The sequence below is a fragment of the Thalassophryne amazonica genome, chromosome 5 (assembly GCF_902500255.1).
Source record: "Thalassophryne amazonica chromosome 5, fThaAma1.1, whole genome shotgun sequence".
Taxonomy (NCBI): domain Eukaryota; kingdom Metazoa; phylum Chordata; class Actinopteri; order Batrachoidiformes; family Batrachoididae; genus Thalassophryne; species Thalassophryne amazonica.
In genome coordinates, this window is record NC_047107.1 from 63,813,178 (window position 1) to 63,957,356 (window position 144,179).

A 144,179-nucleotide genomic window follows, 5' to 3' on the forward strand; every position below is an offset into this window, starting at 1 on the left:
CCCCTGGCGCAGGTGGTACAGGCCTGGATATAATCCCGGACGTCGGCCTCCAGGGACGCCCACCAGAAGCGCTGCCGGACAACTGCCACGGTTCGTCGCACCCCTGGATGACAGGAGAGCTTAGAGCCGTGACAGAAGTCCAGGACTGCAGCCCTAGCTTCTGGTGGGACGTAAAGTCTATTCTTCGGCCTGGTTCCGGGGTCCGGGCTTCATGCCAGGGCCTCCCGGACGGTTCTCTCTACGTCCCAGGTGAGGGTGGCCACGATAGTGGACTCCGGGATGATGGGTTCCGGTGGATCCGACAACTCCGTTTTGACTTCGTCTTCATGTACCCAGGACAAGGCATCTGATCTCTGGTTTTTGGTCCCGGGACGGTAGGTGATCCGGAAGTCAAAACGGCCGAAGAACAGTGACCAGTGGGCTTTCCTGGGGTTCAGCCGCTTGGCGGCCCTGATATACTCCAGGTTCCGGTGGTCAGTGAAAACTGTGAATGGCACGGACGTTCCCTCCAACAGATGTCTCCACTCTTCAAGGGCCTCTTTCACCGCAAGGAGCTCTCGATTGCCGACGTCATAGTTCCGTTCGGCCGGGGTCAAGCTGCGGGAAAAATAGGCACACGGGTGAAGGACCTTATCGGTCTTCCCGCTCTGGGAGAGCACAGCTCCTATCCCTGAGTCCGAGGCGTCCACTTCGACCACCAACTGGCGACTAGGATCGGGCTGCACCAGAACAGGTGCAGACGAGAAGCGCCGTTTCAACTCCTTGAATGCGGCATCGCAACGATCCGGCCAGGTGAAGGGGACTTTTGGTGAGGTCAGGGCTGTCAGGGGGCTAGCTACCTGACTATAGCCCTTGATAAACCTCCTGTAGAAATTAGCAAAGCCGAGGAACTGTTGCAGCTTCCTACGGCTAGTGGGTTGGGGCCAGTCTCTCACCACCGCAACCTTGGCCGGATCAGGAGCGACGGAGTTAGGGGAAATGATAAACCCCAGGAAGGACAAAGAAGTGCGGTGAAACTCGCACTTCTCGCCCTTCACAAACAGCCGGTTCTCCAACAACCGCTGCAGGACCTGACGTACATGCCGGACATGAGTCTCAGGATCCGGAGAAAAGATGAGTATATTGTCCAGATATATGAAGACGAATCGGTGCAGGAAGTCCCGCAAGACGTCATTAACTAATGCTTGGAACGTCGAGGGAGCGTTTGTAAGACCGAACGGCATAACCAGGTACTCAAAGTGACCTAACGGGGTGTTAAATGCCGTCTTCCACTCGTCTCCCTTCCGGATCCGAACCAGGTGATACGCATTCCTAAGATCAAGCTTGGTGAATATCTTGGCTCCATGCAGGGGCGTGAACACAGAATCCAACAAGGGTAAGGGGTATCGGTTACGAACCGTGATTTCGTTCAGCCCCCTGTAATCGATGCATGGACGTAGTCCGCCATCCTTTTTCCCCACAAAAAAGAAACCCGTACCCATCGGGGAGGTGGAATTCCGGATCAACCCGGCAGCCAAAGAGTCCCGGATGTAGGTCTCCATTGATTCGCGCTCAGGTCGTGAGAGGTTGTACAGCGTACTGGACGGGAACTCAACGCCTGGAACCAAATCAATGCCACAATCATACGGGCGGTGCGGGGGAAGGATGAGCGCCAGATCCTTGCTAAACACCTCCGCAAGGTCATGGTACTGCACCGGCACCGTCCCTAGATTGGGCGGGGCTCTGACCTCCTCCCTGGCCTGGGAACCGGGAGGAACCGAGGAACCTAAACATACCCGATGGCAGGTTTCGCTCCACTGAACCACTACCCCGGACGGCCAATCGATCCGGGGATTGTGTTTCAACATCCAGGGGAACCCTAAAATCACACGGGAGGTGGCCGGAGTCACAAAAAACTCGATCTCCTCCCGGTGATTTCCCGACACCACCAGGGTTACTGGTGGTGTCTTGTGAGTGATTGGAGGGAGTAGGGAGCCATCTAGTGCCCACACCTGCACAGGCGAGGTAAGCGCCACCAGAGGGAGCCCTATCTCCCTGGCCCATTTGCTGTATAGCAAATTCCCTTCAGAGCCCGGGTCCACCAGTGCTGGGGCCTTCAGGGTTAAATCCTCATAAAGGATTGTAACTGGGAGTCGAGTGGCAATGTGGGTGTGTCCCACGTGAATGTCTCGGCCCACCCCTAGCCCAGTCTCTAGGGGCGGGCGTTGGTGTTTAACCGCTCGGGGCAGTCTCTCAATTGATGCTCTATCGAGCCACAAACAAAACACGCCCCGCGGTCCAGCCTCCTCTGTCTACTTGGTGCTCTAAATGTGGCCCTGCTCGTGTCCATAGCTTCGTCAGCAGGGGGAGCTGTAACCACACGAGGCGCAAGGGCCGTGGAGCGTGGGGAGGGCGGAACGCGATCGGAACCGGAAGGGAGAGGGACGGCGCGTGCCCGGCCACGCCCTTCGTCTCGTTCCCGACGGCGTTCTTCCAACCGATTGTCTAATTGTATGACGAGATCGATAAGCCCATCTAAATCCCGCGGTTCATCCTTAGCCACCAGGTGCTCCTTTAGAACCAATGACAGTCCGTTTACAAAGGCGGCGCGGAGGGCAGTGCTATTCCAGCTGGACCTCGCAGCCGCGATGCGGAAGTCGACTGCATAGGCAGCTGCGCTCCGGCGCCCCTGTCTCATTGACAGTAGCACTGCTGAAGAGGTCTCTCCTCTATTTGGGTGATCGAACACTTTTCTGAACTCCCTCACAAACCCATCATATGTCTGAAGGAGCCGTGAATTTTGCTCCCAGAGTGCTGTAGCCCAAGCGCGTGCCTCACCACGAAGCAGATTTATCACATAAGCTACTTTGCTAGCATCAGTCGCGTACATGACGGGACGCTGTGCGAAGACGAGCGAACACTGCATAAGGAAATCCGCGCACGTCTCCACACAGCCTCCGTACGGCTCTGGGGGGCTTATGTATGCTTCCGGGGAAGGTGGGAGGGGTCGTTGAACGACCAGTGGAACGTCACAGTTACGCACAGGGTCGACGGGAGGGAGAGCCGCAGCGGCGCCCGGAGGGCGCGCTTCCACCTGCGCGGCGAGAGCCTCCACCCTGCGGTTCAGGAGGACGTTCTGCTCGGTCATCAAATCCAACCGAGTCGTGAAAGCGGTGAGGATCCACTGCAACTCACCGATCACCCCTCCTGCGGACGCCTGTGCACCCTGTTCTTCCATTGGCCGTTCAACAGCCGGTTGACGCCCCTCGGGATCCATGACGCTGGCTGAGATATCCTGTTGTGAAAGTGTAGGTACACGGACCCACAACAGGGGGCGCAAATGAACGGACAATGGAGTAGGTCAAATAACAACAATTTACTGTTGCGAATGTGCACAACCAATACAACAGATTACAACACTAGACAGGAGTCAAATCACAAAGGTGTCGTGTGGGCACAACAGTAATTTTGGAATCCATTGAAGTGTGTGCCACATTTGGTTCAAAACAGGTTGAAAATCAAATTCCTTGACATTTGCCCAAATTCATTTTTGAACTGTAACTACAGGACCACCCTCTACTGGCATAACAAGTTTGGTATAAATAGCAAAAAGGACCTGAGAGGAGAGAGGCCCACTGGACCTTGGCCCCAGTAATTGACCTTTAGCAAATTTGACCTTGCTGGGAAATTGCGGAACTCACCTCCATATGGATGCCAAATTTGGGAGACATCCAAGGGAAAAATAATAATTTTGACCTTTTACCCAAATGACCTTGATGAATGTACTGTGATGGCCAAGTGGTTGGTGTGCTAATTTCAAAGTAGAGGGTTCCTGGTTCAGAAACAGCCCTGCCTGCCCAGTTTCTATGTTGTGACAGGAAGGGCATCCAGTGTAGAAGTGAAGTGTAGAAAATCTGCCAAAGGACCTGGGAGGAGTCATGGAACTTAAAAGACAAATAAAACAAAAAATTGACCCCAATGACCTTGACCTTTGCCAGAACAAACTCCATAAGGGCAATTCTGAGGTCAACCTACATGCACACAGGAAGACTGATGGAAATTAGCTCAAGTACCTTGGAGGAGTACTGGATCACACACTTCTCTAATTATATGATTTTATATGTGATTGTATTGCTAAAAATCAATCACCTCTAAAGATTTAATGCTTCAAGGTTTATTTGGGCGGGGGGTGGTGGAGGTGGTATTTAACTAATTCAACACAACATTACCAACTTCTTCGTCAACCATTAAGCCAGCAAATAGTAAATTCCATAAGTGGGAAGGAGCCATAAGTTCACAGTAACACCAAACCAAGCAGGTCACATTCCTGGTGTTCAGGTCATCTGGAAGACCTTAAATCAAGACCCCCGCTATTCTTAAACCAACTGCAGCAACCCATGGCATCTGTCGCACAACTGAACCAACGAGCAGCAATAGACAAAGTACTTTTTTGTCTTCAGTGGGCAGGGCAAGTCTGGCCGATAGTAGGAAGATGCAGAAAAGAAGATTTAAAGATTTAATTGTGCATAAAACACACAAAAGCAACAAAATAAATCTCCCCTACATTCAGGCAATTGCTTTGTCCACAGATGCCAGATATTCATTCTGACGCCTTGTTTTTTTTGTTTTTTTTTTCTATTTTGAAGTTCCTTGTGAGTTTAATCACATCAGTCACATTGCATGGATAACAAGCAAAAAACACCATGGCCACCATAATGGAAAGGACACAGTGTGATCACTTCAGCTCCAGCATTGTGTTCTGTTAAATAGATTACAGTCAGAATGCAGAACATAGTGGTTCCTGTGATGTTGTGTTCCCTCACTGCTGACTGTTTTGTTCTGTTGCTGTCATGTTGTTTTTGGAAGTGCAGGAAACTGAGATCAACGTAGACACTTGAATCTACGAGCGTGTTGCCCATGGGGATCATGGGCTATAGATTGGGTAGTGTTTATAAAATAGGTAGCTGACATTTTTCAAGGGTGATAATAAATTCTGTAAAGTTTCTATAAAGAACTGGAATGGTGTGTGAGTCCAGAATGTTTTTAGAACCTTAGACCTTAGAACTCAGTTTTTAGAAGAAGAACTCAACTCTTTTATGTCTTGTTAATTTCCTATTTCTTAATGTTAATTTACTGTCTTAATGTATATTATAATAGCCAAGTGGCCTTTTTGTGCATGTGTGCGTGCATATGTATGGTTTTGATCATGCAAGAACCGGGGAGAGCTGACATTTGCCATTTGGTATGCTTATGTATTTTTGGGTCAATGATGAATGCTGCAAAAACAGAAAAATGACAGGACAAATATTTTTGGAGAAATTAGCAATTTTAGCTAACCAATAAATAATGGATGTTGCTGCAATGCAACATGTTGTCATGAGCTGGGTAGGTGTGGCACAAAAGGAGGTTGAACACAAATACAGACTCAAAACACTGAGGTATAAGTTAAAGACTTTATCTCAGAAATCAGGCAGGGGTTCGGTACACAGGAAGGCAGTCTGAGAAGCGGCGGAACAGGCAGGGATCAGGCAGAGGCATAGTCAACAACAAGCACAGTTCCAAAATACCAGGAGACACAAGCAGAAGCAGAAGCAAGGTCAAAAAACAAAGCATGGTCAAAAATGGCAAGGCAAATATTTAGCAAAAAACAAAGGCTGGAACATGGACAAGAAATCACAACAAACTGGCAGGGAGTGGAGAAAGTGAGGGGCTTAAATAACAGGTGCAGTAATTAGGGAAACAAGGCACAGGTGTCAGGGAAGGTTCTGGAAGGGGCGTAGTCAGATGAGACAGAGGTGAGACAGGAGTCAAGAGAGTGCAGGAAGACAGAGCAGACAGAATTACAATGAAGGTGAGAGAAGCTGGTGCAAGATAGTGCATTAAGACAAATGCAAAGTGAATAGGACCTGACAAGATGTTGAACCTAGCCACAGCGATCAAAATAAAACACCAACACAAAAGATGAACAAAACCCAAGTCCCAATAAACAATAAAATAAAGAAAACCCAACATAAAGGAACAAAGAATTAAACCATGAAACAAATGTAAGAACTGAAAAGAGCTAAACAAGAAAATAAAGACTAAACCAGAATGGAATCATGTGTAACAAAAAAAAAACAACAACAACAGATAATTCAACATAAGACAAAAGAAAAGCAAACAGGAAATAAAACTAATGAATACGAGGGCTGTCCGTAAAGTATAGGTCCTTTTTATTTTTTTCAAAAACTATATGGATTTCATTCATATGTTTTTACGTCAGACATGCTTGAACCCTCGTGCGCATGCGTGAGTTTTTCCATGCCTGTCGGTGACGTCATTCGCCTGTGAGCACTCCTTGTGGGAGGAGTCGTCCAGCCCCTCGTCGGAATTCCTTTGTCTGAGAAGTTGCTGAGAGACTGGCGCTTTGTTTGATCAAAATTTTTTCTAAACCTGTGAGACACATCGAAGTGGACATGGTTCGAAAAATTAAGCTGGTTTTCAGTGAAAATTTTAACAGCTGATGAGAGATTTTGAGGTGATTCTGTCGCTTTAAGGACTTCCCACGGTGCGAGACGTCGCGCAGCGCTCTCAGGCGGCGTCATCAGCCTGTTTCAAGTTTAAAACCTCCACATTTCAGGCTCTATTGATCCAGGACGTCGTGAGAGAACAGAGACGTTTCAGAAGAAGTCGGTTTCAGCATTTTATCCGGATATTCCACTGTTAAAGGAGATTTTTTTAATGAAAGACATGCGGACGGGTCCGCGCGTCGGGACGCAGCCGACGCGGCGCGGCGGCACAGGAAAAACACCTCTGTGTTGATAACCATTTGTTAAAATCCAGTTGGCTTTTGATGGCTTTCAGTGGAGTGAGTATATGAGAAATTGTTTATCAGCTGGAGATGTTCCAACTTGTCCTTAAGGCTTCCAGCAGAGGTGTTTTTCCTGTGACGGAGCGTCGCGGCGGCTGCGAGCCGACGCTGCAATCCGCCCGCACGTCTTTCATTAAAAAAAATCTCCTTTAACAGTGGAATATCCGGATAAAATGCTGAAACCGACTTCTTCTGAAACTTCTCTGTTCTCTCACGACGTCCTGGATCAATAGAGCCTGAAATGTGGAGGTTTTAAGCTTGAAACAGGCTGATGACGCCGCCTGAGAGCGCTGCGCGATGTCTCGCACCGTGAAAAGTCCTTAAAGCGACAGAATCACCTCAAAATCTCTCATCAGCTGTTAAAATTTTCACTGAAAACCAGCTTAATTTTTCGAACCGTGTCCACTTCGATGTGTCTCACAGGTTTAGAAAAAATTTTGATCAAACAAAGCACCAGTCTCTCAGCAACTTCTCAGACAAAGGAATTCCGACGAGGGGCTGGACGACTCCTCCCACAAGGAGTGCTCACAAGCGAATGACGTCACCGACAGGCGTGGAAAAACTCACGCATGCGCACGAGGGTTCAAGCATGTCTGACGTAAAAACATATGAATGAAATCCATATAGTTTTTGAAAAAAATAAAAAGGACCTATACTTTACGGACAGACCTCGTATACAAAGGGAGGACTGAAACTAGACACATGACTAAAGTAAGATAAACAGGAAATAACTGAAACAGAAAATAAAACAACTGACAAAAGTATTACACACAGGAGCAAGATAATCAATCAATTCAATCAATTTTTTTTTATATAGCGCCAAATCACAACAAACAGTTGCCCCAAGGCGCCTTATATTGTAAGGCAAGGCCATACAATAATTATGTAAAACCCCAACGGTCAAAACGACCCCCTGTGAGCAAGCACTTGGCTACAGTGGGAAGGAAAAACTCCCTTTTAACAGGAAGAAACCTCCAGCAGAACCAGGCTCAGGGAGGGGCAGTCTTCTGCTGGGACTGGTTGGGGCTGAGGAAGAGAACCAGGAAAAAGACATGCTGTGGAGGGGAGCAGAGATCGATCACTAATGATTAAATGCAGAGTGGTGCATACAGAGCCAAAAAGAGAAAGAAACAGTGCATCATGGGAACCCCCCAGCAGTCTACGTCTATAGCAGCATAACTAAGGGATGGTTCAGGGTCACCTGATCCAGCCCTAACTATAAGCTTTAGCAAAAAGGAAAGTTTTAAGCCTAATCTTAAAAGTAGAGAGGGTGTCTGTCTCCCTGATCTGAATTGGGAGCTGGTTCCACAGGAGAGGAGCCTGAAAGCTGAAGGCTCTGCCTCCCATTCTACTCTTACAAACCCTAGGAACTGCAAGTAAGCCTGCAGTCTGAGAGCGAAGCACTCTATTGGGGTGATATGGTACTACGAGGTCCCTAAGATAAGATGGGACCTGATTATTCAAAACCTTATAAGTAAGAAGAAGAATTTTAAATTCTATTCTAGAGTTAACAGGAAACCAATGAAGAGAGGCCAATATGGGTGAGATATGCTCTCTCCTTCTAGTCCCCGCTAGTACTCTAGCTGCAGCATTTTGAATTAACTGAAGGCTTTTTAGGGAACTTTTAGGACAACCTGATAATAATGAATTACAATAGTCCAGCCTAGAGGAAATAAATGCATGAATTAGTTTTTCAGCATCACTCTGAGACAAGACCTTTCTAATTTTAGAGATATTGCGTAAATGCAAAAAAGCAGTCCTACATATTTGATTAATATGCGCTTTGAATGACATATCCTGATCAAAAATGACTCCAAGATTTCTCACAGTATTACTAGAGGTCAGGGTAATGCCATCCAGAGTAAGGATCTGGTTAGACACCATGTTTCTAAGATTTGTGGGGCCAAGTACAATAACTTCAGTTTTATCTGAGTTTAAAAGCAGGAAATTAGAGGTCATCCATGTCTTTATGTCTGTAAGACAATCCTGCAGTTTAGCTAATTGGTGTGTGTCCTCTGGCTTCATGGATAGATAAAGCTGGGTATCATCTGCGTAACAATGAAAATTTAAACAATACCGTCTAATAATACTGCCTAAGGGAAGCATGTATAAAGTGAATAAAATTGGTCCTAGCACAGAACCTTGTGGAACTCCATAATTAACTTTAGTCTGTGAAGAAGATTCCCCATTTACATGAACAAATTGTAATCTATTAGACAAATATGATTCAAACCACCGCAGCGCAGTGCCTTTAATACCTATGGCATGCTCTAATCTCTGTAATAAAATTTTATGGTCAACAGTATCAAAAGCAGCACTGAGGTCTAACAGAACAAGCACAGAGATGAGTCCACTGTCCGAGGCCATAAGAAGATCATTTGTAACCTTCACTAATGCTGTTTCTGTACTATGATGAATTCTAAAACCTGACTGAAACTCTTCAAATAGACCATTCCTCTGCAGATGATCAGTTAGCTGTTTTACAACTACCCTTTCAAGAATTTTTGAGAGAAAAGGAAGGTTGGAGATTGGCCTATAATTAGCTAAGATAGCTGGGTCAAGTGATGGCTTTTTAAGTAATGGTTTAATTACTGCCACCTTAAAAGCCTGTGGTACATAGCCAACTAACAAAGATAGATTGATCATATTTAAGATCGAAGCATTAAATAATGGTAGGGCTTCCTTGAGCAGCCTGGTAGGAATGGGGTCTAATAAACATGTTGATGGTTTGGATGAAGTAACTAATGAAAATAACTCAGACAGAACAATCGGAGAGAAAGAGTCTACCCAAATACCGGCATCACTGAAAGCAGCCAAAGATAACGATACATCTTTGGGATGGTTATGAGTAATTTTTTCTCTAATAGTTAAAATTTTGTTAGCAAAGAAAGTCATGAAGTCATTACTAGTTAAAGTTAATGGAATACTCAGCTCAATAGAGCTCTGACTCTTTGTCAGCCTGGCTACAGTGCTGAAAAGAAACCTGGGGTTGTTCTTATTTTCTTCAATTAGTGATGAGTAGAAAGATGTCCTAGCTTTACGGAGGGCTTTTTTATAGAGCAACAGACTCTTTTTCCAGGCTAAGTGAAGATCTTCTAAATTAGTGAGACGCCATTTCCTCTCCAACTTACGGGTTATCTGCTTTAAGCTACGAGTTTGTGAGTTATACCACGGAGTCAGGCACTTCTGATTTAAAGCTCTCTTTTTCAGAGGAGCTACAGCATCCAAAGTTGTCTTCAATGAGGATGTAAAACTATTGACGAGATACTCTATCTCACTTACAGAGTTTAGGTAGCTACTCTGCACTGTGTTGGTATATGGCATTAGAGAACCTAAAGAAGGAATCATATCCTTAAACCTAGTTACAGCGTTTTCTGAAAGACTTCTAGTGTAATGAAACTTATTCCCCACTGCAGGGTTGTCCATCAGAGTAAATGTAAATGTTATTAAGAAATGATCAGACAGAAGGGAGTTTTCAGGGAATACTGTTAAGTCTTCTATTTCCATACCATAAGTCAGAACAAGATCTAAGATATGATTAAAGTGGTGGGTGGACTCATTTACATTTTGAGCAAAGCCAATAGAGTCTAATAATAGATTAAATGCAGTGTTGAGGCTGTCATTCTCAGCATCTGTGTGGATGTTAAAATCGCCCACTATAATTATCTTATCTGAGCTAAGCACTAAGTCAGACAAAAGGTCTGAAAATTCACAGAGAAACTCACAGTAACGACCAGGTGGACGATAGATAATAACAAATAAAACTGGTTTTGGGGACTTCCAATTTGGATGGACAAGACTAAGAGTCAAGCTTTCAAATGAATTAAAGCTCTGTCTGGGTTTTTGATTAATTAATAAGCTGGAATGGAAGATTGCTGCTAATCCTCCGCCCCAAATCAGAACCAAAGTATGATGAGACTAGATTAATAACTAAAATATAACAACCAGATAAAAACAATATGGGGCAAAACATGACTGGGCCAGACTGGGGCCCTAAACTTGACACATGGGAGTTTGGGGTTTCTCAGTTTTAAATGTTATTATTATGGTTCATGTTAGTTTAACAGTGCTGTTAGTGTTATTGATTTATTACCTCCACCAAGGAGGTTATGTTTTGGGTCGAGTTTGTTTGTTTGTTTGTCTGTCTGTCAGCAGGATAACTCAAAAGGTTTTGAATGGATTTTGATGAAATTTTGTGGAGTGGTTGGAAATGACAAGAGGAACAAGTCATTAAATTTTAGTAGTGATCCGGATCACGATCCGGATCCCGATGCTAATGTGTTAGCATGTCTATGGCATTTTCAATGTTAAAAGTTAGCATTAAGCAGTTGCAGCTGTCATCACGTTCGGGTGCATTTGTTTTCAAATTGTAATATTTCTTAAATTTATTTTTGTTGAAATTTTGTGGAGTGGTTGGAAATGACAAGAGGAACAAGTGATTAAATTTTAGTGGTGATCCGGATCACGATCCGGATCCCGATGCTAACACGTTAGCATGTCTATGGCATTTTCAGTGTTAAAAGTTAGCATTAAGCAGTTGCAGCTGTCATCACATTCGGGTGCATTTGTTTTCAAATTGTAATATTTCTTAAATTTATTTTTGTTTATATATTAATAATCTAATGATTACCTCCGCCAAGGAGGTTATGTTTTCGGTCGTGTTTGTTTGTTTGTCTGTCTGTCAGCAGGATAACTCAAAAAGTTTTGAACGGATTTTGATTAAATTTTGTGGAGTGGTTGGAAATGACAAGAGGAACAAGTGATTAAATTTTATTATTATGTACAATTTTAGAGAAAGAGACAAAAAGAAATAGATCACTGTGCCAAGGAGGGAATCTCTTTAGGGTCAGTGACCCTATGGCCTTGTTTACAGAAGTGTTTCATAAATGTTAAAAAATTCATATATTTGCAGTTTAGTTGAATAATAAATAGAATTTTGTCTCTTATTTGTTTTTGTCTATAAGCACATGCAATATCAATATCAGTGCTCAGATGACAGTAGCTTCTGGGAAAGGTGCAAGTTGCAATAAACTGTGATGCCAAGCGCTAAGGATACATGCTATCCAGTCACAGCAGATTAAACTTTTTTTTACTACTGAGCAAACATCATTGTTAGACTTTTTTAGGCTCAATGATTCCACGGCGTGTAGATGTTATGGCGTCAGTGACCCCATGGCCTTGGAGGAGGTTTGCACTCTATGAGTGCTTCTAGTTGTGTTTTGTAGTTCAATTGGTTTCATAAGTTTAGATAAATGTTATGTTGCTGTCACCATGAGTGAAATGTGTAGTGTTTTTAATGTCTTCCACCACCATCTCTTTATCAAATTAAAAGCACCCGTATACAGCAGAATGCAGAAAACACAAACAGCTGTACGTGCATGCAATTTTAACCATGCACAAACTGAGGAGAGTTGAAGTTTGTTGTTTGGGTCGAGGATGAACGACGCCAAAAACCGAATGTTGATAAGACTAATACGAGGTCTGTTAGAAAAGTATTTGAAAAGTATTTTGATTTGAATCACATGTGATTGCATCAGCCAAGCTTGAACCTTTGTGCGCATGCGTGAGTTTTTTCACGCCTGTCGGTTGCGTCATTCGCCTGTGAACAGGCTTTGAGTGAGCGCTGGTCCACTCCCTCATCGGATTTTCATTGTGAGGAAAATGCCTGAACGGCTGGAGCAGCCCTGCATCAAATTTTTCCAGAAACTGTGAGAGACAGCCAGGTGGACACCATTCGGAAAATTCAGATGGCTTTCAGGGATGATTTTATGGGCATCACACAGATTAAGGAGTGTTACAACCGGTTTAAAGACAGTGCACAATGGCGGATGGCGTGCCGCGCTCTGAGCGGCGATCAACAGGCTGAAACGACCAGATCATTTCCAAACTGAATGCTGTGTTGATCCGGGACGTCGTCTGACTACCAGAGAAATGGCAGAAAAGGTGGACATAGCACTTTTCCTGCACATTCCACTGTTAAAGGAGATTTTGTCATGAAAACAGGAGTGGAGGAATTTGCCACGGAGCCGCTAATGGTGCGGAACGAAAGCACCTCCGTGTTGGTCTCACAGGACATGTTGTGACATGCCCAACTCTTCGACAATTTCTTGGATACTCACTCGACTGAAAAGCCACCCAAAGCGGTCTGAATCTTCCGAATGGTGGAAGAGCTGGGCATGTCACAACATGTCCCGTGAGACTTCCAACACGGAGGTGCTTTTTGTTCTGCGCCATTAGCGGCTCCGTCCTGACGCACGAATTCCGCCGCACGTCTTTCATTATAAAATCTCCTGTAACAGTGTAATGTGCCGAAAAAGTGCTATGTCCACCTCTCTTGCCATTTCTCTGGTAGTCAGACGACGTCCCGGATCAACACAGCCTTCACTTTGGAAATGATCTGGTCGTCTCAGCCTGTCAATGGCCCCTCGAAGCACGGCGTGCCCTCAGCCGCTGTGGGCCATCTTTAATCCGGTTGTAATGCTCCTTAATCTGTGTGATGCCCATAAGATCTTCACCGAAAGCCATCTGAATTTTCTGAATGGTTTCCACCTGGCTGTCTCTCACAGTTTCTGAAAAAATTTTGATGCAGCAAAGCGGCAGTCGCTCTGCCATTTTCCTGACAATGAAAATCTGCCAAGGGGGCTGGACCACTCCTCCTACAAAGTGTGCTCACAGGCAAATGACACAACCGACAGGCGTGAAAAAATACGCATGTGCACGAAGGTTCAAGCTTGGCTGATGCAATCACACATGATTCAAATCCATATGGTTTTTGCAAAAAATAAAAAGGTCTGTTACTTTTCTAACAGACCTCGTATTATTAGAGAAGCTACATATATTAGCTAACAACACTGAACAAAGGACACTGACATATACATTCTGGATTCACATGCCAATCTAGCAGGGGGCAACGTGAGTGTGTGATTTTATTTAGTAAGTTCAGTGTAAGTACATAATATAATTGTAAATACATAAAAAATACATGGATGACACAAGAAAATTAAAACACTAATTTCCATTTTGGTCCTTTAAAAATCAAATAACACAATAGAAGTAAAAATATAATAATAATAGTAATAACACTGATAATAATAATAATAATAATAATAATAATAATAATAATAATAATAATAATAATAATAATGTGTATATGATAACAAGAACCTAAACAATTTATAAATACATTAAAACAGGAAACTAACATTAAAACATTACGCAATTAACAGGAAGGCCCGAAGTGGCAGGCCAATAAATATCTCAGACAAGCTGAAGTGAAGGATGGTGAGAACAGTCACAGTCAACCCACAGACCTGCTCCAAAGGCCTACAACATGATCTTGCTGCAGATAGTGTCTATGTGCATCATTCAGCTATACAGCGCACTTTGCACAAAGAGATGCTGTATGATGATGTAATGCAGAGGAAGCCACTTGGAAGCCACGTCATAAACAGAGTCACTTGAGGTATGCTAAAGCACATTTGGACAAGCCAGCTTCATTTTGGAATAAGGCTGTGGACTGATGAAACTAAAATTGAGTTATTTGGACATAACAAGGGGCGGCATGCATGGCTGAAAGAGTACCCATTCAAGAAAAACACTTGCTACCTACAGTAAAATTTGGAGGTGGTTCCTTCATGCTGTGTGGCTGTGTGGCCAGTGCAGGTACTGGGAATCTTTTTAAAGTTGAGGGTCACATGGATTCCAGTCAATATCAGCAGATTCTTGAGAGCAATGTTCATAAATCAGTGACAAAGTTGAAATTGCACCGGGGCTGGATCTTTCAACAAGACAATGACCCTAAACACCGCTCAAAATGTACTAAGGCATTCATGCAGAGGAATAAATGCAATGTTCTGGAATGGCCATCTCAGTCCCCAGACCTGAATATTATTGAAAATCTCTGGTGTGATTTTAAGCGAGCTGTCCATGCTCGGAAACCAACAAACCTGAGATGTTTTGTAAAGATGAATGGCCCAAAATACCTTCAACCAGAATCCAGACTCTCATTGGAAGGTATAGGAAGTGTTTAGAGGCTGTTATTTCTGCAAAAGGAGGATCTACTAAATATTTAATTTTTTTTCTGTTGGGGTGCCCAAATATATGCACCTGCCTAATTTTGTTTAAAGAATGATTGCACACTTTCTGTAAATCCTATAAATATTATTTCACTTCTCAAATATCACTGTTTGTCTGCTATATGATATATTTCACTGAAATCTCTGATCCAGCCAACCAATAAAGGAAAAAGGAAAAAAAAAGGAAAATCATGAAAATTATCAGCGGTGTCCAAACTTTTGCATGCAACTGTATTTGCACACACCAGTGGCTGACAGACAGGGAGTGCGCTGTGTGAGCCCATAGAACCCTCTTGCGGCAGGTGTCAGTCAAATTCCAGGTGACACGCACAAACATCTAACACTGCTTGCATGGCGTTCACACTCTTGGCACGACAACAGTCTGCAGACTATCACTGTCATACTGGCAGAGTGTGGCTTTGGCGTGTGCGCTAAAAACTGACATAAGTTGTGGCTGCCAGCGCCCACTGAAGCAGCTGTGGAGACCTGTCATTCTGGACATCCCAGATGGACAGTACTATGTTTGGACGAACATGGACTAACAACTGACCACTGTGACGTGTGTGTCTGCTTGCTATCATCAAGTGGACATAAATAAAAACATATATCACTGTGGTGACAGGCTGCAGCGAGCAAGCACGTATGCGGACAGGGTGCCCCCAGGTTGAAACGGACCGTCAGATCATAACATGCAGCAGGCAATCTGACTGTCACGTCACCCATGTGAGCTCTGTTCCACATGATGAGGTGTCCTGCGTCGTGGCGTCCACAACACACGCAGGCCGGCAGGACACGCACCAGCAGATGTGAACATGAATGAGACGAGCGAACTGCTTCTCATTCATGTCATTTCATGACTGTGCGTCAGTGACCATGGGTCATCTACAGAGGAACAGACGGATCATAGTTGTATTGCCTGCTTGATGAGAGGGATTTCATACAATGTGTTGTTTTTATATGGTGTGTCATTTTTATTTATTTTTTAAATACGTCCATGTGCTTCCTGATATGAGGCATTTTCCAACACTTGTCACAGGACAGCAATGGTAGCTGACTGGCGATCAGAGCTTTTGGAAGGTGCGGGTTCGAATCCCATGGGTGACGTATTTTTTATTTTCAGCCGCGTGCGGCTGCTGGCAAAATCTGCTATGTTCCCGCGTGCACTGAATCGTCGCAGCATGTATTTTTTATTTATTGTTTTCTTCACAGCATCTGCACAATGTGGTTACACATCGTGCAGCTGGTGGTACTGTGTTCCCGCGTGCACAAACTGTTGCACCAGCATCGTGCACGCCTGCCCATTGGTGCGATGTTTCATGGTGTGCATAATTCGAACTGTTTCGCCGTATTCGACCAAACTTCGCACTATGTGTGAAGGGGCCCTAAAGGGGAACTCCAATATTTTTGAATGGAGAGGATCCCTGTGGTGGTAAACATGCATGTTTACCTCACTAAATTTAAGGAAACTTTATCAAATGACAGATTATACAGTTAGCCCCTTAGCTGAGTCTCCGGTCCGATCAGTGTCACTGCTCTCCACCGAGTCATTACAAGTCAATTGGCAATGAGGGGCTTGATCTTTAGGAAGGATCTACCCTACTACTGACAACTAGTGGTTTACTGTGAGTGTTTCTAGTTTGCTCCAAGCCATTACATTACAAAGCCTGTGACCAATAGTGTCATAAATAAATGCTGCTCAGATTAAAATAGTTTTGAAAAGGTGAATTAAAAACAAAAATCTAAAAAGAGAGTCCAGGTTGGAAAATTACCAGTTTCTCTTTAATGTCATTGTTCCATGAGCAGAATTAAGGCCATAATGATTCATTCATTCATTCATTTTCTATACTTGCTTACTCCAATCAAGGGTCACGTGGGGCTAAAGCCTATTCTAGCAGTTACAGGACATGAGGCAGGGTCCACCCTGGACATGACGGCAGTCTGTCACAGGCCTTTTTTAAATACAAAATCTGACAATTGTTTGGCCTTGGCAGAGACATGCACTCTCTCAAGGACCATCTCGCTTCAGTTTCCATTAAACTGTAAATAAAGAGTTTTTGTAAGGAGATGTGGCAATGTGCACAGTAACTGACAATTTCCTTACCGTCTTGCATTTGCGCACTATATATGATGTCACCCATGGTATATAGTCTGACTATAAAGGGCCCAAAACTATTTGCCTCTTAAGCATGGAGTCATACATTTAACTGAAGAACACACACAGGCCATGCCCTCTGTCTCTGGGAGTGGTCCACTCTCAGGGGGGTGATGTATCCAGGACAGGTTATAGGATCCGTGGTCTACAGTGGCCCTCTGGGGACACACATAACTGAGGCCACATTGTTCGACAGCGTCATTGTGCACGAGGCTTTCCCATGGCTCAAATGTTACAGACATCAAACCCAGGGGTCTCAGCACACTCACAGCTGTTCAGTGGGCACGATGGGAGAGGAAGCCGTTCACACGCGGTTTCTCACTGATCTGAATAAGGTCACGCTGGATATGGCCCAAGTGGCTCCTCACCTGGTGGTAGTTATCAAGACTAGTGATGGCACGACTGGACGGTGGAAAAATCACAGACACCCCCCCCCCCCCCCCCCACACACACACCAGATGGGCCTTCATCCCCTAAACAGAGCAGTCCAAGATCAGACAGACACTGGAAACAGTGATAAGAAAACCATCGTTGAGTACTTTTACAGAAAAAGACACTCATACTGGACTTAGAGTCAGTTTAATACACAAGAAAACAAACTTCTTCTGTCACCCAGCAAATAGTCCTGAATCACTGTGTGTCAGTTCAGATTGGCGTTGCCATGCTATTTCTGCTTTGGCTGTAAATATACTGATTATATGTGACAACAAACAAATTTATTAAAATTTTTTGTTTAAATTTTAAAAACTGTTGGGAAAGTGTAGTGACACGGACCCACAACAGGGGGCGTAAATGAACGGACAATGAAAGAGTCGAATATGAACACTTTACTGTTGTGAATGAGCACAACCACAATACAGAGGAATACAGAATTTTGCAAACAGTCAATCCACAAAGGTGACGTGTGGGCAGGCTCGAGGATAGAAGACGTCTGTCCTGAGAAGAACCGGAACCACATGATTTCCTCCGCCACCGAACCTGGAGAATACTGGAGCCGCCAAGTCCTGAGTCCCCAGGTGGCCACCGTCTCCGAATGTCGGATCTGGTACTGCTGGCAAGGAGCAGAAACAATAAGAAGTGGGTGTGTGTACACCCAGTAACAACAATGGTGGAGATTCCACCTCCACCTCTTACACACACTCGTGCAGCTCCTGTCTCAACACTTATCTGGCTGGGGTTTGAAGCGAAGCCGTCGCTGATTACACCAACCTCACTGATAAGGCACTCCACAGGAAAGCAGCTGCAAAATTAATTCAGACTAAGACACAATTAGATTCTGGCTGAGGATATTACCTTCACAGGTCGATGATATCTCGGCAACGAGGTGGAGATGACGTCCGGGTTTTATGGAGTAGTATGATGAAGTGTAGATGGGTGACAGCTGTCATGAGATAATGAGTGACAGCTGTCACCCCCGGCTGTGTCCGTGGCGGCAGCGCCCTCTCGTGCCTGAAGCCCGCACTTCAGGCAGGGCGCCCTCTGGTGGTGGGCCAGCAGTACCTCCTCTTCTGGTGGCCCACACAACAGGGGCGCCTCCTGGCGCCCGACCAGGTTTATCTGGGTGTCGGCGGTAGAAATCGGCCAGGAGGGCCGGGGTCCAGGATGAAGCTCCTCTTCACCCAGGAGCGTTCTTCGGGTCCATACCCCTCCCAGTCCACCAAATACTGGAACCCCCGGCCCATTCGACGGACGTCCAGGAGCCAGCGCACTGTCCAAGCCGGCTCCCCGTCAATGATCCGGGCAGGAGGCGGCGCCGGACCGGGAGCACAGAGGGGTGAGGTGTGGTGTGGTTTCAGTCTGGACACATGGAAAACAGGATGGATCCGCAGTGAAGCTGGGAGTTGGAGCTTCACTGCGGCAGGGCTGAGGATCTTGAGGTTTTTGAATGGTCCGATGTACCTGTCCTTCAACTTAGGGGAGTCCACTTGGAGGGGGATGTCCTTCGTCGATAAACACACCTCCTGCCCGGGCTGGTATGCAGGGGCCGGGGACCGCCGGCGGTCTGCATGGGCCTTAGCCCTTGTCCGGGCCTTTAACAAGGCAGAACGGGCGGTATGCCACACCCAACGGCACCTCCGCAGGTGGACCTGGACCGAGGGCACACCGACCTGTCCCTCCACCATGGGAAACAATGGGGGCTGGTACCCTAGACACACCTCAAATGGGGAGAGGCCGGTGGCAGAAGACACCTGGCTGTTATGTGCATACTCGATCCAGGCCAGATGGTTACTCCAGGCTGTCGGGTGCGTGGATGTCACACAGCGGAGTGCTGTTCCAACTCTTGGTTGGCCCGTTCTGCCTGTCCGTTCGTCTGTGGGTGGTACCCGGACGAGAGTCTCACAGTGGCCCCCAGTTCTCTGCTGAAACTCCTCCAGACTTGAGAGGAAAACTGGGGACCACGATCCGAGATTACGTCAGTTGGTATCCCATGCAGACGGACGACGTGGTGGACCAGGAGGTCTGCTGTCTCCTGGGCAGTTGGGAGCTTCGGGAGGGCCACGAAGTGGGCCGCCTTGGAGAATCGGTCCACTATCGTGAGGATGGTGGTGTTTCCCTGGGACGGCCTCCCGCCATCCTCGGGAGGCCGTCCCAGGGCGAAATCCAGGCAGATATAGGACCAGGGGCGATGAGGCACAGGAAGCGGCTAGAGAAGTCCTTGGGACCTTTTGTGGTCTGCCTTGCACCTGGCACAGGTGGTGCAGGCCTGGATATACTCCCGGACGTCGGCCTCCATAGACGCCCACCAGAAGCGCTGCCGGGTAACTGCCACGGTTCTTTCCCCCTCCTTATGACAGGAGAGCTTGGAACCGTGACAGAAATCCAATACTGCAGCTCTGGCCTCTGGTGGGACGTAAAGTCGGTTCTTCGGCCCAGTTCCGGGATCCGTGCACATAGGTGCTGTGGGCTGTGTGATCATGTTCTCCAGGTGATTCCTCTGGATTCACACACTCAGTTTTTGGTTGTGTACAGGAGCGCCGTGTTGCACAGACTTGCATGCAGTAACGCTGTGCTGCGCAGACCTGCTTCAAAATGTGTCCAGCGCTCTACCCCGAAAAAAATTAAACATGTTTAATTTCTTTTGTCCTAACCACGTAGCCCTCAACATACTGCTGTGTGGGGAGAAAAAGCTTGACGTAGAGCTGCTAAAAGTGAGCGGAGAACTGCTCATTGCAGCATAGACGATACGCTGCAATGAGCAGTTCTACGAATACGCCAGTGTGAAAGGAGCTTTAGACTCTGACGATGTGCTGCATGCCCCCATCTTGCTCCAATTAAAAAAAAAAAAAAAAAATATATATATATATATATATATATATATATATATATATATATATATATATATATATATATATATATACTCAACAAAAATATAAATGCAACACTTTTGGTTTCGCTCCCATTTTGTATGAGATGAACTCAAAGATCTAAAACTTTTTCCACATACACAATATCACCATTTCCCTCAAATATTGTTCACAAACCAGTCTAAATCTGTGATAGTGAGCACTTCTCCTTTGCTGAGATAATCCATCCCACCTCACAGGTGTGCCATACCAAGATGCTGATTAGACACCATGATTAGTGCACAGGTGTGCCTTAGACTGCCCACAATAAAAGGCCACTCTGAAAGGTGCAGATTATCACACAGCACAATGCCACAGATGTCGCAAGATTTGAGGGAGCGTGCAATTGGCATGCTGACAGCAGGAATGTCAACCAGAGCTGTTGCTCGTGTATTGAATGTTCATTTCTCTACCATAAGCCGTCTCCAAAGGCGTTTCAGAGAATTTGGCAGTACATCCAACCAGCCTCACAACCGCAGACCACGTGTAACCACATCAGCCCAGGACCTCCACATCCAGCATGTTCACCTCCAAGATCGTCTGAGACCAGCCACTCGGACAGCTGCTGAAACAATCGGTTTGCATAACCAAAGAATTTCTGCACAAACTGTCAGAAACCGTCTCAGGGAAGCTCATCTGCATGCTCGTCGCCCTCATCGGGGTCTCGACCTGACTCCAGTTCATCGTCGTAACCGACTTGAGTGGGCAAATGCTCACATTCGCTGGCGTTTGGCACATTGGAGAGGTGTTCTCTTCACTGATGAATCCCGGTTCACACTGTACAGGGCAGATGGCAGACAGCGTGTGTGGCGTTGTGTGGGTGAGTGGTTTTCTGATGTCAGTGTTGTGGATCGAGTGGCCCATGGTGGCGGTGGGGTTATGGTATGGGCAGGCATCTGTTATGGACGAAGAACACAGGTGCATTTTATTGATGGCATTCTGAATGCACAGAGATACCGTGACGAGATCCTGAGGCCCATTGTTGTGCCATACATCCAAGAACATCACCTCATGTTGCAGCAGGATAATGCACAGCCCCATGTTGCAAGGATCTGTACTCAATTCTTGGAAGCTGAAAATGTCCCAGTTCTTGCATGGCCAGCATACTCACCGGACATGTCACCAATTGAGCATGTTTGGGATGCTCTGGACCGGCGTATACGACAGCGTGTACCAGTTCCTGCCAATATCCAGCAACTTCGACAGCCATTGAAGAGGAGTGGACCAACATTCCACAGGCCACAATTGACAACCTGATCCACTCTATGCGAAGGAGATGTGTTGCACTGCATGAGGCAAATGGTGGTTACACCAGATACTGACTAGTATCCTCCCCACTAAAACAAAACTGCACCTTTCAGAGTGGCCTTTTATTGTGGGCAGTCTAAGGCACACCTGTGCACTAATCATGGTGTCTAATCAGCATCTTGATATGGCACACCTGTGAGGTGGGATGGATTATCTCAGCAAAGGAGAAGTGCTCACTATCACAGATTTAGACTGGTTTGTGAACAATATTTGAGGGAAATGGTGATATTGTGTATGTGGAAAAAGAGACCAAAACGGAGATGGTTTTGTCTCGCTCCAGTAGCGAATCCATCGTGATGCGCAAAGCCTCCGCTCGGCTTTCCATGACAAAATCTCTTGTTAAAAGTGAAATCTGCCGGAAAATGGTTGATGTCCAGCTCTTGTGATAACCAGAGAAATGGCACACGATGGTCACGGATCCAGACAGCCATCCGTTTAGAAATGAAATGGTCGTTCAGCCTGTCGATGGTGGCTTCGGAGCGCGGCGCGCCCCACAGCCGCTGGGGGCCGTCCTTAAAGCGACAGTAACACTCCTTATTCTCTACCAAGCCTGTAACATTTTCACCGAAAGCCAGATAAATTTTTCTAATGATTTCCAGCTGCCAGTCTCTAACAGTTTCTGAAAACATTCTGATGGAAAAAAAGCCCAAATCATTCTGCCATTTCCTGGCAATGAAACAACGACGAGGGGGCTGGACCACTCCTCACTCAAAGCCTGCTCACAGGCGAATGACGCAACCGACAGGCGTGGAAAAACTCACACATGCGCACGAGGGTTCAAGCTTGTCTGACGCAATCACACGTGATTCAAATTCATATGGTTTTTGAAAAAAATAATAAGGTCGGATACTTTTCTAATAGACCTCGTAAAACTGAAGTGCTTGCTCAACATTCATAAGACATCTGTTGTTTCAGCATAGAAAGAGAGAGAGATCGCGGTCTCTCTGCCTTTTTTTTCAAAACCCTGGTGTTTCTGGTCACCGATCAAAGCTGTTCATATGTGAATATCCGCTGCTGCTGAAACCTTTTTCACACTTGATGCTCAAAGTCACGCTTTTGTAAACTACCACCTGGTTTGCACAAACTGAGGCGCAGTTCGCTCTGAGAGATCACCGCAGATGACACGAAATATTATTACGACGTCGGCCCTCAGCTACACGGCAATGAGGCTAATTGCGCTCCTGCAAAAGCCCCCCCCACACACACACACACACTGCGAAATGATACACAGCGATCAAGGATCTCCTCCTCAAAAACAGGCTGAGTTTGCCCTGTAATTTCCGACAGTATGTGAACGCAGTGGCAGTAGCAGCGCTCACAAACCGGCTTCTGCACTGTATGAAAACATTCAGCTGGTTGAATGAAGTCACACTAAACGCTAACATAACAAAAACTAAGCAAACGATAATAAACCAGACAGTAAAATGAAATAAGGACGAATTGAGGTTTTCAGAGGCATTCGTTCAAACTTTTCGACAGTTTAAAAATGCTGATGAAGTGCCAGCTGCAGGAACGAAGCTGCGCGAAGGTTAAACGATGCCAACGAAAGTCCAGATTTCTTGTTTCGTTTGGGCTTCATTACCCTTCATTAAGTGCCGTGTGGCCTTTAGTGCATGATCATAAGCTCTGTCCATCTGACATTAGATTTCTTCCCCAAAAGGAAGCTTTTTCAAACATGCATCAGATACAATGAATGACATATTCCTTCTTTCTTCTTTGACTAACAAAATGTAAGATGACTGAGTTTTCAAAATTCATAATAGAACAGGAAAGTGATTAAAAGAAACACTTTTTTTTAACCACAAGTCAAAATAACATTTAACATGCCAAGAGTTGTAAAAGAAATACTCATACCATCACACAACAAAGAATATGTAACAGATTAAATTGGAATATAGCTTTTGTTTTTTTTAACAATAACAGGAAAACAAATTCCAATTTCTCTCTTTTAAGAGGAGTTTATTTGCACATTGGAGTGTGTCCATGTTTTTCCTCCAGGTGGCACTGTGGCTACAGCACTGTGGGTTGTTTTTTGACCTCTAATCCCATGTCTGACTGGTGGAACTGCTCTGCTTTATTGATAAGACATGAACAAGACTGCTTTGGTTTGAAGGTCCCTTCTGGAAATCTGAGAGGCTATAAATTGATCAGAGTGCTTGGGAGTTGATATTCCCTGGCATCATATCAACAAGGGTCTTGTGATGTAGAAGGACTGTTTGTTGAAGCTTGTCTTGAGGCATCGTAAATTGCCCTTTGTTTGGAGAGCTGGTCACTTTGTGAGAAAAGACGATTTTCTGTGTAGTGATAACATTGGGACAGAGCAGTGTCACGCTCCAACCTTAGGACTGTCTGGAGAGAATCAGTTCTTTGTTGAAAGTAGAACATTAATGTATTTTCAATTCTGCAAGCATACGTCTGGAGCTATATCCGCTAGAAAAGTCAAGTCTGAGAGACCGCACTGGTGTCGTGCGTCACGGCATCCATAACACCACGGGATCACCTTGGGTTTAGATGATGTCCACCAAGGCAGGCAACTGAGCTATCCCCACCTCTTGAAAGTAACCATGTATCTGCTGCATCCAAGTGAAATATGGGCATCCCCTTGGACTTCTCCAGGCACCAGATCATCAGCACTAACTCACCTACAGTACCAGTCAAACATATGGACACACTTGACAAAGTTTGGACACACTTATGAGATGTAGTTAGTGCACACACTGTGTAATGCACACAGAAATGCACCACATGTCAAAAACCCGACAGCTTACGCCTCCTTGAAATGCATGTGACACTTCTCTTAAATGAATTATTCCTTTGATCCTTCGTGTTGTCACAGGAGATTTTGAAAAGTATATCATAGGATAGAAGAGCAGCACGTCGTGGACTGGTTTTGCTGATAAAATGTCAGTTTACATAACAGTTCACTTTTAGCCGAGTGACGTTAGTTTGTTCACTTGGACTTCCTGAACAAACGCACTGAGGTTTGGCTCAGTCTGGGTTACTTTATTTATTTATTTTTTAACCAACCATTCAATCATCGATACTATTTATGCTGTGACCTGGATCTGAATCCAGAGTCGCTGCTGCCGTAAAGCACTGAAGTCTGGGTTACTTTAAAGTCTTTACTTTTGGATTAGATCTCATGAGTTCCATCTTTTAAATTAGTTCATCATTCTCTTCCTCTCCACAAAGAGCTGTCCCAGTGCCAGGGGTTGAATAGTTCAAGTCATTTTGCAAGCCAGACAAAAACACGGCACAGTTAAATGGGGAGCCAAAGGAATTCATCTTTTACAGACAGGCAAGATATTTTTGTTTGCTTAAATGATTCAATTATCAAGACTGTTTCAGTCGCTGACAGCTGATCAACATAAAACTTGATGTCTATCAGACCTCAGTGAAAAAACCTCATAAATAATTAGTTTGTTCTCTGCACAGCTTAAACTCAGCCACGGGGGGTGTTCCCGCAACTCAGTGCAGCCCTAGTCATTAATTCATTCCCAAACCTGCATAAATGAGGATTTTGTCAGAATGGCCTTCCAGCATAAAATATGTGCCAAATCAAATATGCAGTTCAAAAATTACTTTTCCATGCTGTGTTGGATGAAGCCTGGGTTAAAAATGACCACTGCTACTTCTGCTCTTGGCCAACAGGGTATCGTCGGAAAGTATGCAACTGTTTGGAAAGGAAGAGAAGGAGAGGGGAAAGGCATAGTAGAAATGTGGATAAGAGTGTCGGCAGATAAAAGGGAGGAGGGAGGTGGACATAATGTGTGTACAAACTGTTGTGGGGATGATGACGAATGGTGTAGGTGCAGTCCTCATTGGAAATAAAGAGAGTGTCTGACAGAGTGAGTGTGACGCTCGAAATTGAAGGGGTGATGATAAGTGTCATCAGGGTAAATGCCCCCCAAATGGTGTGTGAGATGGAGGATAAAGATTTCTGGAGGTCAGGATTAGCAGGAATTGGACACAGGTGCAGAATATGACACAGGCATTTGTAGATAAAGGTAGTTCATGGGAAGACACATGGATTTATACAGAAACATGAGTATAGAGCGGGATCAAACAGATAATGGACACACAAACAAGGAAACAAAAGGTGGGACAAGAACTCAGATGATAGCTGGACTGGTTAGCAGGTACTAGACTTCAGCAGAAGCACAGAACAATGATGCATGAATGAGATGAACCAAGTCATAGCACCAACAGCAGACCAACAAATACAGAGTGAAAACCAGGGCCTGACATACAGAGGAGCCGGGGCCAAAACAGAGAACAGGTGTGATTACTGAAGCATGTGCAGCTGTGCAGATAGACGGTGACTACAGAAGATGACATGAAACCCACATAACCACCAGATGAAGATGGAGACAATGAGAAAGTCATACAACACTACAATAACCACAGTGGTTAAACGCAACAAAATCCCCCAAGATCAAAATTGAGCACCCAGTGGAAACCCACACGAAAAACAGACCACAGTGAAACACTGTAGGCAGTTACAGCCCCAAATCAGAAAATGCGTAAGGGGGAGGGGGGCGCACCACAGTGATTCTTACATTTACTGTGACTTCTGTTTCATCGTATCCATATGCACAAATGAAATGACATTGACCACATAAAACGTGAAATATCTTGAATTTATGCTGTCTGAAATTAAATAGAAGTCAAAATAAATTAAAGAATCTTTGCTTTATTTCATTTAATTAATGTTTGCATTTTCAATACTGTCCCAAGTGTTTCTGATTTGGGATAAGGTGATGGAGAGCGTAGACAGAGTGGTGATTGGAGTGGATTTCAGCAGGAGTTTTTGCTTAAGTAGGTCATCATTGTGTACTGTGAGAAATTCTCATTTTATGCTTACAAAGAAAACTAAACTTGACAAGCAAGTTTTACATTAGAAAGATCTCATTTTAAGAAAGTATATCTAACTTTGAGCAGCACAGTGGTTTAAGCACTGTTGCCTCACAGCAAGAAGGTTGTGGGATCGCTTCCCAACTGGTCCTTCCTGTGTGGAGTTTGGATGTTCTCACTGTGTTTGCTTGGGTTCCCTCCAGGTGCTCCAGCCTCCTCCCACTTCCACAGACATGCAGGTTAGGCGAACTGGAAACTTTAGATTAATCGTAGCGGTGTGAATGGGTTTGTGCGTCTCTATGGTCCTACAGTGGACTGGCATCCTGTACAGCATGTACCCCACCTCTTGCCCAATGACCTCTAGGATAGGCTCCAGCTCCCCCGTGACCCTGAAGTGGAATAAGCAGGCATAGAAAATGAATGTCTTAATAAGGTACTACAACTAGATTGTGCCAGTTTCAAGCTATAACAATGATTTGCATGAAATGCCAGCAGAGTAAGACCGCTTAACACAACTTCTCAATTTAAGAATTCATGAAATGACATCAATTTATGTTTGAATTCATCTAATTTTTTTCATTCTCAACATCTTCATTATCATTAAAAGAATTATATTACAGTCATACAGAAAAATGTGAACTGAATAAAAAACTACACAGAACTGAAAACAAAGCAGAGCACATATTTTAAGTAAACATTTCTTATATCACGGAGCTTCTTTGCTTGTAAAGAGCACAACTTTCTTAAATTTTAGCCTATTCTCGAAGTCACGCTATGTCACTTCAGCAAAGTGGCCAATCCGAAGGCGAGAATTCATGCTTCCATGACTGGCCGCTCAGTGAAACACACTTGACCTTTATGCTGTTCTATTGAAATCATCCATATTTTTATTGTCTCTAACTTGCTTCTAATGGCCAGCTGACAGCTATCATTATGATATGAGATTTATTGTCATTGTCATTACACAAGTGCAACAACAACGAAATTACGTTTACACTCCAATTACCTCAGACGAGATACAGCAATTAATCCTCAATTATTACTTGTTTACTGTAATAATGGCACACATCAGAATTAAAGACAACACATGTACATTGTTGTGAAAGTGTAGTGACACGGACCCACAACAGGGGGCGCAAATGAACGGTCAATAGATGAGCCAAAATATAACAATTTAATGTTGTGAAGGTGCACAACGAATACACAGACAATCTCAGAATATGATTACAGTCAATCCACAAAGGTGACGTGTGGGCAGGCTCGAGGATAGAAGACGTCTGTTCTGAGAAGAGCCGGAACCACACGATTTCTGCCGCCACCAAACCTGGTGAATACTGGAGCCGCCAAGTCCCGAATTCCCAGGTGATCACCGTCCACGACTGTCGGATCTGGTACTGCTGGCGAAGAACAAAGACAGTCAAGTGTGGGTGTGTGTACACCCAGTAACAATAACGGTGGGAATGCCACCTCCACCTCTCACTCAATATGCTGGTGAATTTACAGTGATCCCTCAGAGGAAAAGAGTGCCGTCCTGCACTCACTCAGCCTCCACAGGAAGAGGGACCGGTACTCCTGCAAACACTCACAATATACAGCTTATAAGTAAACACAAATGGCTGAGGATATTACCTCCATTGAAGTACGATATCTCGGTGATGAGGTGGAGATGACGTCTGGGTTTTATGGAGTGGGATGATGAAGAATGAGTGACAGCTGTCAGGACATAATGAGTAACAGCTGTCACTCCCGGCTGTGTCCGTGGCGGCAGCGCCCTGTCGTGCCTGAAGCCCGCACTTCAGGCAGGGCGCCCTCTGGTGGTGGGCCAGCAGTACCTCCTCTTCTGGCGGCCCACACAACATACATTTGACATTGTTTATGTGCACTAAACTTGAGGCAGTCCGTCATTCGAATTGAGGCAAAGTGGGTGAAGGCTGCACCAGGAGGGGCCCACGCCACCCAGCTTGGGGGGCTGAAGGCAACAGCAGTAAAAACTGCACTGCCTTCAAGGTGGCAGGGAGGAAGCCAGGGTGAGGGGAGTGGAGAGACACGGGGGGGGGGGGGGGGGGGGGGTAATAGGGATGGCGGGAGGGAGACATGCGTCGTGTGCAGATGAGTTAAGTTTCTGTCTGTTGTGAAAGTGTCGTGACACGGACCCACAACAGGGGGCGTAAATGAACGGACAATGGATAAGCCAAAAGTAACAATTTAATGTTGTGAATCGCACAACGACGTACAGACAATAACAATATAGCGACTGTCAATTATACACCAGGTGACGTGTGGGCAGGCTAGACGATAGAAGACGCCTGGCGAGAGAAGAGCCGGATCCCACACAGCTTCCACTGCCAACGGAGCTGAAGAACACCGGTGCCGCCAAGCCCTGCGCCCCAGGTGGCCGCTGTCTTCAGCAGTCAGACCCGGTACTGCTGGCAGAGAACAGAGACAGTCCTGATGAGTGTGAGGTCGCACACTCAGTAATCCCACAGTCTGTATTCAATAAGGAGGGAGCACCTCCATCTCCAATCACACACTCGTGCAGCTCCTGAGATAACCACTTATCTGGGTGGGGTGTGAGGCAAAGCCGTCGCAGTCCACACCAAACGCCAACTCCGCAGACAGGGTAGCCGTCCCAGGAAAACGGCTGCAAAAAGAGATCAGACTAATACTCAAGGTTTTGTATTGCAGAGAAAATTACCTGATTGGTAGTTGATTTCTCGGCGGGGAGGTGGAGTTGCAGTCCGGCTTTTAAGGTGGTGGTGATGATGTGGATGAGTGACAGCTGATGCTGATGACGAGTAACAGCTGTCACTCCCGGTTGCTATGACGCCCTCTCGTGCTTGAAGACCGCACTTCAAGCAGGGCGCCATCTGGTGGTGGTGGGCCAGCAGTACCTCCTCTTCAGCGGCCCACACAACACTGTCAGTTTCTGTCCGTGTGTGTGTAAAGTCTGATGTTGCCAGGCAACAGCAGGCTTGGGGGGGGGGGGGGGAGTAGATAGATGAGAAGGGGGAGCTGAATTCCTTCACCAAGGCCATAGATCCTTCTGGGGGAAGAACACGGTATTTGGCCTTCAGGAGCCGATAAGGGTGCCATGTTGATGTTAGGCGGAGAGATACAGAAATTCATTTACTGCACCTCTGACCATCTAGAGTCCAAATTTATGAAGAATATTCTCCGGTCCTCAGCAGCACATTCCTTTGCAATGCAGCGTAAATGCTCCGAGATGGTCTCCATTTTGCATTTGAGTTCAAGAGTTCACGCAGTCTGAGATTACACAGCATTGCCCAACTCATTAATCATGACGGACTGATGAGGGGACGAGGTTCCGGAAACAGCCGTCTTGCTAATATTTCTGTGGGTCAGGGCAGCGCACAAACCAATCAGCACCAAACCTCCCACCATAAAGCGACTAAAAATAAATCCTCAACGTCTTCCACAGAGAGTGGAGCCAAGCATGTCACACCCCGTCTCTCTCAGGCGATGAGAGCATAACCTGCTGGGTAGGTTTCATCAGGGCACGCAGGGTCCCCCAACCCTGATTTCCTTGTTGAAAAAAATGGTGTCAATAGCGTTGAGAGACCATCTGATCAATTCCATGATTAATCCAAATCTTAATTTGAAGAATTCACAGTCTGATGAAGCTGGGACTTTGAAGGTCGGAGCAGAGATAGAGAACAGAAAAAGGAGGAGAGGAGAGGGGAGGAATGCAACCATCCTTGCTGGAGTCCCAAGCTGATTGGGACTCCGGGCTGATTGCCTGGAATGATGACATTTATACACCAAGCTGAGCTGAAATGAACCATTGTACATTAAATTGACTTTATTGACGAGTCTGAGCCCTTTGAAAAGTGACCAAATTACATGTATTTGTATTGAGTTCGGCAATGTTTTCACTGATAAAACCCGCCCCTTGAGGTTAAATGCCTGGATGACCAACCTTGAGAATTTTTCTACGTTTAAAGCACATTACGGTTGTAATGTGGCTAGATTTATGAGCTAGTTGTTGCCAAGCAACATATGCTTACCCCACTAGCAGGTTTATTATTATTACTACTCAAAACAAGAAAATTTGATCAAATTTGAGAATTTTTGTCTTATTTTTAGTAGTGATGATTTTGTAGTGTAATCAAAAAGAGCAAAGCAGGCAAGGAAGACAAGAAGGTATGGCGTGGACAAAGGAAATCAAGAAGAGTGGTAGAATGAGGAAGTACAGAAAAATCTAATGAAGGAAAAGAACTGGACTAGTCAAAGAAAATAAATAGATATGGTGTAAAGTGAAGAGAGAGGGAGCAAAAGCTAAAGAAAAGGCATGTGGTGATGTGTACAACAAGGCTGAAGTTGGCCGATCCATATATGTTTGAAGTACACCTTTAAAAAAAATGTGTGTTCCGGCCACACGGTGGGGTTGTTTACCGTGCAATGGAACGAGATGTGCAGAGGCACAATGGTTCAGCGTGGCGCTCTCGATGGAGCGAGAATTTTCTTGGTGAAAATTAAATCAAAACAAATGCCTACCTGGGGGCAATACACAATGTGTCTCTTCTCAGGTAGATCTCTTTCAGTGCAAGTCTTTTTCATCGCCAATTGTACGAGGTCTGTTAGAAAAGTATCCGACCTTTTTATTTTTTTCAAAAACCATATGGATGTGAATCACGTGTGATTGCATCAGCCAAGCTTGAACCTTCGTGCGCGTGCGTGAGTTTTTTCACGCCTGTCGGTTGCGTCATTCGCCTGTGAGCAGGCTTTGTGTGAGCACTGGTCCACCCCTCTCGTCGGATTTTTATTGCGAATAAATGTCTGAACGATTTGGAGCTTTGCTGCATCAATTTTTTCCAGAAACTGTGAGAGACCTCCAGGTGGACACCATTCGGAAAATTCAGATGGCTTTCAGGGACGACTTTATGGGGATTACACAGATTAAGGAGTGCTCCAGCCGGTTTAAAGACCGCCCACAGCTGCTGAGAGCGCGGCGCGCTCCGAGCGCCAATCAACAGGCTGAATCAACCAGATCATTTCCAACGCGAAGGCTTTGTTGATCCGGGATGTCATCTGACTTACACAAAAATGGCAGACGTGGACATCAGTACTTTTTCGGCACATTCCACTGTTACAGGAGTTTTTGTCATGAGATGTCATGTGATGAAGCCTCACAGGACATGTTCTGGCATGTCCAGCTCATTCACAATTTCTCAGATAGCCACATGACTGAAAACCCACCGAAAGCCGTCTGAAAGCCATCTCAAAGCCGTCCTGTGAGACCAACACGGAGGTGGTTTTGTGCCGCGCCATGAGCGGCACAGTGGCGCATCCCTCCGCTTCTCTTTGTTGTATGGCTGGGGGGCCTGGCTGCCTTTTTGTTTCTGTCTTTTGTTTTTCCTTCCAGGTGGCTTGCATTTGGGACTGAGTGGCTGTGTAGCTGAGTTTATCAGGACCTCACCCTGATCACCTGCGGCTCGTCAGGACTCACAGCTGTGGTGCATCTACATGGATTGGAACATGGTGGCATTTAAGACTGGAGTACACAGTGTGTATTTGCCAGAGACTCGACCTTGTGACCAGACGGGTGAGATCGTCGTCTCGAGAGCCATCTCATCATCAGTGGATGCAGAGAACGTCCAGGTTTGATGCATGGTCTGTGAAAGAGGAGGGGGTGAGGTCTCACGCTCGTCAGCACACTTCCTGAGGTACGTTAGATTTTGTGACTAACATTTATACAGTCAGTAAATATGGTGTACCTCACACCTTTATTATATTGAGCTGTATGTAGTCGTTTAATCAGCTTCCACTGCTGTGGAGTTTTGTGAACTGGATGTTCCATGCCTGCAGGGTGGGAAGCTGATTAGTAATTAAGCCAGGAAGTGTTTGCTGTTTGTACACCTTTGAGCGTTCTCTCTGTGTGTTGAGTGTGGACTCACATAATGATTCCTTCTTTCACAGACTCGGTTTGTCGCGGCCACCTGGGGGGTGTCGGCGGGGTCCTTGGGTCCGAACCAGTTCTGGCTCCGGACCGTTAGCGCTGCTGGGAGCGCACCGCAATCCACCACGCCAGACCGTGCACTTTTATATTTTTCACAGCACTGTTATGTTCATTAAACTCTGTTATCCTTTGTACCGTGCTCTGCTTATTTTATACTGGGTCCTTCAAACGCTGGTCGGTTCTCCGGGCTGCGTCCGACACATAACAGTAGTCTCTGGCCAAACATCACGGACCCAGCGGTAGCAGAGACGGTAACGCGCCGGGAAGGCGGCAGCAGACGTTCAGAAGTTATCCGGATCAGTTGCGGGTGCTCTCCGCCCGGATGGTGCGCGTTGGAGAACCCATTACTGAATACTGATTTGAGTGCTCGTGCAGCCGTGTTCCTGTGTTTGTGCCTTATCCGTGGGTCGTGGTGGAGTGTGACTGGCGACGGCTTCGCGTCGCACTTCGACCGGATAAGAGGTTTGAACGGGAGCTGCAGGAGTGGGTCTGTAATGGGTGAACGCGCACGGCGGAGCTCTGTGGCACGGGTCGCGGTGCTTCCTGTGTTACAGTCGTAGCCCCGTTTCCCCGGGTAATGATAGCTACTGTGTCTGTTGTCAGCTCCGGTGTTATTTAGTTGAATCACATTTTTGGTTGTGTGCTGCTCACAGGAAAAGCAGCATGAATTATTTTCTGTCACCAACGGGGGTTTTTTATTTTTAGCACTCTGGCTCCCTCTGTTGTTGACTGAGTCACATTACCGTCAAGCTCTTAAGTTGGAACAGGTGTGTTCCATTTGTTTGAGCTTGACGGTATAAATCACTTATTTGTTTTGTGTTAGTTCATTTTGTGTGGGTGTTTTTTGAGTTGGTTTTTGTGTGGGATTTTATTTTTTGTTTTTCACTATTAGGGTCTGGGGTTGTGACCCTGCAGTCTGTCTGGAAAAAAAAGGACCCAAGCAACTTTGTGTTAGTCTGTTGGTCTTTCTTTTTGTTTCTTTCGGTTTCGCCTCCCGGGGTTTGATGGGACGGTCCCCTGGGGGGTCATGGGGGGGTATTTGGGTTGTTTTTTCTTTTTTCTTTTTTTTTGTTTTGTTTTTTGTTATGCCCTCTCTTCTCCTCTGACTCCAGCCGTGTGAGCCGTAGTGTCGGCGTTGCTGGAGTGGTGCAGTTTGGTTGTGCTGGGCGTTTCCCAGGTAACCTCTGCACCCGGGAGGGGAGGGGGGGGGTTTGGGGTATTTTCTTTTTGTTCCCTCTCTTCTCCTCTGGCTCCAGCCGTGTGAGCCATAGTGTCGGCGTTGCTGGAGTGGTGCAGTTTGGTTATGCTGGGCGTTTCCCAGGTAACCTCTGCACCTGGGGGGGGGGGGGGGGGGATGTTTTTGTTTGTTGTTTCCCTGTTCCACCTCCGGCTTCAGCACGCCTTTGAGCCGTCTGCCATCGGCGTGGCTGAGGTTTGGGGCAGTGGGATATACCCGCAGCTAGTGGCTGGTTTAGAAGTCGGAGGAGTGGCGCCGTTTTGTGCTGTCTGCCATAACCGCTGTTCCACTCCTCCCGGTTGGCTTCTGGGGTATAGTCACGGTTGGTGACACTGGACGTGCTGTTAGTAAAATCAAGTATTAGTTTTATTTTTTAATATTTTAATTAGTTTTCATTTTTAATATGGAACTTTATTGTCGTGCATTTTGTTGGCAATGTTAGTTAATTTTTTAGTCTACTGGTAATTATTTTTGTTGTATGTTTTTGTGTATTCTTCAATTGCTCTCATTTATTGCACTGTTGCTTGGGCTTCAGCCCTCCAAATGGGATGTGTGGTTATAGAGAATAAATTAATCATTTTAAGGAGACCACAATGGAAATAAGTGCCTCTTTGGCTGCTTTTTGTGCTATTCTCAGCAATAATTTATGTTTGTATGTGTCTGTGTATGTGTGTATTGCCAAATAAAGTTAATCAAGTGGAGGGACCCCCTAGCAAACATTTAAAACGGTGTGCCTTATTACTCCAAAGCAACATTAACATGTAAGGAGGTTTATTATGTTCAATAATTTGTAATGAAATGCCATCTTGAAAATCATCACATTTCACCATATAGGCTGATTTCAGAGTGCCCTCTATTGGCCAAGTGGGCGGTGATGGTCTTGTGGTTAAGCGTTGGGCTTCAGACCAGAGGATCCTCAGAGTCAGTTCAAATCCCAGCCTGACTGGAAAATCACAAATGGCCCTTGGGCAAGGTCCTTAATCCCCTAGTTGCTCTTGGTGTGTCGTGAGCGCCTTACATGGCAGCACCCTGACATTGTGAGTGTGTTTGTGTGAACGTGAAGCATAATTGTAAAGTGCTTTGAGCGTCTGATGCAGATGGAAAAGCTCTATCCATTTACCAATTCATTGTTAATTTGTGTTAGATTTGATACCAAATATAGAAAGTGGACCTCCTCACCTTTCTAATGACACCCCTCATGCCAGATTCCATTATGGAAAAATGGAGAAATTTCTGCCAAAAATGACACATTTTCATAAAATCCTGCTATACTGACTGCTATACTGAAGTGCCCCCTATTGGACAAGTGTTAATTGCCATTAGATATGACACCAGATATGGAAAGTGGATCTCCCAACTTTCCAAGGATATCCCACATGCCAGATTGCATTCTGTAAAAATGGAGAAATTTATGCCTACATGGCCAGATCTTTTTTGAACCAGTGGTTACAGTTGATGCAGAAACCTTTGCTTTAAATTTAAGAACAATTATATTCTGTGGCACATTCAGGCATTTCTGTCACTCATGCTATTAGCAATGCCAGCTGGCGTGACAACAGTCAAGCCGAGGTGGACTGTTTAAATAGCACACAGTTTAATTTGATACAATTTTCTTACATTTTAGCCATTGTTTTTGGGTGAATGCACTTAAAAAACACAACCGAGATAGATCAACATATACACCATGAACAATGCTAGAATATACGATCAATATTTCATTATTGTTATATCTAAAATTCTCTTTTAAAGAAAGTTAAGACATTAATAAACTGAAATATTTTGTCATTTATTATATGATATAAATGTACTGATGTTCTTTGCCAAGAATAAATAAAATGTTTATTAGTGTTAAGAAGCTTTGTCTTAGATTCAGAATTACAGGTAGACACTGTAACAGTAACAACATAAACTGTTTGAAAATTGCCTGCACATTTGTTACATTTGTTATATTCAGTAGTTTCATTCATATCTGTGTCTGAGGTAGGAATAAATATCGGGATATTGAACATCTGGCTATTGTCTAGGATCATTTTTTTCCATCATCCAGCTTCAAGTTTAAATGGACAAGACGGCAGTCCTGCTGCTGGTAATTTGGTCCTATATCCTGGGAGATATTGTCCGAATACACGAAGGGCATACCAAGGCCCAAATAACAGAAATATGACTAAATAATAATAAACAAGAGCAATCAGAGATTTCTGAAGTCCACCAATCCAGATCAGGATCACCTCCAAAATTCGAGTCGTTCTTCATCGTCTAATATGTATCCGTGGTGAAAATTTGGTGAGAATCCATGAAGTAGTTTTGACGTAATCCTTCAAAGACAATATAAAATAAAACTTGATCCAGATCACCTCCAAAATTTAACGGAGTCTTCCGTGGCCTAAGATGTATCTGTGTTGATAATTTCGTTAAAATCTGTGAAGTAGTTTTGACGTAATCCTTCAAAACCTATATAAAGTCAATCTTGATCCAGAATCCGGATCACCTCCAAAATTCAGTGGAGTCTTCCATGTCTTAATATTTATCTATGGTGCAAATTTGGTGAGAATCCGTGAAGTAGTTTTGATGTAATCCTTCAAAGAGTATAGAAAGTGAACTCTTGATCCAGAATCCATATCACCTCCAAAACTTAATGGTGTCTTCCATGGCCTAATATGTATCCGTGGTGAAAATTTGGTGAGAATCCGTGAGGTAGTTTTGACGTAATCCTTCAAAGAGTGCATATAAAGAGAAATCTCGATCCAGAAACAGGATTCGGATCCAGATTACCTCCAAAACTAAGTGGAGTCTTCCATGCCCTAATATCTATCTGTGGTGCAAATTTGGTGAGAATCCGTGAAGTAGTTTTGACATAATCCTGCAAAACGTATATAAAGTAATATCTTGATCCAGAATCCAGACAGACAAATAAATGCAGGTAATTTTATTATGTCCTTGGTGGACGTAAAAAAATTTCTTAAACATGCAATTCAGCAGCAAATATACACTGTATGTACAGTGCATCCAGAAAATATTCACAGGGCTTCACTTTTCCACATTTTATGTTACATCTTTATTCCAAAATGGATTCAATTTTTTTTCCCCTCAAAATTCTACACACATTATCCCGTAATGACAATGTGAAAAAAGGTTTTGTTAGGTAATGTCCGTAATTTCTCTAAAAATATTGGTCCTATGAATGTTCTGTTTTGGCAGCATTCATCCTTGATCCAAAATACATACAGTAAGCATACCGAATGGCAAGCTGTCAAATGTCCTCAGTTTGTCTGTGATTGAAGTTATACACACTCACGTGCGCACGGACGAACAGAAGAGTTTTTGTTTTTTCAACATTCTGCCGCAAGCAGGTGCTTTTATTTTTAAACAGAAACAGTGGCGGAAGACATGAAACACAATACACATTTCACTCATGGTACTGGCAAAATAACACTTAACTCTCTCATGGTAACAGCAACATGACACTTAACTAAACTGACTAAACCAATTGCACTACAAAAACACAACAAATCAATAACATGAACAACACTGTTAAAATAACATGAACCACAATAGCAACATTTAAAACCCCAAACTCCCATGGTGCATTGCAGCACAATGTCCATTGTTTACTGCTTAGCTACAGTTGTATGCAAAAGTTTGGGCACCGCTGATAATTTTCATGATTTTCCTTTATAAGATCAGAAATTTCAGTTAAATATATCATATAACAGATGAACACACTGATATTTGAAAAGTGAAATGAAGTTTCTAGTATTTACAGAAACTGTGCAATAATTATTTAAACAAAATTGGGCAGGTGCGTAAATTTGGGCACCCTTGTCATTTTATTGATTTGAATACATTTAGTATTAAATATTGGAACACAAAATTGGTTTGGTAAGCTCATTGACCCTTGACCTCCTTACACAAGTAAATCCAATCATGAAAAAGGGTATTTAAGGTGGCCATTTGCAAATGTTTCTCCTCTTTGCATCTCTTCTAATGAGTGGCAACATGGGAGCCTCTAAACAACTATCAAATGACCCGAAAACAGATTGTTCAACATCATGGTTTAGGAGAAGGGCACAAAAAGCTATCTCAGAGATTTCAGCTGTCAGTTTCCACTGTGAGGAACATAGTGAGGAAATGGAAGACTGCAGGCACAGTACAAGTTAAGGCCCAAAGTGGCAGGCCAAAAATCTCAGATAAACTGAAGCGAAGGATGGTGAGAACAGTCACAGACCTGCTCCAAAGATCTACAACATGATCTTGCTGCAGATAGTGTCTCTGTGCATTGTTCAACTATACAGCACCTGAAAGCAGAAAATTACTTTTTGTTACTCAATAGTTTTGCATGACCTATAATATTAACAACAACATACATACGAGGTCTGTCTGTAAAGTATAGGTCCTTTTTATTTTTTTCAAAAACTATATGGATTTCATTCATATGTTTTTACATCAGACATGCTTGAACCCTCGTGCGCATGCGTGAGTTTTTCCACGCCTGTCGGTGACGTCATTCGCCTGTGAGCACTCCTTGTGGGAGGAGTCGTCCAGCCCCTCGTCGGAATTCCTTTGTCTGAGAAGTTGCTGAGAGACTGGCGCTTTGTTTGATCAAAATTTTTTCTAAACCTGTGAGACACATCGAAGTGGACACGGTTCGAAAAATTAAGCTGGTCTTCAGTGAAAATTTTAACAGCTGATGAGAGATTTTGAGGTGATTCTGTCACTTTAAGAACTTTTCACGGTGCGAGACGTCGCGCAGCGCTCTCAGGCGGCGTCATCAGCCTGTTTCAAGCTTAAAACCTCCACATTTCAGGCTCTGTTGATCCAGGACATCGTGAGAGAACAGAGAAGTTTCAGAAGAAGTCGGTTTCAGCATTTTATCCGGATATTCCAGTGTTAAAGGAGATTTTTTTAATGAAAGACGTGCGGGCGGATTGCAGCGTCGGCTCGCAGCCGCCGCGACGCTCCGCCACAGGAAAAACACCTCTGTTGGAAGCCTTGAGGACAAGTTGGAACATCTCCAGCTGATAAACAATTTCTCATATACTCACTCCACTGAAAGCCATCAAAAGCCAACTGGATTTTAACAAATGGTTATCAACACGGAGGTGTTTATCCTGTGCCGCCGCGCCGCGTTGGCTGCGTCCCGACGCGCGGACCCGTCCGCACGTCTTTCATTAAAAAAAATCCTTTAACAGTGGAATATCCGGATAAAATGCTGAAACCGACTTCTTCTGAAACTTCTCTGTTCTCTCACGACGTCCTGGATTAATAGAGCCTGAAATGTGGAGGTTTTAAGCTTGAAACAGGCTGATGACGCTGCCTGAGAGCGCTGAGCGACGTCTCGCACCGTGAAAAGTCCTTAAAGCGACAGAATCACCTCAAAATCTCTCATCAGCTGTTAAAATTTTCACTGAAAACCAGCTTAATTTTTCGAACCATGTCCACTTCGATGTGTCTCACAGGTTTAGAAAAAATTTTGATCAAACAAAGCGCCAGTCTCTCAGCAACTTCTCAGACAAAGGAATTCCGACGAGGGGCTGGATGACTCCTCCCACAAGGAGTGCTCACAGGCGAATGACGTCACCGACAGGCATGGAAAAACTCACACATGTGCACGAGGGTGCAAGCATGTCTGACGTAAAAACATATGAATGAAATCCATATAGTTTTTGAAAAAAATAAAAAGGACCTATACTTTACGGACAGCCCTCGTATACATATATTTTTGAGTAATTGAGAAATATACCTACATGACTTCAATAACCGTGTTTTTTTTTGTTTTTTTGTATCATGGGGAAAGCACAGTCGTGTTCTGGCCATCTGGTCATGTGCCTGACCAGTTTCAGGGTGCTGAGACGCAAAACCACGAAGTGATGTTCTGTACCAAAACAATTCCAGGCACTCGTTTCTTGAAACTGCTGGAGGATCTTGAGCCAGGCTAGTCTACCTTGGGTTCACCTTCTTGCCAAGAACTTCTGGTGAATCTCCAGCAGATAAATCTTCCATTTGTTGCAATACTGCTGGGTGTACTGACATCAGCAGGTGAATGATGTACAGCAGATTGTCTACAGTGCATGTGTTGGTCAAGGTAATTTTTTCATCATTCAAGGTTCCATCTCCCAACCAAGGTGGGCTTGTGTTTTTGTCTTCTTTTGTTGTTACCTTTAGATGACTTTAGTTTTTACTTTTTTCTTTTTGGGTACCCTTTTAAGCCATTTGTCCTACTGGGTCAATAGCAGGTCTGTGGGATCTTTTCCAACATCTTCATCCACCGTATTCACCACGGACTGCCAAGCCCCTTTCATACGCCCCAACACAAACCTTTACATTAACTGGACAAACTGGCCGAATGCTGCCTCAATTTATCCCTCAGCACCACAGTTTTGGTGGTGCTGAACCAGTTTTTCACATATGCATTTGTGTCCCTGATTTGCCCCAGGTGTTCCAGCATTAGACCACTCCAAAGGGAAAGGGTTCCAAGGTAGGGCTTAAGGATCCTCAAAACATGCAGGCAATAGTGCAGGTTAGTTGGCAGCCCTCTGTCCTGCCCATCTTGCTTGTTGGATCTGGTGAGGTCTTGAAGCATCCTGGAGAGTTGCGGACAATCCCTTTGGGGTTTTCATATTCTTGATGTTTTGTTTTTTTTTCCCTCAACCACAGCTGTTTCCAAGGCAGCCTTCACCTCATCCATGAAACCAAGGTTTTGGACTGCTACCTTCATGTCATTAATGCTGGAACATACTGAGGTGAAACTGCACTGGGAGAAAACATTGTGTATAATGGTGGACAGCATCTGTACCTCCATAAGACTGGCTGCATTTTGCACCAGAGAAAATGCATCTAGGAGACAGGAATTTGTCCTCTTGCTGGACCTCACCTTTGCCACCTTCTCTGCCAGCAGCTTGATAATGTGTGCAGAACAGATGTGCACAATGGTGAAATTGCACAGCTCCACCTTCTGACACACTTGCATACACATGTTGAGATACTGCTGTATACTGCATTTTGAGATGGTTGCCAGTGTGGCATGAATTATCATCCGACTGAAATCTATTTCAATTTTGGTTGGTGTGAGTTCTTTTTTTAAAGCCATAGTGTAGTCCTGAGAGAGGCAGTTCGACCATATTTTGATACAGAGGGATGTTTGGCCTGAAGTCAGCATCTCCAATAGGGCGATCACATTTGGTTAGGGGGAATCTTGGGGGATGTGCAGTGTGTAATACAGTACTTTTTGGGGGGGTTGGATACTACAGATCCTGTTGCCTCCAAGTATAGGAAAAGCCTTTCCTGATTTTATTTTTCAGGTTTTTGAGCTGAGGCAGGGAATACATGTGTACAGTAAATGGGGACATCCCTATGAACTGTACATAGTGATGTCTTAATGGGGACTGAGATGACCTGGTGTTCTATGACTGTTGGAGAAGCAAAATGTCCAAGAATGTGTTGTTGTGAAGTCTGTCCTATAGGTCCAAGTCTTTTTTTTTTTTAATCCAGCAAGAATGTCTTCTCTATGATGAGTCATGGGATGTTCTACGATGATCATTTGTAAGGTTCTGCATTTTGCAAATTTGCAAGTTGCAGAACTATGACAGTAAGTGTCTGTTATTTTACACGAACATTCAACTTTCATTCAGTTCTGCTTGAAGACTAACACACAATCACAGAGTGAAGAACTCTTTTTGGCAAACATTTCACACCACGTGCTCCCCAAATGTCCACTTCTACACTTAACTGTTGTTGGTTTGAATTTGAATTCATCCCCCTCATCTCTTGACAAACTGATTTAATAACAATTGGGGTTATCCTTCTTTGGAATAAAGCAGTCGTCCAAACCATCTGAGCCTTCAGAGAATTCTGATGCATCCCTGTCTTCTCTCTCACTCTCTTCAGTGACAGCAAGTTCCTCTTCTCCACAGCTGTGCACTGAAGATCCACTTTCTATTTCTGTCAAGGTGTCCTTTTTAGGCTGAACTTTCTCCAATTTTCCATGATGGAATCTGGCATGAGGAATGTCATTGGGAAGGTGGGGAGGTCCACTTTCCACATCTAGTGTCATATCTAACGCCAATTAACACTTGACCAATAGGGAGCCCTTCAAAGTCAGCACAGTATTGTGGGATTTTATAAAATGTGTCCATTTTTGGCAGAAATGTTTCTATTTTTCCCCACAATGGAATCTGTCATCAGAGATGTCACTAGAAAGGTGAGGAGGTCCACTTTCCGTATCTGGTGTCATTTTTAACACCAATTAACATTTGACCAATAGAGGGCGCTCTGAAATTGGCCTATATGGTGAAATGTTTGGAACAATTTCAAGATAGAATTTCATTACAACTTATTTAACATAATAAACCTCCTCACAAGTTATTGCTGGTTTGAAGTAGTAAGGCACACTGTTTTAAATGTTTGCTATAGAGGGTCCCTCCACTTGATTGATTTTTAATTGGCAAATACATAAACACACGCAATACATAATAAATTATTGCAGACAACAACACAAAAAGCAGTCAAAGAGGTACTTATTTCCATCATGGTCTCCTTAAAATGAATCAGACTGTTTTACTTGAGTCTCTTTCCAGAGCTCATTCAGCTGTTTTGGACCAAGGTGTCACACAAGAAACATTTCATAATGGGTAAAAGCAAAGAACTCTCTTGGGATCTTTACAACATTATTGTTACAAAACATATTGATGGCATTTGTTACAGAAGGATTTCTAAACTTCTGAATGTTCCAGAGAGCACTGTTGGGGTCATAATCTGGAAGTTGAATGATCCTCATTTCACCATAAACTGGCTACAACCAGGTGGTTTTCAAAAAGAATCATCAAGAGTTGTCCAAGAGCCAAGGACCATTGTGGAGAGCTTCCTAAAGACCTGGAGTTAGCAGGTACAATTGTTCCAAAGAAAACAAGTTATGCATTCAAGCACCATGTCCTGTATGCATGCTCACCATGCAAGACTCTACTGCTGAAGAAAAAACATGTTGAAGCTTGTTTAAAGTTTGCTGAACAACATTTAGACAAGCCTGTGAAATACTGGGATAGTATAGTCTGGTCAAATGAGACCAAAGTTGAAGTCTTTGGATGCCATAATACACACCATGCTTTGAGGTCAGATGTCATTGCATATCAGCCCAAAAACACCACACCAACAGTGAAGTTTGGAGGTGAGAACATCATGGTGTGGGGCCGTTTTTCATCATACAAGGCATTCTTGATCAAACATCTGCTGCCATCTACCAGGATGAAGATGAGATGAGGGTGGACTTTTGAGCAAGACAGTGATCCCAAACACAGCCAAGGAAACGCTCAACTGTTTCAGATAATGAAAATAAAGCTGCTAGAATGTTCCAGTCATTCACCTGACTTGAATCCAATAGAAAATCAATGGAAAGAACTAAAGAGCAGAGTTCATAGTTCAGCCATTATGGTCATTACGACTTGATGTTATGGTTAGGGTTATGGCTGTTAACTGGAACCAGGACTAAGGCGGACGGAGTAGAACCCCAGGATGCAGTTCAGCTCAGACAGAGGGTGGCATTAAAACAGTTTTACTAGACACAAATGAGAATAAACATTCAAGGGTGGAAACAAAACAGGTGGAGGAAATCCTTTTCAGAAACTGGTGCAGCCAAACTGGAGAATCATCATGTCAGAGTGGTGAAGCTACGGAGTCTTCTTCTGAAGATGGGAGAGTTTCCAAACACAGACAAAAATAACCAAGGAGTCTCTCTTCTTCAAAGATGGTGAGCTCAACGGGAACAGAGTTCCTTCCGTCAAGGCAGGTGAGTGTCAATACCAACAGAGTTCAAACTAGAAGTGTTCTTTCTTCATGGGAGGCAAGTGTCAACACAAACAGAATTAAACTTGAATTTTCTTCTTCATAAAAGGAGCACAAACTGAGAAGTCTGTCTTCAGAGGTGGGAATCAACTCAGGAATCTTCTTATCAAAAGTGACAAACTGGAGAAGCTGCTTCAAAGTAAAACCTCAGAAAATGTACAACAAAAGAATGTCCTTTTCCTCTTAGGAGTGGAATACAAACTCAAAGACAAGTTTTAACCAAAGTCTTTTCTTCTTAACCAAAAGTTCAAACCCAGAGAGCAGAGTTAACTCAAAAAAATCTTTTCTTCTTAGTAATGACTTCAACTCCAGCAAAACCAAAATCATACTCACTACCAAAACTGGTAAACAGGAAACACCCTGGAAATGAAGCTGTCACACTACGTATTAGACACCATGCACATGCACGAATACAATAATTGTTGCAGGTGGACACCCAAGCTGGTGCACGATGATATGTGGGGAACAGCAGATGGCAGCAGATAGCCAGACATTGCTAGAAACTGAAGGAAATAGACAAATGCAAAGACTACTACTTGACAAGATAAAGATGATAAGACAAGATGTGATAACCTAACAAGGAGACAAGAACTGAAAGAAGATATGAGTAGATACTGTGGAATTAACTGTGAGGACATAAAGAGATGAGTGCAGAAATAAGATAAAAGTAGACTGGAGCTGGGGACAGATGTGAGAAGCAGAGACAAAGAGGGGACAAGAAACTAAAACCCCAACACTGACAGAATCACAACACTTGACTTGGGACTTGCTGATTCGTGACTTGATGGTGACTTACTTCCACCTCTGCAACAACACAATATATTCACTACATTCCACAAACAGTCAATGAAGCTTATTTTCACTGGTTTGTCAATGTGAATAAGGAAACTGTCATCTTTACAGTTTAGCAGACGCTAATCTGAGAGAGGCAGAAGGCGTGTAAAGCAGCTAGCAGATGGGCGCGCTAAGCTGCGCCTTATGGCTACTACAGGTTTTATCTGTACTGTAACTTTTGAAAGGGTACATTGAGCTGAGCGCTATCAAGCGAAAGACAGAGGCAAAGCAGTAGGAGATTCAAGAAAAAGAAAGTGAAATGGAACAAAGCCATTGGCACCAGAGCGACTCTGCATAAGACTTCATGACACGGCTAGTGGATTGACAGGATTATTGACGTGAACATCAGTTTTTCAAGCCAGATGGAGCTGATTGAAGATCTTCTAGATGACTGGCCAGAATCTGTGAATATTTTTGGGTCTGTTTGGCTGAATGCACTGGGTGGTTCCACAGGAGATGGAGATTGGTCAATTTGTCTGAGTCTTGTTGAAGGTCTGTGTCTGGATCTGCTGGGCCAGATGGATATCTTACTGGAAGATCAGGCTGTGTGTTTCAACCTGTTTGGTTCGCTACTTTCTGATGATCCCTATGTATGGATATTTTTCCTCCACAGTTAAGGAAATGATTGTTTTTACTTTTCTTTTAAAAAGCTCCACTGGGCAAAGAGGAAACTTCATGTATAACCAGGTTGTTTGTCCACAAACTGGTGCCTTCATTGGCGATGTTCAGAATCTCCACTTTGATCCTCTTTGACAACTCCTTTGGCTAACCCTAGAATTTGAACAGCCACCGCTTATGGCACCTCAGTGTGTCTGGCTGCTACTTTGTTTGATGAGCATGTTTTTCCTGTTTTGCCTCATTTTCAAAGACAGTGATGCTGAAAACCTTAGCTTGTACTGATGGGAGGATTTGGACTATAAATCAAAGCTCTACTCTACTGAATGTATTGTCAGATGAATTTAGTTTAGTTTTTTCCTGAGTACAGACACTGTCAAATTTCTTTTGTGCTGTTAATGTTACCACCGCATGTGAAAACACTTTGAAAGTTGTTTTTCATGCATTATTTTGCAGCAGATTAAGCTGGCACTAATAGTCGTCTTTCTGTTGAATGCAAACACTTCCTTGATAGGACAGCAATTTCACTATAACATGACTATCTTAACTTCTATGTATTTGTTCTTGTGAAAATGACCAAAACACGAATACCAGTGTGCGATAGACACTGGCAGTTCTACATTGAATTATTCCCCGGGCGAGACCCCCTCTGAGCTGCCCACTCCCCCCAAAAATTGCACAAAGAGCCATTTTTTAAATTATAACAATAAAGTGCACAATTTCCTCCCACCTCCAACATTGCCAAAATGAGGCAATTCTGCACAAAAAAGTATAAATTATCAGATCTTAAAAATAAATATACACTATAGACATAAAAGTGGCAAATATATACAATCTGACTCATCATTGAGATGGAAAAATATGTATTTTCAATAAAAATTATGCTAAGGCAGGTTTAACACAAAGGGGGGGGGGGGGGGGTGAAATAGTAAAAGAAAAAGACTGTTCAAAAAAACTGTTCAGTGTTAGTCTCCATGAGTTCAAAAACAAAATGAAAAAGAAAGAAAAAAAAAACAGGAAATTTTCCATACGTTTTGTGTCTGCCGACTGCCGTCGTGCCCTCAAGAAAAGCACAGTGTGTTTTTGCAGTGGACTTTAAGACAGGTTGAAGAGTACATGCTGAGGTCATTGACACATCATTCAGATGAGGAAAAAGATACCTATTTTCGATAAAATTATGTTGAGGCAGGTTTAACAAGCATCATAGCAAGAAGGCTAACTAATGTAAGAGTTACACCACCAATTAAAATTAGCCCTTAATTCAGGACATGGATCCCTAAGATGTCTGTCTATGAGTATAAGCTCCAATATTAGATTGCTTGTAAAGATATATTGGTTTGTTTGAAAAACTGAGCAGCAAATAAGAAGTGAAAAGAATGATGATCATGAATACATGGAATTATCCATGATGGTAGCAATAATTTGGGTTATATCATGATGACTGGATAGGAGGGGCTTTAAAAATACAGCTGTATTTTTTTTATTTAAACAGTAAATTTAACAAGTTTTCAGAGAGGCAATAAACATAACACATTAAGACACACACACACACACACACACACACACACACACACACACACACACACACACACACACACACACACACACACACACACACACACACACACACACACACACACAGGCTCTTGGTTGATGCACACAGGAAATGAACCTTTTCAACATTTTCTTCTTTTATCAGTTAACCACAATGAGCAAAAGATCCATGTACAGGTACAATCTCTCTCTCTCTCTCTCTCTCTCTCTCTCTCTCTCTCTCTCTCTCTCACACACACACACACACACGAAAATGGTGAAGTCCACCTTACACGGCTGACTTTATTTTCCCAAACTTTTCATCTGTTGGGATCTGAAGGGAATCTATACATCTTGAACCCCTTGTTATGTCTATTTGTGTATCTGAATGCACAACCCGACATTTTCAGTGAATAAATAAATAAAGATACACAGATAGCTTAACAGCAAACATGAATTTGGCCCCAAGATGGCACCACGAGTCACATGACAGTTTTGTTTTTGTTTTTGGATCATCATATCACTACTGTCTGTATAAACGGACTCTACCCCCACACCTCCGCCCCTTTCCTCTTCTCACTGTTTCTTCTCAGCAAGCAGGTGCCCCTGCCACTGCAGGGGGTGCCAATTTGCCAATTCCCCACACATTGATATTACAGATAATAGAAAACCACTTTACGGCGCAGATGATTTTTTATTTTTTTTTAAATGCTCGTGCCGCCCCCATGTGTCATGAGAAAATGCCACTCCCGAGCAGCTGCTCGGTTCGACCTTGCCAAAAACCGCTACTATCAGTAGGCTATTTTCTGTTTAGTCTAACAATGTTACCAAAGGTTTCTCAGGATCTGTCCAAGCCACTAATCACTCATCTTCAACCGCTTACTCCAATTAAGGGTTGCAGGGGGTTGGAGTGTATCCCAGCAGTCCTAGAGCATGAGGCAGGTACACCCTTGCGTCAATATTTTGCAGCAACTGGGTCATTCATTTTTGAGTAGGCTGTATTCTTCCCAGGTCTGAATACTGGTAAGCCAACTACCCAGTCACACTAACTACCTGTCTGTGTCTTTGGACAAGACACGACATCTGCATTCTTCCAATCCACCCAGCTGTAAATGGGAAAGTAACCTGTGATGGACTGGCTTCCCATCCAGGGGAAGTAGACTCATGCATTTATGGAATCCAGGAATAAGCACCAACACCAATGGGCCTCAGGGCCTATACACTAAGGGGTGGTTTCTCAGACAGAGAATAAGGCTAGTCCTAGGCTTAAATGGACTTTTAATACAGACAAACAGAAATCTGTTTTCTCAGTCAATGTGTAAGATGGTCTTAGATTTAGCCTAGTCCTGATTAAACTAAGATGATTTCCTGAAGGAAGATTAGTACTACTCCAGGGTTAAATTGAGGCTTAAATTAAACCTCCCAGGAGGCAGGTTTAACTTCAGATCATGTTTGTTTGTTAAGGAAAACACATGGATTAGATTATTTCAAAAAAAGATCAACAAATTCCACCAAGTAGACAAGTTCTGGCTGACAGAAGTGACCCATTGCAATGTTTGAATTTCATTTGAGATAGTATTCAAATGCATAAAATAAATGCTGTGAAGATTATTACACTTTTGGAACCCAGGCTTTCATCTATTATACAAAAAGGACACCAGCACCAGTTGATCTAGAGGTGCTCATAACTTAAAACTTCCATGATAGCTCATAATGTGCTACAATGCTACTTTTTACCACCTACGAACACCTGTAATACCCCACTTCAGGCCCTGGTAATGTTCTTGTCTTGTTTTTTGTTGCCATTGTACAGGTTTGTACAATGAAATCCACTACCTGAGTGGAGCTCAGTAGAGTTCCATCCCCTGACTTGTCAAAAGAAAACTGGCTATAAAAGTGATATTTTGTCTTTAAAACAATCCTTATATTTAGTTTCTCCAGTTACTTAGGCATCTGAAAATGAGGTAATCTGTATGCAGTATCTGTATACAGGTAATTCTTAATTGGTTAATTCTATTTTTTTGTTGAACTCCTGGAAATAAAGCAAACAATCTACACTACAACCACATCTTGACTGATTAATTTCAAGTCCATTTTAGTGGTGTACAGAGGCAAAATTACAAAAATTGTATCACTGTCCAAGTACTTATGAACCTGACCTCATTTTCAAACCCCTATTCCAGGGGTGGCCAAGTTCGGTCCTCGAGAGCCACATTCCTGACACTCTTAGTTGTCTCCCTGCTCCAACACACCTGAATCCAATGAAAGACTTGTTAGCAGACTTTTAATGAGCCTTTCATTGGATTCAGGTGTGTTGGAGCAGGGGTGTCATGAATGTGGCTCTCGAGGACCGAACGTGGCCACCCCTGCCCTATTCTAAAACTGAAGTTGGGAAATAATGCAGAGGTTCAGTGGGAATGAGCAGGGTACATAGATCAGGCAAATTCAGGAGTCAAAAGCAGAAAGTGGTCTCTACATAAAAACACACTAGAGAAACAACAAATCACAGTAAAAAGCACTCTGGGAAGTGGGAACTGAGGTAAAAGACCTTCCAAATATTTAAGCTTTTAATGTATGTTTAATATTTTGAAAGGTGCTCATGTGATGATGTTTAATCACAACAGAATCTACAGATCATGCATATCATGATCCAGGACTCATAACGCAATGCATGCTTAATGGCTGGGTTAACTGTAGTTAACCTTAAAATTAACATTGTGTTATCATAAAATTTAAGTATTGAAAGACCATTAACTGAAAAACCAGAATTAAAAGAAAAGTCACAAGCACATTTTTGGAGCTCAATGAACTCGGATGAACGAACTATGAATTTAATTAAGTCTAACTTAACTCATAATGCAGAGTGAGAAAGGAACTTTTCACCTGAGCACAAGGAATCATGGATCACTGAAAGACTCCATTTATTGGTTGTTACTTAAGTATTGTTTGTGAATCAAAACACTGTGATCCTAGTTCATTCACTTCTGTCCCACTACCAGATACAGCAAATCAACTACAACATTTCCGAACATGTGGTGATGGGATTATGCTCCCTTTTGCACAGGCATGTGAGTTCTTTCTTTTGATATGGTCTTTGGAACAACATTCCATAAAGCTGTTTTGATTTTCACACCACTGCAAAACAAATAACTGCTTCAGAAATTGGTTCAGCATTTTAAAATAGGAGAAACCCGAATGAAACCATTGTGGTGGGTAAGGGCCCTAAACAGATTAATTCTGTTACCGCCCCTGTGTGAAGGGAGGCTGGGTGCTGTTTGATGGACTAGATGGCGCTCTCAGATTTAGACTGTCCGCAATCTGCCAAGAGGGTGACTTGCACAGCGACAGTGCTTGTTTCTTCCCAAACTAAATTGATTTCGCATTTCATCGTTTCAGTAATTGCGCCCGACATTTACTTGCTGTTGTGTAAGATCTGAGTCTGTCTGGTGAGTAAGGACTGGCTTGTTTTTGCTCATTTTAAATTGGCTAGCGATACTAATCTTAATGATATTAGCTTCCTATGTAGAATGGCTAGTTCCTGGTAAGCATTTACTGTGGTATTTAAAATCTCAGGCTAAAATATGCGTAGTCATATGTATTTAGGCTGTCGGTTTGGCTTTTAAAAACGATATTATGATATTCTTAACGCTGACAGACACTGACCACTTCCGCTTTGGCTAGCTGTCGTCCGACGTTATGCTAAATTGCCAGGTGAGCTACCGAAAACAAGAAGTAACTCAGTCTGTAACATAAATATAAGCGGGAGTGGTTTCAAATGTCACGTTTTTGAATGTGACAAACCACTTGTACAGTACATCCGGAAAGTATTCACCGCGCTTCAGTTTTTCCACCTTTGTTGTTACAGCCTTATTGCAAAATGGAGTAAACGCATTTTTTTCCCTCTCAAAATTCTACTCACAACACCCTAATGACAACGTGATTTTTTTTTTTTAATTTTTGGAAATTTATTAAAAGTAAAAACTAAGAAATCACTCTTTGCACAATTCTGGAGGTCGGGCATTACCCGAGCGCCCTCTGGTGGCCGTTTTTGGTCAGCGAAAACGTCGTCGATCTCAGTACAAATGCATGTAATTTGGTCACTTTTCAAAGGGGTCAGACTCCTCAATAAATTTAATTTAATGTACAGTGGTTCATTTCAGGTCAGCTTGGTCTATAAATCTCCTTGTTCCAGGCAATGATACCTATCAGCTGGTTTATAGAAACAAGCTAGAGAAAATACCAAACTAGCTGATTTCAATAGACAAGCATACAGCTGGAGTGCATTTTCACTGAGTGGCCAGTTGTGGAAGTATGAATTCGCACCTTCGGATTCACCACTTTGCTGGAAGTGATGTGGCGCCAACCTCGAGAATACTTTGTTGATGCACCTTTGGCAGCAATTACAGCCTCAATTGATGCCATAAGCTTGGGGCATCTATCTTTGGGCAGTTTTGCTCATTCCTCTTTGCAGCACCTCTCAAGCTTCATCAGGTTGGGGATGTGGAGTGCCAGTGCACAGCCATTTTCAGATCTCTCCAGAGATGTTCAGATTCAGGTCTGAGCTTTGGCAGGGCCATTCAAGGACATTCACAGAGTTCTCCTTGAAGTCACTCCTTTAATATCTTGGCTGTGTGCTTAGGATCATTGTCCTGCTAAAAGATGAACAGTCGTCCCAGTCTGAGGTCCAGAGCGCTCTGGAGCAGGTTTTCATCCAGGATGTCTTTGTACATTGCTGCATTCATCTTTCCCTCAATCCTGATTCCTGACTAGTCTCCCAGTTCCTGCCACTGAAAAACATCCTGACAGCATGATGCTGCCACCACCATGCTTCACTGTAGGGAATTCACGCCAAAGAGATCAATCTTTGTCTCGTCAGACCAGAGAATTTTGTTTCTCGTGGTCTGAGAGTCCGTCAGGTACCTTTTGGCAAACTTGAGGTGGGCTGCCATGTGCCTTTTACGAATGAATGGCTTCCCTCTGGCCACTCTACCATACAGACCTGATTGGTGGATTGCTGTAGAGATGGTTGTCTTTCTGGAAGGTTCTCCTCTCTCCACAGAGGAATGCTGGAGCTCTGACAGAGTGACCATTGGGTTCTTGGTCACCTCCCTGACTAAGGCCCTTCTCCCACGATCGCTGAGTTTAGACGGGTGGCCAGCTCTAGGAACAGTCCTGGTGGATCTTAATTTCTTTCATTTGCGGATGATGGAGGCCACTGTGCTCATTGGGACCTTCAAAGCAGCAGAAACATTTCTGTACCCTTCCCCAGATTTGTGCCTTGACACAATCCTGTCTTGGAGGTCTGCAGACAATTCCTTTGACTTCATGTTTGGTTTGTGCTCTGACATGCACTGTCAACTGTGGGAACTTAAATGTAGACAGGTGTGTGTCTTTCCAAATCATGTACAATCAACTGAATTTACCCCAGGTGGACTCCAGTTAAGCTGTTGAAACATTTCAAGGATGATCAGTGGAAACAGGATGCAGCTGACCTCAATTTTGAGCTTCATGGCAAAGACTGTGAATACTTAATGTACATGTGATTTCTTAGTTGTTGTTGTAGTAGTTTTTTATATATATAAATTTGCAATGAAATAAAATAAAAAACCTTTTGTCACATTGTAATTGTGTGTAGAATTTTGAGGAAAAAATTAATTTCATCCATTTTGGAATAAGGCTGTAACATAACACAATATAGAAAAAGTGAAGCGCTGTGAATACTTTACAGATTCAACGTAAGTTAAGGTGGCTTAAATGTATTTTTTTGGGGGGGCCACTGATATTTTCCTTGCATTGTTTATTGCAACCCCTCACCCAGTTGATGGCGAATAATACAGACCGGCTGTATTTTGCAATAATTGTGTTTCTTCACATTATTATTATTATTTTTAAAAAGTACAAGGAAAAAGTAAACTAAAAATTAGCACCACAGTTATAGGTACTTGGTCTTTAACTGCACTCAAGAAGTGCACTCATTTGAGCGTTTACGTCTGCCAGTAGATTGCTTATCTTGACGTCACGCATTTTCCATGATTATTTTATTTAGTTTATTTGTGGGGTCACCATGTATTTGTCATCAAGACAAATCTTTAATTAAGCCTTTTTCATAGAAATTTCTATTTATCTGGCTTCTGGTCTCACATCGTGCTTAATGGGAATTTACTTTATTGTGCTGTCATTAAAGATAAAGCATGCAGCCGAGTGACCGTGCACATAACCATATCAAGCAAACCTGCACTGTGTCTGTCTACTGGTTGCCTGCATCTCCGGTGGCTGGCAGATGTTTTTAACAATCTAGCATAAAATCTCCCATTAGGCAAGATAGGGTGCCATAATACAGTAAAAATATAATTATTATTATTTTTTTTAGATAACAAGGCTTAATTTCAATATTGACACATACACAGTGACTGTGCACCTAACCAAATTGAACAAACTGTCACGGTGACTGTGTGAATCACAATCTTCCCTTTTTGACCTACTTCCAGGTAGCTGCCATTGTGTTACTATACCCACAAATTAAAATTGGGATTTATTTGTGCCATAATCAGATTCATATGTCGTGAATTGTTGACATACAGTCATGGTCAGAATTACCTGCACCTCCTATAGTTTAAGTGCACATTTTTAAATTTGTTGAGAAGTAAACTCAGAACTCAGAAGTTTATTGCCATTGCCAATGAACAGGATTCACAGAGTAGGAATTTGCTTTGGTATAATGGTGCAACATTAAACAGAGAGCAATATAAAATGCTAAGATAAAATATTTGCTAAAATAAAATATGAAATATGAAAGGCTATGTGCAATAGCACAAACAGAACAACAGTGCAGTGGGAGGAGTGCAATTAAAAACCAAAGTACATTAGTCTAAAGTGACCCGTGATAAAATGATAAAGTAAAGGTTAAGGTGACTGAGTTATGAAGTGTTCATGAGTTTAACGGCAGAGGGGAAGAAACTGTTCTTATGGCGGGAGGTTCTGGTCCGGATGGACCGTAGCCTCCTGCCCGAGGGGAGTGGTTTGAATAGACCGTGTGCAGGGTGAGAAGGGTCAGCTGTGATTCGACCTGCTCGGCCCAGAGTCCTGGAGACGTGCAGGTCGTGGAGAGATGGAAGGCTACAGGCGATCACCTTCTCAGCAGAGGCCACAATGCGCTGCAGTCTGTGTCTTTCCCTGGCTGTGGCCCCGGCGTACCACACCGTGATGGAGGAGCAGAGGATGGACTCGATGATGGCCGTGTAGAACTGCACCATCAGCTGGACAGGCAGCTTGGCCTTCTTCAGCTTCCGCAGGAAGTACATCCTCTGCTGGGCCTTGTTGATCAGGGAGCTGATGATTGACTCCCAATTGAGGTCCTGGGTGATGGTGGTGCCGAGGAAGCGGTGACAGTCCACAGTGGTAATGGGGCTGTTGGTGAGGGCGGGGGGGCTGTGGCTTTCCTGAAGTCCACGATCATCTCCACTGTTTTCTGGGTGTTGAGCTCCAAGTTGTTGCTGCTGCACCAGGTCACCAGCCGGTCCACCTCCCTCCTGTAGGCAGACTCATCCCCATCCGAAATGAGTCCGATGAGGGTGGTGTCGTCCGCAAACTTGATGAGCTTTACGGAGTCGTGGCTGGAGGTGCAGCAGTTAGTGTAGAGGGAGAAGAGCAGAGGGGAAAGGACACAGCCCTGTGGAGATCCTGTGCTGAGAGCCCAAGTGTTCGAGACATTCTTTCCCAGCCTCACACGCTGACTCCGGTCCATCAGGAAGTCTGTGATCCACCTGCAGGTGGAGTCAGGCACGTGGAGCAGAGAAAGCTTGTCCTGGAGCAAAGCCGTAAGGATGGTGTTGAATGCAGAGCTGAAGTCCACAAACAGGATCCTAGCGTAGGTTCCTGGGGAGTCCAGGTGCTGCAGGCTGGAGTGCAGGGCCAGGTTTATGGCGTCATCTACAGACCTGTTGGCTCTGTAGGCAAACTGCAGGGGGTCCAGGAGGGAGTTGGTGATGGACTTCAGGTGGGATAAAACCAGGCGTTCGAAGGTCTTCATGACTACAGACGTGAGAGCCACAGGCCTGTCTCATTAAGTCCAGTGATGCGTGGTTTCTTGGGGACTGGAACTATGATGGAGGACTTGAAACAGACTGGAACATGGCATGACTCCAGGGAGGTGTTGAAGATCCCCGTGAAGACTGGGGCCAGCTCATCAGCGCAGTGTCTCAGGGTGGCAGGAGAGACACAGTCTGGGCCCGGGACCTTATGTGGATTCAGCCTTTTGAAATGTCTTTTCACATCCTCCTCTTGAACCGAGAGAACAGCTGGGGGGGGGGTCCAGAGTGTTTGAATATCCAGTTATGTGGGGGGTGGGGAAGTGTGAGTCCATGACTTCAAAACGTGAATAGAAGACGTTCAGGTCGTTGGCCAGCTTCAGGTCGTCAATAGAACGAGGTGCTTTGGGCTTGTAGTTGGTAATCTCTTTCAACCCCCTCCACACAGAGGCCGAGTCGTTGGCAGAGAACCTTTGCTGCAGACGTGAACTGTACATGGATTTAGCCTTTGCCACATCCTTGCTAAATCTGTACTTTGCACCTCTATAGCTGTCTCTGTCTCCTTCTCTGAAAGCCACCTCTTTCTGCCGACGGAGCTGCCGGAGTTTAGGTGTGAACCAGGGCTTGTCGTTGTTATATCTCACCCTGGTGCGCTGTGGGATGATGCTGTCTTCACAGAAATGAATATACGATGTCACAGTGTCTGTGTAGTCATCTAGACTGTCTGTTGAAGCCTCAAACATATCCCAATCCGTAGTGCCCAAGCACGCGCGTAGCTCCTCTACAGCTTCATTGCTCCACACTTTAGATGTCCTCACAACAGGTTTAGAGAGTTTTAGTCTCTGTCTGTATGCGGGGATCAAGTTGACCATCACATGGTCTGAGAGTCCCAAAGCTGCACGGGCCACCGTGCGGTAGGCACCACTCACTGTCGTGTAACAATGATCTAACGTGCTCCCTTCTCTGGTCGGGCATTTAACAAACTGTTTGTATTTTGGTAATTCCTGACTGAGATTCCCTTTGTTAAAATCACAGAGAATTATCACAAGGGAGTCCGGAAAGTCTCTCTCCACTGAAATTCCCTTTGTTAAAATCACCAAGAATTATCACAAGGGAGTCTGGAAAGTCTCTCTCCACGGTCATAATCTGATCCGCGAGCGCGCGCTCGGCCTTGTGCACGTCCGCACTCGGTGGAATATACACGGAGCAAAGTATGAAGGAGTTAAACTCACGTGGAGAGTAGAACGGTCTGCAGTTTATGAGGAGATATTCCAGAGAGGGAGAGCAGTGTTGGGAGATCACAGTCACATCGGAGCACCAGGCGTTGTTGATATAGAAGCAGAGTCGTCCACCTCTTGTTTTTCCACCGGAGAGTGCTCGGTCTCTGTCTGCGCGGAGGAGTTGGAATCCCTCTAGTTGGAGCCTGCAGTCCGGTGTCTGTGCATTTAACCACGTCTCCGTGAAGCACATTACACAAGATGAGGAGAAATCTCTATTCTTTTTCATCAGCAGTGCCAGCTCATCCATCTTGTTGCCGAGTGAGCGGACGTTGGAGAGAAATATCCCAGGTAGGGGCGTTCGCGTGCCCCTTTGTCTGAGGCGCACGAGAGCTCCAGCTCGTGGAAATGGAAACAAACCAATTATTTATGATGAAAACATTTTTTTAATCCAAAGTTATTGTACAGAAACAACAAACTAAAATGGCTTTAGAAATAAAATGTAAGCCTGACTCTGTTAGTGGCAATGTTTGAATTTGGAGTGAATCATCACTTTGCCAGCAGGTTTTCTTTACACAAGTTAGAGAATGGATAATTAACATTTCCAAATGTGTGTGTCTTTGTTCACATCAGTCACAAAGAAATACAAACAGTATGGCACTGTGTGATTAAATCTATCTTGAGTAGGCAGTTCTCAAAAGCTGATGGATTTTATTACATGAAAACTGACCTAATCAAGGCTTCGGTCTTCCCTGTGCTTTCTGGCAAACTGCAGCTGAAACTTCATGATTTCCTTTAAAGTCCTATTTGCCACTCTACCATGAAGAGGTGACTAGTGATACAACAGTCGATCCCACGACCTTCTTGCTGTGAAGCACCAGTGCTAACCACTAAGCAAGCCACCGTGAATTAATGATAGTCCTGCTAACTATTTGTCAGTGTAGCCGGGGATGGAGCTGTGACTCGCCCAGTGTGAGGTGCTGAGTGCTGAGAGAGAGAGAGAGAGAGAGAGAGAGACGGCTGCCCAGTCAATAATCACTCTCCACATCGAGCGGACCGTGTAAAACACACAACTTCGCTTTAAATGTGCAGTCTATTTCAGATGATCAGTGTGGACCCTCTTTCTCTGAAAAGGCTTTATTTTACTCTGTGTGTTATGTTGTCAAGCGGTAGCAGTTTATGGGCATGCTCTAATCTTCTGTTTTTTTTTTTTGTTTTTTTTTTCCCTGGGGACGTTACAGCGCCACACACAGGCCTGACATATGTACTACAATGTTAAACGAGGCTGCGAGGCACAGTATTTGCCTCAAACATTTTTTGTAATTGAATTATTTGAGTTAATTGTTTCAACCCTAGACAGTATCATTGTTTATACAAGTAGTTCCAAGTTTTGCTACCAGAGTCTTGCCGTGTGAATAGCCAAATGAGATTTATGGACACGGCCGCCGTGCGAATAGCCACACCCTTAATTTTGATGCAGACATGGTAAAACCAGCCACTTTCCACGGTGCAAAAACTTATTGCGCGTGCACATTGCGCGAAGACGGTGCATGCTGCTCCGTTACAGAACAGTCTCACGTCAAGACAGACTCTCAAAGTAAAATAAAAGTAAACCCTACCCGCCCCATTGAGAAGAAGGAAAAAAAAAAACCTGACCAGTCATCCACTTGTGATTATCAAAATCCGCTTCACCGAAGGAGCCCCCACGCACGGATCGCGCACGATCGCCAGCTGGTTTTGCGGAGCGACACAAACAGCAGCGTCTCCACACGTTAAAATCCAAAATACGACAGAGTCTGAAAAAATTAAGAGTTTTGGGGTGAAGTGTGTCACCTCCTGTCTTTCTGTACAGCCTCTGTAAATCCGAACCTTAGAATGAAAGCTCACAAGCTTCATTACAGACAGTTGCCCAGTTCCGGATCACCTTTTTTAAAGTCCTGCTATACGGAGCCATAATGCAATCGAATGTCCTTTATTGTGTATTGTTGTATTGGGTATTTGGATGTTATCTAGCTGAAGACGTCTGGATGGGGTAGCCCTTCTACCTAAAGTGTGAAGCCACATTATGTGTGGTGCAAATATTTGCTGGAAATGGATCACTTTGCCCAGTTCTGGATCACGACACTCTGTGTCACTTTGGGGGCATTCCTGGCATCTGGCTGGAGCCCTTCTAATGCAGAATGATACACACTGTGCGCGAGAATGTGTTTTGAACACAAAATGATATAAATTATACTTATTAAATGAGAATTTACTTAGTTTTGAAAGGCACTGTTATACATTTTTACAAGCATAAAATTAAGTGTTTACTAAATTGAGTGGCATTCCTTAATAAATTAAGATAAAATAAAATCTGTGGTAATAAACATTCTTGGATTTTGACATCTCCCCCTAAGCTTTTAACTCAATGAAGTGGGTCAGGATAGCACAAGATGCCCCATCTTGCTATCATTTCGCACCTTATATTGTTAGAGATGGAGAGCAAAGGAGGCTTTTAAATGTGTGGAGATGAGTTTTCTCCCGAATTAAAAAGTAAAAGCCCCCACATTCATGCCCATTCGTGATGTTGAGATGACCCCCAAAGTACACATGACTCACAGGTACTGACACGAGGGCGAGGGTGCTGCTTCAGTGATCCACAAGCGGCAAATTCTTGCATCAGAGATAAATGCGTGCAGCAATTAAACAAGACGTAACACACTGAAATTTTCTACCCATGTAAGTAAGTATTTTCCCACTCTACAACCAATGACACTGAATGGCTAACTCACCTTTGCTACTTAATAGAGATCGTCACTTTCACACTTGCAGGAATGAGTGAGTCAGAAAACACGTGCACACCATGAGACTGGGATGTTTTGATTCCTCTGCTGATCACAAAGGTGGATGGATGTGGTTGAGCTTGTGGTCGTTTGTAGACAAAACATCAGTCTTTCCATTGGTACCGAGTATTAGCTTATTCGCGCTGATTACGAGAAACTGCGGCGCAAATACTACAGCAGTGATCCGGAACTGGCAATGATCCGGAACTAGGCAAGTGACTGTATTGGATGAAGCAGTGTTCGTTTCTTGACTGTGTCAGCCTGATGTTTCTGCTTTTCATAAAATGTACATCACACTCTGAGAAATGCCGACAAATGCAGAGTAAAAAGACGTTTTCCAGAAATGCACCTGCTGACTCGGGGAGGAAAGCTGGACCTTTTGTTTTTCTATTTTTATTTTATTTTTTGATAATATAGTGGGGTGTCAGAATCTGAATCACAAGGACAAGCTAAGAATTTTCACAATTTGAAGTGAATGCCCCCAGCCTGGTGATATTGTGACTTGGGAATTTAAACTTTTCAAATTGAAAACTATGCAGGGGAAAAGTGTTAAAGTCTGGAATCTCCCACATTTTAAATTGTCTTTCTGTACATTATTTTTTCTTTCAAACAAGTTTATTGCACATTTACAGTGTGCCAACAAAACACAACCATTTTAGATAAATTTAACTAATGAACAATTCAGCACAGAATCAGACCAGAAACAGTACTAAAAGATTTTCATTTTTGTCTTTGGGCTTCAGGACACAAGGTCGGATAGGGTGCTGAGTGGAAGCGTTGCGAGCAGTGATAGTTCCCAACAGCACTGTTATACTAAAAATTTCTGGGGAGAACTCTGAATCGAATTAGAAAAATTCTAGTTGTGATGTTTTGTGTCTGCAGTCTGTAGACGGCTATGGGAGCGCTGGGTAATGGCCGTCGTGGAGGCAGAGCACCACCTCTTTTGATTGGTGCCCTCATCGCCTGCATCCTGGTGTTGGGCTTTAACTACTGGGTGTCAAGCTCTCGTAATCTGGAACTCCAGGTAAGCTGATATGTGTGTATGCGTATTGAGAATTTCTCAGATTTATCTATCTATCTGATTTTGTGCAGGTAGTAAATCTATCTATTGATCGATCGATCAAATGTGGAGATCATTCCATACGAATTGGTATCTAGATTCATTCAGTGTGCATCGTTTCAGTTGACGGATGAAATTGTGATGGATCGGTCATTGCCTGCTTGCATCAATTTTTTTTCAATGCACATTGAATGCACCACGGCCGGAAGCCAGAAAGCACATTTCTACCACAACAAAAATGATGACATCAATAGCCTTTTTGCTTAACCATTCCCTTATCGGTCCTTCAGTTCGGGATACTGGAGCGGCCGTGGTTTTTGAGGGTGTTTACCGGGAAATGATCATTTCTCTACGTTCATTGCAGATTGCAGCGGGTCTGCTTGAAGCAACAAAGCAGGGCTTTGACCCGCTGTTTGCTGGTTCTCTGCTTTGCTGGTTTTCAGAAGGGGCAAGTCCGCGGTTTCGTCATTAACCCCTCTCAAAGCCATTTAAAGATGTCAGTTGTGAGTCGCTTTGGCATGAGAGAGAAAAAGAGATGGATAGTGGAGAGTTGAGGAAGTCAAGTGAAGAAGTAAGGTGGTTAGAATATTGTGGTGAGTGTAACTGACCAACTCCCAAGTCCGACACATTCTGCTTCATTTGGGCTGGGTCAGAAACTAGCTCATCTTTCAACCTGTCATGTTTTGTTTGTTTTGTGTTTATTGACCTTATGGATGTACAGGCAACACATGACATTGTGCTACACATGTCCTGGTAAATTAGTGCAGGAACATAACCCATATGTCCATGTTTGTGTGTGATGTAGACAAAGCTGTATGAGTTGGAGGGCCATGTGCGGCGTGGAGCAGCTGATCGAGGAGTGGCGGAGAAGACGATCCAGAGACAGAAGGAGCAGATTAGTCGTATAGAAAACCTCTACAAGGAACAGCTAGATGGAGCCCAGATCACATGCAGCCAAGAGAAGGTACACACATGCAGAGAGAGGGGGGGGGGGGGGGAGAGAGAGAGAGAGAGAGAGAGATACTTTTTTGTCTATTATGTTTATTTGCCGTTTTATATTTTCAATTACAATATAACAATAGAACAGATCAACCTCCCAGACACATCTTATGAAAATAAAATAATTATAATAATGAAAATGATGACAAATAGTTACTACACATTATACACTGAGACAAAATTACAGGGTTTTCTTTTTGAATCAACAAGCAAATTATCGCTGTTTTTATGTGTTGTCCTCTTCTTGTTCTTCTATTAAGTTCGTGCTTTCTGCAAATTGCATGAAAGGTCTCCAGATACTTTCAAACTTCTCCTTTTGTCTTTTCAGTAGGTATGTAATCTGCTCCAATGGGACTGTAGACAGCATCAGTTTAATCCATTGTCCAACACTTGGTGGCTTCATGTTTTTCCACTGTAAAGCAATCAATTTTTTTGCTTGTAGTATACAAATATTAATTAAAAGTAGCTCACTTGTTATGAATCTTGATTTTTTTTTTTAATCTTTTTTTAGGGGTATACCTAAAATTATAAAGGAGCGTTCCAGTGGAAATTCTTTCAATATAATATCTTTAACGGCTTGTTTTATTGCAACCCAGAATGTCTTGATTTCTCTACATTCCCAGTGGAATAATGTTCCCTTTTCTTCTCCACATTTGAACAAGTATCTGGGATATTTGGATGATATTTATTTAATTTTGCAGGAGTGACATAAACACGCATGAGCCACTTGTATTGTAGTAATCTTAACTGAGAATTAATAGTTTGCATATAGGCTTTATTACAAACAAATTCCCATTCCTCTGTTGATAAAGGTGAATTCAAATCTTTCTTCCATGCCTCAAATTTCGCAACAGAGTTGTCAGAGGAATGTGATATCCATAATTTATAAAATTCTGAGATTGTTCCCCTTTTAAGGTCATTTCCACTGATCACCTCCTCCAACTCAGAGATGGGTGATTTTTGATGTGTTATTTAGTTTTGTTCTTACATAGCTTCTTAACTGAAGGTATTTAAAAAAATATTTATTGTCTATGTTATATTTGTGTCTAAGCAAGTCAAATGACATCATGTAGTCAGAGTCCGCCATGTACAAATCTCCAATTTTCTTCAGTCCGTTCAGAGCCCACAGCTTGAACACTGCGTCAGCTCTCCCAGGTCTAAAATCTTGATTTCCCCAGATTGGAGTCAGTTGTGATAAGGTAACAGGTTCATTGATAAACCTTTTACATTGTACCACACCTTAATCATGTTAATACTATTGGGTTTTTAGTTTTTTAACCAAGTTAACTTTTGTATCCGAGAAAAGGTATAAAGGCAATGAAGGTGCTAAGAAATTGCTCTCCATTTCTGTCCACTGGGGGGCGTCTTTTGTAATAAAATAATACCATATGGATCTATGTTGGGCAGCCCAATAGTACCACTCTATATTTGGACACATCAGGCCTCCTTTATTATAAGGTAAATGGAGTAGGGACAGTCTTATTCAAGCTGTTTGTGGTCCATAAAAAAAATCAAGAAGCAGTTTTTTAAACATTTTAAACCAATTAACAGGAGGAGGCAAGGGAATATTCTGAAAAACATATAATAATTTTGGAAGTATCATCATTTTAAAAGTATTAATTCGGCCTATAAGAGACATTGGGAGATGTATCTGGGTTCTTAGACTACGGGCACTTATTATGTCCTTTGATCATATTGTATGAAAAACAGAAAAAAAGGGGAAATTTCACACTTTTATAGTTATCTTTACAATGAAAGTGTGTTAAGAAATTTGTTCTAGTAGTCTATGATGATTTTTTCACCTTTTTTCAGCATCATTATATGCAAATATTGCCATTTTGTGCCTGTCTCACACCCAGACTTTTGATCTTCAATGATAAAAATGAATGGTAAAGAAATGTTTTTTTCTAATGTTTTAAAATATCTCTGAATAAAATATCAGTAAAATAATCAAAACATAATTGGGCTATTCAATGTCATACAACTGTTGTGATTTTTTAAACAAAATGTAGTTTGTCCCACACTATTGCCTTAATTTCCACCACAACACTAATGTCCCTTTAAACAGTTTGTATGAAAGTCTGTTTGAGTAGTTTCTATGGAGATAAACAGTGACATCAGAGCACATGTATATAGCGCCAAATCACAACAAACAGTTGCCCCAAGGTGCTTTATATTGTAGGCAATGGTGTGTGGAAATACATTTACAAGGCCAATAGTGCCCCGTAGTTAAAGAATCACCCATCTGTGTATTAAAACTATCAGTAATTTCAATTTGTTAATGACTCATAGTTAAACTGAACAGTAGAGTCTAAATTTGGAAGAATTTGTATTCCTAAGTAAGTAAACTTTGGGACTGATTTGAATTGTGAGACCACAGGTGGTGGGTTCTCCCTTTCTTTTTTATGTAGTAATAAAATTGAAGATTTTAATTTGTTGACCAAATAACCTGAAATATAGCCAAACTCATTAATTAGATTCAGCAAAGCAGGGATAGATGACTTTAGATTAGAAAGAAATAAAATTACAACATCTGCATATAATGAGAGCCTATGTTCTACCTGATCGATTGAAATTCCTGTTATATGAGAATGTGATCATATAGCTATGGCAAAGGGATCCATTGCTAAAGTGAATAGCAACGGTGATAACGGGCAGCCTTGGTGACTTCCACGTTTAATTAAAATAATTTTGGACACATTTTTGTTTGTTTAAAATCTCAGCAGTTGGGTGTAAGTATAATAGCTGTACCCATTTTCGAAATACTGGTCCTAATCCAAAACGAGTTAACACGTTAAACAGATACGCCCACTCTACCCTGTCGAACACTTTTTCAGCATCCAGGGAGAGAAGGGCGGTATCTTTAGTGTTCTGAGATTTCTGAATAATATTGAGAAGCCTTCTTACATTGTGCAGACCTTGCCGGCCTGAAATAAAACCATTTTGATCCCTGTGAATAATTGATGGAAGAATTTCCTGTAACCGCATTGCTAGCAGTTTACAAAGTATCTTTAAGTCTGAATTAAGCAGGCTTATTGGCCTCATATTTTCACATTTGTTGCTAGGTTTTCCAGGTTTTGGTAGTAGAATAATTAAAGCCTTGGTCATTGAGTTTGGAAGTTCACCTTTTGTAAAAGCTTGTTGGAACATTTCAAATATTGGTTTTGCCAGCTTTGCTTTATACACTTTATAAAAATCTGATGGAAACCCATCAGGTCCAGGTTTTTTTATGTCATTTTGTCAATAGTTTTAATTATTTCTTGTTCACTAATCTTTGCATCCAATTGTTGCTTAATAAAATCAGTTATAGTAGGTATGGTTATCTTATCCAAGAATGCATTGTGTGTATCAATGTCTACAGTGCACTGAGATTCGTATAGTTTTTCATAATAATTTTTGAATTCTGTTTATTTCAATTGGGTCTACTAGCGTTTCCCCCTTTGAGTTTATTATTGAATTGATGTTTTTTGTACTTCCAGTTGCTTTACTTGCCATGCTAGAATCCTACCAGGTTTTTCTCCCTGTTCATAAAAAGATTGGTTTAATCATAATATATTAGAAGCTGCCTGATCTGCTGACTCTTTATTATATTGTGCTCTCAATAACATCAACTTTCTTTCCACTGATGGCTTCCTATTTTTGAAGACCTGCCTCTCTAAGTTCTGTATTTCTTCTTCAAGCTGCTGTCTTTTCTTACGTTGTTCTTTAGATTTTGAAGTAGTGTATGAAATTATATAGCCCCTTATACAGGCCTTAAAGGCGTTCCATTTGATACAGGCTGTTGTTTGTGTAGTATTTAAACTAAAATATTCATCTATTTTATTTCCTATATAAGCAACAAATGATTCGTCTTTGAGCCATTTTTGATGTAAGCACCATCTAGGAGGGTCTATTATTTAATTATAAACATATTTTAAACTGCACGAGGCATGATCTGAAATAGTAATTTCATCATATGTACAGTCTATTATGTTGGACAACAAGTCTACCAAAACCAGAAAATAATCTATGCGCGAGTAAGAATTAAATGTTTTGGAATAACAGGAGTATGTAACTTCAGTGGGATTAAAATGTCACCAAATGTCTATCATCTGTAACTCCTTCATAAAGGTCTGGATGATTTCTCTGCATTTGTGATGAGTTGGGTCAATTCCAGTTGAACGATCTATAGCTGGGCTCAAAACACAGTTCCAATCTCCACCAATAATGCTCTTTCCTGAGAGAGAGGAGATAGTTAGGAACAGATTTGTGAAAAACCCATCATCATCATTATTTGGTCCATATACATTGATTAGGTTAAGGGACTCTTTTAAAATAAATCCTTGGATGATTAGGTATCTTCCGAATTTCTTTTATTACGTTCATGACGTGAAAAGGTACTGATTTATGTATTAGTGTAATGACTCCTCGAGCTTGTTGTAAATGAAGAAGCATACATCACGCCCTGCCACCTTCTGCTTATCCTGATATTTTCACTCTCAAGAGTGTGCGTCTCCTGCAAAAATACTATTTTTGAGCCCAAAAAATTTATTTTGTTCATGACTTGCTTGATCTTTTTCATTTTTTGTAAACCCCTGCAGTTCCATGAAGTATATTTAATTTCAAGTTTTTGTGTCATCTAAACAAATAAAATACCTTTCAGTTACAGAATATAAAAGTGTGTGGGAGGGAACAAATATTGGAACATTGGAACGCAAACCACAAACAACACACATACATATACCCCTTCTCCAGCTAGCTTGTTCTTTTTCCAACCGCTATCATCACAGATCTTACGATCTGAACTACTATCAGTAGTGTAACATTTATACGCCTACCTGCTACTGGTTTCAGATAATACAACCCCTGGCAAAAATTATGGAATCACCGGCCTCGGCGGATGTTCATTCAGTTGTTTAATTTTGGAGAAAAAAAGCAGATCACAGACATGACACAAAACTAAAGTCATTTCAAATGGCAACTTTCTGCCTTTTAAGAAACACTATAAGAAATCAGGAAAAAAAATTGTGGCTGTCGGTAACGGTTACTTTTTTAGACCAAGCAGAGGGGAAAAATATGGAATCACTCAATTCTGAGGAAAAAATTATGGAATCATGAAAAACAAAACACTCCAACACATCACTAGTATTTTGTTGCACCACCTCTGGCTTTTATAACAGCTTGCAGTCTCTGAGGCATGGACTTAATGAGTGAGAAACAGTACTCTTCATCAGTCTGGCTCCAACTTTCTCTGATTGCTGTTGCCAGATCAGCTTTGCAGGTTGAAGCCTTGTCATGGACCATTTTCTTCAACTTCCACCAAAGATTTTCAATTGGATTAAGATCCGGACTATTTGCAGGCCATGGCATTGACCCTATGTGTCTTTTTGCAAGGAATGTTTTCACAGTTTTTGCTCTATGGCAAGATGCATTATCATCTTGAAAAATGATTTCATCATCCCCAAACATCCTTTCAATTGATGGGATAAGAAAAGTGTTCAAAATATCAACGTAAACGTGTGCATTTATTGATGATGTAATGACAGCCATCTCCCCAGTGCCTTTACCTGACATGCAGCCCCATATCATCAATGACTGTGGAAATTTACATGTTCTCTTCGGGCAGTCATCTTTATAAATCTCATTGGAACGGCACCAAACAAAAGTTCCAGCATCATCACCTTGCCTAATGCGGATCTGAGATTCATCACTGAATATGACTTTCATCCAGTCATCCACAGTCCATGATTGCTTTTCCTTAGCCCATTGTAACCTTGTTTTTTTTCTGTTTAGGTGTTAATGACGACTTTCGTTTAGCTTTTCTGTATGTAAATCCCATTTCCTTTAGGCGGTTTCTTACAGTTCGGTCACAGACGTTGACTCCAGTTTCCTCCAGTTTCCTCCCATTCGTTCCTCATTTGTTTTGTTGTGCATTTTCGATTTTTGAGACATATTGCTTTAGGTTTTCTGTCTTGACGCTTTGTCTTCCTTGGCCTACCAGTATGTTTGCCTTTAACAACCTTCCCATGTTGTTTGTATTTGGTCCAGAGTTTAGACACAGCTGACTGTGAACAACCAACAACTTTTGCAACATTGCGTGATGATTTACCCTCTTTTAAGAGTTTGATAATCGTCTCCTTTGTTTCAATTGACATCTCTCATGTTGGAGCCATGATTCATGTCAGTCCACTTGGTGCAACAGCTCTCCAAGGTGTGATCACTCCTTTTTAGATAAATAAAAATAAATAAAATAAAATAAAAAAGGGGATCTACAACCCATGGCAAAAATTATGGAATCACCGGCCTTGGAGGATGTTCATTCAGTTGTTTAATTTTGTAGAAAAAAAGCAGATCACAGACATGACACAAAACTAAGATCATTTCAAATGGCAACTTTCTGGCTTTAAGAAACTCTATAAGAAATCAGGAAAAAAATTGTGGCAGTCAGTAACGGTTACTTTTTTAGACCAAGCAGAGGGAAAAAATATGGACTCACTCAATTCTGAGGAATAAATTATGGAATCACCCTGTAAATTTCCATCCCCAAAACTAACACCTGCATCAAATCAGATCTGCTCGTTAGTCTGCATCTAAAAAGGAGTGATCACACCTTGGAGAGCTGTTGCACCAAGTGGACTAACATGAATCATGGCTCCAACACGAGAGATGTCAATTGAAACAAAGGATCGGATTCTCAAACTCTTAAAAGAGGGTAAATCATCACGCAATGTTGCAAAAGATGTTGGTTGTTCACAGTCAGCTGTGTCTAAACTCTGGACCAAATACAAACAACATGGGAAGGTTGTTAAAGGCAAACATACTGGTAGACCAAGGAAGACGTCAAAGCATCAAGACAGAAAACGTAAAGCAATATGTCTCAAAAATCGAAAATGCACAACAAAACAAATGAGGAACGAATGGGAGGAAACTGGAGTCAACGTCTGTGACCGAACTGTAAGAAACCGCCTAAAGGAAATGGGATTTACATACAGAAAAGCTAAATGAAAGCCATTATTAACACCTAAACAGAAAAAAACAAGGTTACAATGGGCTAAGGAAAAGCAATCATGGACTGTGGATGACTGGATGAAAGTCATATTCAGTGATGAATCTCGAATCTGCATCGGGCAAGGTGATGATGCTGGAACTTTTGTTTGGTGCCGTTCCAATGAGATTTATAATAACTGCCTGAAGAGAACATGTAAATTTCCACAGTCATTGATGATATGGGGCTGCATGTCAGGTAAAGGCACTGGGGAGATGGCTGTCATTACATCATCAATAAATGCACAAGTTTACGTTGATATTTTGGACACGTTTCTTATCCCATCAGTTGAAAGGATGTTTGGGGATGATATCATTTTTCAAAATGATAATGCATCTTGCCATAGAGCAAAAACTGTGAAAACATTCCTTGCAAAAAGACACATAGGGTCAATGTCATGGCCTGCAAATAGTCCGGATCTCAATCCAATTGAAAATCTTTGGTGGAAGTTGAAGAAAATGGTCCATGACAAGGCTTCAACCTGCAAAGCTGATCTGGCAACAGCAATCAGAGAAAGTTGGAGCCAGATTGATGAAGAGTACTGTTTCTCACTCATTAAGTCCATGCCTCAGAGACTGCAAGCTGTTATAAAAGCCGGAGGTGGTGCAACAAAATACTAGTGATGTGTTGGAGCGTTCTTTTGTTTTTCATGATTCCATAATTTTTTCCTCAGAATTGAGTGATTTCATTTTTTTTTTTTTTTTCCCTCTGCTTGGTCTAAACAAGTAACCGTTACTGACTGCCACAATTTTTTTTTCCTGATTTCTTATAGTGTTTCTTAAAGCCAGAAAGTTGCCATTTGAAATGACTTTAGTTTTGTGTCATGTCTGTGATCTGCTTTTTTCCTACAAAATTAAACAACTGAATGAACATCCTCCGAGGCCAGTGATTCCATAATTTTTGCCAGGGGTTGTACACGATATTGGCCATGCTCGTGCATCGGCCCACCCCGCGTGTGTGCATGCATGCCTTAAGGGTCCCTTCACACATAACACGAAGATGGGCGAAAGAAGCAGAAACTGGCCGAAAATCCGCAAACAAAAAACGAAATGGGAACCGTAAAACTTTCCATCTGCTGTCGGGAGGGACACACTGTCGGACAGGCGTGCACAATACTGCGTTGATGGTTTCATGCACCCTCGTGCGCGCGCACGAACACAGTGTGAGCACCTGGAATGTGTAACACCACATCGCGCCGCTGCTGTGGGGGGAAAAAACCACACACCAAAAAAATTTTTGGTATTTTTAATATTTAATCCCTCTTATCAAGCAGACAACACAAGTATGATCCTTCTATCGCTCTATGTATGACCCATGGTCATAGACATAGTCATGAAATGACATGAATGAAGCAGTGCGCTCTTATCATGTCCACATCTGCTGGCCCCGTGTGTCCAGCGAGTGGCATGCCGAAGGACACTGTGTCATGTGGACCATAGCTGACGTGGGTGACGTGACCTTCAGATCGCCAGCTGAGTGTATACATGATCAGACGGTTCCTTTCACATGGTACAACCTGCTGATGTGCGTGCTGACACGGTCGCACCCATCCGTTGCAATGGGGACATGTCTTTTTATGTATTTCCATGTGAGATCAGCATGCCCAAGCACGCGCCTCACGGTGGAATGTTGTAAAGTGATGTCCGTCATAATATGGTATGTGTTCTCCAGCTGTGACTTGTGGGTCCACAGATTCCAACAGCAGCAGCTGGCATGGACACGCCCACCTTACTGAATGAACTCTGCTCAAAGAAAAAGTCTCACTCTCTGTTCCTTTATGTGATTATTTATGTTATGTATTTATGTAATTATGTATGTAGTTATTGTTGTATGTATTTATTTAATTGCCCTGTTCTCTGTGTTTTTAATTTAACACGTCATGTGCACTCAGCTGCTGTCAGCTGGAACTGAGGAGCACATGACAGCCTGCCCACACATGTGCATTGCTGGAGTGTTGTTCATGGTGTTGATGGCAAGACATATGTGCTCCAGCTGAGTTGTGTCTACACAGCGGTCAGCTGTCCCAGCTGGACATTACAGCCATCCAGATGTGCGCTCCTCTGGACAGCGATCGCACTGTAGCCACCTCAGCCACACCTGACAATATTTGACCATGGTGTGGGTTGGGGGGGGTGATGACACACTCCTCACGACATCTGTGTTGCGGTTGGGGCGGCATCACACTTGTACACCACGTGTTGGGGGCCTTGCTTGACATGTGTTGCTTGGGTAATGGCACACTCATTGGGGCACTTAGAAAATGTGCTGCTGTTTGTACAGCCAGATTGAAAGTGGTCAGCTGCTCTCTACTCTTGTGCTGACAGTGCGAATGACCCCGCCTTTTCTAAGTGCCCTGCGAGTGGTGTTGGATGTTCGTGGGTGGCACCTGGACTCTGGCCGACACCTGCCGAAAGGGGGTGGAATGGGCACTCGCAGGGCAGTTGCTGTCTTACGGTCACTGGTGTGAAGGCTGCCTCGATCAAGTTATTCTGCCATGGTGCGACATGGGCGACGATTTCATGCAGCATATAGTGCCGCAGCACCATATGTCCGACCTGTGTATGACATGCCATGCGATGCTGCGAACACGATCAGCTGACAATGCGAACTCCTCTTGCCCGCCGTTACAGGTGTGGGCAGCATGCAAATGTAGAGTGCATATGCTGTGCGCAAATGGTTGTGGCGACAGCTGTACGAGGTGTTCAAGGTGGCTCCGATTTTTCACAAGTGGCATGCGATTCCTCCTTTGGGTGCCAGTCAGTTTCAATCGTGTTATGTGTAAAGGGGCCTTAAATAAGTGCCAGGCATTGTGTGCATTAAAAAGATTACATTTAGTTAAGTCATTCTTTTTTCTAAGTCCTCTGCAGAGTGGTAATGTCATGGAGATCACCAGACAAGAGTCTTAAGTGTTTTAGCTGTGCTCAGTTGTTTAAAATGTCCTCTTAAAGGTGTCCAGAAAAGTCAGAGAGAATCAAGTCCCAAAGCAACAGTTTTTATTTTGCCAGCTAAAGGAAGCAATTTCAGAGTCCCTGTAAAACAGACAACACCAGGACTGCTTTGACATACAGAAGGTTACAGGTACCTATATATATTTCAGGGATCCATTTCTCTGCCCCAGATGGGTGGACTTTCCAAACTTAGCAAATCTTACACCAGTAAAAACAGCTGCAATAAGATGATTTCTTGGAAGATCCCCAGGCCTGAGAGTTCAGTTCTGGTCATCAGGCCCTGAGTCATAGAAATTTACCCCTCCTTTAAAGATAAGATAAGATTATCTTTTATTGATCCCACAGCGGGGAAAATCACTTGTTATGGCTGCAAGAGTTGTACAGTAGTAAAGAAAAAAGAAATATTTACATTAAAGAAAGGTGACTAAAGTATATTGCAAGCGGCCGGCGATCACCTTAGTATTTCTTCTGTTTTTCTTGTTGATTAATGCTGGTAAATACAGTATTTTTTTTGTCTTTCTGATGCCTGATTCTGTTTTTTCTCTGTTAAGGTGCAGCTTCATCCAGAGATAGGAGTTGTGTTGTGTTGGCGACTCTCCTGTCCTGTGCACCAACAGCAATTCTTGTATATTCGTCCGTGAATTGTTCTGTGAATTATTTCTGTAATTTATGTTTGTAGCATGGCCCAAGCAGAGGGTCACCCCTTTGAGTCTGGTCTGCTTGAGGTTTCTTCCTCAGAGGGAGTTTTTCCTTACCACTGTTGCTCTGGGGGTTGGTAAGGTTAGACCTTACCTGTGTGAAGCGCCTTGAGGCAACTCTGTTGTGATTTGGCGCTATATAAAGGAAAATAAATTGAATTGAAATTAGAAACATTTTGAGGTATTATGCAGTCTGATTGTAGTTGGAATAAATGACCTGGGGAGGTCAAACCCAAATTATCATTTTCACCATTATGTACGGTTTTAATCCAATATTAATAAAAAAAAATAAGTACCTTACTCAGGTTACACCCTTAAATTCAAATTCTGGCCTTGTAGTTTCTTTTTAAAGAAAACATACATTTTACACACAACATAACATCTGTCAAGTGTTATCAGAAATACACAACATATATCATGATACATTTATTAGCATGTCATCTTTCTCTGGCAAAACATTACACTATAGTACCTTAAAATCTTAATGCCTGATCTATGCTTCTACAACTCTGTAACTCTGTGGCTATGTTAATAATAATGTTGACGTGTGCATGACCCTTTTAAAGTTCTCTGTCACATTGGTGGATGCCTTATTGTTGTTTACAATAGGAAACATGGATTTTTCTGGTTCAATTTGACCCTCAGTGAGCTCCACTTCTTTATACAGTCATCAACCTCCAAACCAACATCATGGTACCTGCAATTTCCCTCAAAAAATTGCAGCTCATTTGATTGTCTTTGTAGGCTGTGTGTTGTAAAGTTGATCATATTTGCAGACTTTTCTGCCAAACATATTTGATCTATGATCAAAATGTAATCGGTGGGGACACTGCAAAAACTAAAAAAAATATGATGGGAGAGGAAAGAGTGAAAACGTACAAGTGACCAATCACAGCCCCAACCACAGCCTTTGCGATCTCCATCGTTAACGCAGGTGCACGTCAGGATCCAGAGAGGTTTCACAGCCACATAGAGGGCTCTGATCTAAAGTGGTTGTCTTTGGTTTGCCACACCCAGGGATATGTGTGAAACTTAACACCATATTACAGTGCAGGCAGCAAGCAGCATTTTGTTAATAATCACCGGCCTTGAATTAAGGCCTGCCTCGTTTAGGCATTGGGTCTGAGCAAGGTTTAAAAAAAACACCCAGGCTTTTAATCAAGGAAATACAGCACCAACTTTCCTCGGATTGGGGACTGCGTTCATATAGTGCTTTTCCATCTGCATCAGAAACTCAAAGCACTTTACAATTATGCCTCACATTCACCCATTCACACAAACACACTCACACACCGATGTCAGGGTGCTGCCATGCAAGTCGCTCACTACACACCGGTAGCAGCTAGGGGATTAAAGGGTCTTGCCAATGGCCCTTGGTGATCTTCCAGTCTGACTGGGTTTTGAACCGAGGATCCTCTGGTCTGAAGCCCAACACTTAACCACTATACCATCACCTCCCCACCTAGGGTCACCACCTAGGGTAACAATGTCCATTTGAAAGTAACAAATGCAACTACATCAATACAGTGACCCTGAATCAATCCAAATGTACCGATCAAGGGAACCGTTAAGGTGGGGACCGCGGCTCGCTCCCCACCATTGTGTGGCTGTCTTTAAACCAGTTGTACCACTCCTTAATCTGTGTGATGCCCATAGGATCGTCACCGAAGGCCGTCTGAATAATCCGAATGGTTCCACCTGGCTGTCGCCCAGTTTTCTGTCAAAATTTGATGCAGTCGCGCTGCTCCAGTCGTTCCGCCATTTCCTTGCAAAGAAAAAACGAGAGACTACACCCATCCTCACACAAAGGCTGCTTACCAGGAAATAACGCAATCGACGGGCGTGAAAAAATTCACACATGCGCACGAAGGTTCAAGGTTAGCTCATGCAAGTACACGTGATTCAAATCCATCAGGTTTTTGAAAAAATAAAAAGGTCCGATACTTTTCTAACAGACCTCGTGTGTGTATGTATATGTGTGTGTATATATATGTGTATATATATATATATGTATATATATGTGTATATATATATATATAATATACACACACACTTTGTTTAAGCTGTGATATAATTCAAGCTTGACAAAATGCAGGTAGTTGCTACAATCTTTCGTTTCACAATCAACACATAGTGGCACACAAACTGTAAAGGAACTTTGAATATTGATGTTGTGTTTGTCCTTCTAGGATACACTGCGGCAGAATATTTCCACCAGCACCAAAACCATACAGGAACTCAAAGGTGCCTGCAGCAATTAAGCTCAGTTTGTGAACAAAGCAAAATACAATTTGTAAAATATATTCAATCTAGGTCTGTGTATGGTCTGTTAAATTGTGTGTCTGGTGTGTCTTTAGGTCAGGTGAATCAACTAAGTAACGATCTGGGGAAGCTTCAGAATGAGCTGCAGAATTGCCAAAAAGACTTGAACACCTTGAACAAGAAAGTGACTTATGACATGTAAGAAAAGTGAGCCATTACACAGATTGTCATATTTCTAAAGGACATTTTATGGAGAAATGAAACTGAAAGGTCTCATTTATCCCCCCCATTGGAGACTTCTTGAAGAATTATTTATAGTAACCACTATTTGAGCATTAATTTATTTAAATTACATTTTGTATTATTCAAGAATATCAAAACTACTGAAGATCTTTTACTTAAAACATAGGTTTTACTTTTCTTCCCCCTCATAGCTCAGTAAATGTATTGCTGTGGTTTGTGGTGAATGAATTTGTTTCTGTGTGTGTAGGACCCAGTGCAACACTCAGATCCTGTCCCAGAAAGAGCTGTGTGATGAGAAAGTGGCTGCCATAAAACTGGAATTTGAGAAGAACTGGGAGAAGCTCGTCCCTCCTCATGGTGTCTCAAATGTGAGCATGATATTAGTATGCACAAGTAGGCTCAATAATAATAATAATAATGTTTATATCCATTTAGGACATCTTAAGCATCTGTAGCCTTTTTCCATAAACCTGAGTGGGTGAGTGGGGTAAGTTGAGATACAGGGAAAAACATGAAAAGTAATTGGACCTGGATTGGTAAATGCAGAAAACTGTATTTCTGTAGCATGCATGATTGCACCTGTTCCTTACTAGTATTGTGGAAGGGGGTGGGGATGGGGGGTTGCATTGATCCTTAAGGTGCCCTGACACTTGCACACATTTTGGCTCTGCACTCTAGCGCGCCTCGTCGTGATGATCCCACACGCTGTGTTCCCAGCAAGATGCCGTTTATTGCAAAACATACTCTGTATAAGTAATTAATTTAGAAATGTACAAATTAAAGAAATTAGACTATGAACATGTTGGAGGTAAAACTACAGAAATGGTACAAAATGTACAAAAGCACTACAAAGTTTAATTGAACAATTTTTCACCAACTCAGTTAACACACACACATACACAAAAGCAGCACGTGCTCCAAGGCTGCGTAGGGGCGGTCTTTTAGTAATCTGAGGTAAAATTAAAACATTTCAGGGCCTTCCTGATACTTATGTCACACAACCTTAAAACAAGCTGTATCAGACCTAATTTATATTTATAGTCGGTGGATTTCTGTGAGCACACAGATTTTTGAGGCTTCAAAGATTTTCAACATGAAACTTGAACTTGGAGATAAAACTTGTTTTACACAATGTGACTCCTGCTTATTTGAATAAGACTGGACTGTTTTCATTTTCAGATCTTGACACACAAACATTAATTGTGCAGGTTTTTACACACGCTTGCAGTTTTTTAGGTTTGACATGTGGCTGTATACAGAGACATGCTCACTTGTTGAGCTGCTTGTTGAAGCTCTAAGAGTGAGCATGTCTTGGAGAAAAACTCTGCTGTGTTCACACAACAAAAATCTCATTTAGACTGTATTTCTACAGCCCTTAAATACTGTCTCTTCCTGAAAATGATTTTATAGCTGTATTCAGCCATGAAGAAAGTGACTGGAAGGCATTTAAAATGTGCACAGAGCAGGCAGCAGAACAGGGTTGGGGAGGAAAGAAACGGGAGTGGCGCTCTTTAATCATTTGTTAAAGATTAAAGCCTAAGCTAGTGTGTTATAACGCCACAAAGGACTTCAAGGATTCTGATGAAACTTGCTACTGCAGATTGTCACTTGCTAAATCCAGTTGGATTCAATGACTCAGATTAGAGTCAGTATTACTGTTGTAATTTTCTTATCACACTTTCATCTCTGCAAGAAAGGCTTTTTAAAAATATGACTATGAAAATAAATGGAAATGCAATCTCAAAAACAGTGGAAAAATACTTTTTTTTTTTTGTGAATTGCAACGCTGCTTCCCCCTGTTATGTGCTCGGACAAAATGGCTGTTTTGGAATATAGTCATGGACTTCAGTCTCAAAGAAAAGGTTGAGCACAGGGGCACACAGGGTGTCAACAAATGTACCATTGAGCTATAAGCATATGTAATATTTGATTTTTAACATTTTTAACACGCGTGTTGCATGGTTGAAGTGGCAACACGGAGACAGATGTTCTGTTGTACACTGAGACGTAATTTGTAAAATACAGATTTCTGGATAAAGTATGACCATAGAGATCAGGGTATTTATACACAGGCAGTTATTGTTAATGAGCTTAATGAAGTGGGTACTAGATCCATACTTGTTTGATTGATGTAACACAGAAGCTCACAGTGACACCTTCCAATCATTTTGCACATGCCTTCTTCTTCAAAAAACAGCTCCATAATTTTGTAGGTGAGTCTGAGTGTTTTGACTGTAGTAGTATGTTAACTATAGCAGTAATGATATTGCTTATGCCCCGTTTACAACGGACTGAGACCCATATAAGACCAACAAGACCGTGACATGTTGTCAACTCTCACAGGTCCTGGCTGGTCCCCAGTTTGATCTGCTGTTTACGTTTACACTAAGTGTGCATTGCGACTGAATTGTGCAGTCAGTGATGCAACGCTATGCACAGTCAATTGAGGGTCTACAACCGCAATTCCAATGAAGTTGGGACATTGTGTAAAATGTAAATAAAAACAATACAATGATTTGCAAATCCTCTTCAGCCTATATTCAGTTGAATACACCACAAAGACAAGATACTTAATGTTCAAACTGATAAATTTTGTTTTTGTGCAAATATTTGCTCATTTTGAAATGGATGCCTGCAACACGTTTCAAAAAAGTTGGGACAGTGGTATGTTTACCACTTTGTTACATCATCTTTCCTTCTAACAACACTCAATATGCATTTGGGAACTGAGGACATTAATTGTGAGTGTCATGATTGGGTAAAAAAGGAACATCCCCAAAAGCCTCAGCCGTTCACAAGCAAAGATGGGGTGAGGATCACCACTTTGTGAAAACTGTGAAAAAAATAGTCATACAATTTAAAAGCAATGTTTCTCAACATTCAATTGCAAGGAATTTAGGGATTCCATCATCTACAGTCCATAATATAATCAGAAGATTAAGAGAATCTGGAGAACTTTCTACACGTAAGCGGCAAGGCCGAAAATCAACATTGAATGCCCGTGACCTTTGATCCCTTAGGCAGCACTGCATTAAAAACAAACATCATTGTGTAAAGGATCTTACCGCATGGGCTCAGGAACACTTCAGAAAACCATTGTCAGTTAACACAGTTTGTCGCTACATCTACAAGTGGCAAGTTAAAACTCACCATGCAAAGCGAAAGCCATACATCAACAACATCCAGAAACCCGCTGCCTTCTCTGGGCCCGAGCTCATTTGAAATGGACAGATGCAATGTGGAAAAGTGTGCTGTGGTCTGATGTATGGGGATGTGTTAGTGCCCATGCCATGGGCAGCTTACACATCTGTGATGGCACCATCAATGCTGAAAGGTACATCCAGGTTTTGGAGCAACACATACTGCTATCGAAGCAACGTCTTTTTCAGGGACGTTCCTGCTTAATTCAGCAAGACAATGCCAAGCCACATTCTGCACATGTTACAACAGCGTGGCTTCGTAGTAAAAGAGTGCTGAAAATGTGTGGCACATAATGAATTGCAAATATGACACGGAGACCCCCAGACTGTTGAACAACTGAAGTTGTACATAAGCAAGAATAGCAAAGAATTCCACCTACAAAGCTTCAACAATTAGTGTCCTCAGTTCCAAAACGCTTATTGAGTGTTTTTAAGATTAGGCTTAAAACTTTCCTTTTTGCTAAAGCTTATAGTTAGGGCTGGATTGGGTGACCCTGAACCATCCCTTAGTTATGCTGCTATAGACTTAGACTGCTGGGGGGTTCCCATGATGCACTGAGTGTTTCTTTCTCTTTTTGCTCTGTATGCACCACTCTGCATTTAATCATTAGTGATTGATCTATGCTCTTTTCCACAGCATGTCTTTTTCCTGATTCTCTCCCCTCAGCCCCAACCAGTCCCAGCAGAAGACTGCCCCTCCCTGAGCCTGGTTCTGCTGGAGGTTTCTTCCTGTTAAAAGGGAGTTTTTCCTTCCCACTGTCACCAAGTGCTTGCTCACAGGGGGTTGTTTTGACCGTTGGGGTTTTTCTGTTATTATTGTATGGCTTTTGCCTTACAATATAAAGCGCCTTGGGGCAACTGTTTGTTGTGATTTGGCGCTATATAAATAAAATTGATTTGATTTAGAAGGAAAGGTGATGTAACACAGTGGTAAACATAACACTGTCCCAGCTTTTTTAAACGTGTTGCAGGCATCCATTTCAAAATTAGCAAATATTTGCACAAAAACAATAAAGTTTATCAGTTTGAACATTAAATATCTTGTATTTGTGGTGTATTCAATTGAATATAGGTTGAAGAGGATTTGTAAATCATTGTATTCTGTTTTTATTTACATTTCACACAATGTCCCAACTTCATTGGAATTGGGGCTGTATTATGACCAGTAGGATCAGGGTGGGAATGGGTTGGGACATGTGAGAGTTAACGAGTCAGATTATGAGATCCATGTATCTTTTAACCGGTCGTACAACTGCTGCGAGTGTTTTAAACAGTTCAATACACTTGCTCACCTGTTGGGAGGCTGAAGGAGAGTGATGGCGACCAGGAGGGGATTTGTGACCAGCCTGGAAACCCGGTGAGAGTGACGGTGAGCAGAGGCCATTTTTCTATCATATCGGTCGTGGACTCAATGTAAACGGGGCGTGAGCATGATCTGTTTGCCAATAGCTTTAAATGTTATTTGTACAATTACTGTATCTAGTTACGTTTGTTCTGTAGGAGAAGGTGGTAGATGAAACAGTGAAGAAGGAACCAGGAAACGTGCTCGACATCACGAACGCAGAAGTTGCTCTCAACCAGAACTCAAGCACTACTGACTCCAAAGCAAATGTGCCATCTGAATTACTGACTAATGACATCACAGTGGACAAAGGTAAAAGACGTCCTCAGAGTAGTTTAGTACTGATGCTGATGTTTTCCAAGATAGTGATTCTATGTGTTGGATATATTACATTTAAGCTTCAAATTTAGATGCACTTTGACTAAAAACTTTCAGACATGGTTTTTCCAACTCCACACATTTCATGCTACCAAACATATGTTAAGTTAATCAGAATGTGCTCTTCATTTCACCTATTTAAAAATAATATGAATGAGATGAATGTATTTCTCAACTGTCAGATTTTTAGTGGATTTACAGCCACCAAAATTAAAGCCTCAGTAAACAGCAGAAATGATTCCTAAAATCAGGGCTGTGAAAACTCCGCGGATCCGCGGGATTCCATGGATTTCATCATGGGGGGGGGGGGGTGTTAGTGATGTACTCTTTAATGAATGAATGAATTTATTTGGCACACAAACTCAACAATAATCGTGAACATCCCTGAGTTTTTAAAATGCTTATCGCAAAGTGTTCTCTTTTTTTTTACAACATCATGTAAGTTTTACACTGATCTGTGTGTCACAGATACAATTCATTTTCCTCGGATTTTCGCGGAGGAAAAATGCCACTCGAAGCGTAGCCGTTAGGACAGTTGTCGTAAAGCAGGACTGGTTGGTCGCTGCGGCGATGCTGTGTGGCTCTTGTGCAACGCCACAGCTAAACTTAGTATGTGGATATCCCAAACTTTTAGAGCTTTCAAGTTTTTAAAAGATGATTTGTGCAGCATGTTTGTGTCACGGACCAACGTCGCACAGAGAGAAGATGGCGAGAAAGACTGTTTGAAAAAGTCTTGTAAGGACAAGAATCCATGGAATTGTCGCTGGCTTCATCAACACACCTAGAAAGATAAATTAAAAGGAAAAGTGAACTGTGCCCTCTCAGGAAAACACAGTAAGAATTTTTCTCTCCCTGGAAATAAACATTCTGCTGTTCAAACAGAATTTTAGACAAGATTTTGTGGCTTTTTCAATTAATGTAGACTTTCTTTCATTGGGGAAAAAAAGACTGGCTTTGAAGGTCAGCTCAGGTCAGCTCCATCAGGTTCCTGGGAGTGCAGCTCTGACAGCCTCTCCTGGACTGCCAGCACCACAGTGGTGGTGAAGAAAGCCCAGCAGCGACTCCACTTCCTGAGGGTGCTCAGGAGAAACAGTCTGGAGGAGAAGCAGGATTTTAGACAAGATTATGTGACTTTTTTTCAGTAATCTAGACTTTCTTTCATTGTAAAAAAGACATTGTGGCTTTGAATGGATTTAGGCTGCATGAATTTACACAAGAATATAAGTGACTTTTTACTATAAGGTATGTTATTGATATTTTAACATGATTTTCCAAATATTCTACAATCTTTAGCTGTGGTTTTTGAAGTCTTCATAAATTTCATGTTTAATTGTCTGAGTTAATGCATAATTTGGTTTACAATTAAAAGGAAAATCATTCCAAGGTCCTACTTCCACCTCATATTCTGTTATTTCAACATCATCATTGACAGGTCAAATAAAAGGTTGAATATAGGATCATTTAAATATCCACTAATTTTGAGATTTGTTCTTCCAGGAGATGCTGAAAAAGTATCGTTAGATAAAAATTTAATTCTGGGGCCCCACAGGGCCCTAGACCCTGGCTCCTGGGGAGCTGTTACCCCCCCCTGCAAATTTTCCTTGGATTTCACAATTTTCATTTCACTGTAAAATGAACTGAAATTTAATTAAAATATGAAAGTAAATAGCGCTTACATATGAGTGGCTCTTAAAAGAGCCTTTGTTTTATTTAGAAGAGCAGCAGCATGTGTGGGCTTCCAGAGGTGACAGGTGAGCTGTCCTACCAAGACATTTAACCAGGCGAAGGTCTCCCATACAGCTCTTGGGTGGAGTTGTTGGAGCCCCCTTTCCTCACATTTTGAAGAGCTGTTCTTTGGGAAGTTGTTCAGTGCATCCACATTTGCACACTCAAATCGATGACTGGTAAATCCTTCTTCCTGCAGCAAGAAGTCTGAAAAGTTTCCCAAAGACTTTTCTGGCTTGTGACAGTCTTCAAAACTGGCCTCACAACTCTTTGTCGTAAAATACGGATGTACATTGCATTCTCTGGATAAAAAAAAAAAAAGATACCTCATCTTGTAATTATGAGATAAGAAAAAAAAAAGTGTGTGTGTGTTGCACGTAAATCCTCACTAATCAGTGGGGCAGTGATGGCACCTTCTTGATTTGAGACACTGGGAAATACTGATCTTTCTTAAAAATGGGGATGGTATTATTAGCATGTCAACACTGCGCAGGCATCTCAAGTCATTGGGATTGTTAAGGCGGAAAGTCCAGTCAGACGTGCTGAATGTTGCTCTCTTTCTGCAGGAGCAGTTGAACCAATACGAGATGCTTCGTGAGTACAAATCCATGCATTTGAAATGCATTCAGGTTTCGGTAGTGAGCGAAGCAGTGGCAATGTGGCACCTTTCCTGATCTCATAATTACGAGGTCTTTTGTCATAACTACGAGATCCTGATGTTGTAATTCTGAGATTTTTTTTCTCATAATTACAAGATAAGGTGTCATTTTTTTATTTTTATCCAGTGAATGCAATGTGCTTCCATAGTAAAATGAGACAAAGTTGGTCACTAAAATCCAAAATGTCCATAAAGTTTCATAACATGGCAACAAATGTCAATCAGTGTTATCCACAGCATACAGTTGTATGCAAAAGTTTGGGCACCCCTGTTAATTTTCATGATTTTCCTTTATAAGTCATTGGTTGTCTGGATCAGAAATTTCAGTTAAATATATCGTATAGCAGACGAAGACACTAATATTTGAGAGGTGAAATGAAGTTTCTAGTATTTACAGAAAGCGTGCAAAATTAGGCAATTGCGCAAAATTAGGCAGTTGCAGAAATTTGGGAACCCTTGTCATTTTATTGATTTGAATACATTTAGCACTAATTATTGGAACACAAAATTGGTTTGGTAAGCTCATTGACCCTTGACCTCCTGACACAGGTGAATCCAATCATGAGAAAGGGTATTTAAGGTGACCATTTGCAAATGTTTCCCCTCTTTGCATCTCTTCTAATGAGTGGCAACATGGGAGCCTCTAAACAACTCTGGTTTAGGGGAAGGATACAAAAAGCTATTTCAGCTGTTATTTTCCACTGTGAGAAACATAGTGAGGAAATTGGAAGACTGCAGGGACAGTACTAGTTAAGGCCCGAAGTGGCATGCCAAGAAAAATCTCAGATAAGCTGAAGCGAAGGATGGTGAGAACAATCAGTCAACCCACAGACCTGCTCCAAAGACCTACAACCCCTGGCAAAAATTATGGAATCACCGGCCTCGGAGGATGTTCGTTCAGTTGTTTAATTTTGTAGAAAAAAAGCAGATCACAGACATGACACAAAACTAAAGTCATTTCAAATGGCAACTTTCTGGCTTTAAGAAACACTATAAGAAATCAGGAAAAAAATTGTGGCAGTCAGTAACGGTTACTTTTTTAGACCAAACAGAGGGAAAAAAATATGGAATCACTCAGTTCTGAGGAAAAAATTATGGAATCATGAAAAACAAAAGAACGCTCCAACACATCACTAGTATTTTGTTGCACTACCTCTGGCTTTTATAACAGCTTGCAGTCTCTGAGGCATGGACCAACTTTCTCTGATTGCTGTTGCCAGATCAGCTTTGCAGGTTGGAGCCTTATCATGGACCATTTTCTTCAACTTCCACCAAAAATTTTCAATTGGATTAAGATACGGACTATTTGCAGGCCATGACATTGACCCTATGTGTCTTTTTGCAAGGAATGTTTTCACAGTTTTTGCTCTATGGCAGTGGGATAGGAAAAGTGTCCAAAATATCAACGTAAACTTGTGCATTTATTGATGATGTAATGACAGCCATCTCCCCAGTGCCTTTACCTGACATGCAGCCCCATATCATCAATGACTGTGGAAGTTTACATGTTCTCTTCAGGCAGTCATCTTTATAAATCTCATTGGAACGGCACCAAACAAAAGTTCCAGCATCATCACCTTGCCAATGCAGATTCGAGATTCATCACTGAATATGACTTTCATCCAGTCAATCAATCAGTTTTATTTATATAGCGCCAAATCACAACAAACAGTTGCCCCAAGGCGCTTTATATTGTAAGGCAAGGCGATGCAGTAATTGCGTAAAAACCCCAACGGTCAAAACGACCCCCTGTGAGCAAGCACTTGGCGACAGTGGGAAGAAAATCTCCCTTTTAACAGGAAGAAACCTCCAGCAGTCCACGATTGCTTTTCCTTAGCCCATTGTAACCTTGTTTTTTTCTGTTTAGGTGTTAATGATGGCTTTCGTTGAGCTTTTCTGTATGTAAATCCCATTTCCTTTAGGCGGTTTCTTACAGTTCGGTCACAGACGTTGACTCCAGTTTCCTCCCATTCGTTCCTCATTTGTTTTGTTGTGCATTTTCGATTTTTGAGACATATTGCTTTAAGTTTTCTGTCTTGACGCTTTGATGTCTTCCTTGGTCTACCAGTATGTTTGCCTTTAACAACCTTCCCATGTTGTTTGTATTTGGTCCAGAGTTTAGACACAGCTGACTGTGAACAACCAACATCTTTTGCAACATTGCGTGATGATTTACCCTCTTTTAAGAGTTTGATAATCCTCTCCTTTGTTTCAATTGATGTCTCTCGTGTTGGAGCCATGATTCATGTCAGTCCACTTGGTACTCGGTGATTCCATAATTATTGCCAGGGGTTGTACAACATGATCTTGCTGCAGATAGTGTCTCTGTGCATCATTCAACTATACAGCACACTTTGTACAAGGAGATACTAGATGATGCTGTAATGCAGAGGAAGCCTTTTCTGCATACATGCCACAAACGGAGTCGCTTGAGGTATGCTAAAGCACATTTGGACAAGCCAGCTTCATTTTGGAATAAGGTGCTGTGGACTGATGACACTAAAATTGAGTTATTTGGATTCTTGAGAAGAGTGTTCATGAATCAGTGACAAAGTTGAGGTTGTGCCGGTGCTGGATCTTTCAACAAGACAACGACCCTAAACACGGCTCAAAATCTACTAAGGCATTCATGCAGATGAACAAGTACAACATTCTGTAATGGCCATCTCAGTCCCCAGACCTGAATATTCTTGAAAATCTGTGTTGTGATTTTAAGCGAGCTGTCCATGCTCAGAAACCAACAAACCTGAGATATTTTGTAAAGAAGAATGGTCCAAAATACCTTCAACCAGAATGCAGACTCTCATTGGAAGCTATAGGAAGCGTTTAGAGGCTGTTATTTCAGCAAAAGGAGGTTCCATTAAATATTGATGTATTTTTTTTTTTTTTTTTCCTGTTGGGGTGCCCAAATTTATGCACCTGCCTGATTTTGTTTAAAGAATTATTGCACACTTTCTGTAAGTCCTATAATCTTCATTGCGCTTCTCAAATATCACTGTGTTTGTCTGCTATATCATATATTTAACTGAAATTGCTGATCCAAACAACCAATGATTTATAAAGGAAAATCATCAGGGGTGCCAAAACTTTTACATACAACTGTAAGATAATGTCTTCAAATGTCTTGGTTTGTCCACACCCCAGTGTTGTTCCCTTTACTGCCAGATAGGAGTGAAACAGTAAGTTAAACCAGAAAATACTCACATTTAAGTAGTTTACTCACATTTAATATATATATGTGTGTGTGTGTGTGTGTGTGTATATATATATATATATATATATATATCTCAACAAAAATATAAACGCAACACTTTTGGTTTTGCTCCCATTTTGTATGAGATGAACTCAAAGATCTAAAACTTTTTCCACATACACAATATCACCATTTCCCTCAAATATTGTTCACAAACCAGTCGAAATCTGTGATAGTGGGCACTTCTCCTTTGCTGAGATAATCCATCCCACCTCACAGGTGTGCCATACGAAGATGCTGATTAGACACCATGATTAGTGCACAGGTGTGCCTTAGACTGCCCACAATAAAAGGCCACTCTGAAAGGTGCAGTTTTGTTTTATTGGGGGGGGGATACCAGTCAGTATCTGGTGTGACCACCATATGCCTCATGCAGTGCAACACATCTCCTTCACATCATCCGTGAAGAGAACACCTCTCCAACGTGCCAAACACCAGCGAATGTGAGCATTTGCCCACTCAAGTCGGTTACGACGACGAACTGGAGTCAGGTCGAGACCCCGATGAGGACCACGAGCATGCAGATGAGCTTCCCTGAGACGGTTTCTGACAGTTTGTGCAGAAATTCTTTGGTTATGCAAACCGATTGTTTCAGCAGCTGTCCGAGTGGCTGGTCTCAGACGATCTTGGAGATGAACATGCTGGATGTGGAGGTCCTGGGCTGGTGTGGTTACACGTGGTCTGCGGTTGTGAGGCTGGTTGGATGTACTGCCAAATTCTCTGAAACGCCTTTGGAGATGGCTTATGGTAGAGAAATGAACATTCAATACACGAGCAACAGCTCTGGTTGACATTCCTGCTGTCAGCATGCCAATTGCACGCTCCCTCAAATCTTGCGACATCTGTGGCATTGTGCTGTGTGATAAAACTGCAGCTTTCAGAGTGGCCTTTTATTGTGGGCAGTCTAAGGCACACCTGTGCACTAATCATGGTGTCTAATCAGCATCTTGATATGGCACACCTGTGACGTGGGAAGGATTATCTTAGCAAAGGAGAAGTGCTCACTATCACAGATTTAGACTGGTTTGTGAACAATATTTGAGGGAAATGGTGATATTGTGTATGTGGAAAAAGTTTTAGATCTTTGAGTTCATCTCATACAAAATGGGAGCAAAACCAAAAGTGTTGCGTTTATATTTTTGTTGAGTGTATATATATATATATATATATATATATATATATATATATATATATATATATATATATATGTACACACACACGCGTGTTTGTGAAAACTCAGAATGATCAGTTATAAAAAAAAAAAAAGTTTTTGCAAAAATAAAGGACTCTGTGCTAGTGATTAATTTAGAGCAATCCATTCAGCCGCCTGCCATAAGATAACTCAAGGTTTGGTAGGATTACTTTGAAATGTATTCCAAAAGTAATCAGATTACAAGTAATCCAAATGTATGTGCATACATACATGTAATCCACATGCATTCTTTCAAAGTAATCCTACCCAACCTTAACATAGCTGCCTACAACTAAAGCCTAGGTTAATTTTAGCCTAAAAGTCTTAAACGGTGTTTAGCAATGCATTAGCATTGCATTTTATTTTCACACTAATCACGTATCCCAGGCAGACTAGCAGACACGCTGTTGTACAGGCTCTGTCTGATATGTCCAGATCAGGGAGAGTGTCGGGGTGTCCTCCATACAGGCCCCCCCCCCACACCTCCTCTGGCTGTTCTTGCCACACACTGTTACCGAGCCTTGGCCACTGAAGGGCAGAGCACCTGTTTCAAACAGCCAAGCTGCTGCTTTGCTTCTCATCTTCTGTTTATTGCTCGAGTGCTTGCTTTTCATCTGTGAACAAAAATTTGTCTTGACTTGGTATTGTTTAGGCTAGTGGTTTTAAATTGTGAGGCGGCTCCCCCTGGGGGGTGCCAGAGTTCTTCAGGGGGGCACGTTGGATGGGTGTCATGAACTGGTTCTTTTCGAGAATTGTTAAGAAATGATTCGATCCACCGACATCAGTAGCCTTTTTGTTTAACGAGTCCTTCAGAGCGGCCTTTGTTTTTGAGGGTGTTTTTTATTGGGAAAATGATCATTTCTTTACATTGATTACAGACCCGCTGCAGGGTCTGTAATCAACCGCTTCTGTCATGGCTTCGCTTTGAAAATTGAAACAACGAAGCAGTGCTTTGATCTGCTGCTTTGTTGTTTAATTGCTTTGCTGCTTTTCAAAGCTATAAGTCTGCTTTTTAACCCCTCTGAAAGCCATTTAAAAATGTCAATCGTGAGTCACTTTTGTGCAGATTAATGTTACTAACTTGGACTCTTGTGTTGTTGTAGCGAAGAAACGAGAATCGTCCTCCATTCCATTCGCACAGCTCCAAACACTGTTCTGCTGTCTGCCGAGTCAAGTTAGAGTCCGGTCGGAATTAATAACTTCAAAGTGAATCACAATTTAAATCAAATGACACCACCTTCCAAAGGTTGTAATACAGACAACAGATTAAAACGTGCCATTAATGCCTGAAACGAAATGTTTTTGAGAAAAACTACAGATTTTATTTTTTTATTTTTGTCCAGAGATCAAGGATCCAGTGAACAATTTCATATTTATTTGCTTTAAGACTCAATAAATGTTGACAAAGAAAACCTGTAAAGCCTACTTTTAATATACAGAAAATTCACAGGAGGTATTGATAAGGGAATCGATAAGGAATCTGATCAATACGTGGAATCATTAATGGCATCGATATTGATAAAATCTTATCAGTACCTATCCCTTATGTTAAAATGTGTTAGTTATGCCAAAGACGTTCAAAAAAACACAGATCTTTAAAAAATGATGTTTAAAATATGACAAAAGATAAAAATAGAAGAATAGAAAGTTCTTTAAAAACACGTTTTAAATGTTTGAAAAGGGTGTAAAATGTGTGAAAGAATAGAAAGTTCTTTAAAAACATGTTTTAAATGTTTGAAAAGGGTGTAAAATGTGTGAAAGAATAGACAGTTCTTAAACTCACAAATACTTTGTGTTTAAGATGTGTAAAAGAATAAAAAGAAACACACGAAGATACTGAAAGTGTGTGTGTGTGTGTGTGTGTGTGTGCGCGCGCGCAGCTATTCATTTGTTCTCTGAAGGGGGCTCACCCTCCCACACTTTGAAAACCCCTGGTCTAGGCTATTCAAAACATAAGGGAGAGCTGTTTAAAATAAGTGGTCCACACCAGCAGCAGCCACATCTTGGTTGTTGAGAACGGTTTTATTTTATTTTGTTCTGGCTCTTCCTTGCTCCTCATTGAGTCATCATTTGAAGCCTTCACCATATTTCCTCTTGATTTTACTATAATCTTGCACCACATCTGTCTTATTGCCCAATATGAGATCAACTGTTGTGATTGGTTTTGGATGAGATGAAAACACTGAATGGGAAGGGGAACCAGACCCTTTTGCAAAGGGCATTTATTTGCAAAGTGAATGGGTCTGGTTTATCAAGTTAATGAAATAGCTTAATATTTTGAGATACACTTTTCTATTTTTTTTTTCCTTTTTTTGGAGCTGTATGTAATTGTTTAAAAAATGCTTGAAACATTTTAGTTTATATGTTAGAAATCTAGAATACATAAAATTTTCACTTTCTGAAATTGACAAAAATGTAGACTTTTTCTACAATATTCAATTTTTTTCAGACAACTTGTGTAGACAGTTGGAGAAAATTGACTGAAAGATATTTTTAGCCAAGGTGTATGCAAGCATATAGTCTGAACTGTGCATATTGTATGTATGTGCATGTTAAATGGGGCTTTGTCATTTTGTGGCTTCAGGTTTCTCTTTTATTAATTTTACATCTTGCTTTGTCATTTAGAAGCTGTGGATAACCCAGTGGCCCCACCTTCAGGAAAGGACCTCCCCAAGCTCAAGTCTGTTCCTGCAGCCTCTCTTGTTCAACAGGAAAACCTTGAACCACCAAAGAAACATGCTGTGATGAATAAGGAGGAGGGCGAGACAGTAACATCTAAACTTTTGACAAACAACCTGACGGAGAATAAAGAGCGGGAGGTGATGCAAATTCATACTAAAAAGGGTCCACAGCTAGATGAAGGTAAGGAATTCTACATGTTTGAATTTTGAGGAAATTTATATTTCAGAGGTGACAGTTCATCAAAATTTAAAATGAAGCAGTGACTATGGAACCCGGTTCAATAATAATGTGAATGGCACCGCTTTCTCTGCATTATTCAACCCACTCGATATAGTGAGGAAAATAAGTATTTGAACACCCTGTGGTTTTGCAAGTTCTCCCACTTAGAAATCATGGAGGGGTCTGAAATTTTCCTCTTATTTGCATGTCCACTGTGAGAGACATAATCTAAAAAAAAAAAACAAAAAAAAAACAGAAATCACAATGTATGATTTTTTTTTTTTTTTATTTTTTTTTTTTTATAATTGTATGTTACTGCTGCAAATAAGTATTTGAACACCTACCAACCAGCAAGAATTCTGGCTCTCACAGACCTGTTAATTTTTCTTTAAGAAGCCCTCTTATTCTGCACTCTTTACTACTCTTCACCTGTTTGAACTTGTTACCTGTATAAAAGACACCTGTTCACACACTCAATCAATCACACTCCAACCTGTCCACCATAGCCAAGACCAAAGAGCTGTCTAAGGACACCAGGGACAAAACTGTAGACCTGCACAAGGCCGGGATGGACTACAGGACAACAGGCAAGCAGCTTGGTAGAAGACAACAACTGTTAAGATTATTTTTTTAGAAAGTGGAAGAAACACAAGATGACTGTCAATCTCCCCCAGTCTGGGATTCCATGCAAGATCTCACTTTGTGGGGTAAGGATGATTCTGAGAAAGCTCAGAATTACACAGGAGGACTTGGTCAATGACCTGACGAGAGCTGGGACCACAGTCACAAAGATTACATTAGTAACACATGATGCTGTCATGGTTTAAAATCCTGCAGGGCAGCAAGGTCCCCCTGCTCAAGCCAGCACATGTCCAGGCCCGTTTGAAGTTCACCAGTGACCATCTGGATGATCCAGAGGAGGCATGGGAGAAGGTCATGTGGTCAGAAAAGAGCTTTTTGGAATCAACTCCATTTACCATGTTCAGAGGATGAGAACAACCCCAAGAAATCCATCCCAACTCTGAAGCATGGGGGTGGAAACATCATACTCTGGGGGTGGTCTTCTGCAAAGGGGACAGGCTGACTGCACCGTATTGAAGGGAGGATGGATGGGGTCATGTATTGGGAGATTTTGGCAAACAACCGCCTTCCCTCAATAAGAGCATTGAAGATGAGTCATGGCTGGGTCTTCCAGCATGACAATGACCCCAAACACACAGCCAGGGCAACTAAGGAGGGGCTCCGTAAGAAGCATTTCAAGGTCCTGGAGTAGCCTGGCTAGTCTCCAGAACTGAACTCAATAGAAAATCTTTGGAGGGAGCTGAAACGCCAATTCTGAAAGATTTGGAGAAGATCTGTATGGAGGAGTGGACCAAAGTCCCTGCTGCAGTGTGTGCAAACCTGGTGAAAAACTACAGGAAACGTTTGACCTCTGTAATTGCAAACAAAGAACAAAAAACTATATAGATCTCATTCATGTTTTTACGTCAGGCATGCTTGAACCCTCGTGCGCATGCGTGAGTTTTTCCACACCTGTCGGTTACGTCATTCGTCTGTGAGCACGCCTTGGGAAGGAGTGGTCCCGCCCCCTCGTCGGATTTTCATTGTCTGGAAATGGCGGAATGAAAAGGACTTTTTTTTTCCATCAGAATTTTTTCAGAAGCTGTTAGAGACTGGCACCTGGAAACCATTCTAAAAATTTATCTGGCTTTCGGTGAAAATTTTACAGGCTTCACAGAGAATAAGGACTGTTACTACAGCTTTAAGGACTGCTTTAAGGACGCTCGGCGTGCCGCGCTCCGAGCTGCGACGACGAGGCACAAACCACCGGATCATTTCTAAATGGATGGCTCTGTGGATATGAGACCATCGTGTGCTCTTTCTCTGGTTATCACAAGAGCTGGACATCAGCGATTTTCCGGCAGATTTCACTTTTAACAAGAGATTTTGCCATGGAAAGCCGCACGGAGGCTTCGCGCATCACGACCGATTCGCTGATGGAGCGAGACAAAGGAACACCTCTGTTTCGGAGTGCCAGGGGACAAGTTGGGACATGCCTATCTCGGCTTTCAGTGCTTACCAGTCGAGTGAGTATAAGAGAAATTGTGGAGAGCTGGACATTTCCCAACTTGTCCTCTAACACTCCGAAACGGAGGTGTTCCTTTGTCTTCTCCATCAGTGAATCGGTCTTGACGCGTGAAGCCTCCGCGCAACTTTCCATGACAAAATCTTTTGTTAAAAGTGAAATCTGCCGGAAAATGGCTGATGTCCAGCTCTTGTGATAACCAGAGAAAGAGCACACGACGGTCTCCTATCCACAGAGCCATCCGTTTAGAAATTATCCGGTGGTTTGTGCCTCGTCGTCGCATTTCAGAGTGTGGCGCGCCAAGCGTCCTTAAAGCAGTCCTTAAAGCTGTAGTAACAGTCCTTATTCTCTGTGAAGCCCATAAAATTTTCATCGAAAGCGAGATAAATTGTTCGAATGGTTTCCAGGTGCTAGTCTCTAACAGCTTCTGAAAAAATTCTGATGGGAAAAAAAAGTCCTTTTCATTCTGCCATTTCCAGACAATGAAAATCAGACGAGGGGGCGGGACCACTTCTTCCCAAGGCGTGCTCACAGGCAAATGACGTAAACGACAGGCGTGGAAAAACTCACTCACGCATGCGCACGAGGGTTCAAGCATGTCTGACGTAAAAACATATGAATGAAATCCATATAGTTTTTGAAAAAAATAAAAAGGACCGTTACTTTATTGACAGACCTTGTATAATATATAATCGCAGTCTCTACTGGGATTCTGCCAGTAGATTCTCCGATTGAAGAATCTACTGGCAGAGATACAGTTGATTACAAGTTCTTACTGTGATTACTTCAACATGGTGTGGCTGTAATGTGAAGTTGATATGACAGATATTTTTCTAATTTCCACAGTAAGGTATTGCTGTCATTCTGTGTCTAGATATCATCTTGTCATGATAATGAACGGCTAGGTAGAATCGAAGACTCTACTAGTACAGTTTCTAATTTTACCAAATCACAGACTCTTCTTTGACAGATAATATGCATGTATGTGTGTGGCTACGCACGCTCTGATTGGCTGATTTTTGGTCTGATATTTTCCCGCATCAGACAGTTACCATGTCAATCGGTCTGGATCGTGTATCACATTTGTCACAGATCACAAAGCTAAAAACATAATTAGAAAAACCAAGTCGGACATGAACACACTCCATAAATATCTAAACAACATCAGAAAAAACACTAATTGAAAGCTAACCAGCTAACATGACCATCTTTTAAACAAGTTCTTCCTGGAGGTGAAGCGAACAGGTCTGACTATGAGCCCAACACAATTAGCAGCTTTCATATTCGGGTGATACGGTAAGTTTGCATGTTTTTTATATATATATATATATATATATATATATATATACACACACAAATAATGGATGGTAAGGAGTCCAACATAGAGAAATATTGGATGAAGAAAAGTTATATTGAACGAGGAGTAGCCGAGTCCAATATAACTTTTGGTCCTAGCCTTTGGTGTTGAACTCTGTAATCGTGATCGTCACTGAGTTTTTAAAATGTCTATCACAAAGTGTTTTTTTTTTTTTTTCTTTTTTCATGACTTCGTAAAACAAGACTGGTTGGTTGCTGCGGCGACACTGTGTGTCTCCTGCACGAAGCTTAAGCTAAATGTAGCATGTGGACATTACAAACCTTTAGAGCTCTAAAGTTTTTAAAAGAAGAATTGTGCAGCATGTCTCTGTCATGGACCGACGTCGGACAGAGAGAAGATGGCGAGAAAGACTGTTTGAAAAAGTCTGATAAGGACAAGAATCCATGGAATTGTCGCTGGCTTCATCAGCACACCTGAAAGATGAAAGAAACGGGAAAAGCGAACTGTGACATCAGGAAACATGGTAAGAATTTTTCTCTTTCTGGAAAATAAACATTGTGCTGTTCAAACAGGATTTTAGACAAGATTATGTGGCTTTTTAAATTAATCCAGACTTTCTTTCATTGGGGAAAAAAAGACTGTGGCTTTGAAGGTCAGCTCAGGTCAGCTCCATCAGGTTCCTGGGAGTGCAGCTCTCTGACAGCCTCTCCTGGACTGCCAACACCACAGTGGTGGTGAAGAAAGCCCAGCAGCGACTCCACTTCCTGAGGGTGCTCAGGAGAAACAATCTGGAGGAGAAGCTGCTGGTGTTGTTCTACAGAGCCGCCACCATCAAGGGCATCCTGACGTACTGCATCACAGCGTGGTACGGGGGGTGCTAAGCAGCAGACAGGAGAGCGCTGTAGAGGGTGATCAAAACGGCCCAGGAGATCACTGGTTGCTCTCTGCCCAGCCTGGAAGACATTGCCAGCTCTCGCTACCTCAGCAGAGCTGTCAGCATCAGCAAAGACACATCCCACCCCAGCAACCACCTGTTTGACCTACTACCCTCGGGCCGACGGTATAGGTCAATCAAAACTAGGACAAACAGACTCAGGGACAGCTTTCTCCCCAGAGCGATCACTGCTCTGAACAAAAACAAATCGCTCTAATCCGCACCTTCAAGTTTCTTGTGCAATATCTGTAAACCATGAGCAATATTTTCCCATGCAATATGATTCCACAGTTGTATATAATTTCCTGTTTTACATTTTACTTGGTCCACGTCATTTTATTTTATTTTATTTTACGTTTGTTTATATTAGTTGTACATATACTCTGAATAATCTACTGTTAAATTTCACTATCCTTTATTTGGCTAAAAATTACTTGCACCATTTAAAGCACCTTTTTGGAGTTGCACTCAAATCTCGTAATGCAAATTACAATGACAATAAAGGCGATTCTGATTCTGAATGGATTTATGTGAATTTACACAAGAATGTAAATGAGTTTTTATTAATGTAGACTTTTTTCATTACAAAAAGACACTGGCTTTGAGTGTATTTACAGGAATATACACAAGAATATGTGGCTTTTTTACTATAAGGTATGTTATTGATATTTTACCACGATTTTCAAAATATTGTCCACGTTTTAGCTGTGGTTTTTGAAATGCTGTAACAGTCTTTTCAGTCTTCATGAATTTCATGTAGTTTAATTGTTCTGAGTTAATGCATTTACAGTTAAAAGGAAAATCATTCCAGGTCCTACTTCCACGTCATATTCTGTTATTTCAACATTATCATTGACGGTTCAAATGAAAGGTTGAATACAGGCATTTAAATATGTACTAATTTTGAGACTTTTTGTTCCAGGAGATGCTGAAAATGTATCATTAGATAAAAAAAATTTAGTTTCTGGGATCCCATGGGGCCCAAGACCCTGGGGGCCTATGCCCCTCAGGCCCCTGCAAATTTTCCTCGGATTTCACAATTTTCATTTCACAACCCTGGATTAAGGACCTTGCCCAAGGGCCCTTAGTGATTTTCCAGTCAGGCCATGTGTATGTGTTATTTTTATTCAGTTTGTAAATTAACACCACCTATTTTGGTGCATTTCAAATGAAAGTTGTGTAAACATAGAAATTCATTAACTAGACATTCCTGTCTTCAGAGGAAGACCCTGGAATGGAAGACATTCACATTGACCAGGAGAAGGAAAATGAGAAGCTTGTTGGCCACACAGTCAACAAACCAGAGCATGACGGCGCAGAGGAGCAAGCAGCACTTGGACTCGAGTGGGATAAACTTCAACAGAATAAACAGTCTGATAATATAGGTAAGATTATTTCAGTAGAATATAACTGAGATAACTGACAAAGTGTATTAGAGCTGGAATATATAGTTGAAATAATTGACAATGTATTTTTGTTATTTTGGTATCTTAATTTTGCTGTTAATATGCTGTACATATGCATATATTATGTTTATGATTTCTCTTATAGTTTTTACAGCTGGATGACCATTCATTTATTTATTTTTCTGTACCCACTTACTCCAATCAAGGGTCACGGGGCTGGAACCTAACCCATCAGTCTTAGGGTGTGAGGCAGGGTGCACCTTGGAGAGGATGTTAGTCTGTTGTAGTGTCACTTACAAACATTTGTGCGCACGCATACCTGAAGTCAATGTAGAGTAACCAGTTCACTTAATCTGCATGTCTTTGAAAGTGGGAAGAGGCCGGTACACCCACAGAAAACCTATGCAAACATGGGAAGAACATGCAAACCAGGGAGGAAGCGAGCTCATAACCTTCTTGCTCTGAGGCAACACTGCTAACCACTAAGCCATTGTGCAGCCCAGCTGCATGACAGGATCCACCCCTATAAAGAGTACAAGCAGCAGTTCACATAGGAAGAGACAGGAACTGTTCCCTTTCTTCCAGAATTCTTTTGTGTGCCGTGTATTCCTGTTTTGATTCTACTTAGCAGATTTTCATTGCCTGCATCAAAGAGTTTGACCCACTAGTTTAGTGTAGAGTTAATACACCAACCTTTCACTTACATTATTAAATACTTTGACTTAATTATGTAGTTTATAATTTTCACAACACACAACATCTCACAACAGTTTCAACTGATGACTGTCTTCATGAAATAATACTTTGTTTGATGAAGACTTTCCATGAGACTTAGAATAAGCCAAAAGTGGCATGACTTAAATTCAAATACGTCATAATAACCCAGGGACTTCTGTCTGGTTTAACACAGTGGCATAGTGTTTAGCACCGTTGCCTCACAGTGAACACATCCCAGGTTCACTTCCTACTAGGTCCTTTGTGAGTGGAATTAGCATGTTTTGTCTGTGTTTGCAGAAGTTCCCTCCAGGTGCTCTGGCTTCTTCTGACTTCTAAAGAACTGCAGGCTAGGTGAATTGGTGACTCGAAATTGACCATAGATGTGACTGTGTTTGTTGTCCATATGTGTTGGCCCTGTGATAGACTGGTGGCCTCTTCCAGTGATTTCTGGGATAGGCTTAAGCCCCCACCCTGGCTCCTGAAGAGGAAGAAGCCCACTGCTGTTAGCCTAGCATAAATACCATCATGACTTCCCCATTTCCAACAACAATCATCAGCTCCAACCCACCAGGACCTCCTCCCCTCCACGCCTTGACCTCTGTGGTGATGAAGACCTTCGAGCGTCTTGTCCTCACACACCTCAGGACCATCTGTGACCCACACCTGGATCCCCTACAGTTTGCCTACAGAGCGAACAGGTCTGTAGACGACGCTGTCAACACGGTCCTCCACCTCATCCTCCAGCATCTGGTCTCCCCAGGAACCTACGCCAGGATTCTGTTTGTGGACTTCAGCTCTGCTTTCAACACGAGCATCCCGGCCTTGCTGTAGGACAAGCTCTCTCATCTTGGCGTGCCTGACTCCACCTGCAGGTCGATCACTGACTCCCTGTCCAACAGGAGGCAGCACGTGAAGCTGGGAGGGCACAGCTCCAACACACGATCCAACAGTACCGGATCCCCCAATGCTCTTCTTTCTCCTCTACTCTTCTCCATGTACACCAAAAGCTGCATCTCCAATCATCAGTCTCTGTAGCTCTTGAGGTTTGCGGACGATACGACCCTCATCTGATGGGGACGAGGCTGCATACAGACATGAGCTCGACCACCTGGTGTTCTGGTGCACACAGAACAATCTGGAGCTCAACGCCCTGAAGACAGTGGAGATGGTTGTCGACAGATGGTTGTCGAAAGAACCCAGTCCTGGTCAACCCCATCACCCTGTGTGACTCCCCAGTCGCCATTGTGGAGTCCTTCCTTTACCTGAGGATCACCATCACCCAGGACCTCAAGTGGGAGCTGAACGTCAGCTCTCAGAAAAAGAGCACAGAATAGAGGATGTACTTTCTGTGGCTGCTGAAAAAGTTCAACCTGCCAAAAGCAATGATGGTGAACTTTTACACTGCCATCATTCAGTCCATCATCTCCTCCTCCATCACCGTCTGATACGCTGCTGCCACTGTTAAGGACAGGTGCAGACTGCAGCACATCTTCCATGCAGCAAAGGTGATCGACTGCAATCTGCCATCCCTACAGGCTAAGGTCTGATGTCAAGATGGCGCCATTGTGTGTGGCTGCTCATTTGACGCTTTCCAGTTTGTTTATTTCATTGTTTCTAACTTATGCTATTTATGAAACGGCGTCTCTGCTGGTGTATGATTGCCACATGTTGCTTGGTCCAGGGTGTGGTGCTGTCGGCGGTGGGTGGACAGAAGTTTCTGCCCCCATTCCTGCCGGAGGTTCTGGGTTTTCTGTGCCGGGCACCTGCGCTGCCTGTTGGCCAAAAGCGCAGTCACCGCCGCGGGAGACGAAGTGGCCGGCTGGTGAAGCTGAAGGTTTGGTTGGTGTCTGGACAATCTGTGCACAGAATTTTGACGGAATCTGTGTTGCCCTGGCGCCTTGTGTATCCAGTCGAAGCCTGTGTGGTGCTTGTGGTTGGCTTCGAGGACTGTCGGCCCGGCTGTCCACGTCTTCCCCGAATTGATTTACGCCCACAGCACTCTCAGAACTTGGGTCTGCTTTGCCAGGTTCCTTGGCTGGTTGACGTCAACAGTCCGGTTCCAGTCCCAGTTTCGGCCAGGGTTGGCCTGGTAAATGCCAAATCACTGGCAAACAAAACTTTTGTTCTTCAGGACTTTTTTTAGCTCCCGTGATTTGGATTTTTTATGTGTTACTGAAACGTGGGTACAGGTAAGAGACTTTTTAAATCTCGCTGATTCTTTTAATTTGGTTCAGTCTGTAATTGGACCCACACAATTGTGGCCACATGCTGGATCTGGTCCTTTCCTGCAGTCTGTCAGTAGTTGATCTTGAAATTTTTGATTTTGGTTTCTCAGATCACTTTCCTGTTTTATTTTCTATTGATTTGTGCCCTCGTTCGGCATCATCGGGTTATGAAATCCTCTACTGCTGCTCAGTTTTCTGCTGCCTTTCAGCAGTTATGCACTTCATTTGAAGCTTCTGCCTGTGATATAGAAGAGCTTGTTTCTTGGTTGTATTTGTCATGTCAAACCATTTTGGATTTAATGGCTGCATTCAAGACTCGGCAATCCATGGCTAATTCTGAGCCTTGGTTAAATGACAGAACTCGTGATGCCAGGAGAAAATGTCGCCAAGTGCAATTGGAAAAAGGACAGATTACAGGACTCTTTCCAAACCTTGAAAAACTGTTGCCACTGTTATCAGACTACAGTAAAGGAGGCAAGAAGGGAATATTTTGCAAATATTATTTCTTTTCATGGTCACAACCCACGTGTTTTGCTCAAGATCATTGACTTTATTAAATATTGCACAGAATGTATGTTTGGATGCCTCCCCAGATATGTGCTACAATTTTGCCCGCTTTTTTATGGAGAAGGTTGATCATTTTTGGGCTTCTATTTTAGTTCCTGCATTTGACCCTTCGGCTTTGGTTTCTTGTCCTTTCACTTTTATTCAGTTTGAATCTGTGACCTTTTCATTTGTGAAGGATGTAGTAGGGCACATCAAATCTGGTTCTTTTTATGATCCTGTCTCTCCACGATTTTTAAAATAAATTTTAGTTGTGTATTGGGCAGCCGGTGCTTGCAATTATAAATCGTAGTTTGTTTTCTGGGTTGGTTCTGGCAAAATTTATACATGCAGTGGTCCAGCCTTTGCTTAAAGAACCCAGTCTTGATCACATGGTTTTGGCTAATTAGGGGCCCATTTCTAAATTGCCTTTTTTTTTTTTTTTGTCTAAGGTTTTAGAAAAATTGTTTCTTGCCAATTACGCAGTTTTTTGAATGAACATGGGATTCTGGAAGGGTTTCAGTCAGGTTTTAAGCCATTTCATAGCACAGAGTCTGCATTAGTTAAGGTCTTTAATAACATTTTTCTCGCATGTGATGCTGGGTACTGTGTTCTCTTGGTTTTGCTCAATTTAATGGCTGCTTTAGATACTGTTGGTCACAGTATTTTATTATCTCGACTGCATCACTTGGTGGGCATTTGGTGGTATTGTGCTTGAGTGGCACCAGTCCTGTTTGACAGACGAGACATTTTCTGTGAATATTGGTGGCTTTGAATCTTCTGTAGTACCTTTGTCATGTGGTGTTCCACAGAGCTCTGTCTTGGGGCCTGTGCGTTTCTCTTTCTATTTATTGCCTCTGGCGACTATTTTTTAGAAGACATGGGATATTCTTCCACTGCTATGCAGATGATTGCCAGATGTATTTGCCTGTGACTCAGAGGGATGGTCAGTCATTGAAACGGCTCCTGGCATGTTTAGACGATATTAAAGCCTGGTTTGCCTTGAATTTCCTAAGTTTTAATGAAAACAGAGGTGGTGGTTTTTGGACCTCGTAGTGTTTGTGAGCCCTCCTCTGTCGATATGGAACCCTTGGAAGCATATTTTAAACTTGTTACTCTTCATCTTGGTTTTAAGATGTATGGCGATCTTAAATTGGACAGTAAAATTGCAGCAGTGGTGAAATCTGGTTTTTATCATTTGAGGCGTTTGGCAGCAGTGAAACCTTTTCTTTCCAGGCAACATTTTGAGATGGTTATTCATGCTTTTGTGTCATCTTGTATGGATTACTACAATTCGCTCTATGTGATAGTAAATCAGTCACTTCTGTCCCGTCGCAGTTGGTCCAGAATGTTGCGGCACAGCTTTTGACAGGGGCTTGGAGGAGGGAGCATATGACTCCGGTCCTGGCTGCACTTCACTGGTTGCCTGTTCATTTTAAAATTCTTATGTTCATTTTTAAGTCCCTCCGTGGTTTAGCTCCATCGTACCTCTCTGGGCTTCTTGAGCCTTATGCACCTAGTCGGTCTCTCAGGTCAGCAGACTAGCTGTTCCTGCAAGTGCCTAGATCAAAAAGAAAGCTCAGGGGGGACAGTGCTTTTTCTGTTGGTGCTCCCAAACAGTGGGACAGCTTGTCTCTGGGTGTTAGGGAGGCACTCTCATTGGTCATTTTTTCCTTGACTTTTGACATCAACAAGGCTTAGTTTCATAATATTTAATTGCATTTTGGTGGTTCTTTTTATTTTTATTTTATTGTGTTTTAATTTTTATTATGTTTGTAGTGTATAGCACCTTGTGTCAGCACTGGCTGTTTAAAGGTGCTTTATAAATAACGATGGTATGGTACAGAACCATGACTCAACTAAAACTTTATTTATAGAGCACATTTAAAACAACCAGAGTTGACCAAAGTGCTATACACATTAAAACAAGGTAATTAATAAAACACAGCAGTACAATAAATACAAATACTAAAATACATAACACAGTGCTATAAAACAAACAAAAATGAATTAAAATTAAAAATTTGCCAAAAGTCCACTTAAGCTTGGTTAAAAGCCAGAGAGAAGAGGTGAGTCTTAATAGATCCCGCAAAATGGATATGCCAGGACAGGTTGTTCCAGAGCCTAGGGGCCGCTGCCACAAAAGCTCTGTCACCCTTAGTTTTGAGCCACATTTTTGGGGTGACCACCAGCAGTTGATTTGCGGATCTCAATGCTCTCGCAGGGACGTAGACACGAAGGAGCTCAGACAAATACTGAGGGGCTAGGCCATTAAGAGCTTTAAAAACAAAGAATAAAATTTTAAAATAAATTCTGAAAAGCAATTGAAAGCCAGTACAGCGAAGCTTGGACAGGAGATATGTGGTCCCGCTTGCGTTTGCCAGTAAGGAGACGGGCAGCCGCATTTTGTACCAGCTGCAGGCGGTGCAAGAGTGAGTGGTCCAGGCCAAAATACAATGAATTACAGTAATCCAAGCTGCTCAGTAGTACTGATTATGACAGGCCTTAATCCATTAACTGGTTCATAGTAAAGAGTGCAGGATTCATGTAACAACGTAGTCATATTCTATTACTTTAAAATAGATTTTCAATTTGTATTCATCGTTACACCCCTGCTACTAGCACAAGTATCAAAATGTTTGTGATCCTTTTTTAAAAAAAAAAAGAAAGTAACTGTAATAGGGGAGGTGATGGTCTAGTGGCTAAGGTGTTGGGGCTTGAGTCCAGAAGATAATGGGTTCAAATCCCCACCTGACTGGAAAATCACTAAGGGCCCTTGGGCAAGGCTTTTAATCCCCTATTGCTCCCGGTGTGTAGTGAGCGCCTTGTATGGCAGCACCCTGACATAGGGGTGAATGTGAGGCATAATTGTAAAGCGCTTTGAGCGTCTGATTCAGATGAAAAAGCGCTATATAAATGCAGTCCATTTACCATTTAATAATGGCTTAGTGATGCTTGTGCGTGAAATTTTCAACATGCTTTGTTTTACATAAATTGACACATATTCTTATATTGTTTGACAGACACAGAAATGGAGGAGGAGCTCGCTGACTACAATGGAGATGATGAGAATGAAGGAGAGTTTGAAGCAGACAAACAAGCAGCACTTTCTCAAATCTAAGGTATACAATGATAGAGTGAACTTAACATGATTTCTTCTGTCCTTCAGGGTAACACTGTATACAAGGAATACCAGGCCTTGTTTCAACAGGACAGGGTTCCTCGGCAGAAATCTCAGTTGGGGTAGTGTTATTCTCCCATGGGTCAATTGCTTTGTTTTATTATCTGAGATTAAAAAAAAATTCTTGTGAACTAAAAGGTTGGGGGGAAAATGTTCAGTTAAAGTAATCAACAGGAAAAGTGTAAGGATTAATTAATTGCCTTTATTTAATTTGTATTTTTGTGAAAGATGTGTTTGTCTTTTACTGCCCTCCAAGTGGAAAGGGCCTTTGTGCTTTTCTGTGCTAAGCATTCTCAATATTACCAGTTGATTTATGCTCCTGTCCTCTTATGGTCATGAACTTTGGGTAATAACCAAAAGGTCAATGTTACAGATAAAAGAAGTGGAAATGACATTGCTCTGTTGGGTATCTGAACTTGCACTCAGGGATGGGTTGAGAAGCTCCAATATCCTGCAGGGAATCCAGGATATTCAATGATGAATGAATGGATTTACCATATTTTCTGCACTATAAGTCTCACCTGATTATAAGGCGCACCCTCAATTATGGGGTCCATTTCTATACTTAACCCATACATAATTCACACTTGATTATAAGGCGCATGCTAAAACATATAGTCTACAAAAAAAAAAGTCACAGAAGCAAAACAGTGAGTTTATTTTAACTTTATTCTAGTATCTACTATTATTCTACTATTTAACAATACTCACGTGACTCGCCCGGCGCTGCCTCCCTGTCTTAGTGAAGGTGTGTTCGCTGTCTGTCATCCATCGCTCCCAAGCCGCTCGCAACTTCACTTTGAACGCCCTGTTTACACCAGTGTCCAGTGGTTGGAGTTCTTTTGTTAGTCCTCCCGGAATGATGGTAAGCTCCAAATTTATTTTCTTGACATGGTTTTTCACAGTAGCGGTGAGATGGGCGCACATGGAGTGGCAGATCAACAGGGACGGTGATGCGTCCAAAAAACCATCCGGTCTCTTTATATACACTTCTCTCAGCCACTCACTCATTTTCTCCTCATCCATCCAGCCCTTTTGATTGGCCTTAACGATGACTCCGGCTGGAAACTTTTCTTTTGGCAGCGTCTTCCTCTTAAAAATTACCATGGTCAGATACCATTATATTACCACGTAATGTTCTCTGATTGGTTTATCGCTGCCAGCATACATAGTGTACGTATTACGTCCCTGTGTCAGCGGGAAATGGTCTGATGGTCAAGGACAACATCGTTGATCGTTTTTACAGATTTTGGAATTCAGTGCACACATAAGGCGCATTGGATTATATGGCACACGGCTGATTTTTGTGAAAATTTAAGGCTTTTAGGTGTGCCTTATGGTGCGGAAAATACGGTATTCATGGTCCCTTTTACTTTATATTAAGCTACCTTAGAACAAGTACAGTACCTGAAAGAGTTATTCAGCCTTTACATATTTTATATTTCTTTGAGGCATTTTTATGTCCGCCAAGGATGTAATAAAATCATTGGCGTTTATTTATTTTAGCAGAATTACATCAAATCTGCTGAATGGATTTTGATGAAATTTTCACCACAGATACATATTAGGGCATAAAGGAACCCATTAAATTTTGGAGGTGATCTGGATCCAGATTCACTTTATACAGGCTTTGAAGAATTACATCAAAACTTCACGGAACAAGGACTTCTGGGTCACAGAGGGATGGCGGCATTGTTCTTAGTCTCTTGACTAAAAGTAATTAATTTCCCCGAGAAAAATCTGTATGATTTTTAAACGATAAACATCTAGTAAGCATAAGAAGTCCGCTCTTGCCATGGTTAAAGAAGCGGAGGTTTTGCACTACGATGAAGACGCTAACGCTAGCCCCATTGTTGCTAGTCTAGCTGAAAATGCGGCAGCCAAGGAGGGGGAACCAGCGAGCCTAACGCTAAAGGAGCTCAAGGAGCTACGGGAATTTAGGTAAGACAACAACCAAAAGCTTGAAATTATTCAAGACGAAATTAAGAGCACCAACTCGAGACTGGATGATGCTGAGGCGAGGATTGGGGAAACAGAGGAGAAACTGCAGAACATTAACGAGGTGCTAGTGGAAATGCTAAAAATACAAGAGTGATTGCAAGATAAACTTACGGATCAAGAAGGCCATTTGAGAAGAGAGAATGTGAGAATTTATGGCATCCCAGAAGGAGCAGAGGGGGACCCAAAAATGATGAGCCCCTTCATAGAGAAGCTACTCGGAGAAAACCTCAACATTCCCAAATCAAAAGACCTGCAAATAGAGAGAGCGCACCGGGCACTAGTGCCACGACCCTCGCCAGAATCACATCCCAGGTCCATCCTTGTTAGATTTTTGAGCTACAGAATGAAGGAAGAGGTGCTTCAGTTGGTCTGGCAGAAGAAAGGCCTCATGCTAGACAATAATATCAGTTTTGACTATGATTATGCCCCAGGAATTCTGCATAAGAGAAAAGAGGATGCTGAGGCACGAAAAGCCCTAAAAGACAACAACATACGGTTCCAGACCCTGTATCCAGCACGCCTCAGAGTGTATTTTGAAGACGGCATAATAACATACGAGACGGCGGAAGAGGCGTCAGTGGACCTCGCGGAGTGGGGCCTGCCGGTTAAAGTTATTGCGCAACCAACGACGCTGATGGAAAGGATACAGAACGCAGCGTGGCAACCGGTGCAGGGGAGGCAGACGAGCAAATCGAACTACAAGGAAAGACTGCAAGTATATGTAGCAGATATGATTATATAATGCTACAGGGGAAAAGGAAATGGAAAAATTTAATAGAACTGATAGGCCAATATCAGAAGTTATAGACTCGACTCTGGGAGGTGCGATGCAATGAAATAAAGAGAGTGACAAATACCTTCTTTTTAGTGGCTGTTGCCTTATTATTGAGAGTGCAAGAATATATTTACAATATTTACAATTCTGCAGATACTATACTAACAAACATTGAATAGTTCAGACATGTTACCCAGGTTCACACAGCTCTTTCATTACCAAGTGCACTGGTGTTATAGTTCATTCGTAGATCACAAAATATCTTCCATCACAATATCAATCAACAGCAATACAAAATAAAGTTCACTGCATTTTCCAATAAATCTGCCATTCCGACAGTAAAGTGCATTTCTTTCTAAAAGTCCATAAGCACCAGTTTTAATTTGTGCAAAATCGCAAGAGTCCAGAGCACAGAATTTGTGCAAAAGTAATAATTCATATGCACGGCACAATTCAATGCAATCTTCAAGGTTGTGCAATAAAAACCCGCACAAATGAGAGGGGGAGAGGTTAGGCCATCCAGTCTCCTACCGCACTGATGGATTGGAAAAGTTCTTTAAGTTGTTGCTATTTCAGGTTCGGGCTCAGCTCGCCATCATGGGGTACCCAAAAGGACCTGGCCTACATGTAAACAACAGGACCACAGATCACTAAACAAATACTACTAGCTAGCTTCTTCACAAATGTCATTCCAGTTCAGTGTACACATTCACAACATCTCCATTAATAAAAGAAAAATGCATAATAAAGTAACAATATGTAAACATTCAGAGATTTAGCCGATGCGACTTGTAAACACATCCTATAAACTTTGGCTACAGTTAGTATTAAAATACACCACTTTGAATGGGCGCAGCTAACGCCCAGCTAGGCAACATGCTAACCATAGCACCAACAAACGGACTCAACAATTCCTCTCAGCGATCCCTCACAGCGAAACCCGATGTTCTAGAGGCAGATATAGTCCGAGGCCTGAAAGAGGCATGTAACTTAATAAAAATGTACAAAAATAATTTAAATAAGATTAAAAATTACCGAAGCATACCTGTCGGAGCCGTACGCTAACTTCCTCTCCCCGCATCTGCAGTGGGAGGAAGCGGAGGACTTACATACTCAACTGAGGTGCATGATTGGCTGTACGCAGTACGTGCGTGATGACGTTACATGACAAACACATTTTAGGTCACACACACACAAAAATGAAATTCATTTATATTATAATAAATATTTTTCCTATGGGTTACATATATACAACCCCTGGCAAAAATTATGGAATCATCGGCCTCAGAGGATGTTCATTCAGTTGTTTAATTTTGTAGAAAAAAAAGCAGATCAGACATGACACAAAACTAAAGTCATTTCAAATGGCAACTTTCTGGCTTTAAGAAACACTATAAGACATCAGGAAAAAAAATTGTGGCAGTCAGTAACGGTTACTTTTTTAGACCAAGCAGAGGGAAAAAAATATGGAATCACTCAATTCTGAGGAAAAAATTATGGAATCATGAAAAACAAAAGAACGCTCCAACACATCACTAGTATTTTGTTGCACCACCTCTGGCTTTTATAACAGCTTGCAGTCTCTGAGGCATGGACTTAATGAGTGACAAACGGTACTCTTCATCAATCTGGCTCCAACTTTCTCTGATTGCTGTTGCCAGATCAGCTTTGCAGGTTGGAGCCTTATCATGGACCATTTTCTTCAACTTCCACCAAAGATTTTCAATTAGATTAAGATCCGGACTATTTGCAGGCCATGACATTGACCCTATGTGTCTTTTTCCAAGGAATGTTTTCACAGTTTTTGCTCTATGGCAAGATGCATTATCATCTTGAAAAATGATTTCATCATCCCCAAACATCCTTTCAATTGATGGATAAGAAAAGTGTCCAAAATATCAACGTAAACTTGTGCATTTATTGATGATGTATGACAGCCATCTCCCCAGTGCCTTTACCTGACATGCAGCCCCATATCATCAGTGACTGTGGAAATTTACATGTTCTCTTCAGGCAGTCATCTTTATAAATTTCATTGGAACGGTACCAAACAAAAGTTACAGCATCATCACCTTGCCCAATGCAGACTCGAGATTCATCACTGAATATGACTTTCATCCAGTCATCCACAGTCCACGATTGCTTTTCCTTAGTCCATTGTAACCTTGTTTTTTTTCTGTTTAGGTGTTAATGATGGCTCTCGTTTAGCTTTTCTGTATGTAAATCCCATTTCCTGTAGGCGGTTTCTTACAGTTCAGTCACAGACGTTGACTCCAGTTTCCTCCCATTCGTTCCTCATTTGTTTTGTTGTGCCTTTTCGGTTTTTGAGACATATTGCTTTAAGTTTTCTGTCTTGACGCTTTGATGTCTTCCTTGGTCTACCAGTATGTTTGCCTTTAACAACCTTCCCATGTTGTTTGTATTTGGTCCAGAGTTTAGACACAGCTGACTGTGAACAACCAACATCTTTTGCAACATTGAGTGATGATTTACCCTCTTTTAAGAGTTTGATAATCCTCTCCTTGTTTCAATTGACATCTCTCATGTTGGAGCCATGATTCATGTCAGTCCACTTGGTGCAACAGCTCTCCAAGGTGTGATCACTCCTTTTTAGATGCAGACTAACGAGCAGATCTGATTCGATGCAGGTGTTAGTTTTGGGGGATGAAAATTTACAGGGTGATTCCATAATTTATTCCTCAGAATTGAGTGAGTCCATATTTTTTCCCTCTGCTTGGTCTAAAAAAGTAACCATTACTGACTGCCACAGTTATTTTTCCTGATTTCTTATAGTGTTTCTTAAAGCCAGAAAGTTGCCATTTGAAATGACTTTAGTTTTGTGTCATCAATCAATCAATCAACTTTTTCTTATATAGCGCCAAATCACAACAAACAGTTGCCCCAAGGCGCTCCATATTGCAAGGCAAGGCCATACAATAAACCATGAAAAATCCCAACGGTCAAAACGACCCCCTATGAGCAAGCACTTAGCCACAGTGGGAAGGAAAAACTCCCTTTTAACAGGAAGAAACCTCCAGCAGAACCAGGCTCAGGGAGGGTCAGTCTTCTGCTGAGACTGGTTGGGGCTGAGGGAAAGAACCAGGAAAAAGACATGCCGAGAAGGGGGGCAGAGATCGATCACTAATAATTAAATGCAGAGTGATGCATACGGAGCAAAAAAAGAAAGAAACAGTGCATCATGGGAACCCCCCCCACAGTCTACGTCTAAAGCAACATAACCAAGGGATGGTCCAGGGTCACCCGATCCAGCCCTAACTATAAGCTTTAGCGAAAAGGAAAGTTTTAAGCCTAATCTTAAAAGTAGAGAGGGTATCTGTCTCCCTGATCTGAATTGGGAGCTGGTTCCACAGGAGAGGAGCCTGAAAGCTGAAGGCTCTGCCTCCCATTCTACTCTTACAAACCCTAGGAACTACAAGTAAGCCCGCAGTCTGAGAGCGAAGCGCTCTAATGGGGTAATATGGTACTACAAGGTCCCTAAGATAGGATGGGACCTGATTATTCAAAACCTTATAAGTAAGAAGAAGAATTTTAAATTCTATTCTAGAATTAACAGGAAGCCAATGAAGAGAGGCCAACACGGGTGAGATATGCTCTCTCCTGCTAGTCCCCGTCAGTACTCTAGCTGCAGCATTCTGAACCAACTGAAGGCTTTTTAGGGAACTTTTAGGACAAACCTGATAATAATGAATTACAATAGTCCAGCCTAGAGGAAATAAATGCATGAATTAGTTTTTCAGCATCACTCTGAGACAAGACCTTTCTGATTTTAGAGATATTGCGTAAATGCAAAAAGGCAGTCCTACATATTTGTTTAATATGCGCTTTGAATGACATATCCTGATCAAAATAACTCCAAGATTTCTCACAGTATTACTAGAGAGCAGGGAAATGCCATCCAGAGTAACGATCTGGTTAGACACCATGCTTCTAAGATTTGTGGGGCCAAGTACAATAACTTCAGTTTTATCTGAGTTTAAAAGCAGGAAATTAGAGGTCATCCATGTCTTTATGTCTGTAAGACAATCCTGCAGTTTAGCTAATTGGTGTGTATCCTCTGGCTTCATGGATAGATAAAGCTGGGTATCATCTGCGTAACAATGAAAATTTAAGCAATACCGTCTAATAATACTGCCCAAGGGAAGCATGTATAAAGTGAATAAAATTGGTCCTAGCACAGAACCTTGTGGAACTCCATAATTAACTTTAGTCTGTGAAGAAGATTCCCCATTTACATGAACAAAACTGTAATCTATTAGACAAATAAGACAAATCTGTCATGTCTGTGATCTGGTTTTTTCTACAAAATTAAACAACTGAATGAACATCCTCCGAGGCCGGTGATTCCATAATTATTGCCAGGGGTTGTAGACGATCACCAGTAGAAAATGCACATTGAAATTGATAAAGGACAAGAAAGGCGCTGCATGTTATTGAAAATTTAAGCCATATTAAGTATAGTAATTATAAGAGACCTTGGTAAGTTATTGGAAAGGGACACAAAGAAAAGAGGACTTAATGTCACAATGGGGGGCCCCCCTAACCCTAACGGGAGTAGAGGCTATCCCTCAACCTTGGATCAGTTTGGTAAATGGACCTTCAAGGTTGGAAGTAAGGGAAAGGAGCATTTCATTTTCTTTTACTATCATTACTATTATTATTCCTAATGTTTGAGGTGTTCTGCGGGAAGTAGTTCTGTTTTGTTCTGTACTGCACTTAGTCGACTCTTGAAGGGAAAGGTGTTATTAATGTTATTTTAAATACCCATGTCAGGAGAAACCATTAGAAATTGTTTCCTTTAATGTTAATGGGGTTTTTAAATCCCATAAAGAGGAGTAACATTTTGTCAAAGTCAAAAAAAGGTGAGGCTCAGATCGCTCTCCTCCAAGAACTCATCTGAGCAAACTTGAACATGAAAAACTGAGGAGAAAGGACTTTAAGTATGTATTTTTCTACTTGTTTAAAACAAGGTCATAGGAGAGGAGAGGCTATTTTAATTTCGAGTACAATAAATTATGAGCATATCTCAGAATTAAAGGATGAGAGGGCAGATTTATTAAGATAACAGGGAGAATAGAGGGAATTGAAATAACCATTATAAGGTATACATCCCCCAGGAAGTGATTGGCCAATTTACAAACGGATCTTGACCTCATACTGAACTCCCAGGGCATAGTAATTTGCGGGGGAGACTTTAGTATTAGATTGAACCCAGAACTAGACACATCAGGGGTGTCTCTCAGGTCAAATTCATTAATTAAAAAAGTGGGGTCATGATGCAAGAGTTTGGGCATCCTGGTTGTTTTGAGGGACTTGCACCAGAAGAGTAGAGGCTACACATATTACTCGTCTTCACACACCATTTTTTCAAGACTAGACTACTTTTTATGCTGGATGCTGACAGATTTAGAGTAAGAGGTTGTAGTATAAAGACAATTGACCTCTCGGATCACAGCTCAATCTCACTTACTATTCTCTTAGAAAAGAAGGCCTGGAAAGGATTATGGAAATTGAACGCCAATAGTTTGAATGATTCTAAAATTAAAGAGAAATTAGAAGAAGAAATTAAAGAGTATTTTGAACTAATGATACTGGAAAAGTGTCACAGACAATCTTATGGGACATGCCTGAAAGCAGTACTGAGAGGCAACCTTATTTCAATAACATCTCATCTGAAGAAATTAAAGGGGGAAAAATTAGTAGACATACAGGGGAAACTAAAACAGCTACAAAAGCAGATAGTACCAGAGCAAATTCCAATGTGAAAAAAGGAAATAAAAAAAATACAAGGTTAAATTGATGAGATTTACATGCAGGAAACTCTGAAGAAAATAATATTTTGAAGCAAAAATATTATGAAATGGGGGGAAATCAGCAAAAGTACTAGCATATAAACTATGTAAACAAAGAATGAAAATACCATTTACAAAATAAAGAACCCCCAGACCAGGACTATTAAAACTAAATTTGAGAAAATTCAGGAGAGCTTTGAAGTATTTTACCATGCCCTATACTCAGAATCTCCAAGTTCCAAAGGACACACAGACTGAAGATGCTTAAAATCTCAAGACCTACCAAAACTCACAACTACTCAACACGAGACAGTACGACCAATAACAATTAAAGAACTGAACCTTGCCATATCTAGATTAAAGACAGGAAATCCCAGGATCAGACAGTTTACACTGCAGAGTGGTATAAAGCTATGAAACAAGAACTATCCCCTCTTTTATTAAAGGCATTTAATTGGGTTATAGAAAAAGGAGAAATTCCCCCATCCTGGAGAGATGCGGTCATTTCAGTCATCCCAAAGGAGGGTAGGGATAAACAGGAGTGTGGTAACTACAGACCTATTAGCGTTTTAAATTTGGATTACAAATTATTTACATCTGTCATGGGCACGAAGACTAGAAAATATTTTACCAGATTTGATCAATTTAGACCAACAGGCTTTATTCAATGGAGACAGACTCTAGTCAATATCAGGAGAACACCACATGTAATAGGACACTTGACTAAGACAAAGACTAAGGCTTTAATAGTAGGGCTAGATGCTGATAAGGCTTTTGACTCTTAGATGGACTTTTCTATATGACTAGCAAGATTTGGATTTGAAGACAATTTTGTAAATAAAAAAACTTGGATATAAACCGAGGGCCCGAATTAAGATAATGGAAATCTCTCCGACTCATTTGTCTTGGAGAGAGGTACATGGCAAGGATGTCCAATTTCCCCTCTTCTTTCTGCCCTCTTTGTAGAGCCTCTGGGCCAATTAATAAAGCAGAGTGATGTGATTCAAGGAATTTCGGTGGCGGGAGAAGAGCAAAAAGTGGCAGTGTTTGCAGATGATGTAATCGTTTTTATAGGGGAGCCTGAAAATTCATTTCCTGAATTGATGGCCGTACTATCTAATTTTGGGAATCTGTCAGACTACAGATTAAATGTGTCTAAAACGCAGGTGATGACTTTGAACTTCAATGCCCCCAAATCGTTACGTGACAAATTTGATCTTAATTGGGAAGCGGACTCATTGAAATATCTGGGAATCATTATGACAAAGGACCTTTCGAAATTAGCACAAATGAATAATGGACCACTATCTTCAACAATAAAAACAGACTTGCATAGATGGAATTTGATCCCCTTTCTAAACTTGAAAGCAAGAATAAATGCAGTAAAAGTGAATATATTGCCACGTCTGTTGTATGTTTTTAGGACCTTACCGGTTGACGTGGATGATACACAGTTTAGGAAATGGGATAATGGATCTCCCGTTCATTTGGCAGGGGAGTAAACCGAGAATTTGCTTTACAGTCCTACAATTAGATAAGCAGAAGGGGAGGGCATCACTCCAAATTTAAGGTTTTATTACTATGTCCTCACAATTAATTCCTATGTTACATTGATGCAATCAGGATTATGAGGCCAAATGGAAAACAATAGAAATGGACATAACATCAAATATCCCCCTGCAGGCTGCAATTGCAGACAAGGTCCTAACAGATCAACTTACAGGGTTGAATTTATGGATTAATCACACACTAAAAATAGCAGAAATGTGGTCAAGACCTGTGAGATCAACATGTTAAAAATATTTAGATGGTGTGCCTATGACACAGATTTCCAACCTAATAAAACATAAAAGATTTCAATCATGGACAAAGTTTGGATTAGCAACATTTCTTTCATTCGCTCATAAGAACACACTGCACAGTTTGTTCACATCAGAGTTTTAAAAATCTAAACACTCACTGGATAAGTCAGATTTTTTCAGGTTCCTCCAGATGTGGGCATATTTTTTTAAGAATTGTAGGGTTACAAACCTGACACCAGTTTGAAATGGACTTTTTCAGGATTTTAAGCCTGTCATACACTACATCTGAAGTGAAGCTATTTCTCTCGGTTGTATAATGTGTTGCTTCAGGCCAAAAATGGGAGCACTTTACATATAAAGGACAAATGGGAACTTGAAGCGGGAATAAACATAACTACAGAAGACTGGGAGAAAGTGTGCCGCTTCCAATGGTCTTCCACCAACTCCCTGATGTAGAGGGAATACTGTTGGAAAAATGTCATTAGATATTTTAGGCCACCCTACCAGGGCAAATATAAAGATACAAACCCTGCGTGTTGGAGACAGTGTGGCTCAACAGAAGCAAACCATTGCCACATCTGGGATTGCCCCAAACTGAAGCAATATTGGGTTAACTTCAGTGTTTAAAACTCAAGTGGCCGGTGATTTAAACATTTGTACTTGGTCTTGTGTCAACAATACAAAGGAGAGATGTGAAACTGTTACAGGCACTTTTAGCGGCCAGTAAGAAAGCAGTTACGAGAAATTGGTTGAACCTGGTACCTCCAAAGTTAGAAAACTGGTTTCAAGCTATATTTGAAATTTATAGAATGGAAAATTAACATACTCTCTGAGAATTCAAAAGGACTGTTTCTATGAAATTTGGAACAAATGGATCACCTTCATATCTCTTTACCCATGCAGACTTTTCATGACTTTCATGACTGAATTTCTCATGTTGATCGTCATTTTATTTGCCTTTTCTAATGAAGTGTTCCATGACTGTGAGTGCTTAGTTCGGTTGTTCATGTTTTTTACTGTTCTTAATTTGCTTGTTTTATAGTGGTGTAAAACCAAAAAAGGACTAACTGTGATTGTAAATGTAGAATATAACTGTGATGTTGCCTTTTCAAACAAAAAGCTAATAAAAAAAAAAAAATACTTCACCGATTCTCATCAAATTTGCACCACAGATAGATATTAGGGCATGAAGACTCCACTGAATTTTGAAGATGTTCCGCATCCATATTCTGGATCAAGATTTCACTTTATATAGGCTTTGAAAAGATTTCTTCAAAACTGCTTCACAGATTCTCATCAAATTTTCACCACAGATAGATAGTAGGGCAGTGGAAAACTCCGTTAAATTTGGAGGTGATCTGGATCCGGATTCTGGATCAAGATTTCTCTTTATATAGGCTTTGAAGGATTACTTCAAAACTACTTCATGGATTCTAACCAAATGTGTACCATAGATAGATATTAGGGCATGGAAGATGGCACTGAATTTTGGAGGTGATCCGGATCCGGATTGGCAGATGTCAGAAAATCTGGTTGCTCTTGTTGTATTTTTATTTTTTAGCAGGGTGGGGAGTTGGGGGTGAGAAGTCAGGCTTCTTTGTATTAAAATTATCCACTGAAAAAAAATCTCTAACTTGATAAGAATTAAATAATGATATGTTATCAAAGCTAAACTGTTGGGGTGCATAAGTAATGGCATCCTTTACTATAACACAATCATCACTTTTACGCTACTTTTTAGGCAAGTCAGGGGAAGGACATGAACATTTAGTCATGGATTTATTTACATTAATCATTAAGAAATATAAGCAGTATGGTACTCTATGGTAAATCTGTCTGTACTTAAAAACTGGGTTATTAATTTTTGGCTTGGGACCCAGCTGGGTCCTAACTTGAAAAAGATAGGGGCCAGTCAGAATTTCAAGGAGCCACTAAGCAGCTGAAAAAAAAAATCATTATTAATTCTTAAACATGTCTTTTTACACTGAAATGTATATTATTGTAATAAACATATTTATACAAACAACCAAAATTTTACTCAAAAACCGCTTTAAACAACTAGTGCATGAAGCCACCAAGACAAACATAACAGCTCTGAAGGAATTATAGGGCTAGCTCCTAGACAGAAATTTAAAAATCATAGAATAATAATAAAAAATACTCTTTACATCATGTTCAATATTGCACATTCAGAAAGTATAATTTGTCAATTGGTCTATAACAGGTCTGCAGCTATAGATTAGTTTTAGTAATCGAGTAGTTCTAACATTATTCTGGTGATTGAGTAATCGGATAAAAAAAATAATTAGTTTCATTAACTTACTTAAGCTTAACTGAACAGTAATACCTGACAGAGAAAATAATAATAGTCATCTTAATGAATAACCAGTTCAGCTCCTCTTAAAATAAACTTTTATTGGCAGACTTTGGTGGCATAACTGCATTGGTAGCTGCTTCTTTAAAGAAAGAAATGAGTCCATTTAGTGGCATTGGCATATTCTGGATTTTAAAGTTAACAAAAAAGCTGACCAAAACAAAGTTAAACATATTGCCATATTACACCGTCGTTTTTTCCTAAAGTGAAAAATAAACAAAAAATAGTAACAGTAATTCCACATTACTTTTAAGAAGGTAGAAATAAAAAAATAACTGAGGCATAATAATAAACATTAAATGTCTTTCTCAACGCTGCACTTGGATGCACGGTTCCTGCTGCAGAAAACTTTTAACTTCACTTTTCATGTGAAAAATGAGCGGAGCCTCCTCCCTCCTCTCGCTCACATGTCCCCCCCCGCCGCTCGGTGTTTTTTCCTCCTTCAAAGCAAACACGAAGGCTTTAAATAAATACATTTCTGAATGTAACAGCAGCGACGAGGAGCTTTGGATTATTTAATTAAGGATTTTGATGGCGGATTTTTTCCCCCTCTTTCTTTGAGTCAGACAGACTTTCAGTTGTGTTTTCCTGTGCTTGACTGGGCCTCCCACATAGCGCTGTAGCGCTCAGTCAGTGATCAGCGGCTGATTTCATATGACGAAAATGAGAAGTATATTTATTTCTTTAATTATTTGCAGTACCGAGTGGTGCTACCATGTGCCTGCTACGTTACAACCCTGATGATGCACATATTTCAGACGGCTTTGAGCAAGCCGTCCACTATTTTTGCAGCAGTCTTTTTCAACAGTTGACTGTCCAAATGACGACTGGACTGCTCACTGCCTAAAACACAGTGTGACATTAATATTATCTGTTGGGTCCGCTTGGCAGGCTCAATGCATACAGCTCAGGTACTGTAACATAGAAGTACTGTTATGGAAAGCTAATTCCATTTAGCAGTACACATTGTACGGTGTCTGCTTTCAGTTTAATTGATAATTGGCTCACACTTTTGACAGTTTCTGACGTTTTCCTCCACGATTATTTTGTACTCCCTGCCACTCGTCTGTTCTGCTGTCTCCGTGTCCATTTTGCATCCGCACTTTGCGTGCGCTTCACGGCATCAAAAGATGATGTAGTGTGCTGCGCATGTATCGTGCACATAGTAGTGAATTAACAAAGCCTCGAGGCAGAGAATTGTGCCTTGAAGCATTTAGTAACTGAATTAATCAAATTACTCTAGGAATCATTTCAGCCCTAGTGTATATATTATGCATAAAATACTAGGGATGCATTGATCCCGATACTAGTATTGGCTTAATCCCCATCCCGTATTCATACACTCGTACTTGTAATCATAAAACGTCTCCGATACTACGTGACCCGATACCACTTGACAGCAGTGTGATGTCAATCTCTCAATGTGGGATTTTCATGTTCACCGCTCCGTATTTCCGGACTACAGCTGATATTTTTGCATACGTTTTTAACACTATGGCTTAAACATTGATGTGGCTAATTACGCATTTTTACAGGCTTTCAGTAATTTACTTAAAAGTCGAGATATGTCCATCATGCTGTCCATTATTAGGCTGAAACACGCTGTCCTCATGCAGAGTAAATTCACACAGAGTATGACTAAAAGTCTTACCTGTTCGTGGAATTCAACATCATACAATTCTGAAGAATAATCTACGTAAAGCCTCTTGAGTTTAGAACACAACACTGAAAATACTTTAATTCCTCGTGTAGCTGAAAAAAAAAAAATTCCTCCGTGACTTCGGCACTTTGTGCCAGTTCCTCCATCAGAACTCAGATTAGGGTTTCAACGGCAGAGATTGTCCATCAGGTTGGTGAGTTTCAGCCCTTGGTGTGGGTGTTCACACAGATGGCAGACCTGCTCGATCAGCTACAGGTGTAATCCGTTTGCAGAATGTCTGTGGCGCTGGGTTCAGACCCTCCACGAGCTGCACTTTGCGGTAGAAGTTGACTCACTGCGCGCCTCATTCATTAATGGCTCAGTACCACAGGCAACGGGCTACTCTGTCTGAATGCGAGAAAATTATCCCATGATCCACAAAGAAAAAACTAAAATATAAAGAATAAATTGCATCTATGTGTATTAATATACATAAATGGTTCTGCCAGTGTGGCATTTACCATTACTTTATATGCAGACGGGGGAGGGGATTAAAAAGAAAAAACTAAAATGTTAAAATTGCTCCGTTTTGCCTCCATGTTTGTGACATTGTTGCGTGCGTGCGTGCAACGTCGTGTGCGCGCACACCATGCCCATCAATGGTCCCCGTTCCACTTTGGGGAAAAAAAAAACATTACGGTGCATTTGTGGTATGTTACCTGTACGTATTTAATTAAAAGATAAAAAAAAAAAATTGTGTGGAGAGTGAAAGGGTGTTTAGCTCAGTGTCACACATTGTAGATAAAAATAAGCAGGCTCACAGCTGATAACGCGAGAAGCTGCTTTTCATCAAAATGAATCTGCCCCTCACATTGTCAAAGAAGGCCTTTAGTCCTCATAGACATAAAGTATTGACGGACAGTTTCAGTTCAGTTACTGGTGCTGTAGTATTTGTCATAATGAAGTCCACAGGTTACGTTTAAGTGAGATATCTGGCAGTGTCATGTTTAAGAAACACACAGTTAATGTTAAAAGACAATTTGTTGTAGTCAAAAAGTGATGTTATGGCCCGGTCACACGGCATACGACGATTCCTGAAGGAAGGGAAAAAAAAACAAAAATCACAATTCGTTGAGAAAAGGTGGACGAAAGAGCTTTATCACAGAATAGCCTGTGAAACGAGAGCGCAAAAGGGACGAAAGAGGAACAAAACTAAACTTTAAATGAAACACGCCTGGAGCCACTGCTGGAGCAGTGTGTGTCTGCATCTCTGAGTTCCAGGACTCAGTGCTGGGATGGAGCTCATAGCGCCCGAGCATGTGATCCAATCCACTGTGGAGATCTGTGCGCACGTCCAAACCAGAAGAAGACTGGAGCATAACAGCTAATCAAATTAGCAACAATAGCTACCGCTTTCTAGCGTGACACATAGAGTAAAATAAAGCCTTTTAAGAGAAAGGTGGTCCACGCTGATCATCTGAAATAGACTTACTGTGCATTTAAAGCGAAGCAGTGTGTTTGTCTATTTTAAAAAAAAACACACACGGTCTGCTCTACGTGGGGAGGGACTATTGACCCGGTGGCCGGCTGCTGTCTCTCTCTCTGCCCAGTGTGAGGGGCTCTCAGACCGTGCGAGTCACAGCTCTGTCCCTGGCTACATTGACAAACAGCAGAAGTCCACTCTTTCTTCTGTGTTTCCCTCAGACTCACACTGAGTATTGGACTTTTAATTTTTGCTTTTTTGAGCAACACACAACACTTCACAAACATGGTAACTTAAATAAAAATAATTAAAAAAATGACTACGGGGCTGCATGTTCAACCTCCAGCTGAAATGCATCTGCTGAATTGCAGAGAAAGAGGGATAAAAAAAAAATCCACACAGGGACCCAGTCCATCAGCCTTTATAAAAAATAAAAAAAACCCCACAAAACTTAAAATGGTTACATTTTACAAGTTGGAGAAAACAAAACAGAAAGCCACCTCCCATCGCCTTTTCAGCAAAATGCCAACACTTTGGCGCAGTGACATTGTGCCATTGCTTAGGGAGAGCCCTGGACTATTGATGTTGTTTAAAAACGCAGAAGTACTTTTTATCCGATTACTCGATTAATCGCCAGAATAATCAATAGAACTCGATTACTAAAATAATCGATAGCTGCAGCCCTATCCAGAACGAAAGAGGGATCATCTCCTTCATCATCAGAATCCTCACTGTCTGAGGACATGCTGCGCGATCCGTCTTGCTCAAATTAAAAACAACAAAAAAACGCTGGTGTGCCGTGGTGGCTGCTCTATCACTGTATTATGTTACTGAGCCATACATATTGGTTTATAACAGAAAACTGTCAAAAGGGGAAATAAATATAAGTGTAAAGATGATTGAATATATCAGAGCAGTAAATTGATCAGTCCGTGTGAACACGCATTGACTCCCCATGTGCAGTTATTCCATGAGCTGCCACTGATCCATAACATCAATTCTGCCTTCCAGAACAACTCTTTATAATCATTTGAATCATCTACCTGTTGCCACATGTATATAAGGGCTGGATTGTCATTCCTACACTCATATTGTTATATTTAATAAAAAACATAAGCGCACGCAGGAGGCGATTGCTGCTACTGCTGCTGAGGCTGCGTTAAAGTACTGTTGGACATTACACAACTTTTTTGTTTCAAATTCCGCAGTTGCTTGTGGCAAAATAATTAATTGTATCCAAATAAAAAGATCAATTCTGGCCTATATAAGGTTCCTGAGCCCAGTGAAGCTGACCTCCCACCCAGATAAAAAAAATCCAAGCAAACTGGCTGAGATTGCCCTGTAATTTACGATGGTACATGAATGCAGTGGCAGCAGCAGCGCTCACAAACGGTTTCTATACTATATGAAAACATTCAGCTCTTTGAGCAAAGGCAAACTAAACTCTAATATTACAAAAACTAAGCAAACTATAAAAAAGTCAAGAACAACAACAAAATGAAAAACAAATTGAGGTTTTCAGTGGCATTCGTTCAAATTTTTCAACAGTTTAAAAATCCTGACGAAGCGCCAGCTGCAGGAACAAAGGTGCTCGAAGGTTAAACAATGCCAACGAAAGTCCAGTTTTCTTGTTTTGTTTGGGCTTTGTTGCCCTTCGTTAAGTGCCGTGTGACTGGGCCTTTACATGATTTAAGTGAAATGTTTGTAAATAAAATCAAAGCTAATGATATTGGTAGCAGTTACAGTCAAAAAGTAAGGAACAACTGATGAATAAAACATGTTTTCAAAGTCATCATAAACTGTAATGGTATCATTAAGTCATGGGTTAAAGCAATAAATTTTCATCTGACTGAAAATTTTTCCTGGCAAAACTCAATGCCAGCAATTCCCTAAAATGTGGCATAGTGGGGGCACACACTCTTTTTTTCCTCAATAAATACAATAAACACATTATACAGCATACAAATCTATTCTAAATAGCCTCTAAGGAGAGACAGACAAAGCATAAAAAGAATGCAAAACCTGAACATAAAGGTAGATAAAAGGGGGGTGGGGTGTAGTCTTGATTCTGGAGAGTCTGGGGGTACCCCCCAGAACATTGTGTATTCTGGTGAATTTTAATGGGTATGAAGTCCTCTGAATCAAATAAAACTCACTTCAGTCTGTGAAGTAAAAATACAGTATTAATTATGGGGGGTCTGGGGGTTCAGCTCCACAAATGTTTTAAAAGAGCAAGTTAAATTGTGTATATTCTGGTGAATTTTAATGGGTATGAAGCCCTCTGAAACAAAGAAAACTCACTTCAAACTATGGGGGTCTGGGGCATCTCCCACATAATTTGTTTTTTTTTTTTTTTTTTTTTAAAGAACAAGTCAAATTTTGTATATTCTGGTGAATTTTAATGGGTATGAAACCCACTGAAACAAATAAGTCACTTCAGTCTGTGAAGTAAAAACACACTATTGATTATGGGGGGTCTGGGGGTGCTCCCCCAGAAATTTTATAAAAGAGCAAGTCAAATTTTGTATATTCTGGTGAATTTTAATGGGTATGAAGTCCTCTGAAACAAAGAAAACTTACTTCAAACTGTCAAGTAAAAATTCTTTGTCTTCTGTAGTATTTTGATCCATTCTAATTCGGTGAATGCACCAAATGGGTGCTGTCTTGCTGGCTGTACAGTCAATAAAATACAAAATTAGGGCCTAAAGCAACTGACAACATTGTTCTGCTGTGCACAAAGTAACACTGTCACCAGTTTTGAAAACGCATGTGCACTGAGAAACTCAAAACTGGCTTATTCACATTTAATCTGTAAAATCCTCTCACTCATAAAACAAACTTGGGCTGCAACTAACGATTATTTTAGTAATCGATTAATCATTTTTTTTGTTTTTTTATTTACATGTGAGTTTTGCCATTATTTCTTGAAGTGAGTTATTAGAAGGCCTTTATCACGCAACATCAATGTTTGACCTTGTAATAAAGTTATGATGTTATATTCGTCAAAAACATACCTCGAGTAATGTTTTGTTTTATTTTGAGAGATTTCCATCAGGTTTCCTACAGAAACTATCTCGACCACTGACAACATATTACAACAAGAGTCCACAAAAGTATTTTAAAGGCCTGACTAAAGTGTAATATGTGATCTTTAATAAGTTATTTTCATGAAAAAAGACACAAATGTGCACTTTACTGCATTTTATTTTTTCTTGTGTAAAAACACAGCTTAGATGTGGTTTGACCAAAACAAATTGTCATTAAACTTAAACAGTTGTATATAATTCTTGTTTTACATTACTTAGTCCACATTTCATTTTATTTTACCTTAGTATATTAGTTGTGCATATACGCTGAATAATTTACTGATAACTTTCACTATCTTTTATTTGGCTAAAAATTACTCGCACCACGGAATGCTAACTTTAACATTGAAAACGTTATAGACATGCTAACGCGTTAGCATCGGCCCCGTTTTTAAATTATAAAATACATCTATCAACTGTTTTAGAAGACCATAACAGGTTGGTTTAATATAAAAAAGGTAATATTACTCAGACATATGCTCTTTAGGGTTTTAGCGGGGGGAAAATTAAGATAATGCGACAAACCATCGAAGCAGAGTCGGATCATTACTTCATTGGTTCAAAGCAAAGCCACGCCTCGCTCTACTTGGGGAGTGTCTGCCAATGTTCCCACGAAGACAGGGAGGAGAAGGACCGTGGCTCATGCCAAGCAGGAAACAGAGCGGAGAGGATGGAAAATTCACACAGTCCCTTCCTCCGCAGTCCACTCTGACATTGGCTGCTTTGATTAGCGCAGAATGGGATGTTGCTTTGATAATGAGACTATCATATTTCGGACCCAAAACACGACACACGTGCGCACGCGTATGTGTGGTTAAATATTCCAAATGACGGAAATGCGTCATGGTGACGGAGAACTTTAACCCATGCATTAAGTATTCGTATAGCTCCTCTGTATCAACGATTACCCAAATATATGTACTTGTACTCAGTCTGGAAAAAAGTGGTATCGGTACATCCCTATAAAATACTATACTGCTTACACAATGTTAATTTTTTTCTTACAGGGCTGTTGTGATGTTGAGGGGTGCCACACATCAGAATAGTTGTTGGGAGCTGCACAATGGCATCCTACAGGGTAATGCAGTCCAATACAGCATTGTTTCCATTCTGTCTGGGGATATATAAAATGTACACAGTGCATCTCATAAGTATTCACAGCACTTCACTTTTTCCACATTTTGTTGTGTTACAGCCTTATTCCAAAATAGATGAAATTCAATTTTTTCCCCTCAAAATTCTACACAAAATACCCCATCATGACAATATGAAAAAAGTTTTTAAGAATTTTACACATTTAATAAAAGCAACAACAAAACTAAGAAATCACATATACATAAGTATTCACAGTCTTTGCCATGAAGCTCAAAATTTATGGAGCTGAGTCCAGATCAAAGGTTTTGTAATCGGAAAAAAAAAAAAAAAATTGAAAAAATAAATTTTGAAACTGAAAATTCAGTTTGTTCTTGAATTTTCTAATCATCTGCAATTGTTCGCCAAATGCACGCAGTGTATCACAGTGGCCACCGCGTTGTAATCCAGAATGGCCGCGTGGCACATAATGAGGTGACCGATACATCACCTGAAAACCCTCTATTAATTCATGCGGCGATGCTGCGCTGCATTCACGGTCTTGTGTGGATTTGGGACACATCGGGTTTTTTTAGGTATAGGTGTTAAACTTACAATAAAGGCGATTCTGATTCAAATCCAGGGAAGAGTACAGAAACGTTTCTGCTACTTTGAAGGTCCCCATGAGGCACAGCGGTGTCAATCATCTGTAATTGAAGATGTACGGATCCATCAGGACTCTGCCTAGAGCTGGCTGCCCGTCTAAACTGAGCGATTGCGGGAGAGAAGGACCTTAGTCAGGGAGGTGACCAAGAACCCGATGGTCCATTGTCAGAGCTCCAGCATTTCTCTGTGGAGAGAGGACAACCTTCCAGAAGGAGAACCAGCTCTCCAGCAATCCACCAATCAGGCCTGTATGGTAGAGTGAGCAGATGGAAGCCACACCTGAGTAAAAGGCACATGGTAGGCCCAGCTGGAGTTTGCCAAAAGGCACTGAAGGACTCTCAGGTCATGAGAAACAAAAATCTCTGGTTTGATGAGACAAAGATTGAAGTTTTTGGCAGAATGCCAGGCATCATGTTTGGAGGAAACAGGCACCATCCCTACAGTGAAGCATGGTGGGAGCAGCATCATGCTGTGGGTATGTTTTCAGCAGCAGGAACTAGGAGACTAGTCAGGATTGAGCGAAGGATGAATAAGCAATGTACAGAGACATCATGGATGAAAACCTGCTCCAGATCACTCTTGACCTCAGACTGGGGTGATGGTTCATCTTTCAGCAGGACAATGACCCTAAGCACACAGCCAAGATATCAATCAGAATTACCTTTATTGCCATCCAACCTGATGGAGCTGAGAGGTGGCTGCAAAGAGGAATGGGCAAAACTGAACAAATATAGGTGTGCCAAGATTGTGGCATCATACTCAAGAAGGCTTGAGCCTGTGTTTGCTGCCAAGGGTGCATCAACAAATTATTGCACAAATGTGTGAATACTTATGTACATGTGATTTCTTAGTGTATTTTTATTTGTTTTTAATTTGCAAAAAACTAATTAAAAACATTTTTTTTCCTTTTAGTCCATTTTGAAATAAGGCCTGTAACAAAGTGTGGAAAGAGTGAAGTGCTGTACATACCCTTTAGATGTACATACAGTGTGTATGTATGTGTGTGTATGTGTATATATAATATGAAAATTCATGAAATGTTCACACTCTTATATGGACCCCATGCTGCTTGTTAGAGCATGTGATTGTCATCTTCGAAGGTGAAAAAGGCTTCTTCACACACAGTGGTGTGGTGTGAGTGAAGAAGTATATTTACTGTTATTAATCTGCAGAATCTTAAAGAATGACAACTGTGGTTCAGTAGTCAAAAGCTTTGACATATTAACTGTAACTCAGACTGATTGCACACAAAAGAAATGTTTGGAGTCGTAGGATGCACTACTGAGACCACGTGAATTTAGCTTTTAGAAAATTAACTGGAACCCCACCCAAGTATAAATCAACATATTAATAAATCAATATATTACAGGCTGTTAGGTGATTCAGCATGACATTACCCTGTTGTGATGTCATAAATGAGGTCAAGACATGATGACCTCGTGTTACTTTCAAGGCAGTGTTCCAAAGCAAACGTATGTCCATTTAGTCCAACAATCAAATATAATTCGACATTAAAATATGGTCTGAGCCCATTTCTCACATAAACTATGATGTCCATCTGGTGGAAGCTCAAGGAGGACACGCAGATTTTTTCCTGCGTTATCAAGGGCTACTGATCGAAGTGCATACACTAATTCTGACGCCAATTTTTGACAAGACAGCAAGCACAGACGGGACAGATGCTTCTATTTCAGAACCCACAGACACACTGTTAGTGTAAGTACACCTACTGAGAGGTCTGTGTGGGTACTTTGGGAACTCGTGCAAGAGCACATGACTCTCTGTCTTAATGAACTACCTTTTTTTCTGAATTATGTTAAAAATCTGCGGTGATCTCCACTGTGTATTTTGTTCCCCTGTGAGGTATACTTGGCAGATGTCTTAGCACTTGTCTTTTATTTGCAAACACTTGATTTGATTAAAATGCTCACTGAATTGTGATACTGTAATTTCGACCATGTTTTAAGAACATGTTGATGTGCTACTTTGTGGTTGACTAGAACTTGTTGTTAAACATATCATTCATTTTGTGGAAAACTATTCAAGGTCATTAAGGCCAGTGGTGGGCACAGTTCCACTAACCGCTAATTATCAAAGCTAATGTTTTCATTATCGGATTATCTTTTCAGATAACTTTGAAAACCATCATCAGACCAATTAGCGTTCAATAAATTTAGTTCCGATAACTTTCAGTCCACTAACATTTTTTGGTGGTGAAGTGAGGTAAAGCTTAACAGCCAAAAACATTTCTAAACCGCTAAAAAAGTTCCTGGCTGTCTGCAACAGTCAGGCCATTGTCGGAGGAGCTCAGAAGGGGGAGGGCACTCTCACTGTGCCTTCACCGCACATGCGTCATTTCAGTGCTTCAGTAGCAGTTAATAGATTATTGCCTCATTTCTGCTTAAAACTGCACTCCAGTCATCTATCTCAGCGACAAATATCTGAAGCTTTTGTACAACTGTCATTTCCACATAAAATTCATAATAAGACATGAGCACGCTCAGAGCCCGACAGAGTGTAGATTTTACCAGTCACATTGATTGCAATACAGGTGCCGTTATACAGAGTTAAACTGTGGCTGTTAATACTGCGATTTACTATTTTTTACAGAAATGGTCATTAACATACAAGTGTGTGTGTGTGTATATATATATATATATATATATATTATATATATATATATATATAAACAAGATTACAAAATAAGACCTTCACTGTGCTCTGACTGGCTCTTGCTGGCTGTGACTGTCCAGCGTTGGGACCAGGAGGCAGAGCTGTGGTCTTATACACCTCTCTGCAGCTTCTCTCCCCCTGCCATCCCCTCATTACCCCATCCCCGTAGAGACGGTGCCTGCTCCCAGACCACCAATAACCAGCAAAAATCTATTTAAGCAAAAAATTCAAAAGAAAAATAATATAGCACCTTCAACTGCACCACAGACTAAAACAGTTAAATGTGGTCTATTAAACATTAGGTCTCTCTCTTCTAAGTCCTGTTGGTAAATGATATAATAATTGATCAACGTATAGATTTATTCTGCCTAACAGAAACCTGGTTACAGCAGGATGAATATGTTAGTTTAAATGAGTCAACACCCCCGAGTCACACTAACTGTCAGAATGCTCGTAGTACGGGCCGGGGTGGAGGATTAGCAGCAGTCTTCCATTCCAGCTTATTAATTAATCAAAAACCTAGACAGAGCTTTAATTCATTTGAAAGCTTGTCTCTTAGTCTTTTCCATCCAAATTGGAAAGTCCCAAAAACCAGTTTTTTTGTTATTATCTATCGTCCACCTGGTCGTTACTGTGAGTTTCTCTGTGAATTTTCAGACCTTTTGTCTGACTTAGTGCTTAGCTCAGATAAGATAATTATAGTGGGCGATTTTAACATCCACACAGATGCTGAGAATGACAGCCTCAACACTGCATTTAATCTATTATTAGACTCTATTGGCTTTGCTCAAAAAGTAAATGAGTCCACCCACCACTTTAATCATATCTTAGATCTTGTTTTGACTTATGGTATGGAAATAGAAGACTTAACAGTATTCCCTGAAAACTCCCTTCTGTCTGATCATTTTTTAATAACATTTACATTTACCCTGATGGACTACCCTGCATTGGGGAATAAGTTTCATTACACTAGAGGTCTTTCAGAAAGCGCTGTAACTAGGTTTAAGGATATGATTCCTTCTTTGTGTTCTCTAATGTCATATACCAACACAGAGCAGAGTAGCTACCTAAACTCTGTAAGGGAGTTAGAGTATCTCGTCAATAGTTTTACATCCTCATTGAAGACAACTTGGATGCTGTAGCTCCTCTGAAAAAGAGAGCTTTAAGTCAGAAGTGTCTGACTCCGTGGTATAACTCACAAACTCGTAGCTTAAAGCAGATAACCCGTAAGTTGGAGAGGAAATGGCGTCTCACTAATTTAGAAGATCTTCACTTAGCCTGGAAAAAGAGTTTGTTGCTCTATAAAAAAGCCCTCCGTAAAGCTAGGACATCTTTCTACTCATCACTAATTGAAGAAAATAAGAACAACCCCAGGTTTCTTTTCAGCACTGTAGCCAGGCTGACAAAGAGTCAGAGCTCTATTGAGCTGAGTATTCCATTAACTTTAACTAGTAATGACTTCATGACTTTCTTTGCTAACAAAATTTTGACTATTAGAGAAAAAATTACTCATAATCATCCCAAAGATGTATCGTTATCTTTGGCTGCTTTCAGTGATGCCGGTATTTGGTTAGACTCTTTCTCTCCGATTGTTCTGAGTTATTTTCATTAGTTACTTCATCCAAACCATCAACATGTTTATTAGACCCCATTCCTGCCAGGCTGCTCAAGGAAGTTCTACCATTATTTAATGCTTCAATCTTAAATATGATCAACTTATCTTTGTTAGTTGGCTATGTACCACAGGCTTTTAAGGTGGCAGTATTAAACCATTACTTAAAAAGCCATCACTTGACCCAGCTATCTTAGCTAATTATAGGCCAATCTCCAACCTTCCTTTTCTCTCAAAGATTCTTGAGAGGGTAGTTGTAAAGCAGCTAACTCATCACCTGCAGAGGAATGGTCTATTTGAAGAGGTTCAGTCAGGTTTTAGAATTAATCATAGTACAGAAACAGCATTAGTGAAGGTTACAAATGATCTTCTTATGGCTTCGGACAGTGGACTTATCTCTGTGCTTGTTCTGTTGGACCTCAGTGCTGCTTTTGATACTGTTGACCATAAAATTCTATTACAGAGATTAGAGCATGTCATAGGTATTAAGGGCACTGCGCTGCGGTGGTTTGAATCATATTTGTCTAATAGATTACAGTTTGTTCATGTAAATGGGGAATCTTCTTCTCGGACTAAAGTTAATTATGGAGTTCCACAAGGTTCTGTGCTAGGACCAATTTTATTTACTTTATACATGCTTCCCTTAGGCAGTATTATTAGACGGTATTGCTTAAATTTTCATTGTTACGCAGATGATACCCAGCTTTATCTATCCATGAAACCAGAGGACACACACCAATTAGCTAAACTGCAGGATTGTCTTACAGACATAAAGACATGGATGACCTCTAATTTCCTGCTTTTAAACTCAGATAAAACTGAAGTTATTGTACTTGGCCCCACAAATCTTAGAAGCATGGTCTCTAACCAGATCTTTACTCTGGATGGCATTTCCCTGACCTCTAGTAATACTGTGAGAAATCTTGGAGTCATTTTTGATCAGGATATGTCATTCAAAGCGCATATTAAACAAATATGTAGGACTGCGTTTTTGCATTTACGCAATATCTCTAAAATCAGAAAGGTCTTGTCTCAGAGTGATGCTGAAAAACTAATTCATGCATTTATTTCCTCTAGGCTGGACTATTGTAATTCATTATTATCAGGTTGTCCTAAAGTTCCCTAAAAAGCCTTCAGTTAGTTCAAAATGCTGCAGCTAGAGTACTGACGGGGACTGGCAGGAGAGAGCATATCTCACCCGTGTTGGCCTCTCTTCATTGGCTTCCTGTTGATTCTAGAATAGAATTTAAAATTCTTCTTCTTACTTATAAGGTTTTGAATAATCAGGTCCCATCTTATCTTAGGGACCTCGTAGTACCATATTACCCCATTAGAGCGCTTCGCTCTCAGACTGCAGGCTTACTTGTAGTTCCTAGGGTTTGTAAGAGTAGAATGGGAGGCAGAGCCTTCAGCTTTCAGGCTCCTCTCCTGTGGAACCAGCTCCCAATTCAGATCAGGGAGACAGATACCCTCTCTACTTTTAAGATTAGGCTTAAAACGTTCCTTTTCGCTAAGGCTTATAGTTAGGGCTGGATCAGGTGACCCTGGTCTATCCCTTGGTTATGCTGCTTTAGACGTAGACTGTGGGGGGGTTCCATGATGCACTGTTTCTTTCTCTTTTTGCTCTGTATGCATCACTCCGCATTTAATCATTAGTGATCGATCTCTGCCCCCTTCCACAGCATGTCTTTTTCCTGGTTCTTTCCCTCAGCCCCAACCAGTCTCAGCAGAAGACTGCCCCTCCCTGAGCCTGGTTCTGCTGGAGGTTTCTTCCTGTTAAAAGGGAGTTTTTCCTTCCCACTGTAGCCAAGTGCTTGCTCACAGGGGGTCGTTTTGACCGTTGGGGTTTTTCATAATTATTGTATGGCCTTGCCTTACAGTGTAAAGCGCCTTGGGGCAACTGTTTGTTGTGATTTGGCGCTATATAAAAAAAAAGTTGATTGATTGATTGATTGATGTCTACATTAAGCGTAAAATTGCAGCATGCATGTCAGAGGGTGAATAGTGAGCAAGTTAGGTTTTTTTTTTTTTTGTACCATGAGTGAAGACGTCGTTTTTTGTTCTGCGGCCTAAGGATGATGTTGAGGAGGAGCCTGCAGCGAGTGTGGAGGTAGCAGACAAAAGAAGTTACATTGTGGACAGAAATGGTACGTAAGCAGCTCAATAGTCTGTATTTTTATTTATTTTCGTGCATTTCGTTTGTGAACAAAATATGAACCATAACTCTGTAAACGGTTTATTATAATATAAACTGTGACTTCTAATATTGCGATTTACTGCTTTGGGGTTTTATTTATTTATTTATTTTTTTGTGCATTCGTTTTTGTGTATGTGACTTGACCTTTGAATTTACCCAGCAGCAGCACCTGCAGTGCTGAGATTCAAAAATGCTTAGCTGACAGTGGAATACAATGTGGCCGTGTGCCCGTGCCACCGAGCCAGTACTAAAAGTTATCGGTTATCTGTAACTCCCAATAAATCTTTTTTTTTTTTTCTTCTAGCTGTTTAGCGTCATAAAAGATAACGTTTCAGTTAGCTGCTTAGCAGTTATCGAAGCTAACTTCTCGTTTGGCTGTGCCCACCACTGATTCAGCCTAGGTATGTAGCCTGTAAAATGCAGTGAGTGAATGAATTGTAAGATAAATGAATGAATCCATTCATTCCAGTTTCACGCAATTACTCAAAAAAAAAAAAAAAAAAAGGCTAGATTTTATATCTATAAATGATTGGCTTGTCTCATCCTCTCGTGCTTGATGGAAAACTGGGGTAAATGCTGCCTTTATCTTATCGTTGTGTGGCTGAAGTTTTATGGTGCTTGAAAAATCTTGGTAATTTCTTTCATTTTTAAAGACCCTTGGTGTGGTGGGGATGAAGGTGCCTGCTGTTTGTGCTGTCAGTGTCCCATCAAATTCTGCATATGTGAGGATTACAAAGATGTGTCTATCAGTTAACGTGCGCATCCAAATGCAACAAATTTGTTTAAATTTCAATATGTTAACATTTCCTACATACAGATACCACAGTACATTTCAGTGAAATGTGCATAAAGTAACATATAAATTACATATAGACTTGACTGTCCTAAAAACAAGATGTTTAAATTTTGTTTTTCAAGGGAGAATCAAATGAACATTTTTCCTGTACTGTAGCACCACACATTAGGACTTCCAACCAAAGGAGAAATTCATGCCACTTACTTTGACACATTTTCTAATCATTCACCATTTATTTGGTGTTTAAGATTGTCATAAACTTATTATAATTTCACATCTAGTGTGTGAGAAAAATGTCTTCATTATGATTTATTTTAACAGAAAACTGCGCAAATACAAAAGTAAAATTATAAAATGTAATGTGTGGGATTATTGTCAGAAAACTGACCTGTTTTTATGGTCATTTTGTCTAAATGTTTAGAAGAGTTTTTGATTAACATTTGACTAACCAGTCCAACATCAGGACTCCTGTTTGAAGTGGTGAATGTTAACCCTTATTGTCTCTTTTTTCTCCCTTTTATCATTTTGGGGTGGTGGTTTCACAGGAGTTTTGAGTTCTTTATATTTTTATTTTTCATAGTTGCCATTATTCACTGTGGGAATAATTTGTCTAACAGGGGAAATATTCTCGTCTGTCTTGCTGTGTAACAAAACCCACTTGGTGAACTACATTTCCATGTATTTGGAGAGATTAACATGACTTTTTTATTTTTGTTGTCTTGATTTGAATGTAATTTGAATTCTTAACTTTCTGAACATTTGTGAGATGTTTCCAAAATAGGCTTTCTAAAATTGAATAAATTTTTTTCCCCAACACTGTCAAGCTGTATCATGTTTTTTGGGAATGTGGAACATAACATTGTAAGTCTAGAAATTGTGATTGAGAAATTAATATGGTTTTCAGATCAGTTACTGAAGTATGATGGATTTTCTATGCACACTTGTGTTCAAAATAGTCCTCCCATCTATCCATTTTCAATACCTGCTTACTCCAGTTAAGGATCACAATGGGGCTGGTGCGTATCCCAGCAGTCATAGGGTGTGCATTTCTCTCAGAAAATCTGAGTAAAATGAGTTGTTCCAGATATCGTTTAGAAGAACTAGAGTGAGAAGTATCATCAAGAAATTCAAAGAGCCACACAGTACAGAATGAGCTTGGCAGAGGTAGAAAGCAAAAGATTTCAAAGACTGGAAAGAAAACAAGTGAGAGGTGAGTCTAAAGACCCCAGAAGTCTGGAATTGTAGTCTCAAAGAAGACAATCACTTGAGCCCTGGACAAGAATGGACTCCAAGGTTGCAGACCAAAAAAAACTCAACTTCTACAGAAGAGACACTTTCAAGCTAGACTGAAGTATGCAAATGACAACCTGGAGAAAGATTATGCATAGTGGAAGCATGTCCTTTATCGCCCCGGTATGAAATACAGGTGGATTTATCGATCAGCATGCCCGTTTGTACGTTTTCGCTCGTTAGCACAATATCGCAACAACCAGTTGACCAATTTTAGTCATATTTAGCATCCCCCAAGACTTTGTTTTACTGATTTGTGGGGACTGGGAAGAATACAGTAGTGTTCAGAATAATAGTAGTGCTATGTGACTAAAAAGATTAATCCAGGTTTTGAGTATATTTCTTATTGTTACATGGGAAACAAGGTACCAGTAGATTCAGTAGATTCTCACAAATCCAACAAGACCAAGCATTCATGATATGCACACTCTTAAGGCTATGAAATTGGGCTAGAACTCCTGAAATTTACGAAAGTTTACAAAACAGTAGTGAGACCAGCTATGTTGTATGGTTTAGAGACTGTGGCACTAACAAAAAGACAGGAGGCAGAGCTGAAGATGTTGAGATTCTCTTTGGGAGTGACAAGAATGGACAAGATTAGGAATCAACATATCAGAGGGACAGCTTAGGTGGGATGGTTTGGAGACAAAGTCAGAGAGGCGAGATTGAGATGGTTTGGACATGTGCAGAGGAGGGACCCAGGGTATATAGGGAGAAGGATGCTGAGGATGGATCCACCAGGCAGGAGGAGAAGAGAGACCAAAGAGGAGGTTCATGGATGTGCTGAGAGGACATGCAGGTGGTTGGTATGACAGAGGAAGATACAGAGGACAGGGTGAGATGGAAACGATTGATCTGCTGTGGTGACCCCTAACGGGAACAGCCGAAAGACAAAGAAGAAGACATGTTGGCATTATATAGCGTAGACATGATTGGATTTCCTACTGGAACAAGGCGTACACCAAAACCCAGAAACTGGCATAAGCACAAACGTATTCAGATATATCAAAGTGTGTGTACGCTTGGATCCAAGCATGTTTGGTTTGTACATCCCATTGAATGTGGAATTGAGCGCACATGTACCAAACTCTGTCCTGGCCACGACCATATGTAAATATGCAAATCCATGTAACTAGACCTGGAGCTGGGGTTCCCCACTCCATCAGATCAGACAACATGAACACAGGGCATCCTAAACAGGAAGTGCCAATTTTCAAATCCACAGTAAAACAGGAAATGTTCAAATGTCAAACACGTCCTGGATTGACAGACGAGATCCCATGGAATCTCGCGGGAACTCAGTGGCATGCTCACTCAAAAAGGAAGCGCCGAATTCTCACTCACAGTGAAACAGGAAATGTTCAAATGTCAAACACTTCCTGGCATGGGTGGCGCTAGAGCGGAGGCCGGGGTTTCACTGGACTTTCCTGAAATCTGATTGGACACAGATGATTGACATGTCACGGCACCACACATCTGGTTGAAAGAGCTGCATTTTTACATCAGTGAGTCACATTGACTGCTAGGTTCCTCCTGTCCAGTAGCTTGTGCTGTGTACCACAAAAAGTTCTAATCCACCTTAGAAGAAGAAAAATTTTTGCTCCAGATTAGAACACATTGTTTGAACTATATGGACTTCTAATCACACCAAACTTATATTGGTGAGTAAACGGCCGTATTTTATGACAGAAATGAGGTCCAGGTTGTTAAAAGCAGCATTTCCCCTTTAATTCAGGTGGCCTTATGTACACATTTTTAAACTAAGACAGCAGCTTGTTCATGTTGGCTTATTCGTGCAGCAGATAACTGAAACAATCCTTCAAATGGTGATAGAAGCATCAAATTCTGCACAAATACAGCTGGAGCAAAATTAATGAAGCAACTTTAACTTTTGACCCCCGTACAAACTGAAACTGACCTTTGTCACCATTCTTCCTGCTTTCACTTAGTAACTCCATAACATTCAGTCACAGACTGTCCAAACTGCACCTTTTTCGGAATCTTTATGATCAGGCAAATAATGTGGCGTAGTTTTCTATATGATTGGAGCATCTTTTAATTTAGACCTGGGGTGGGCAACTTGTTCCAGAAAGGGCCAAGAGGGTGCAGGTTTTTTTTTTTTTTTTGCATCCACTGACTCCACCAGGTAATTTCACTGATTAATATCACTTATTAATATCGCAGATGGAATCAGTTAATGAGTGAAATCACCTGGTGGAGTCAGTGGCTGCAAAGAAAACCTGCACCCTCTTGGCCCTTTCTGGAACAAGTTGCCCACCCCTGATTTTGACCCCTGTGTAATTCTTCAATTGACCCCTACCTGGCTACCTATTGAAAATTCAAGTGGCCAATCAGTTTTATTATTTTTTTTAAAGAGTTCATGTCTGTGGATTATTTGTGCCAAATTTGATGTTTGTATCACCATAGTGATAGTCACGCTCCCAAGAACAGTTTTACAGAAAAGGTCTGAAGGACCTAAAGGACATGGTTAGGCAGCGAGGAGCTTTTCCAAGCATGTGAGAGGTAAAGAAAGAGAAATGCTTAAAAAGCAGGGGGTCTGGAGGGGGCACAGCCTCCCCAGCAGCTGAAAGGTTTTTGCCATGCTAATGCTCCCTTGAAGCATTTACTCAAAGTCTGAAGGACCTAAATGACATGGTGAGATGCTGATGAGCTTCGCTCATTCATGTCTGCGACATATGCATATTACCGAATGTGTGCTACAGATGATTGGAAATTAACACGGAGACATGCAGGGATAGTTTATTTAGTTCCCTGTTAAATGGAATAATCATAAAACTGAAAAAATGTTTGTGGGAGCATCTATGTGCAGGGCCAGCACACACACTTAGGTTAAAAAAAATAAATAGGTGGTGCGCATGCTGCTTACAGTGCATGACATTCACAGCTTTACACACACGTGACAAATACTGAACACAGTGAGACATTCGGGGGTCTGTTAAGCTCGAGCTCCAGTCTCACCATCAAGAAAAAGAAAAAACATTTTTAACAACATATTTAATGTGCACATGCCCAAAATTACACATGCTAGTTTTCATTCAGAACAATTACACAAAATATTTACACAGAAAGCAGCCACTCACTGCAACAAATTAACCATGTAATGGCACCTTTGTGTACAGTCAATAGTTGAGATTACATTAGGGAAACCAGCTCTCGCTGCAATATTGCAATGTGATGTTCCTGGATGATGTTTGGATGATTGTGTTCCACACTGCTAGCGTGGCTTAGTGCAAGGTTGACTGGCACACTCTTGACCGATTGGCCAGCTCATGCTGGAATGCCTGTTGCCAGGAAGAGCAGAGTGGTCAGCACCTGTGTGGGCTCAGCCAACCCCTGGCTCCTTGCCATATTGCGCTCTGGGCAGCAGTTCTGTGTGCAACTCCAATGACAGTGGCCCGCCCTTGGTAATCGACATCAGCTTATGAGCCATTAATCGTGATTTCTAGGAAATCCTCTCATTCCCAGAATACACACTCGCATAGAATTGCACCATTCGCAATGTCCTCTAACAACGCCAACGCAGCCATTTTTTAATGCCATTTTATGCATCACTTTATGCATGCTTTTGAGATATACTTTATTGATCTCACAGTGGAGAAATTATGTTTACACTCCAGTTACCTCAGGCAGCAATTAGTCCACAATTATTACTTGTTTACCGTAATAATGGCACACATCAGAATTAAAGACAGCACATACACATTTGACACTGTTTATGTGCACTAAGTTTGAAGAAGTCCGTTATCCGAATTGAGGCAAGCGGGTGAAGGTCACGCAGCAACCCTTAGATGCGCCACCGTCAGCTTGGGGGAATGACGTGAGCAGAAGCCGAGATGCGTCCGGCCTCGTCGGAGTCCCAAGCTGAATATCCACCCATATAATTGCAAACACATGGGTGTGTTAATTGCTCATCGTTGTGTCTCTGATGTGCACATCACTGTGATGACTTCTTGTTTTCACAGTTAACGGTTGCCAGCATCACCTCTCCATGTCAGCATTGGAACAATAGCTACAGAAATGTGGGTACGCCAGCCAGGATTTTTGCGTGATGCAATGCACATTTCCACAGACATTTCACTTTTGATACATTTGAATGTTGGCACTGAGACGGATGTACACCACGTTTTTGTTGGGTATTTTCTCCTCCAAACATTCTTAAAACCTTTGATAAGACAAACAGAGTCAAGAAACACCAGTGAGACAGAAAGTCAAATTTTACGCGCGGAGTGCAGTCAGGCTGTACACCAAAGCTACACTAAAGTCTGGCCTGCGCTCCGCGCGTAAAATTTGACTTTCTGTCTCACTGGTGTTTCTTGACTCTGTTTGTCTTATCAAAGGTTTTAAGAATGTTTGGAGGAGAAAATACCCAACATTGACTGGGGGCTCAGTCCGGGATCTCAACAATACCGGAGGTGTCCAGCGGAGGTCGTCAAGTCCAGACGTAAATCCTTGGCCAAGGTCCGATCGATTGATCGTGTCTGCAATTGTCGACCACCGTTGGCATCGTCTGGTTGACGAGATTTTCCCGAAGAAGACAGACAGGAAGTCGAGTCAGTGAGTAGAATTTCTTTGTAAATAGTACTGAGTGAGTGGTGATCAGATCACATAAACAGTTAAATTCCGCAAACGATGATACAGAATCGTCTGTTAATGCAAAGCAGTTAAACTCTGTAAGGAGGGTGCGGACTCCTCTGTTTATATACGCGTACCGGTAGGGGATAAAAATGATCACATAAAACAGTTAAACTCCGTAAGCGATGATACAGAATCGTCTGTTAATGAAACACAGTTAAACTCTGTAAGGAGGGCGGACTCCTCTACGGTTGCGAGGGACGCACGTAGTTAAATTCCGGAAGGAGGATACGGACTCCTCTGTTTTAATACGTAAAGGAAATCCCGGGTAGAAATACGTGTACTGTAAAAAAGCAGTTAAATCTGGCAGGGACGGCGGAGTCCCCTAATGCAGGACATTAGTTAAATTTCACGGGAGGGCGAGCTCCCCTGGCATAAGAATACGCGTACGATTATTAAAAGTGTTTCTATGTGTAAATAGTGTTTTGTGTAAGTGTAAATAACTGTGTGAAAGTGTAATACTTTGGACAACGTTAGTGACAACCGTGCGTGTGGAAGCAGCAGGCAAGTGATTCCGCTTCCTACGGGGAGGTGAAAGGAATCAACCACACGACGGCAAATTAATTGTCACGTCCAAAGAAAGTGTGAAAACTTCAGATTTAGAACACCCTAGGTGTGCCCCCGTCTGAAGTCCAAATTATAACAAGGGATAATAAAAATGGGGGGTAAGACGTCTATAAATAAGGAAAATTTATCAACTGACGACTGGAAATTTATGGAAGCAAAAAATCCAAAAGCAACAAAGAAATTGGAGACCTGGATAAATAAACATGACTTGACGGACGACTGAACCTGATCAGTATACAGAAGCTAAAGAAGGAGTTAGAACAGCAACATAAAGGTGATGAGAAAAAGATGCAGAAAGTAGGGGCAGATTTAGTGGCATTTTGGGAGGAGGAAGCAGAGAACAGACAGAAGGGAGCAGAGAAGCGACGATTAGAGAAAGCAAGGAAAAAGAAAGCTGTAGGTAAGGCAGAAGAAGATGTGATAATTCAGCACAGAGAACCAGAACAGCCTCAGCAACCACCGCCGGCTGGATCGTCGGTGACAACAACACCTTTATATCCTCCTCTACCAGAGGATGACGATGTACCGCCACCACAGTATGATTTAGCAGTAAAACCTAAGGTAAAAAGTGAAAAACCAGAAAAACCACAAACACGCAGTCAAGCGAAAGTGCCTACAGCCCCTCCCATGGTGGAACACAGTGACCAGGGAGGTGCCTATCCTATGATAGAAGTACCAAATCCTCGTGCAGGAACAGCAGGATATCGATCAACCATGCTCGTATATCGAACATGGAATGCTGATGATATCAAAGCAGCAGTCGACATGATACCATCGCCACATGTCGATATTGAGGGATTTATGCAGGATATAGAAAACATTAGAAATTCTTACCACCTTAGTGGACCTGAAGTCCAACAGGTGTGGATGAAAGCATGTGGCCCTAAATGGAGTCAGGTACGCGGAGACTGGAATCCTGCAGACCAACAAGGCGTACCACGGACACATGATGATCTAGTCTTAGAAACAAGAGTGGAAGCTATGATTACACGGGCAAAAGGTGTGTTAGGACCAAAGATAAATTATACTGAAATTACCAGGACAACTCAGAAAGAAGGAGAGCCATGGATAGAGTTTAGATGCAGATTTGAGAGTGTATTTAGAGTCCATAGTGGCATATTGCCAGGAACACCAGTGTATGAAAACAAATTGAAAAATATTTCACCTGTGAAGCTGACAATGACCAATTTGATTCATGATGGCAACTCAGCTGTCATAACAGTAACAGGTGCCACTGAAGATGTTTTAAAATTGAGATTCACAGGTATGCCATTACATGTGTCACTTTGTAAACCATATTTGACAGAATGGCAAGAATTGGGACTGACAGTCATAACAGCTTTGTCAGCCACTGATTGGAGCAGAGTTGGACCAGGAACGGAGTTCAGTCCATCAACTAAATTGTATAAAGTGCCAGTTAATGTCTCATTGGTGCTGACAGCTGGAACACACATTGATGTGTCCACTTCACAATCCTGAGTGTTTCAGTTGAGTCCTGAAGAGGATGATCTCTCTCTTCTGTACCATCAGGATTGTGGACAACAGGTCCTTCAGACGTAGGACTGATAAAAAATGCACAACCTGTAGTTATAAGACCAAAAACAGAATACAGACCATGTGTAAGACAGTATCCATTGAAACCTGATGCAATTGAAGGAATCAGGCCAGTAATAGAGGATTTGTTAACAGTAGGAGTAATAGTGCCATGTCCAGATTCACCATGTAATACACCCATATTTCCTGTAAAAAAAAAGGCTCCGCCCTCAGTGGGGTGGAGAATGATTCAAGATCTGCAGGCAGTAAATGCTGCTGTAGTAAAAAGAGCTCCATGTGTACCAGATCCGCACACACTGTTAAGCTCATTGAGATTAAATTCTAGTTGTTTTTCTGTAATAGATATCAGTAATGCATTTTTTTTTTTTTTTTTTCTGTACCAGTACACCCAGATAGTCAATTCTGGTTTGCTTTTACCTTTAAAGGACAACGATATACATTTACCAGATTACCGCAGGGTTACGCAGAGAGCCCAACTATTTATTCTCAAGTCATGTCAGCATGTTTAGCCAATTTTGTTCCACCGGCAGATAGCCAACTATTAGTGTATGTTGATGACATTCTGATTGCCTCTGACACACGAGAAAACTGCATAACTGACACAGTAGCATTATTATGTTTCTTATTTGATAATGGCCACAAAGCGAGTAAAAACAAAGTTCAGTTGTGTAGGGATAAAGTAAAATATTTAGGACATGAATTATCAGCCACAGGGCGTACTATCCTGTCTGACAGGAAGGAAGCAATTTTGCACGCTCCAAAACCACAAACCAAAAAGCAGATGATGTCATTTCTTGGACTGACTAATTACTGCAGGGCATGGATTCCCTGCTATGCAGAATTGACTAGTCCACTTTCTGATTTGATGTACAAGGATGATATTTCAATGTCAACCGTGTTGGAATGGAACAAAGAAGCTGAGGAAGCTTTTGTAAAAGTAAAACAAACATTAGTGTCATCCACAGTTTTGGCACTACCAGATTATAGTAAACCATTCATTCAAACAGTTGATTGTAAGAATAAGTTCATGACTAGTGTTTTGGTTTAAGTGTATGGCTCAAAATTGAGGCCAGTTGCCTACTACTCATCTAAATTGGATGCAGTAGCAAGTGCTTTACCACCATGTGTACAGGCTGTTGTTGCAGCCTCTATGGCTGTTCAAAGTAGCAGTAATGTTGTTCTATTCCATCAGTTGACACTGAAAGTTCCACATACAGTCTCTGCACTTCTGTTGCAGACAAACATGAGCCTTTTGTCCCCAGCAAGACATCTTTCGTGTATGTCCTTGCTATTATCACAACCACATCTTACGGTAGAGCGCTGTACAACATTGAATCCATCCACATTGATACCCTTACCTGAGGATGGTGAGCCGCACAATTGTCTTGATGTAGACGAAAGCACACCCAGACCTCCAGGACACACCCATTCCAAACAGTACAATTGCGTATGTGGATGGTTCTTCCACTAAAAACGCTTATGGACAAACACAATCTGGATATGCTGTTGTCACAAATTCAGAAGTATTGGATTCTGCTTCATTGCCATCCTCATTTTCAGCACAAGCAGCTGAATTAGTTGCTTTAACTGCAGCTTGCTATCTGTTTAAAGGTACGGCTGTAACAATTTATACAGACAGCCAGTACGCTTTTAGCACAGTGCATGTGTTTGCAAAACTGTGGGAAGAGTGTGGAATGGTGACATCATCTGGAAAGCCAGTGACTCATGCCACTCTCCTAACTGCACTAATGAAAGCTGTGAAATTGCCTAACCAAATTGCTATATGCAAATGTGCGGCTCACACCAAAGGCTCTGACAGTGTTTCAAAAGGAAATGACGTTGCTGACAAAACCGCAAAGGCGGCAACATCTCTTTCTATTTTTCTCCTATATGACACCCCTCCGGATATGACCACAAAAGAAACCCATATTGCCAAAAAATATGTTTAAATGGGCAGCTATTATGAGCCATGGCGTGACGCATGTCTCATCAGGGGGTATGATATCGCAATTGCAATCTATTTTTTGTCTTTATGGGTTCGATGCATATGCAAAACAGCATTGTAGAGCATGCATGACATGTGCAAAACACAACTCACAAGGCAATTTGAGACCCCAAAGAGGCAAATTTCCAACACCACAATATCCCTTTCAAGTGATTCATATGGATTATATACAGCTGAGTAAACATGAAGGGAAGGAATTTTGTTTAGTCATAATTGATGCCTTCTCAAAATGGGTAGAATTGTTCCCTACAAAACATGCAGGTGCACTTACAGTGGCTAAGGCATTGTGCAAAGACATCATTCCATGATTTGGAATACCAGAAACAGTCTATTCAGATAATGGAGCGCATTTTGTTAATACAATAGTGCAATACGTAGGAGAAGCGCTACAGGTCAATCTCAAAAATCATTGTGCTTATCATCCACACAGTGCCGGATTAGTGGAAAGGACAAAGGGCACAATAAAAATAAGATTAAGGAAATGTATAGAAGAGACAAAATGAACCTGGATTGAATGTTGGACCTAGTAAAATTGTATATGAGAATAACACCAACACCATCAGGGTTAACACCATTTGAGATACTTTATGGACGACCATATCGTCTACCAATTTTGACATGGATACTAAAACAGCAGATGAGGAACAAACATTAGCAAAATTTTATGAAAAAGACATTAACACAGAAAGAGATAAACACATTTACTGCCGAATAATTTTGATCTTCCACAGGACGGCCTTCCAGTAGTCTAGCCAGGAGACTGGGTGTTCATCAGAGTCCAGTCCTCGTTGGGAAGGTCTATACCAAGTGCTGTTAACAACACCAACTGCAGTAAAGATAGCGGAGAGATCAACGTGGATACATCACTGTAAGATACAGCGTGTGTTGGCGGCCTCCACAGTGGAAGGGGAAGTCTGGCTACAAAGGGAGTCTATTTAATTAGCAATAGATTGTCTCAATGCCAGTGAAGCAGGGAGATCCTTGCACTATTAGGTGAGGTGGTTAACAACACTGTATCCTAGCAATCATGACTGAACTACAGCAGACCCCGGAGCGGCGTGCTCAGCGCCGCCGCTGCCGGACTGTTGGTAGGGCAGCCGGTTGCGTTGTGATCTTAGTGTGTTTCGTGCTCCTCGGATTCCTGGCCTGGTGGTTGACCCAAGAATTGCAGCTCACTGTGGACCAAGCCAGAGAACAACGCAAGCAACGTCAGAAGAGGTTTATTCATAATGTGAATGAGACAGATGGACACCCTCATATATACCATACTAATATGTGGTACAGATATGTTCATTTATTGGCTATGGAATTACGTTACTAATTGTTATGTTTGTTCGCAAATACCTATATCCTCAACACACCCAGCTCTGACGGCTAAACCGTACCCTGCTAGGGTGACAGAATGTCTTATCATACGGATGCATAATCAAACTGTATTTCGGGGGCAGCAGTTCTCAGCAAATCTGATAAGATGTAACACCACTTGCCTCAGTGCAACCACTTATATGATAGGGATTTCAACAGAGGACGTACAAGCGTGCCCAAGTGCTGCTCCATTGACTAGACTGAAGGGAAACGCAAAAATATCATCACGTTAAATTATCACAACGGCCATTCCCAATTTGCTTTTACGGGACAGGGAATAAAAATGTAGGTAAAATTAAGAAACGTCTGTGTACCCAAACGTATGTTTTATCAAATAATTTAAGCCTAACCAAAACATAATATGTGGATGGTACTTCTCTTCATCACATTGGACGGGGATGTAATTATACAGGCTCCTGTCCATGGGGAACGGATGAATCATGTGCTTATGTTAGTAAGTTTTTGCTACCACCTGTAAATGGTATTCCGGTGTATGATGACATCTATTGGCTTTATGGTTCCAGACTGTACATGAGTCTCCCACCAAATTGGGGTGGTGTGTGTGCACCTACCCAGGTGACTGACCATACATATGTGGTAGGACCTCCACAGAGAAGAATGGCAGCACCAGACGGAGGAGATTGATATACCCAGATGTGTTACCACATAATCACATGTGGGGCTCGGATGTACTAAAGGACCAAAAAATTGTGGTCTGTAGGAGATAAAATAGCACATTCATTGTTCCCCTGGATAGGAGTGGGAAAAAATTCATTAATGATTGAAACTCTGAATTATCGATTGGGTCTGTTCATGAATGTAACTAAAAAAAAAAAATAGTAGCAGCTCAAAACACTGAAATAGATGCTTTACGTACCATGGTGATGCAAAATCGCATGGTTTTAGACTTGCTTACTGGTTCACAGGGAGGAGTTTGTGTTCTGCTGAACACAACATGCTGTACTTTCATCCCAGACTCCATTCATTCAGTGGATATGCAGGACGCATTGGAAGAGCTGAATAAACTTTGTGATGCAATGCATAAAGACACCCTAGCCGTGAACCGGTGGAATCCCTGGTCCTGGTTGACTTCAGGACCATGTTGGCAGTTACTATTGAAAATGGTGACACCAGTTATTATAGTCCTAATTCTGATTGGACTTTGCATGTGTTGTGTGATCCCTTATATCAAAACAATGGTTGGCAAAATGGTGTCAAATACATTTGTACAGTGTAATCTGGCCTTCCAACAAACTATGCCAAAATATCAAGCATTGAAACAGTCAGACCTTAGTGGAGAAAACTGTAATGACTGTACTGAGAATTATGATGATATTGAAAAGCTCACAACTCCAGTTCAAGCTTGAACTGTTGACGTGATGAGTTAACACACTCTTAGCCTATGAAGCTTTAGCTGAAAAAGTAATAAGACAAGTGGTGTAGTCGAATAATACAGAAAAACGGTTCATTTATACCAGTCGGTAGGAGTGATGTATGGTGGTGGTGTGGTGATAACAGAATCTTTGACAGACTGCCACGAAATGTGTCAGGTTATTGTGCATTAATATCATTATTGTTACCCATGACCCCTGAAGACGTTACGACATATGCAGCCTCTCTTATTCCTGAGGATTGGCAGAAAGGCATAGCCAGACAGAGTAAAAAGAGATTGGAAAGGAGTAGGAAATCCAACATATATTGACGCAATAGGAGTCCCCAGAGGAGTGCCTGACGAGTATAAACTGGTTGATCAAATAGCAGCTGGATTCAAATCTTCCATCTGTTGGTGGTGTTCAATTAATAAAAACGTGGACAGAATAGATTAAGTTAATAAACTAACTAACTAAGCTGGGTGATGCCTACTGTATGTTTAACAGGTGATAAACAGGTGGGAAATGTTAAGGATTATATATATATATGTTATCACTGTTAAACATTTGTACCTTTTGTCTTCTTTCTGATGAGAACGGTGTTGTGCTGTTTGCACTTAAACCCGAGAATGTACGTGTTATTCAACCTTGTTGGAGCTGGATGTACTTATTATTATTATTATTATTACACAACTTGTTTTCGTAGCCGCTAACGACTGGGAGTAAAAGAACTGAAGGTTGAATTTTGACTGATTGTGATGTGATGCTTAGTGTTCCAGGCAGATGCAGAACAGCTGATAACTGCAACAGACGAACGAGATGTGCTGACCTCCGACGATAAGAGTAAAGAAAGAAACTGTTTTTCCTTACAGCTGCGCTTATTGACGTATGTGTTTATGTTACGGGAAGAAACTTGTCTCGCGTTGTCCCCCCCCCGCCTTAGGACAAGTTTTATGATGTGATGAGGGATTCACTAATAAAAAGAGCGAAGCGCAGGCCAGACTTTAGTGTAGCTTTGGTGTATAGCCTGACTGCACTCCGCGCGTAAAATTTGACTTTCTGTCTCACTGGTGTTTCTTGACTCTGTTTGTCTTATCAAAGGTTTTAAGAATGTTTGGAGGAGAAAATACCCAACAGTTTTTGTGTGTAAACACACTTTTTGTACATGAGGCCCCAGTCCTCTCAAACGCTGCTCCTGGAGGGCTCGGCTTGTTTTAAACCTCTACTATACTCAGTTAATTAAGTCAGTCAGGTGTGCTCAGCCAGTCAAGAGCTGGGAAACACCAATGTTAATTGATCAGGTGTGAATAGAGGAGGCAGACATGGAAAATATACAGGGATGGTACCCTCCAAGAGCAGGGCTGGAGAGGTCTGAACGAGACTGTACCTTTCGCAACCCTGACTCTCTCAGACTGCCAGAATCCCCGTTTCTGGCTTTCTGTGGAACGAGAGGACTAAAATGTCCATGTACAGCAAAAATATGTTTATTGAATTCTGAAGAGGGTACATGATGACACCAGTCTGTCACACAGACATCATTTCAGTACTTATATCAGTCAAGTAAGTATTTACAAATTTTAATTGATGGCAAACTTTGTATTTTCAAGCCTTCACAAGATTACAGCTAAAGACTGTTCTGGTGCAATTTATGGACAACTTCCCCATCAGGCCAGATCAAAAGTCACAAACTTTGGCCTGTCAGACAGATAGACACACATTCTCTAATATTATTATTATTATTGTCCTCATTTTATGTCCAGCTGTTGAGCAGCTCTCTGCTGTCCTCCATCACATCTGGTTCAGGGAGTACACATGATGTCATAGGTGTAACAAAGTACAGACATGAACTGAGAGAGTCCTCATCCAGTCTTCATGGCTGATGCACCCACCCAGTCAGACGACAATCAGATAATCTTAACAACGGGGAAATATTTGTGAGCAGAAAAGTCAAACTCTGGGAGTACCTGTGAAACACAAATTTAGTATTTTACTGCAAAGCTGTTCCAAAACACACACACACACACACACACACACACACACACACACACACACACACACACACACACACACAGAGAGACAGACTAGACAAGCCTATCACAGCACCTCTTGTAAAACAGCACGAATCAATCAAATGTTTTACCGCTGTGACTGTTGGATATTTTTAAGATGGCAAACTACATTTGTATTTTTGTGCTACCTTTGTCTCCTTCTTGTGTCCTCCAGCCAGAAGCTTCATAACCACAATATTTGGCTTGGCCACCTTTAGGATGCGGTTCACCTGTCAATAATACCCATTTATTGAGAGGAAACATGGAAGCAACATTCTGACCTGCATCATTTCATCTGATTGTCTTCAGGGATATGATCTGGTTACAGTGTATCCAGAAAGTATTCACAGTGTTTCACCTTTTCCACATTTTATGTTACAGCCTTATTGAA

The 144,179-nt window shown here is 41.7% G+C and overlaps 2 protein-coding genes across 3 annotated transcripts in view; one reads left to right on the forward strand and one right to left on the reverse strand.

Moving 5' to 3' along the window:
* The first annotated feature begins 49,903 nt into the window (after nt 1–49,903).
* Nucleotides 49,904–121,100, forward strand: golm1 (golgi membrane protein 1). Of its 2 annotated transcripts, none has more exons than XM_034170435.1 (11): nt 49,904–50,038; nt 59,541–59,682; nt 60,524–60,682; nt 73,577–73,631; nt 73,745–73,847; nt 74,140–74,260; nt 78,593–78,746; nt 88,266–88,502; nt 94,100–94,264; nt 100,794–100,892; nt 120,929–121,100. In XM_034170435.1, exons 2-10 carry the CDS (start codon nt 59,554–59,556, stop codon nt 100,889–100,891), a joined length of 1,221 nt encoding a protein of 406 aa, XP_034026326.1. In that variant the 5' UTR covers nt 49,904–50,038; nt 59,541–59,553; the 3' UTR covers nt 100,892; nt 120,929–121,100. The 2 variants fall into 2 exon arrangements, with proteins under 2 accessions (XP_034026326.1, XP_034026327.1); XM_034170436.1 differs by having other exon boundaries at nt 88,269–88,502.
* A 22,072-nt stretch (nt 121,101–143,172) lies between these two features.
* naa35 (N-alpha-acetyltransferase 35, NatC auxiliary subunit) overlaps nt 143,173–144,179 on the reverse strand; it is a 39,335-nt gene continuing 38,328 nt past the window's right edge. The window contains exons 22-23 of the mRNA XM_034170434.1: nt 143,938–144,018; nt 143,173–143,704 (exon numbers count right to left, since the gene is read on the reverse strand). Of these exons, the coding sequence (XP_034026325.1) occupies nt 143,645–143,704; nt 143,938–144,018 (141 nt within the window). The 3' untranslated portion in view covers nt 143,173–143,644. The remainder of the gene's footprint in view (nt 143,705–143,937; nt 144,019–144,179) is intronic.

Coding starts and splice junctions, on each gene's coding strand:
- golm1 (XM_034170435.1), top strand. CDS start 59,554: ATGGGAGCGCTGGGTAATGGCCGTCGTGGAGGCAGAGCACCACCTCTT. Junction 74,261..78,592: donor CTCCTCATGGTGTCTCAAAT/GTGAGCATGATA, acceptor TTTGTTCTGTAG/GAGAAGGTGGTAGATGAAAC. Junction 94,265..100,793: donor TAAACAGTCTGATAATATAG/GTAAGATTATTT, acceptor ATTGTTTGACAG/ACACAGAAATGGAGGAGGAG.